This window comes from Medicago sativa, chromosome 3 (assembly GCF_051527215.1).
Source record: "Medicago sativa cultivar Bolivia chromosome 3, Bolivia_mono, whole genome shotgun sequence".
Classification (NCBI taxonomy): domain Eukaryota; kingdom Viridiplantae; phylum Streptophyta; class Magnoliopsida; order Fabales; family Fabaceae; genus Medicago; species Medicago sativa.
The window spans coordinates 75,313,615-75,455,081 of NC_140751.1; the positions used below are offsets into that span (position 1 = coordinate 75,313,615).

General features: G+C 33.9%; 15 protein-coding genes and 1 long non-coding RNA gene across 32 annotated transcripts in view; 7 read left to right on the forward strand and 9 right to left on the reverse strand.

Moving 5' to 3' along the window:
• Positions 1-19,106: 19,106 nt before the first annotated feature.
• LOC146940194 (uncharacterized) lies at positions 19,107-20,570 on the reverse strand. Its single transcript, XM_085749855.1, has one exon. It carries the CDS (start codon positions 20,568-20,570, stop codon positions 19,107-19,109), a length of 1,464 nt encoding a protein of 487 aa, XP_085605981.1.
• Positions 20,571-20,753: 183 nt separating this feature from the next.
• LOC146940195 (uncharacterized) lies at positions 20,754-21,985 on the forward strand. The gene is made up of 2 exons (XR_015031904.1): positions 20,754-21,286; positions 21,843-21,985. It is a non-coding gene; the product is annotated as an uncharacterized LOC146940195 (long non-coding RNA).
• A 222-nt stretch (positions 21,986-22,207) lies between these two features.
• LOC146940196 (uncharacterized) lies at positions 22,208-24,006 on the forward strand. The gene is made up of 7 exons (XM_085753851.1): positions 22,208-22,267; positions 22,358-22,534; positions 22,613-22,717; positions 22,812-22,875; positions 23,304-23,399; positions 23,500-23,602; positions 23,748-24,006. Exons 2-6 carry the CDS (start codon positions 22,362-22,364, stop codon positions 23,590-23,592), a joined length of 531 nt encoding a protein of 176 aa, XP_085609977.1. The 5' UTR covers positions 22,208-22,267; positions 22,358-22,361; the 3' UTR covers positions 23,593-23,602; positions 23,748-24,006.
• Positions 24,007-38,771: 14,765 nt separating this feature from the next.
• Positions 38,772-40,401, forward strand: LOC146940197 (uncharacterized). Its single transcript, XM_085749856.1, has 3 exons — positions 38,772-39,179; positions 39,846-40,182; positions 40,277-40,401. The coding sequence occupies exons 1-3, from the start codon at positions 38,772-38,774 to the stop codon at positions 40,399-40,401; spliced, it is 870 nt and encodes a 289-aa protein (XP_085605982.1).
• Positions 40,402-41,014: 613 nt separating this feature from the next.
• On the reverse strand, positions 41,015-41,475 carry LOC146940198 (uncharacterized). Its single transcript, XM_085749857.1, has 2 exons — positions 41,434-41,475; positions 41,015-41,356 (listed from the first exon to the last, which is right to left on the reverse strand). Exons 1-2 carry the CDS (start codon positions 41,473-41,475, stop codon positions 41,015-41,017), a joined length of 384 nt encoding a protein of 127 aa, XP_085605983.1.
• Positions 41,476-43,775: 2,300 nt separating this feature from the next.
• Positions 43,776-50,726, forward strand: LOC146940199 (nucleotide pyrophosphatase/phosphodiesterase-like). The gene is made up of 12 exons (XM_085753852.1): positions 43,776-44,035; positions 46,630-46,721; positions 47,796-47,865; positions 47,955-48,077; positions 48,198-48,290; positions 48,451-48,580; positions 48,727-48,808; positions 48,911-49,043; positions 49,147-49,352; positions 49,450-49,575; positions 49,927-50,236; positions 50,331-50,726. The coding sequence occupies exons 1-12, from the start codon at positions 43,841-43,843 to the stop codon at positions 50,634-50,636; spliced, it is 1,866 nt and encodes a 621-aa protein (XP_085609978.1). The 5' UTR covers positions 43,776-43,840; the 3' UTR covers positions 50,637-50,726.
• A 4,114-nt stretch (positions 50,727-54,840) lies between these two features.
• LOC146940200 (nucleotide pyrophosphatase/phosphodiesterase-like) lies at positions 54,841-62,137 on the forward strand. 2 transcript variants are annotated; one of them, XM_085753854.1, is made up of 12 exons: positions 54,841-55,094; positions 57,083-57,174; positions 58,511-58,586; positions 58,692-58,814; positions 59,188-59,280; positions 59,441-59,564; positions 59,662-59,743; positions 59,836-59,968; positions 60,114-60,319; positions 60,417-60,542; positions 61,222-61,531; positions 61,603-62,137. In XM_085753854.1, exons 1-12 carry the CDS (start codon positions 54,909-54,911, stop codon positions 61,630-61,632), a joined length of 1,581 nt encoding a protein of 526 aa, XP_085609980.1. In that variant the 5' UTR covers positions 54,841-54,908; the 3' UTR covers positions 61,633-62,137. The 2 variants fall into 2 exon arrangements, with proteins under 2 accessions (XP_085609980.1, XP_085609979.1); XM_085753853.1 differs by having other exon boundaries at positions 61,616-62,137.
• Positions 62,138-62,461: 324 nt separating this feature from the next.
• Positions 62,462-68,285, reverse strand: LOC146940201 (snurportin-1 protein). Of its 4 annotated transcripts, XM_085753856.1 has the most exons (8): positions 67,875-68,285; positions 67,596-67,785; positions 66,719-66,969; positions 66,339-66,453; positions 65,146-65,238; positions 64,512-64,655; positions 62,925-63,067; positions 62,462-62,828 (listed from the first exon to the last, which is right to left on the reverse strand). In XM_085753856.1, the coding sequence occupies exons 1-7, from the start codon at positions 68,216-68,218 to the stop codon at positions 62,951-62,953; spliced, it is 1,254 nt and encodes a 417-aa protein (XP_085609982.1). In that variant the 5' UTR covers positions 68,219-68,285; the 3' UTR covers positions 62,462-62,828; positions 62,925-62,950. The 4 variants fall into 4 exon arrangements, with proteins under 4 accessions (XP_085609982.1, XP_085609983.1, XP_085609981.1 ...); XM_085753857.1 differs by having other exon boundaries at positions 62,462-63,067; positions 66,719-66,966; XM_085753855.1 differs by having other exon boundaries at positions 62,462-63,067.
• Positions 68,286-68,360: 75 nt separating this feature from the next.
• Positions 68,361-72,046, forward strand: LOC146940202 (uncharacterized). 5 transcript variants are annotated; one of them, XM_085753861.1, is made up of 7 exons: positions 68,430-68,491; positions 69,472-69,555; positions 69,646-69,820; positions 70,682-70,852; positions 70,949-71,038; positions 71,438-71,557; positions 71,659-72,046. In XM_085753861.1, exons 3-7 carry the CDS (start codon positions 69,647-69,649, stop codon positions 71,680-71,682), a joined length of 579 nt encoding a protein of 192 aa, XP_085609987.1. In that variant the 5' UTR covers positions 68,430-68,491; positions 69,472-69,555; position 69,646; the 3' UTR covers positions 71,683-72,046. The 5 variants fall into 5 exon arrangements, with proteins under 5 accessions (XP_085609985.1, XP_085609986.1, XP_085609988.1 ...); XM_085753859.1 differs by lacking the exon at positions 69,472-69,555 and having other exon boundaries at positions 68,361-68,491; positions 69,607-69,820; XM_085753860.1 differs by lacking the exon at positions 69,472-69,555 and having other exon boundaries at positions 68,393-68,491.
• Positions 72,047-75,243: 3,197 nt separating this feature from the next.
• On the reverse strand, positions 75,244-78,358 carry LOC146940203 (SWI/SNF complex component SNF12 homolog). The gene is made up of 3 exons (XM_085753823.1): positions 78,243-78,358; positions 76,162-77,723; positions 75,244-75,564 (listed from the first exon to the last, which is right to left on the reverse strand). Exons 2-3 carry the CDS (start codon positions 77,700-77,702, stop codon positions 75,495-75,497), a joined length of 1,611 nt encoding a protein of 536 aa, XP_085609949.1. The 5' UTR covers positions 77,703-77,723; positions 78,243-78,358; the 3' UTR covers positions 75,244-75,494.
• An 18,560-nt stretch (positions 78,359-96,918) lies between these two features.
• LOC146940204 (uncharacterized) lies at positions 96,919-111,784 on the forward strand. Of its 7 annotated transcripts, none has more exons than XM_085753869.1 (28): positions 96,919-97,136; positions 97,222-97,381; positions 97,465-97,592; positions 97,693-97,809; positions 99,023-99,200; positions 99,358-99,747; positions 99,835-99,989; positions 101,908-102,029; positions 102,189-102,280; positions 102,411-102,657; positions 102,744-102,801; positions 105,303-105,451; positions 105,554-105,624; positions 105,711-105,881; positions 106,293-106,364; positions 106,527-106,628; positions 106,936-107,025; positions 108,237-108,312; positions 108,386-108,479; positions 108,760-108,829; positions 109,168-109,347; positions 109,988-110,110; positions 110,201-110,284; positions 110,372-110,556; positions 110,647-110,785; positions 110,870-110,929; positions 111,097-111,201; positions 111,288-111,784. In XM_085753869.1, exons 5-28 carry the CDS (start codon positions 99,024-99,026, stop codon positions 111,399-111,401), a joined length of 3,126 nt encoding a protein of 1,041 aa, XP_085609995.1. In that variant the 5' UTR covers positions 96,919-97,136; positions 97,222-97,381; positions 97,465-97,592; positions 97,693-97,809; position 99,023; the 3' UTR covers positions 111,402-111,784. The 7 variants fall into 7 exon arrangements, with proteins under 7 accessions (XP_085609995.1, XP_085609996.1, XP_085609992.1 ...); XM_085753870.1 differs by having other exon boundaries at positions 99,358-99,732; XM_085753866.1 differs by having other exon boundaries at positions 99,054-99,200.
• A 1,861-nt stretch (positions 111,785-113,645) lies between these two features.
• On the reverse strand, positions 113,646-114,606 carry LOC146940205 (uncharacterized). The gene has a single exon (XM_085753871.1). It carries the CDS (start codon positions 114,242-114,244, stop codon positions 113,825-113,827), a length of 420 nt encoding a protein of 139 aa, XP_085609997.1. The 5' UTR covers positions 114,245-114,606; the 3' UTR covers positions 113,646-113,824.
• A 2,323-nt stretch (positions 114,607-116,929) lies between these two features.
• On the reverse strand, positions 116,930-117,752 carry LOC146940206 (uncharacterized). The gene has a single exon (XM_085753872.1). It carries the CDS (start codon positions 117,492-117,494, stop codon positions 117,072-117,074), a length of 423 nt encoding a protein of 140 aa, XP_085609998.1. The 5' UTR covers positions 117,495-117,752; the 3' UTR covers positions 116,930-117,071.
• Positions 117,753-120,741: 2,989 nt separating this feature from the next.
• Positions 120,742-124,089, reverse strand: LOC146940207 (proteasome subunit beta type-5-like). The gene is made up of 7 exons (XM_085753874.1): positions 123,919-124,089; positions 123,510-123,639; positions 123,297-123,403; positions 121,890-122,024; positions 121,706-121,809; positions 121,521-121,621; positions 120,742-121,075 (listed from the first exon to the last, which is right to left on the reverse strand). The coding sequence occupies exons 1-7, from the start codon at positions 124,030-124,032 to the stop codon at positions 120,948-120,950; spliced, it is 819 nt and encodes a 272-aa protein (XP_085610000.1). The 5' UTR covers positions 124,033-124,089; the 3' UTR covers positions 120,742-120,947.
• A 979-nt stretch (positions 124,090-125,068) lies between these two features.
• Positions 125,069-134,171, reverse strand: EMB2746 (RNA-metabolising metallo-beta-lactamase family protein). 2 transcript variants are annotated; one of them, XM_085753876.1, is made up of 17 exons: positions 133,959-134,171; positions 133,601-133,835; positions 133,204-133,313; positions 132,176-132,232; positions 131,706-131,897; positions 131,544-131,621; positions 130,764-130,946; positions 130,579-130,659; positions 129,700-129,765; positions 129,508-129,600; positions 129,182-129,307; positions 128,608-128,721; positions 128,405-128,500; positions 128,219-128,316; positions 127,741-128,141; positions 126,566-127,026; positions 125,069-125,713 (listed from the first exon to the last, which is right to left on the reverse strand). In XM_085753876.1, exons 3-17 carry the CDS (start codon positions 133,222-133,224, stop codon positions 125,618-125,620), a joined length of 2,163 nt encoding a protein of 720 aa, XP_085610002.1. In that variant the 5' UTR covers positions 133,225-133,313; positions 133,601-133,835; positions 133,959-134,171; the 3' UTR covers positions 125,069-125,617. The 2 variants fall into 2 exon arrangements, with proteins under 2 accessions (XP_085610002.1, XP_085610001.1); XM_085753875.1 differs by having other exon boundaries at positions 133,190-133,313.
• Positions 134,172-137,767: 3,596 nt separating this feature from the next.
• The window catches only part of CPI1 (cyclopropyl isomerase), a 4,723-nt gene continuing 1,023 nt past the window's right edge, over positions 137,768-141,467 (reverse strand). For both annotated transcript variants that reach the window (XM_085753825.1, XM_085753824.1), the window contains 5 exons: positions 141,268-141,309; positions 140,170-140,280; positions 139,893-140,084; positions 138,398-138,495; positions 137,768-138,271 (listed from right to left, as the gene is read on the reverse strand). In XM_085753825.1, the coding sequence (XP_085609951.1) occupies positions 138,079-138,271; positions 138,398-138,495; positions 139,893-140,084; positions 140,170-140,280; positions 141,268-141,309 (636 nt within the window). In that variant the 3' untranslated portion in view covers positions 137,768-138,078. The remainder of the gene's footprint in view (positions 138,272-138,397; positions 138,496-139,892; positions 140,085-140,169; positions 140,281-141,267; positions 141,310-141,467) is intronic.

Below are 141,467 nucleotides of genomic sequence, written 5' to 3' on the forward strand. Positions count from 1 at the left end.
GATCCTTTCTTGTCGCGGATCTCTAAATCAAATTCCTGCAACAACAGTATCCACCTAAGAAGCTTTGGCTTAGATTCCTGCTTCAAAAACAAATACCTTAGTGCAGCATGGTCAGTATAAACAATAACTTTAGACCCTAACAAGTACGATCTAAATTTATCAAAAGCATAAACAACAGCCAGAAGTTCTTTTTCAGTGGTGGCATAGTTAAGTTGTGATGGATTCAAAACATGGCTGGCATAATAGATAACATGCAACAACTTATCTTTTCTTTGACCAAGTACTGCCCTAACAGCTATGTCACTTGCATCACACATAATTTCAAAGGGTAGTGACCAATCAGGTGCAATGACAATAGGGGCAGTGATCAATTTTTGCTTCCAAGTGTTAAAAGCATTCAAACACTCATCATTGAATTGGAAAGGAATGTCTTTGACAAGCAGGTTAGTGAGGGGTTTTGCTATTTTTGAAAAATCTTTTATGAACCTCCTATAAAAACCTGCATGGCCTAAAAAGCTTCTAATGCCTTTCTCATTAGTGGGAGGAGGAAGTTTTTCTATTACTTCAATTTTTGCTTGGTCAACTTCTATCCCCTTGTGGGAGATTCGGTGACCCAAAACAATTCCCTCTCTCACCGTGAAATGGCATTTTTCCCAGTTTAGGACTAAATTAGCTTTTTGACATCTTTCCAATACAAGAGATAAATTATGCAAACAATTATCAAAAGAAGAGCCAAAGACAGAAAAATCATCCATAAAAACTTCGATATGTTTTTCAAGCATATCGGAGAATATGGACATGACACACCTTTGAAATGTGGCAGGGGCATTGCATAACCCAAATGGCATCCTCCTGTAAGCAAACATCCCGTAAGGACATGTGAAAGCAGTTTTCTCTTGATCTTCAGGTGCCACCGCAATTTGATTATAACCAGAGTACCCGTCCAAGAAACAGTAGTAATCATGACCCGCTAACCTCTCTAACATTTGATCAATGAAAGGTAGTGGGAAGTGATCTTTCCTTGTTGCGGTATTCAGCCTCCTATAGTCAATACAAACTCTCCACCCAGTGATTGTACGTGTTGGGATCAGCTCATTCTTCTCATTTGTAACCACGGTAGTCCCACCCTTTTTAGGAACAACTTGGACGGGACTCACCCACGAACTATCTGAAATGGGATAAATGATACCAGCTTCAAGTAACTTCACCACCTCCTTTCTAATCACCTCTTTCATTGCTGGATTTAGTCTTCGTTGTGGCTGCACCACCGGCTTGAAATTTTCCTCCATCAATATTTTATGCATGCAGAAAGTAGGACTTATTCCTTTCAAATCCTCAATAGACCAACCTAGAGCACCCTTGTACATTCTGAGCACCCTTAACAATTTTTCTTCTTCAAGTTTGCTCAAGTTAGAATTAATAATGGGGGGTACTTCTCTTTCTCACCAAGGAACACATACTTCAAGTGAGAAGGTAATTGTTTGAGTTCAACTACCGGTGTTTCTTTTGATTTCTCCACAACTTCGTCTTGAGGATGAAGTTCCTCCCACCTAGTAGGGGTGCGACGGTTGTGGGATGGAGAGGCCTCAAACATAGCTAAGATTTCACCTTCTTTAGGATCCTCACTTTCTTGTGCAATTTTCGGTGGTAAGCTTAATACTCTTTCAAGTGGTAGGGCTGGTATTTCTTTTTGGAGTTTTTCTTTCACAAAGGATTTGATCATGTCGACCCTATAGCATTTTTCTTTCTCTTCGGGGTGCTTCATAGCTTTAAGAACATTCAACTTCACCACCTCATCAAAGAATTTCAAAGTTAAAGTGCCATCTTCCATGTCAATTAAACACCTTCCGGTTTGCAAGAATGGTCTTCCTAGTATCAAAGGAATATCATCATCTTCTTCCATCTCAAGAACAACAAAATCTACCGGGAAGATGAATTTATCAACTTTCACAAGAACATCTTCAACTATGCCATAGGGAAATTTGTAAGACTTATCTGCAAACTGTAGAGTCATCCTTGTGTCTCTTACTCTTCCAATGCCCAACTTCTTATAAATAGACAAAGGCATCAAGCTCACACTAGCTCCCAGATCAATCAACGCCTTCTTAAAAGTTCTATCTCCAATGGTACACAGAATCGTAACACTACCAGGATCTTTTAGCTTCCTAGGGATTTTTCTTTGTAAAACAGCACTACATTGCTCGGTGAGCATCACATCTTCATCATCAATTGTTCTCTTCCTTGAAAGAATGTCCTTCATGAATTTTGCATATGAAGGCATTTGTTGGATAGCTTCAGCAAAAGGAATGTTGATTTGTAGCTTCTTGAACATCTCAATGAATTTTGCAAAGCACTTGTCATCTTTTTCTTTCTTCAACCTTTGAGGGTAAGGTAGCTTGATTTGTGGCTTTGGAGCCTCATCTTTCTTTATCTTTTCCGGCTCTTCAACAACTTGAGTAACAACAGGATCACGCACTTCAACCTCCACTTCAATTAGTTCAGGAGGCGAGTCACCTCCATCATGTTTAGCTTGAGATGATAGTGATTCATCCTTCTTCATGCTTCTTGTGGTAACCATGTTCACATTTTCATGATCCCTTGGATTGATAACAGTGTTGCTTGGAAGGGTTCCTGGAGCTCTTTGAGTGAGTTGTTGAGCAATTTTCCCAACTTGAGTTTCAAGATTTTTTATCGAAGCCCTTGTATTCTTTTGAGCCTCTCTGGTTTCTTGAGCTAAGGAATTCATGTTGGTAGCCATTGCTTCAATTGCTAACTCCCAATCCGCCTTCTTTGGTGCTTGGTTTGATGGACCTCCTTGATACCCCTGTCGCGTCATTTTTCGGAGATCAAGGCTATTTGATTAGCTTTTGACTCACTTTTGATTTCACGACTGAACAATTTAATTTTTTAAGAAAAGGGGAAAAAAAAAGTTCAAACACCCCATATTTTGAAAAGATTTTGGGTTCGGGGGTTGGTTACATGAAGGGAAGGTGTTAGCACCCTTTATGTCCGTAGTACTCTACGGAAACCTCTTGATTTTATTTAGTTAATGTGCTATAACTTGCTTATTTTTTAGAAAAAGGAGTTTGAAATGATAAAAGAAAGAAGACCTAATTATCTACATTTTATTGATTTGGAAGGACAAGTCCTTTGCCTACGTACCCGTTAGGGATCAAAATCACGTAGTTCGTGGTAAAAACTGATGTTTGATTGGTTGAGTGTTTTTTAATTAGTTTGAAAAAGGTTTTAAAATGAAAAGCCAAGTGGCAAAATGAATTTGTTTGTATTTTTTATATTAAAGAAAAAAAAAAGACTCAAAGTAGAATTTAGATTGATTAATGTTTGATTAAGAAAATAAAATGAAAAAAGACGGTCACTTGATTTAGGATCAAGGTTTATTTAGAAAATATTTTTGTGTTTTTGAACTATTTGCATGTTTTTGTTGTTTTTGAATAATAATAGAACTAAAATTAAAACTATCGGAGCAGAAAAAATAAAAGCGTAGGGACTCTGTAGTGATGTTGGATCACCACAGAGACCATTAACCTAAACTAGAAAGAGAGATAAAGGCATACACACACGCACGCACACATGCACCTAAGCTATTACAAAATAACTTATTAATACATTCTAGGGTCTGCGGAAAAAGTAAATGGCAAGAAGAATAAATATGCATGATTTACATTAAGCCTATATTTACATTCTAATACCCATGACGACAACAACAAAAAATAAAATAAACCTAAAGTGTAAAATTATAAGAATGCATGAGTTACATTAAAGTCTACAATACAATCTAATAATTTAAGAATGCTTGACAATAAAATAAAAGTGCAAAGGGGCTACCACTTCTTTTATGATGGAATCTCTTCAACTCTAGAGAGCAGCACAGCAGTAGAAATTCAAAGCGGTTGGAAGAGCCACGCAGCAAAAAAATGACTATATATAAAATACGGCACAAATTGCTAAATTCAAAATCAATAATAATAATAATAACAGCAGCCAATGAAATTACGTAACAGGCAACGAGCACCCAATTAACAAGATTACTAAAGTAGAATTAAGTGCATCACAGAGACTGGACATGAATGAGTGGTATGTAAAGCCATGGCAGAAAATGGAATTAATGGGATTGGGAATGAATTGACACGGAAATGACAATTCAATCAAAAAGCCAAGGAATCAAAAGCAATGTGTTTTACGGCACCAGCACTAACACGTGAATAACAAGGATTAAATAATCGAACAGGAATGAATAATGGTAAAGAAACTCAATGAAAGTTGGATGAACTGTAATGATATGAAACGGCAATAGTGAAAACAATATGCATAAGAATTAAATCGCAAAATATGAGAAAAACAATATGAAAGAAGCAACGTGAATTAAAAAAAGAAATAAAAGACAATTGAAACATCAAAATTGCATGAAATAGGGTTTCTCCAATTTATATCAATCGGCGGCTGCAATATTTAAATTGAATGAATGGAATCAAAGCATGAGCAGTAACGATGAAAATAAACTAAACAATGCAAAACTTTTGAATTCAAAGAAAAATGCAGAGCTGAATTGTAAATTGCAGTGGCTAGGTCTTGGTTTTCAAGTTTTTTGGAATATTTGTGTGTGGTTTGCGGATTTGTGCGTGAAAAAATTTGTGTTCTGCAGGTCTCCTTTTATAGTACCAGGATTGTGACTTAGGGTTTGTTAAAAATCAGCAGAAAGCTTGTGGCTTGAGGAGGAGGAAAAGCAAACTCTATTGCTGGATTGGGATGAAAGCGTGCACTGGATATGTGATGTGAACAAGCAAGCTGTCTTTGGATTGGGATCTCTTTTTGGACTTAACACTTAATACTAAAAATAAAATAAAAAAAATAATAAAAAGGATAAACATGTAAATATTTTTTTGATTTTTATCTCCTAATTAATAAATAAATGAAAAAAATAAAACTCAGACTTATCTAAAAGGAAATAACAATAAAAGAAATAATGACTAAATTAAAAACTAAAGTTAAAATTAATTAATTTTAAAAAAAAAATTTAAAAGATGGAAATAAAGACTAAAAAGAAAAAGAGAGAAGAGGGCCCGACTCGGAACCAAATATCAGGTATTTTAAAATACCTTTCTGCCGAAATTTTCACTGAGAAGTCAGAGATTGATCAGGGACAAAGGACACGTGTCGGTAGGACCTTAGGTCAAAAATTGGGGTATGACAGATGCCTCTATTTAAGTTTCTTCGTCCGGAGATTTGAAGATAGAATCTTTGATTTGACGGACCGAAGAGACTTAAATATAAAAGTACACCAATTTTGGACCTAAGATATCGTGAAATGCTCATGATGCAAGTATGAATGCAGGACGACAAATATGACTTGACTGAGACGAGAAACAATACGAGATACCCACATTCGTTGAAGAAAAATGGATCCGACTCCGCTAGAGGGAATGTCGTTTCACTGGGGAAAGATTGTCTACTACCGTATTGGTTTGGGACGATAGCTTAATGAAGACAACACTTTTAGCGACATCTCTTGAACAGCTAACGCTGGGGATGACACTTTTGAAATTGAAATTGATTAATGACATCACTGGAACAGCCACGCTGGGGATGACACCATTGAAATTGAAATTGAAATTGAAATTGATTAGCGACATCACTGGAACAGCTAACGCTGGGGATGACACCATTGAAATTGAAATTGAAATTGAAATTGATTAGTGACATCACTAGAACAGCTAACGCTGGGGATGACACCGTTGAAATTGAAATTGAAATTGATTAGTGACATCACCGGAACAGCTAACGCTGGGGATGACACTATTGAAATTGAAATTGACATTGGTTAGTGACATCACTGGAACAGCTAACGCTGGGGATGACACCATTGAAATTGAAATTGATTAGTGATATCACTGGAACAGCTAACGCTGGGGATGACACCATTGAAATTAAAATAGAAATTGATTGGCGACATCTCTAGAACATATAAACTGGGGACGATACCATTGAAATTGAAATAGAAATTGATTAGCGACATCACTAGAACAGCTAACGCTGGGGATGACACTTTTTTTGAAATTGAAATTGATTAGTGACATCATTAGAACATATAAACTGGGGATGACACATTGATTGATTCGATTACTGCATCTCTTAAACAGATAAACTGGGGATGACACCATTGAGATTCAGTTATCCGGTAAATCGGGGAATTGAAACACTTGACATTCTGTAATCCGACAAAGCCGGGGAATAAAAAGGTAAACTCAAGCGGTCCGTTGTTTAGGACTAGCAGCTTGGAACAAGATAAAAAGTAGACTCAAGCGGTCCGTTGTTTAGGACTGGCAGCTTGAAACAAGATAAACTCAAGCGGTCCGTTGTTTGGGACTGGCAGCTTGAAACAAGATAAACATTTGCGAGAATCCACCCGGCTTTTGTGAGAATCCACTCGGCTTTTGATAAAAGTTTGCCAGAATCCACTGGGCTTTTGCGAGAATCCACTCGGCTTTTGCGAGAATACACTCGGCTTTAGATAAAAGTTTGCCAGAATACACTGGGCTTTTGCGAGAATCCACTCGGCTTTTGATAACAGGTTTGCGAGAATCCACTCGACTTTTGATGAAAGTTGGCCAGAATCCACTGGGCTTTTGCGAGAATCCACTCGGCTTTTGCGAGAATACACTCGGCTTTTGATAAAAGTTTGCCAGAGTACACTGGGCTTTTGCGAGAATCCACTCGGCTTTTGATAACAGGTTTGCGAGAATCCACTCGACTTTTGATGAAAGTTGGCCAGAATCCACTGGGCTTCATAAGAGTTCTGCGAGAATCCACTCGGCTTTTGCAAGGGTGTGCCGAAATCCACCGGGCTTTGTAAAAGATTTGCGAGAATCCACTCGGCTTTTGATGAAAGTTGGCCAGAATCCACTGGGCTTATAATGAGTGACATCTCTGGACCAGACACACTAGGGATGACACTTTTGATGACAAGAGGTAAATGTCAGATGTTCATGTGTAGAAACTTGCGGGTTGACGCAATGATAAGTAAAGACCGAACTGAAGAGACATGACCAAAATAAGATTTGGTGACTAATGCAATCATGTGTGAATGATGTCGTGTATATGTTGTGTAAGCATGAGTGTATGAATGTGTAAAAGTGTTAATGTATGAATGTATGATTGTATGAGTGTATGAATTGTAATTTGTATGACTGTATGAACTATATATGACAGGTGACTCGATGAAACGAGACAAGACAGGTAAGATGGGAGGCAGACTGACATCGCAGTACAAACACTCGGCAAACTTCCTTGGAGACGATATTATTGTGAACAAATTGAGCCGTTGACATTGTAAAACCCAGCACAAGGTAGCAACCGATGAGTAGCAACTGATGAATCTTGAGGAGAAAGCCCATTGTCGTACCAAAAGTTTGGAAGAAGCCGTCATTTGTAAACCAACGCAGAGTGCTCTTTACCTAACATGCTTCAACAGTCATTTTTTTTTTGTATATATTTTTTTTGAAAATCCCTAACTTTTGCCTGGACCGCCTTTTCGGGTTTTCAGTCCAACGGGAATATATTCTTTTTTTGTGCCCCTAATTTTTGCCTGGACCGCCCTTTCGGGTTTTCAGTCCACCGGGACGCTCTCTATTGCCTAAGCCGCCTTTTCAGGTTTTCAACTTAGCGAGCTTTGTTTTTTTTTTTATATATATATTTTTTTTAGACTGTGACGACATCTTGCTCAAGCCAGAAGTCCTCTCCATAATGCTTAGCCATGTTTCTCTTTCGGAGTGTAACCGTTCTCAAGGCGCATGCTGATGTACGCTTCAACTACTCACGAGTTCAAAGAGAGTGTGCTTGTTGTTCACACTTTTCAAAAGATGTAAAAAAAAAGTTTTGCATTTTTTTGAAAATTTTTGCTTCAAGTATCGCCATCAAAAATAGAAGAAATTTTGCAAATAGAATAAATGAGAATTCCAAATAAATGGCACAGGCTCAAATTTGATGAATTGAGTAGTGGCCTACCAATGGCGTGACCCCACGGATCTTTGAAAAATTTGGAAAATGGTAAATATATGGGAAGGTACATTGAACACAATAACCGTTACACTTGTAATACCATTAATTATTTATTTTATCGAGTTTAGTGTCTTTTGTTAATTTATTTGAATAATTGTGATGTGTTAAATGTGCTCATATGTGACTAATTGTCTCTGTGTGTATTTTTGGTTGGGATTATTAGAATTCGGTGTTAGATAATTAGACATTTTACTAAGTTGAGTGAGTAGTAATATTTCTAATTGGTTGTGAACCGGTAAGTGACCGTTGTTATTATTATTATTTTACCGTTAAGTGAGTAGCCCTATTGTGTGTGGACTATATTATAATAGAATAAAGAAATAGAAGAATAGGAAAAAAGAAAGAAAAGAAGAACGTGAGTGCAGATTTTGTTGTCTCAAGAGGCCACTTTGTTCCTTAAATTGTGGAAATAAGAAATGTGACTAAATTCATGGTGGGGTAGTTTTACTTTAGTGATGAAGTGTATCTCCTTAATTTGTGAATTGTGTTGCCACGTTATATTATTGGGGTAGGATTAGTGGAACAATAAAATATGAAGAGCTAGTTGGAGAAAACAAGTATGCTTCCACTTTGATTACCAACGTATAGATAGTTCACACACCACTATCTCTCAAATTTCCTATGTCTCTAAACACATATATAATACTCCTTATTTAGTGCCTATCTAATGCCTCTTCATCCTATTTATGTTGGTGCATGTACCTCACGTTTTCTTCCATGGCCTCGTATTTCAATCTCTAACACTTTTCTCCTTAATTATATGACCCTCTCTTGATATATCCTACACCAACCTCTTGATTTACCTTACGGCTTTAAACAAATCCAGGGCCATTCATTTCAATCATACATATTCCTTTAACGGTCACTCATCAAATAGTTTTCAAGTCTAGTTGCTTCTTTCCATTTTTCGTGTGATGTAAAGCTTTGAACTCTTTCTCTTGCAAGTCGTCGATGAGGTTGTTTGAGTTTTGCTAGGAAGTAACGAGCACATAAGGTAAGGGTGAGACTATCTTTCACTAATATTAATTATGTAGATCAATAGATTGCAATTAACATGTTGTAGGATTAGTTTGTGAGAATTTGAGAATTAGAGGTATAGAATAAGTTTTGAAGGGTAAGATGTTTAACTAGTATGACACTGTTTTAAAATATGAAATTATACATTGAAAATTTTGGTACAAAAGTTAGGTAGAAGATTACAGTACATGATGCTAAAATAACCGAATAATGTAATTAAGAAATATGCAGACTTCATTTTTAGGGAACATAAGTTAGTTTTATGGTTATTTTATCAGTCAGAAGGTTTTTTAGAAGTAAAAGAGGATTGAACTACTAAGAGTTGTTGGATAGGGATTTTGTTTAATTTTATATAAGATCAATTTAGGAATTGAACTTAGCTTTATTATATGTGTATACGTGATCCAAATAGTGTCATATTCATTACAGTTCAACCTTGGGTTCTATACTTAAAAAGGGATATTAAAAAGACAACTAGAGACGAGAGAGTGTAGGTAGGTACTACTAGATATTTTATTAGAGTTAAAATAATACTTATTAGTGTTATGATGAATAATTTAATGATGATCAATGATGAATCATTTGATGGTGTATATTGATGAGTAAATTTATTTGACGATGCTGATAATTTATTAATTGATGAGTTATTTAACAAAGTATAATTTATGAATTATTTGACTAAGTGTAATTTGTGAATTATTTAAAGATGTGCATTATTGAGTCCATGCATACTCATTTAAAGAAGAGGGCTTATGCCCTGGAGCCTTGTGCTCAAAAGTGAAGAGGGCTCATGCCCTGGAGCCTATTTATGCTCAATAGCGAAGAGGGCTTATGCCCTGGATTGGTACCACATGCATTTGCATATCAAGATGATTTAAGATGATTTTAAGAAGTTGAAGTTGCATAGTCGAGTCGAGTTGTTAAGAGGTTAAGATGTCAAGTTGTTAAGATTAATTTATAAGTTGAATATGAAATTGATGTTGATGATTGATTATGAAGCTGTCCATGAATTTGATTATGAAGTTGTTATGATAATGCTATGTTTGATAATGCTATGATGTTTATGTCTATGATTAAGATGATTAATGATGCTAGTTAATGAAGTTTAAGATGTTAGATATAATTATTGAATTATATGATGTCCACGTTGTTAAGTGTAGTTTATGATTTATATGCTTAAATATTATTGTTTGAGAAATCTCACCCCTTCTGCTGGAAATGTTGCCCTTCGTATGGGTAACTGCAGGTACTGATGGCTTGTAGGTTGGTTGGCTCAAGTGTCTAGGTGCTCTGATACGTAACGGGATGGGGATTGCTTTTACTTCTATTCCTTACGTGTCTTTTATGAACTTTTTATGAATAAGTAGTGAACTTAAATTTATGAGATTTTCTAATAAGGCCTGCGTGCCAAGACTTTTATCATGTTGAACAATTTTCCGCTGCGTAGTTTCAGATTTTATGATGTTAAACTTGAAGGATAATTATTATTATCTATTTTATGATTTTCAAGAAGTATGTGACATTCCGTTTATGATTTAAATACTCTGATTTTATATGAAATTTTTAAGTTGGGAAAACGGGGTGTTACAGTTGGTATCAGAGCGAGTCGGTCCGTCCGGCCAATTAGTAGAGTCGTGTCGAGCCATGTAGAGTTGTTTGACAATTTATATTGTCTTAGTTGTACTGATTTTTGTTATTATGTAGAGTAGAGACCTGGAGGCTGCAGATTTAATCTGTTATAAAAGAACTAGAATGGCTGGAAGAAACGATGCTGCGGTGGCTGCTGCATTGGAAGCTGTGGCCCAAGCCATAGGACAACAACAGAACGCTGGTGCTGGTGTTAATGCTGAAGTGAGAATGTTGGAGGCTTTTCTGAGGAATCATCCTCCTACTTTCAAAGGAAGGTACGACCCTGATGGAGCACAGACATGGCTCAAAGAGGTTGAAAGAGTTTTCAGGGTTATGTAATGTACTGATGACCAGAAGGTGCGTTTTGGTACCCACATGCTAGCTGAGGAAGCTGATGACTGGTGGGTGAGCCTCTTACCTGAATTAGAGCAAGGTGATGTGGTTGTTACTTGGGCTGTGTTTAGGAGGGAGTTCCTAAACAGATACTTCCCTGAGGATGTTCGCGGAAGGAAAGAGATCGAGTTCCTTGAGCTGAAGCAAGGAAACATGTCGGTGACAGAGTATGCAGCCAAGTTTGTGGAGCTGGCTCAGTTCTATCCACACTATACTGGAGACAATGCTGAATTTTCTAAGTGCATAAAGTTTGAGAATGGTTTGCGTGCTGATATTAAGCGAGCCATTGGATACCAGCAAATCCGTGACTTTTCTGCTTTGGTGAGTAGGTGCAGAATCTATGAGGAAGACACCAAAGCCCATTACAAGGTGGTGAATGAGAAGAGAGGTAAAGGTCAGCAGAGTCGTCCTAAGCCTTATAGTGCTCCTGCTGATAAGGGCAAGCAAAAAGTTAATGATGAGAGGAGACCTAAGAAGAAAGAAGTTCCTACAGAAATTATCTGCTATAATTGTGGTGAGAAAGGCCACAAGAGTAATGCTTGTACTGAAGAGGTGAAACGGTGTTTCCGTTGTGGCAAGAAGGGGCATACTATTACTGAATGCAAGTTTGATGATATTGTGTGTTTTAATTGCAATGAAGTAGGACACATTGGGTCTCAATGCAAGCAGCCGAAGAAGACTAAGACTACTGGGAGAGTTTTTGCGTTGACTGGTACTCAGACAGAGAATGAGGATCGTTTGATCAGAGGTACTTGTTATATTGATAATACTCCTTTAGTTGCTATTATTGATACTGGTGCTACGCATTGTTTTGTTGCTTTTAATTGTGCTGCTAAGTTGGGTCTTGCTATGTCTGATATGAATGGAGAAATGGTTGTCGAAACTCCAGCTAAGGGTTCGGTGACTACTTCTCTTGTTTGATTAAGATGTCCCTTGTCTATGTTTGGTCTAGATTTTGAAATTGATTTGGTTTGTCTACCTTTGACGGGAATGGATGTAATCCTTGGTATGAACTGGTTAGAGTACAACCATGTTCACATTAATTGTTATAGTAAGTCGGTGTATTTCTCTTATGTTGAAGAAGAGAGTGGAACGGAGTTTTTGTCTACTAAGCAGCTGAAGCAGTTAGAACGTGATGGAATATTGATGTTTTCATTAATGGCATCTTTGTCTATTGAGAATCAAGCAGTGATTGAGAAGCTACAAGTGGTATGCGATTTTCCTGAAGTTTTTCCCGACGAGATTCCTGATGTGCCACCCGAGAGGGAAGTGGAATTTTCAATTGACCTTATTCCAGGAACGAAGCCTGTGTCTATGCCGCCTTACCGTATGTCGGCTTCTGAGTTAGCTGAGTTGAAGAAACAGTTGGAGGATTTGCTTGATAAGAAGTTTATAAGACCGAGTGTTTCACCTTGGGGAGCGCCGGTATTGTTGGTTAGGAAGAAAGATGGTAGCATGAGGTTGTGCATTGACTACCGACAGTTGAATAAAGTGACGATAAAGAATAGGTATCCACTTCCAAGAATTGATGATTTAATGGATCAGTTAGTGGGTGCACGTGTGTTCAGCAAGATTGACTTGAGATCGGGTTATCACCAGATTAAAGTGAAAGATGAAGATATGCAGAAGACGGATTTTAGAACCCGTTATGGACATTATGAGTACAAGGTGATGCCTTTTGGTGTTAGCAATGCACCTGGTGTGTTTATGGAGTATATGAATCGCATCTTTCATGCATTTTTGGATCGCTTCGTGGTTGTATTCATCGACGATATTTTGATTTACTCCAAGTCTGAAGAAGAACATGCTGAGCATTTGAAGATCGTTTTGCAAGTGCTGAAAGAGAAGAAGCTATATGCTAAATTGTCAAAGTGTGAATTCTGGTTGCAGGAGGTAAGTTTTCTTGGCCATGTGATTTCTGGTAGTGGTATTGCAGTTGATCCGTCTAAAGTTGATGCGGTATCACAATGGGAGACTCCTAAGTCGGTTACAGAGATTAGAAGCTTCTTGGGATTGGCTGGTTATTACAGAAGATTTATAAAAGGATTTTCTAAGTTGGCACTTCCGTTAACGCAGTTGACTTGTAAAGGTAAAACCTTTGTGTGGGATGTTCATTGTGAGAACAGTTTTAACGAATTGAAGAAGCTTTTGACGACGGCTCCAATCTTGATTTTGCCGAAGTCCGATGAACCTTTTGTGGTGTATTGTGATGCATCCAAGTTGGGCTTAGGTGGTGTGCTTATGCAGGATGGTAAAGTGGTTGCTTATGCATCAAGACAGTTGAAAATTCATGAACGAAATTATCCTACTCATGATCTTGAATTAGCTGCAGTTGTATTTGTGCTCAAGATTTGGAGAAATTATTTATATGGTTCTAGATTTGAAGTATTCAGTGATCATAAAAGTCTGAAGTATTTGTTTGATCAGAAGGAATTGAATATGAGGCAGCGTAGGTGGCTTGAATTGTTGAAGGATTATGATTTCGGGTTGAATTACCATCCGGGTAAGGCTAATGTTGTTGCAGATGCTTTAAGTAGGAAAACTTTACATATGTCTGCTATGATGGTTAAAGAGTTGGAGTTGCTCGAACAGTTTAGAGACCTGAGTTTAGTTTGTGAATTGTCACCTCAGAGTGTGAAGTTGGGAATGTTGAAGATCAACAGTGAATTTTTGAATAGTATCAAAGAAGCTCAGAAGGTAGATGTGAAGTTGGTAGATTTAATGGTTGGGAACAATCAGGCTGAAGATAGTGACTTTAAAGTTGACGATCAAGGAGTATTGAGGTTTCGAGGGAGGATTTGTATTCCAGACAATGAGGAAATGAAGAAGATGATTCTTGAAGAGAGTCATAGAAGTAGCTTGAGTATTCATCCCGGAGCTACGAAGATGTATCATGATTTGAAGAAGTTGTTTTGGTGGTCTGGGTTGAAACGTGACGTGGCACAGTTTGTGTATTCTTGTTTGATTTGTCAGAAGTCGAAGGTTGAGCATCAGAAACCTGCTGGGTTTTTGACACCGTTAGATGTGCCTGAGTGGAAATGGGATAGTATATCCATGGATTTTGTGACGAGTTTACCGAATACTCCAAGAGGGCATGATGCTATTTGGGTGATTGTGGATAGACTGACGAAGTCGGCTCATTTCATTCCGATTAACATCAGTTTTTCTGTATCTCAGTTGGCGGAGATTTACATTCATGAGATAGTGAAGCTACATGGTGTTCCGTCGAGCATTGTGTCAGATAGAGATCCAAGGTTTACTTCTAGATTTTGGAAGAGTTTGCAAGAGGCTTTGGGTTCTAAGTTGAGGTTGAGTTCGGCGTATCATCCGCAAACAGATGGTCAGTCGGAAAGAACAATTCAGTCGTTGGAGGACTTGTTGAGAGTTTGTGTACTTGAGCAAGGTGGAACTTGGGATAGTCATCTACCATTGATAGAGTTCACATACAATAACAGCTATCATTCTAGTATTGGAATGGCACCATTCGAAGTTTTGTATGGTCGAAGGTGCAGAACTCCATTGTGTTGGTTCGAGTCAGGTGAAAGTGTAGTTTTGGGGCCAGATATCGTTCAACAAACTACTGAGAAGGTTAAGTTGATCCAAGAAAAGATGAAAGCATCACAGAGTCGACAAAAGAGTTACCATGATAAGCGTAGGAAAGAACTTGAGTTTAAAGAAGGAGATCACGTGTTCTTGAGAGTTACTCCGATGACCGGTGTTGGTCGTGCATTAAAATCAAAGAAGTTGACTCCGAAGTTTATTGGTCCGTATCAGATATCAGAAAGAATTGGAACATTGGCATATCGAGTTGGTTTACCACCGCATTTATCGAATTTACATGATGTGTTTCATGTGTCGCAACTGAGGAAGTATGTTTCAGACCCATCTCATGTGATCCAGAGAGATGATGTTCAAGTTAGAGACAACCTTACGGTTGAGACATTACCTGTGAGGATCGAAGGACGTGAAGTGAAAAAGTTAAGGGGCAAAGAGATACCTCTTGTGAAGGTCGTTTGGGACGGAGCGACTGGTGAAAGCTTGACGTGGGAGCTAGAGAGTAAGATGATGGAGTCTTATCCAGAGTTGTTTGAATAAGGTACATTTTCGAGGACGAAAATATTCTAAGTGGGGGAGAGTTGTAATACCATTAATTATTTATTTTATCGAGTTTAGTGTCTTTTGTTAATTTATTTGAATAATTGTGATGTTTTAAATGTGCTCATATGTGACTAATTGTCTCTGTGTGTATTTTTGGTTGGGATTATTAGAATTCGGTGTTAGATAATTAGACATTTTACTAAGTTGAGTGAGTAGTAATATTTCTAATTGGTTGTGAACCGGTAAGTGACCGTTGTTATTATTATTATTTTACCGTTAAGTGAGTAGCCCTATTGTGTGTGGACTATATTATAATAGAATAAAGAAATAGAAGAATAGGAAAAAAGAAAGAAAAGAAGAACGTGAGTGCAGATTTTGTTGTCTCAAGAGGCCACTTTGTTCCTTAAATTGTGGAAATAAGAAATGTGACTAAATTCATGGTGGGGTAGTTTTACTTTAGTGATGAAGTGTATCTCCTTAATTTGTGAATTGTGTTGCCACGTTATATTATTGGGGTAGGATTAGTGGAACAATAAAATATGAAGAGCTAGTTGGAGAAAACAAGTATGCTTCCACTTTGATTACCAACGTATAGATAGTTCACACACCACTATCTCTCAAATTTCCTATGTCTCTAAACACATATATAATACTCCTTATTTAGTGCCTATCTAATGCCTCTTCATCCTATTTATGTTGGTGCATGTACCTCACGTTTTCTTCCATGGCCTCGTATTTCAATCTCTAACACTTTTCTCCTTAATTATATGACCCTCTCTTGATATATCCTACACCAACCTCTTGATTTACCTTACGGCTTTAAACAAATCCAGGGCCATTCATTTCAATCATACATATTCCTTTAACGGTCACTCATCAAATAGTTTTCAAGTCTAGTTGCTTCTTTCCATTTTTCGTGTGATGTAAAGCTTTGAACTCTTTCTCTTGCAAGTCGTCGATGAGGTTGTTTGAGTTTTGCTAGGAAGTAACGAGCACATAAGGTAAGGGTGAGACTATCTTTCACTAATATTAATTATGTAGATCAATAGATTGCAATTAACATGTTGTAGGATTAGTTTGTGAGAATTTGAGAATTAGAGGTATAGAATAAGTTTTGAAGGGTAAGATGTTTAACTAGTATGACACTGTTTTAAAATATGAAATTATACATTGAAAATTTTGGTACAAAAGTTAGGTAGAAGATTACAGTACATGATGCTAAAATAACCGAATAATGTAATTAAGAAATATGCAGACTTCATTTTTAGGGAACATAAGTTAGTTTTATGGTTATTTTATCAGTCAGAAGGTTTTTTAGAAGTAAAAGAGGATTGAACTACTAAGAGTTGTTGGATAGGGATTTTGTTTAATTTTATATAAGATCAATTTAGGAATTGAACTTAGCTTTATTATATGTGTATACGTGATCCAAATAGTGTCATATTCATTACAGTTCAACCTTGGGTTCTATACTTAAAAAGGGATATTAAAAAGACAACTAGAGACGAGAGAGTGTAGGTAGGTACTACTAGATATTTTATTAGAGTTAAAATAATACTTATTAGTGTTATGATGAATAATTTAATGATGATCAATGATGAATCATTTGATGGTGTATATTGATGAGTAAATTTATTTGACGATGCTGATAATTTATTAATTGATGAGTTATTTAACAAAGTATAATTTATGAATTATTTGACTAAGTGTAATTTGTGAATTATTTAAAGATGTGCATTATTGAGTCCATGCATACTCATTTAAAGAAGAGGGCTTATGCCCTGGAGCCTTGTGCTCAAAAGTGAAGAGGGCTCATGCCCTGGAGCCTATTTATGCTCAATAGCGAAGAGGGCTTATGCCCTGGATTGGTACCACATGCATTTGCATATCAAGATGATTTAAGATGATTTTAAGAAGTTGAAGTTGCATAGTCGAGTCGAGTTGTTAAGAGGTTAAGATGTCAAGTTGTTAAGATTAATTTATAAGTTGAATATGAAATTGATGTTGATGATTGATTATGAAGCTGTCCATGAATTTGATTATGAAGTTGTTATGATAATGCTATGTTTGATAATGCTATGATGTTTATGTCTATGATTAAGATGATTAATGATGCTAGTTAATGAAGTTTAAGATGTTAGATATAATTATTGAATTATATGATGTCCACGTTGTTAAGTGTAGTTTATGATTTATATGCTTAAATATTATTGTTTGAGAAATCTCACCCCTTCTGTTGGAAATGTTGCCCTTCGTATGGGTAACTGCAGGTACTGATGGCTTGTAGGTTGGTTGGCTCAAGTGTCTAGGTGCTCTGATACGTAACGGGATGGGGATTGCTTTTACTTCTATTCCTTACGTGTCTTTTATGAACTTTTTATGAATAAGTAGTGAACTTAAATTTATGAGATTTTCTAATAAGGCCTGCGTGCCAAGACTTTTATCATGTTGAACAATTTTCCGCTGCGTAGTTTCAGATTTTATGATGTTAAACTTGAAGGATAATTATTATTATCTATTTTATGATTTTCAAGAAGTATGTGACATTCCGTTTATGATTTAAATACTCTGATTTTATATGAAATTTTTAAGTTGGGAAAACGGGATGTTACAACACTCCCTGACAACTTTGAATGCCCCAGTTCCGAGTCTTTGATCTGCAGATGCTTCGAATCAGAGGTTCTTTTGACGACTGGATGCCCCAAGTGGACTGTGCTGACTGATGCAGTTACTTGTCATGATCCTTAACTTTTGCATAGATCGCCCTTTTCGGGTTTTCAATCTATCAGGATAATCATTTTTGTTCATGTCTCTAACTTTTGCCTGGACCGCCCTTTCAGGTTTTCAGTCCACCGAGACGCTCATTTTTGCCTAAGTCGCTTTTTTAAGATTTGCGACTTACCGAGCTGCTATTTTTTGACATAGTATTGCTTGACTGCACCGGCATTCTTAGGACGTGTGAGTTTGTCACCATCCATGATTGTAAGAGTCATTGCACACAAATCTTCATAATTAGGCGTCCACTTGCCCCTGGAGCTGATTGAAAAGTAGTACAAAGTTCCCTTCTTGAAATTCATGGGGACGAACCTTTTTGTTAGAAGCTTGTTTCAAACTTCTCTTGATATATTTGTACAAGGTCGTCATACGTTTAAATTCGATCAAGCTTGGACTTTAGCAGAACTCCTATTGACGGGACTTCGACATCCACAGGAAGCATGACCTCCATGTTGCATATTGGGGAAGGAGGGGGGGCTGCCCCTGTTGAAATGTGTACTGAAGTACGATATCTGAGCAAAGCGAATGGTAGCACCCCGAGCCAGTCTTTGTAATCGAATGTCATCTTCTGGACAATCTCCTTGATATTTTGTTTACAGCTTCAATGGCTAAGATGCCCCAATATGTGAGAGATCTCGTCGGGAATCTCTTCATTTTCCTTCTTCAGCTTCGGACACAGGGAACTCACAGTTGGAAGAGAGTACATGATTAATGTGTTCAACGGGTTTATTAATGCATGATTTGATTATTAATTTTGACAAGAAAGTATAGGTTATGATTATGCAGATATTTGAGAATGATTTTATTTTTTGGTTTTTTATATTACCATTTTTTCCAAAAAAAAAGCACAAAATAAAAACAAAGTCGGGATCAAAACGGCCTTTTTATTAATGATGACAATGCAAGAAGCAAAATGCCCTACACAAGTTCACTTTCGTCTCAGGCGGAACGAAAGGATTTTTTTTGAAAAGCAGTAAACAATAAACATATCATTTAAACAAATCGAGTAGCGGAAGAAAACATCAACATCGACTTAATTGCAGTTAAACCCTCTTTGTGTTGCAACATCAGACACCATGATCTAGTAGTAGATCGGCTTGCACATTTGGGGTCAAGACTTAGAAAGTCAGGCGGTTGGTCCGGATCAAATTCTGGACTTCTTTCTTCAGTGCATTACAATGTTCAATATCATGGCCAGGTGCCCCTTGATGGAAGTTACAGAAAAGGTCAGGTTTATACCATACTGGCAGTCTTGCTGGCACCGGAGGAGGCGACTTGGTCTGGACTAGATTCTTTTCAAGCAACTGTGGAAGCAAAACCGCATATTTCATGGAAATCGGGGCAAATTGTGCCCTTGAGGCCTGTTGTCGTGGCTGCTGTTGCTGATGCGGTTGCTGAGGATATTGTGGCTGAAGGTGTTCTTTCACCATACTAACCTCCTGCTCTTTCATTTTCGAACTACTAGCGGGAACACTTTCTTTGATCAATCGTCCTTCTCGGACTCCTTCTTCCAACTGTACACCCATATCAACCATCTCAGCAAAGTTCTTGGGCATACTTCCGACCATATTCACGTAATAGAACTGATTGAGAGTTTTTAAGAAAAGTTTGGTCATCTCCTTCCCTTCAACACGTGGGCTGACTTGGGCAGCGATATTTCTCCACCGCTGAGCATATTCCTTGAATGTTTCTTTGTCTCCCTGCGTCATAGCCTGAAGATCGCTTCGGTCTGGGGCTATATCCACATTGTAACTGTATTGCTCTACAAAAGCATCACACAGATCACGGAAAGTTCGAATCCTTGTTTTGTCTAGATTCAAATACCACTTTGAAGCAGGACTAGCCAAACTCTCTTGAAAGAAATAGATAAGGATCGGATCATTCTTGGCATAGGCAGACATTCTTCTCACATACATTGTTAGATGTTCCTCAGGACATGAGTTCCCCTTATACTTCTCGAAATCTGGGACCTTAAACTTGTGGGGTATCTGGATGTTTGGCACCAAGCAGAGATCGTAAGCAGTCTTCCCAAACATTTTCTTTCCATGGAGGGCTCTCACATCTCGCTGAATTTCATCATATTTTTGCTGTAAGTCATTAACTCTATCATAGGCCCCCACACTACCAGAATGGAAGATGGGTTCCTCTTGTTGTGGGACACTATGAACGGCGGGTGCTGAGTAAGTCACGACAGCTGGAGGAGCTGTCGTAACTTGCTGAGGAACATGAGTTGGATGTTGAAAAGTAGGCATCTGAGCTTCACAAGCAATGGGACGGAGTATTTCACCAGCAGTAAGAGGCGGGAACCAAGGTACGGAACGTTGCGGTGTAGAGTACTCTGGAGTATCGGCACAAAACGTCCATTCGGGGCCAGTAGAAACAATTTCGGCTAGAGTCCGGATAGGAGGAGGAGGAGGTGCTTGAGCAACCGTCAGTGTCTTCATCAATTTAGTCATTTTGTCCATCTTGGTCTGCATGGCTGCCATTTCCTCCCGGAGCAATTGATTTTCTTGCTTGAGAAAATCCATCTTCTCTTTATGATTGCTCGAGTGTTGTACATTCGAGTTTGACGAGGACGCCATGACTCTGTTGAGATGGGTTAACCTTTTGTGGAGAAGGAAAATTTGTGAGACTCAGAATTGAGACTATGAAATGCAAACATGATGCAAGATGCTTATGCAAAAATAGACACATTTTTCGAAGGACTTGTCAAAGTAATTGTAAACATCATAAGGAATATTCACTACTACAAAATATATATTTTACATCATGGAGGTTTTAGTTTTCACATCAGTCGCAAAATAACTGAAGGGAAACATACACACTGTGAGTTTTTACATCAGTTGATATATGCACATGAGGGGAATTCTTAGTAGCATGTACCATTTACATCAGTGGATATTTGGAATGAAGGGAAAAAAACGCGGTGGCATTTTCGCAATTTGAGTGAAAGCTTTGTCTATTTTTTTTCACATCAGTGGTTTGAACGGACTGAAGGAAAAAACAAGCTTTTACTTTGACCAATCCATTCATCTATCTAATTCACTTTCCCTTCCTCACTTTTCACCGTCCCAATCTCACCGTTTCAATCTCACCGTCCCAATCTCGTTTCAAGCTCACCAATATCGTTTCAATCTCAGTTCCAATTGCAACCACAGTTCCCAATCTATCATCCCAGCTCACCATCTATGGTTTCAATCTCAATTCCAATCACCAGCGCAGCTTCACTTGGATTTTGTTAGGGTTCCAATCACCACCGTGAACCGCCACACTTCTCCGCCGTATCAATCATCGCAAGGTACGTCTCCTCTGTTGCAGAATACATATCAAAACCCTAATTTATTTTCTCGTCCCCAATTTTGCTTTTATTTCTGTACCTAGGACCCAATCTTTCATGAAATTCTCATAATTCTCTAATTGCTTGTTCAATTCACGTCGTAGATAGTAAAGTTGGTTAATTGATAAAAGGTGATTTTTTTAATAGAGAAATCTTTTCATAATTTTTGTTTTTTGAATGTTAATTGTTTTTCATTGTTCATGTTGTTTGATTCTGTACACTTAGAATCAACAAAAAGAGAAAACGATGATATCAAATTCGCAAAATCATTTTTTCAATATAGTTTGTTTTCAATTTTACTATCAATGATTTTTTTTCCCTTTTTTCAATATTTTATAACAATTGTGGAAAACTGTTACCGGCTCTAACACTAATTTTGATTAAAAAAAGAAAGTGTGGCAACACATGGTTTCATACTTTCAATTTATGTCATTTCACAGTAAGTTACGCTTGTTCAGATCAACATGTTGTATTATTACTTGTTCTGGGGTTCTGAATATGTCAAAAATTATCTTAGGTACCCTGTATGCACTATTTCAGATCTTAAGGCTCTAGATTCAAATGATTGTCTCAAGCTATCGGTTATGAATTCTTGCTATAAGTTTATGTGTCATTGTATCTGTTGGATTGATTGAATAAAAGAATAGTGTATATGAGTCATAGCCTTTTTTAATGTATATTGTAGTCAGGTAATAGCTACATATTTAGATCAATAGTTAAATAAGAGCATATACCCTGTTTCTATCTTCTAACTAGTATCAGAAGTGGACAGTACATTGCCCGAATTTCTTGATGATTTTATCAAGGAGCTGCTGTCTTGTTTGGGTGAAGGCTTGATTCCATTCACATTTCTCATTCTTTCAGCCTAAAGTCCCAAAAATATAGATAGTTGTTGGTGGGTAATGCTTGGCTTGACTTTTCAATTCTACAACTTTGGTGCACGTAAGTACATTTACTTTTATACTATTATCAATATGGATTAGTAGTATATCCACAATTCAATATTTAAGTGTTAATTTTAAATTTGTCTAGGTGTATGCATCGTCTCTGTATCTCGACAAATAGATCGAAAGTGTTTGGGATTTTGGACCCAGTATGCTTGGATTTTAATCCAAAAGATCATAATACTAAAACTAAAGTTCAGGGACACATACAAACTAGGTTGCGTGATTTGAACAAAGTGTGTTACTTAGCACCATATCTATATAAGTAAGTATATATTTAAATTATTTTTCTTATTTTTCTTTGATAGCTTAAACCTTAATAATTGTTCTTCTACGTGTGCAGAAGACACTGGCAGTTAATAATTATTTGTCCGAAGGACAATAGTTTAGTTGTCCTTTGTTCAATGCACCAAGATCTTAATGAAGCAATGATTAAGATTGTTTCAAAGTAAGTGTATATTTTACGTTGCATTTGATATATTACTTCCTACAACACTAAAATGTATAACTTTGATGATTTTTTTAATTTGGTTAACATATAGAGCTTTAGAGGTTCATCAACTTGCTCAGGGCAATAGAAAGAAGGTTAAATGGTTTCGTCCCAAAGTAAGTATGGTTCTTGTTTATCCTTAATTGTTCCCTGTATATTTTCCGCATGATTGTTTCTTGTATTAAAAGTGGAATGTGTTAGTCTAGATTGAAAACAAGACTAAACTCAAATTATTTAGAAAGGGTAGTCTGGTAAAGTAAAAAAATTCACTGAGGTAGCTAGACTTAGCTTGATTACATTGGAACAGTTGTCCCATACAGAACAGAGTTAGATCTGGGATTCCATTACATGGACTCACATGCTTCTGCTTATAAAAAGCTGGAGAATATGTGCCTTTTTTACACTACTTAACCAATAATTCTTTTGTATAATACCTTCATGAATAGATACTGTTGTAAACTCAAGTCATTATAGAATGATAGATAATAAACTATTTTTTTTTATATGAACTAATCACTTTATAAAAATGGCCATTCATTTGTAGCCAAGAAAGCAACCTAATGGCAATGATTGTGGATACTATGTGATGAAGAATATGCTAGATATCATCTCTGCTAATATTACTAAGTCTTGGATGGAGGTATTTTAATTTTACGATAACATGTTTATACTATATGTATTGTCAAATATAAACATATCCTTATTAATATTAATTACTTATATTAACCTACACATTGTAGGTCTTCAATGATCCAACGCCATTAACTGATGATGACTTATATGATTTGCGAAACCAATGGGCAACTTGTTTTCTTGACTTGTATAAGGCTTAGGATTTACATGGTATGTTTCAAAGCCAATCTCATAATTTGACATTTGTAGAGAGTAGAATTTTGAATGGACTTGTATCTGTCTTAATGTGTGGTGGTTTTCGTGTGTCAAGTGCGTCTGCAGTTGAGATAACTTTTTCAATTGATTTTTTTTGTAGCTGAAAATTGATTATGATGTGGCTGAGATGAGACATATTGCCGATGCTTACGACTGAGATGAGATGAGATGCTTTTTGCAGTTGAAGTTTAGCGTATTTACGATGATGATTCTGCTGTGGATTATTTTTTGTTTGAAATTTCTACTTAAGTTGTTGGATTATTTCTACCTATATTGCATTCAGATGCCTCTTTTCTAGCTTGGAATATTGACGTGGAAAATTGAGGATTGATTATGTAATATCCAATTAGATAATATAACTCTTTATTTGCATTAAAATTATCCATAATTTGTTTTCATTTTATTACTATAAAAAAAAAAAGCAGGGGTCAAGCTTATTTGATAAGCCATTAAAAAAAAAAAAATATTTCACTACAGTGGATTTGAAAAAACTGATGTGAAATATACGTATTTAACTTCAGTGTCGAACGTACAACTGATGTGAAAACTGTTGGGTTAATTTTCAAAGTGCGTCTATTACATCAGTGCAAGCGGACCTGATGTAGAAATTCAATATTTAACATCAGTTGCAAACTGATGTGAAAGGATACTGACTTACCACATCATATCAGTTTACATCGGTTACAAACTGATGTAAAAAGTCAATTCCAACTGATGTAAAAACTAATTTCTGTAGTAGTGATTGTTTCATTTGATAATTTGAAATATAGAAAACAGTTCCCTTTTTTAAGAACAAGAGCAAAGCCAAGGACAAAGTCCCTAAGAAAGCTAAGGTCTAGTTAAGACTTTTGAAATTGTATTCCTCTTTAAAAGGCCCACACCTCTGATGTTTACAAAGTTGAGTCCTTTGATGTTTTGATGAGAAAAAGTTTTTATGAATGAATGCATGTATGCATGTTTATGCTCAAAGTACATAGAATACATGGTGGTAAGGTTAAGTCCACATGTTGGAGTCAAGAGTAACAACGTCATTTGGTAAGGACTATGGTTTCATTTGTAATTGTAACAAGGGTTCTACCAAGTTCCCAAATTGCAACTACCCTTATGAATATATCGGTGTATAGGAATGCTCCTCGTCCAATATCATCCACAAGGAAGTCTAGTTTGAGTGTAGTATCGCGTGACAACTAAAGTTAAGAATGCTCTTGGTTTAGCCACCGCACTACGTCCTAAAAAGGCCAAGATGGGTTAAAGGTTACTAAGGTCCACGGCTTCACGGGACACTCACATTGAAAGTAATAACGTCGACATGAATGCTCATGACAACAAGAGTACTACCTTCCGTGAGGCCTCCACCGAGTAGGGTTATCACATGTACACATGGTCCAAGAATGCTCTTGGTATGGCACTATGATTATACCCCGTCCTATCTTATATTTCTCTCAAGTTCGGGTTAGGACTTATCTTACCACTCACGTTAAAAGAAGGAAGAAAGAAGAAGAAGGGAGAACATATATACGGGTATTTCCATCTTTTATTATTTTTGTGTTTTTTTTAACAAGTTATAGCACAAAAATTAAATAAGATCAAGTTAGGCTCAACCCTCTTAGGGGGTCCCCAGTGAAGTCGCCATTTCTGTCGCGTCATTTTTCGGAGATCAAGGCTATTTGATTAGCTTTTGACTCACTTTTGATTTCACGACTGAACAATTTAATTTTTTAAGAAAAGGGGAAAAAAAAGTTCAAACACCCCATATTTTGAAAAGATTTTGGGTTCGGGGGTTGGTTACATAAAGGGAAGGTGTTAGCACCCTTTATGTCCGTAGTACTCTACGGAAACCTCTTGATTTTATTTAATTAATGTGCTATAACTTGCTTATTTTTTAGAAAAAGGAGTTTGAAATGATAAAAGAAAGAAGACCTAATTATCTACATTTTATTGATTTGGAAGGACAAGTCCTTTGCCTACGTACCCGTTAGGGATCAAAATCACGTAGTTCGTGGTAAAAACTGATGTTTGATTGGTTGAGTGTTTTTTAATTAGTTTGAAAAAGGTTTTAAAATGAAAAGCCAAGTGGCAAAATGAATTTGTTTGTATTTTTTATATTAAAGAAAAAAAAAGACTCAAAGTAGAATTTAGATTGATTAATGTTTGATTAAGAAAATAAAATGAAAAAAGACGGTCACTTGATTTAGGATCAAGGTTTATTTAGAAAATATTTTTGTGTTTTTGAACTATTTGCATGTTTTTGTTGTTTTTGAATACTAATAGAACTAAAATTAAAACTATCGGAGCAGAAAAAATAAAAGCGTAGGGACTCTGTAGTGATGTTGGATCACCACAGAGACCATTAACCTAAACTAGAAAGAGAGATAAAGGCATACACATACGCACGCACACATGCACCTAAGCTATTACAAAATAACCTATTAATACATTCTAGGGTCTGCGGAAAAAGTAAATGGCAAGAAGAATAAATATGCATGATTTACATTAAGCCTATATTTACATTCTAATACCCATGACGACAACAACAAAAAATAAAATAAACCTAAAGTGTAAAATTATAAGAATGCATGAGTTACATTAAAGTCTACAATACAATCTAATAATTTAAGAATGCTTGACAATAAAATAAAAGTGCAAAGGGGCTACCACTTCTTTTATGATGGAATCTCTTCAACTCTAGAGAGCAGCACAGCAGTAGAAATTCAAAGCGGTTGGAAGAGCCACGCAGCAAAAAAATGACTATATATAAAATACGGCACAAATTGCTAAATTCAAAATCAATAATAATAATAATAACAGCAGCCAATGAAATTACGTAACAGGCAACGAGCACCCAATTAACAAGATTACTAAAGTAGAATTAAGTGCATCACAGAGACTGGACATGAATGAGTGGTATGTAAAGCCATGGCAGAAAATGGAATTAATGGGATTGGGAATGAATTGACACGGAAATGACAATTCAATCAAAAGCAAAAGGAATCAAAAGCAATATGTTTTACGGCACCAGCACTAACACGTGAATAACAAGGATTAAATAATCGAACAGGAATGAATAATGGTAAAGAAACTCAATGAAAGTTGGATGAACTGTAATGATATGAAACGGCAATAGTGAAAACAATATGCATAAGAATTAAATCGCAAAATATGAGAAAAACAACATGAAAGAAGCAACGTGAATTAAAAAAAGAAATAAAAGACAATTGAAACATCAAAATTGCATGAAATAGGGTTTCTCCAATTTATATCAATCGGCGGCTGCAATATTTAAATTGAATGAATGGAATCAAAGCATGAGCAGTAACGATGAAAATAAACTAAACAATGCAAAACTTTTGAATTCAAAGAAAAATGCAGAGCTGAATTGTAAATTGCAGTGGCTAGGTCTTGGTTTTCAAGTTTTTTGGAATATTTGTGTGTGGTTTGCGGATTTGTGCGTGAAAAAATTTGTGTTCTGCAGGTCTCCTTTTATAGTACCAGGATTGTGACTTAGGGTTTGTTAAAAATCAGCAGAAAGCTTGTGGCTTGAGGAGGAGGAAAAGCAAACTCTATTGCTGGATTGGGATGAAAGCGTGCACTGGATATGTGATGTGAACAAGCAAGCTGTCTTTGGATTGGGATCTCTTTTTGGACTTAACACTTAATACTAAAAATAAAATAAAAAAAATAATAAAAAGGATAAACATGTAAATATTTTTTTGATTTTTATCTCCTAATTAATAAATAAATGAAAAAAATAAAACTCGGACTTATCTAAAAGGAAAAAACAATAAAAGAAATAATGACTAAATTAAAAACTAATGTTAAAATTAATTAATTTTAAAAAAAAAAAAATTAAAAGATGGAAATAAAGACTAAAAAGAAAAAGAGAGAAGAGGGCCCGACTTGGAACCAAATATCAGGTATTTTAAAATACCTCTCTGCCGAAATTTTCACTGAGAAGTCAGAGATTGATCAGGGACAAAGGACACGTGTCGGTAGGACCTTAGGTCAAAAATTGGGGTATGACAACCCCCTTGTTGTTGATTTTGAGAACCACCTTGTTGATTTTTCCATGAGAAGTTTGGATGGTTCCTCCAGCCTGGATTATATGTATTTGCAAAAGGGTTATTTCTAAGCTGGTTCCCTTGATTGCTGAGGTAGTTCACCATCTCCACTTGGGTTGCATCCATGGGCACATCACAATGCATAGTGAAATGAGGGCAAGTGCACCAATCACATTTGACAGTGTTCATTTGATTCACCGGGGCAACCTGTGGTTGAGTTAAATTAAGGGCTGCCATTCTCTTTGTCACTTCAGCGGATACTGCATCTTGAATTTGCTTACCAGTGAGTATGGCTTGAGCATTTTTGATCTCAAGTTGATTCAGATCTATGAGTCCTCCTCTTGTACCACCAGTTCTATCATACAACTCCATTTGTTCATTAAGTGCAACAACTTCAATGACCTTGATTATTTGAGAGGCGGTTTTGAAATTTATGGAACCACCAGAAGCTGTATCAAGAACTTGTCTAGTAGCCAACCGTAGACCATTACAGAACATTTGCATCTGAACAGTAGTATCAAAGTTGTGCTCGGGACATGCTGATAGTAGCTTCTTGTATCTTTTATAAGCTTCTCCCAAGGACTCTCCCTCTTTCTGTTGGAAACTGGAAATGTCTTGTCGCCTTCTCACAAACAGGGCTGTAGGAAAGAATTGCTCCAAGAACTTGTCTTCCATCTCATTCCAAGTTGTTATGCTACCAGCAGGTAAGGAATCAAACCACTCATAAGCGTCATCAGTCAAAGTAAACGGAAAAAGTCTCAACCGTTTGGCTTCTTCAGAGTGCCCTTGCACTTTTGCTTTCTCACAGAGTATCAAGAAACTCTTCAAGTGCTTGTTGGCATCTTCATTGTACTTTCCAGCATACTGATTCTCCTTCAACTCCCGCAATAGACCTTGATTGATCTCAAACTTGTCCACCGTTACAGGCTGATTAGTAATGGTCAACCTGTTTCGGTTTCTGTCACGGGCCCCATAGTCTCCGAGAAGTCTTTCTTCAGGCTGGGCCGGTGGCTGTTGTCCCTCCATATCTTTGTCTACTTCGAATACCTCTTCGTCCGTGTCGATCTCCACTGTATTAGCCACTTCCTTTTCTCGAATTTTTCTGAGTTTTGTTTCTTTCCGGATTGCTCGGCAGAATTTTTCAACTTCTGGAATAAAGGTAAGTTCAGCTGAGGACTGGCCTCGCATACAAGGTTAGACAAAGAGTGAGTAATAATTTAAAATAATATAAAAGCAATAATTTTGTTGCAGAGCAAAAAATTTCAATTAAGAAAAATAAAATTCAACAGTGATTTGGCAATCCCCGGCAACGGCGCCAAAAACTTGATGGCGTATTTCGTAAGTGTACGAAATCGTTCAAGTAGTAAATTTAAATCGGTAAGACCGAGTGTCGAACTCGAGGATCGCGTTATGCTATTGAATTGTATTTAGAACTTAATCGAACAAAAGGTTAATCTTTTGGTTTTTAAACAATAGTTAAAATAACGGAAAATAAAGTGATTAAGATTAATGGGAGAAAGATGCTAGGGATGAGTTTCGCTAGATGACCATGAAAAGCTAATAACTTAGTCTCAACTATTGAATCGACTCATATGATTGTTACCGAATTATCTAATTTATTCTTGCCCTAATTCCTTAGTGACAAAATCTTTAATCCTAAAATAATCCCTAATTCCTTAGTGAATTTGAAGATTAGGGTTAAGCATTAACGAACAAGAATTCTCTTGATGATTCCATGGGTTTGTATCTATTCCTAGATTACAAAGGCAAGGATCTCTTATTTCAAAGCGTTTATCAATTCCACTTCCGTATCACAAAACAAACCGTAAATCAATTTAAAGGCGGCCCACACAATAAAAAGCATTAAGAACGGAAATAAGAGAAACAATCATATGAATTTCAATCAATAAAATAAACTAGGTCATACAAACATGTTCATCTAGGTCTACTCATCCCCAACAAAGGAGGGTTTAGTTACACATAATCAAGCAATAAACAATAAAAGAAGAATTACAAGGTGAATTCATGAATAAACCTTGTTAAAACTCCTTCAATGATGTTCCAAGTCGCTCCAAATCGCTCTCCTATGTGTTTCTATGCCTTTTGATCTCCAAAAAATCGTGTGTCTATTCAGAAACACCTCTTTTCTATTTATAAGAAGCTAAAAATCGGCCACCGTGCTCCAGAAATCGGTGGCCGATTTTCCAAAACGCGTGCCAGAAGTGCTAAAATGGGTGGCCGATTTTACCCCATCGGTGGCCGATTTTTTCCGTAGCTGATGGCCTAAAACTGCAGCAAAAATCGGTGGCCGATTTCCAGTTTTCAAAATCTTCAATTTCTTTCCTTTTGTAGCTTGTAACTCCATGCATTGCAATGAATATGACCCAAAATGACATAAAAATGCCTAAGAAAAACTAGGATGACAGAGTGTCATCAATTTGCATCATTGTTTATGCCATTAATTTATGACCTGATGAATTCCCTTAACCTGTGGTTTCAGATAGTGGTGATGGCAAGTGTTTCCCCCCAAGAATAGATATGTATAATTGTTGTGAATGTCATTTCCCCTCTATTGTTGAGTGTTTATGGTGAGCCTCGCCACTTTCATCTTCTTCACTATGGCAATGGAGATGGTGAATTTGTGGTGGTTGTGAGTTCATCCACAACGATGGTGTTGATCTTATTTTTGTTGCTTCGGTGGGTGAGGATTGTACTCATACTCATTTTTTCTTCTTTGATTGAACATGGTCTAGACATGGTGAAGAAAGAAGATTATCCACCCAATGAACCCATCATAGATCACCGGGTTGCTTAACTTCGATTTTTTGCAAGAGATGAATATTTGGTTTTACAGACTATTTTATCGAACCACAAGGATATATTTAATATGCTCCTATCACAAAAGTGGGTAACTATGATGATTGGGTTGTTGATGTTCCCACAATTTGAATAAGAATATGTAAAGTAGGTTTTATGAGTATTTGATGACAAATTTAACAAGTGCATCAAATCTTTACAAGTAATAAAGTAGTAAGTTATCGAAATATATTACTGTTTTCAACTCGACAATTAACTAAACTTATAAATAAAACAGCGAATTGGGGGAATTTGCAAGATTAGTTGTTTTCGCAAATAAAAAGTAAAGGTGGAAACACATTAATGGCGATGATTATGATTCTTTGAATATCCTCTATGCCCTTGTTGGAAAGAACATATTCCTAGTTCAAGTATTATTTAAGGTTTATACTAACGACACCTAACAGTGTAAGACCTATTCCAGTTACGGTTGCATAGGCCCCTTCGTGTAATATTGATCCGCTAGGTTTAGTAAGAACTTATATTCCATATGCATTTGAGAACATTAAGCATAGTCATACAAGTCAAATTTCTGATTTCTAAACGGATGACTCTAGCAAATAATATATATCGGTTAATTATGAGTAGAAAGGAAAACTCAAACAAGGATTTCTAACCTCAGTTCCGTTTAATATAAAAGGAACTGAAAAGCATTAAGAATAATATATATTAAATAAGCATAATTCAAGTAGTATTGAGAAAAGAAATTGTCATGAGTTTGGGAAATATCTAACATACAAGAGAGGTTCATAGCTGAATCATTGTATAAAGTGTTTAGTTATTCATGGTAACTGAATATATCATCGAAGAGAAAATGAAAGTAAACATACACAATAACAAGTAAAAGAGCTTGGAAAACACCCATTTTTGTTGCTCAGGTCGCACTCCTTCACCTCTGAACCATTAGATTTCTAAATGAATAATTCTTGGTAAAAAAAATAGGCTATAAAAAGGCAAAAAAATTCACATTGAATGTGTTCAGCGCATAGGATAATGAGCATTTTATTTCTTTGCAGTCTTTAGGCGCACCGGACACGTGGACCATAGTCAAAATCCTTCATTTTCTTAATTCTTCATGTATTTTTCATCCTTTATATGAGCTTGAAACTTGGGACATAATTATTTCAAGTTGTTTTGTCTTCAAATCTTCATTTAACTATCATCTAGCTTCCATAACTTTTTTGATACGTCTTGGTTGGCCGAATTGCATGATTCATAATGCAAATTTTTACCTTACACATTGTGGTTATTTTTTTTAGATACCCATTGTGTACGGATCTAATTGCCATCTAAAATAATAAGATGGAATTATTTGATCAACTTTCCTATATACAATGGTCGTAAGTAGAAGTCTAAAAAATACTGTCAAATCCGACATATGACTTCTAGTGACAGATTTTATTTGTTAATAAAAGTCGATTTATATTTAAAAATAAATAAAAAACTAAGTCGTGGCTACCATCCACTCTTTTATTTTCTTAAAAAAAAATATATAAGTCAATGGTGAGATCCGCGACTTACCCATTTGATTAGAGGGGCGAATCTAGGAATATATTTTTAGTCTGGCTAAATAAGTAGTGATCAAAATAACGATTGTTTTTTAATATTTTATATTTTAGAGACCTAATTTTTTTGTCTCTTTTTCTGTCGCTAAACGTATTAGAGACCGATTTTTACTATTTTATGATTTAGCTACCGAGATTTCTGTCACTTTTCTGTCGCTAAAACTATTAGCGATCAATTTTCATCTCTTAGCGACTGAAAATTCTGTTGCTAAATTATAAATTTCTATTATTATTATTTATTTATTTATATATTTGAAAATTGGAGTGTGGTATAACCACACCATGCCATGATCTAGATCCGCACCTGCATTTGAATAACATTTTATTTAAACTATACTTGTTTGGTAAATAACTTGAAAAATGCACATCTTTGGCAAAAAACTAATCATATTAATCATTTTGGAAACTAAATTTACCTCACCCTATAATTTTCTTGAATAAACTAATCATTTTTACTAGTATACTTTTCTTTATCTCCAATTATAAAGATGTTATTTTTTGGTTATAAGGATGGTATTTTTTTGGTTATCTATACTATATATATATATATATATAAAATAGGCTTAAAATACATGAGTTTGGACTGCCTTTTCCATCACCTATTTTACTCTTCATTTAAACTATTTTATCCTTTAATAATATTATTTTAAATTTTAATTAAAAAACTAAATCTCATTAAAATAGGAAATAACTCACTACAATAGGAACAATATTATCAATATTAGTATATATGAAAGAGAAAGAGATTTTGGGCTGACTTTTTTATAATTTCAATTATACCCTTAATCAAATTTTTCAATATTAAAGTTGTTGATGATATTAAAAAAGATAAGAATTTATATTATATTTATTAAGCATGATTTTTTGAGTTTGTTACAATTTGAAAGTCACAAATATTTGTATTTATAATTTTGATCAAAATCAAAATTTCATATAAAATACTGTTTATACAGTAATTTACACGTGTTAACATAATAAAAAGAGCAAAAAGATGAGCCTAAGAGTACCGTCTTTTCACTGGTTATTATAAGGATGATATATATATCACATGCGTATATCTTATATTAATTCTTGGCACCACAAAAAAAAGGGTTAATTATGTTTCTAGTCCCTATAAAATAGCGACCTTGTAAGTTTAGTCCTTACTTAATTTTAATAGCGTTTTTAGTCCCTATAAAAAAAAATTACTTATAATTTTAGTCCCTGCTAAAACAAAGTTTGATTAATTATCCTTAAACTCTTAAATTTTTGAACGATTTTTTTGAGACAAGATTAGAACACTATGAAAGGTTCGTTTACTAAAATTTAGAATTTTCAGACATGAAATGAATTAAATATGAATTTTTTAAAACGACAAAAGTTAAAGATAAAAAGTAATAAAATCCGGATGTAGAAATCAAATTTTGCGATAATTTTTTGCGGAGGAACTTTTAGTAATGTTCTAAACATGTCTGCAAAAAATTGTTCAAAAATTTAAGAGTTTAAGCATAAATTAAACAAATTTGAATTGAGTATGGACTAATACTCAGGGCAAAAAAAACAAAATTAGGGACTAAAAATGCTATAAAAATTAAGTAAGGACTAAACTTACAAGGTCGCTATTTTATAGGGACTAGAAACATAATTAAAATATCTTACTTTTTCAAAAGAACAAACATGTCTTATCATTTTGAGATGATATATATTGGCCACATATACTACAACCAAATCACGGAGAGGGACCCTTGAATATATTTGTTTGGTAACAGGTGAAGGTGATATATGAAAATGGGCACGAGCATTCTTTTTATTTTGTGGGTGGTATAAATTACGGTGAGGTTTAGCCTGGGTGGGTGGTATAAATTACGTTGGGGTTTAGCTTGGGAAAGTTGTTTCCTATCATATGGGGGAAAGTTGTTTTTTAACCAATAGATTATATGGTGAGCATAGCTTTATGGTAGACCGCCTGCACTAAATTTTTCTGCAATCATATTCATCTTGTTCACATGCCCAAAAGGAAAAAATGATGTCAGTATCCGTACTGTTCCATTATTATTGTTGGGTAATAGTCCTTCAATGTATTAGAATTTCAAAATAGTCTCTGATTATGCATTTTGTTAGTTAAAAAAGTCCTTGATGTTAAAATGTTTAATTAATATTGTCATATTAGTCCTTCAATATACTTACTTATTGTCATATTAGTCCTTATAAGTACATGTTTATTGTCATTTTAGTTCATATATGAAAAGAGTTATTGTGAACATTGAAAGGTTATTTTAGTGTCAAGGACTATTTTGACTAACATAATGCACAATCAATGACTATTTTAAAATTTTGATACAATGAAGGACTAAAATGACTGATCATTACACATTCAGGGCCAAAGTGACTATTACCCCATTATTGTTTTTTCCTTCTCCAAGTGTTCCAATAACCAAGCTTTTCCATTTTCATGGGGCTCCCTGTTCCAATAACGATAAACTTATTTTATTTCCTTGTTTTCATAATTATTTTATTTGCTTGTTCCATTCATTGATTCATAATTTTGCTGTTTTTTTAGGTTTCCTTTTTCTTCTTCTCATTAATTCATAATTCGACACTTTTGTGGTTTCTCACATTTAACTTTAGCTTTTGAGAATATATGATAAAAAAGAAATTGGTGAATATAAAGAAAAAAATCATGGCAACAATAACTTTCTCTTTAAATCTCAGAAATAATACCCATGCTTACAATTTGCTTCCTAGAAATTTAAAGAGTTTCCTCCAATTGTAATTCTCTATCGTATCAGAAAAATGGCTATGGAGTGAGTAGAAATATAGGTGACCTCATGTGGACTTAATATGTTCATTTAGATCTGAGCTTGTATCAAGAAAAATTGGTGAAGATGAAGATTCTTTGAAGAACACATGAAGATAAATATTTAATTTTTAATCAAAAAAATTATCTAATTTAACATGTTAATTTGGGTTTCAATGTTTTAATTCCAAAGTGTTTGAAGGTTTGAGGTTTTTGAAGTCACGGATTGAGAAGTGGGTTGATGCTGGTGGTGGGGACATGGAAGAGAGAGGATGAAAGATAATGTAAAATTAATCTAGTGTTGAAGGAGTATGGTAAGAGGGTGTTCTTTATTTGATCTAATGTTTAAGATTTACTTTTCCATAGTGGGAAACAACTCTCCTTTCCTATGCTAAATCCCATCATAAACTATGTTGCATCTAGGGTTTGGGTTCGGATATGCCATTTATTTTCTTAGAAGATAATATTTGAATTTTAGATTTTCCATTTGTTCATCTTAAAATTGAATTTCTAACCATTTAGACTACTAGACTAAAAAAAGGGGTAAGATTCAATTTGTTTCTTTAACATTTCTCTTTGCTTACTCTATTCCCAAATTCTCTCAGCACAAGCATAGCGTATAAGAACCAATATTGCAAATAGAAAGAAAATGTTTGGGGTAATAGTCACTTTAGTCCCTCAATATGTAATGATTAGTCATTTTAGTCCTTCATTGTATCAATATCTCAAAATAGTCCCTAATTGTGCATTCTGTTAGTCAAAATAGTCTTTGACACTAAAATAACCTATCATTGTTCACAATAACTCTTTTCATATAGGGATTAAAATGACAATAAATATGTACTTATAAGGACTAATATGACAATAAGTAATTATATTGGAGGACTAATCTGACAATATTAATGATATATTTTAACATTAAGGACTATTTTGACTAACAAAATGCACAATCAGGGACTACTTTGAAGTTTTGATACATTGAAGGACTATTTTGACTACTTATTACAATTTCAGGGACCAAAGTGACTATTACCCCAAAATGTTTCTACATTTTTCCAATTTTAAGGCCACGTGTTTTGCGTGTGGAAACAGTCCACATCTGTAATAAAGAATGCTGTCACGAGGAACGCGCGTTATGTTTTTTTTTTTACAAATATTTTCTTTTTTTATTATCTAGTGAAAACTGATCCGTAAAAAAAGGTATATAATTCAAAGTTTTTTTCTCATAAATTTTCTTATTAGAGATTTATCTAATATGTCCGACACTTATGAATATTTCTCGAAACATTTTCTAACCATTAATTATTTTATAAAAAATAATAAAATAATAAGACAAACCATGGTGTCTATATTATCCAAAAGAGATAAATAAAGACTTTCCATTTTTTTTGTTACTAAAGACTTTCCATTTCAATGCTATATATCTTGACCGGGCAAACAATTACCTTTCCACCCAAGCAAGTCTCATACTTCATACATTATAGTTATAAATTGGTTTACGGGTATAATAAAATAATTGTTTAATTATAACTTAACATAACTTAACATTGTGTGTCTTGTTAACAAGTGTCTTCAAAACACTTCTAAACATTAAAATTAGGACGACCAAAATTTTATGATGATTCAAAATGAAAGCTCAAACAACTAAAGTTTAAAAATGAATGAATCGATTAATATATGAATCATATATTAGAATATTATAAAAATTTGTTTTATATAATATTTGAACATGTAATGAATTTTTTAAAAATTCAAGATAAAAGTAATAAAATTTGAACTCATACTTTGTGAAATAACTTTTTATAATGTTCTAAATATGCAAACAAAAAATCATTCAAAAATCATTTGAGGGTGTTAGTGGAGAGTCGGGTTCGGGGAGGAAGGTTTAATGAAGATTATCACTTACAATGTTAGGGGTTTGGGGGGTGGTGAGAAGAGGGCGGAGGTGAGGAAGTTAGTTTTTGAGAAAAAGCCTTTAGTGTTGTGTTTACAAGAGACTAAATTGGAATCCATGAATGATCAGTTGGTTAAAGCATTATGGGGCGAAGATGTTCATAATTATTCTTTTCAACCGTCTGTTGGAGCTTCAGGTGGCTTGGTTACGGTGTGGGATGTGTCTAGGATCGATGTGACGTCTTCTTTTAGTTTCAATCATGTTTTGGTTATCAAGGGTAAGGATCTTCTTTCTGGCGAAGACTTCATTATTTTTAATGTTTATGCACCGTGTGACTTGGTGGCGAAGAAGATTTTGTGGGGTAATTTGTTATCGCACATTCAGAGTAATAGTGATGTCTGCATTTGTGTCTGTGAGGACTTTAATTCGGTGCGTAGTATTGATGAAAGAAAAGGTCGATCAGATTTTTCTAGACAACCGGATTCCGAGGTTTTTAATAAATTCATTAATGAAAGCCTGTTATTTGATTTGCCTATATGTGGAAGACTGTTTACTTGGTATAAAGGGGATGGCGTTTCCATGAGTAGATTGGATAGATTTTTGTTGTCAAATAAGTGGTGTGACTTGTGGCCGAATTGTATTCAGGTTGCTTATCAACAGGGACTTTCTGACCACGTCCCGTTGATGTTATGTGTAGATGAATCCAACTGGGGACCTCGGCCTTTGAAAATGCTTAAATGTTGGTCGGATCTTCCAGGTTATGTAGACTTTGTTCGCGAGAAATGGGCAACGTTTGAATGTCACGGGTGGGCTGGTTTTGTGCTTCAGCAGAAGTTGAAAATGATTAAGTCAAGTTTAAAGGTGTGGCATTCTAATCATGTTCCGAATTTGGATGGTAGGATGAAGGAGGTCAAAGCTAAAATGTATGTGCTAGATGCAAAAGCAGAGACCGCAGATCTCCAAGAAATGGAGGTTACCAAGCTTCATGATTTATCTGTTTCGTTACACTCTCTGGCTCGTATGCAAAATAGTATTAATTGGCAGAATTCGAGGATGAAGTGGTTGACGGAGGGGGATGCAAACTCCAAATATTTTCATAATTACATGTCCCATCGGAGGCGTCATAATGCTATTCATTCGGTGACTGTCGACGGTGGCACCGTTGAGGGGGTTCATGACATTCGTGCAACTGTTTTCAATTATTTCTCAAATCACTTTAAGTCCAGGGGTGTTGTGGGGCCAGGTGTTGAGGGCCTCAATTTTCGTAAACTTTCTTTTGTGGAAGTAGGGATGTTAACTAGGCCGTTTTGTATTGAGGAAGTGAAACAAGCGGTCTGGGACTGCGGCAGTTATAAGAGCCCAGGTCCTGACGGTGTTAGCTTTGGTTTTGTCAAGGAATTTTGGAGCCTATTAAAAGATGATCTGTTCAGGTTTATGGTTGAGTTCCACCGCAATGGTAAGCTGTCAAAGGGTATCAATTCTACTTTCATTGCTCTCATCCCGAAGGTGAATAGTCCGCAAAGGCTGAATGATTTTCGACCTATTTCTTTGGTCGGGTGTCTGTATAAAATTCTTGCTAAGGTCCTTGCAAATAGATTGCGGTCGGTGGTAGGTAGTGTGGTTTCTGAGTCTCAGTCAGCTTTCGTTAAAGGGAAACAGATTCTGGATGGTATTTTAATTGCAAATGAAGCAGTTGATGAAGCGACCCGATTGAAAAAAGAGCTCCTTTTGTTTAAAGTTGATTTTGAAAAAGCTTATGATTCAGTGGATTTAAATTACCTGGACTCTGTAATGGCAAACATGAACTTTCCAAAACTGTGGCGGAAGTGGATTTCTGAATGTGTTGGCTCGGCAAAGGCGTGTGTTAGTGAATGGTAGCCCGACAGATGAGTTTCCTCTTGAGCGGGGTTTGCGTCAGGGTGATCCCTTATCGCCTTTTTTATTCTTGTTAGCTGTTGAGGGTTTAAATGTGTTAATGACGGCTGTCGAAGGGGCACACCTCTTTACTGGGTACGGTGTGGGAGCCAATGCCGACGTGCGGTTGACGCATTTACAGTTTGCGGATGATACATTAATAATTGGTGAGAAAAGTTGGTTGAATGTGTGTACTATGAGGTCGGTGCTGCTTTTATTTGAGGAGCTTTCAGGTTTAAAAGTGAATTTCCATAAAAGTATGTTGACTGGTGTTAATATTACCGCTTCTTGGCTATCGGAGGCTGCTTCTTTGATGAGATGTCGCAAAGGTGACATTCCTTTTACTTATTTGGGGCTGCCTATTGGAGGTGATTCTAGAAAAATCTCTTTTTGGAAGCCTGTTGTTGATCGCATTGTCTCGCGCTTGTCGTCGTGGAACCATAAGTTTCTTTCCTTTGGTGGTCGTTTGGTACTTCTGAAATCTGTCCTGTCCTCACTGCCAGTTTACTTTCTTTCCTTTTTCAAAGCCCCTGCAGGTATAATTTCTTCTATTGAATCTATTTTTAAAATTTTTTTTTGGGGGGGTGGTGAGGATTTTAGGAAAATTGCTTGGATAAAATGGGAGTCAATTTGTACTCCTAAGGAGGATGGAGGGTTGGGGGTTAAGAGATTGGGTGCTTTTAATTTATCATTAATGGGTAAGTGGTGTTGGAGAATGTTGATTGATAAAGACGGGTTGTGGTACCGTGTCTTAAAAGCCCGGTACGGAGAGGAGGGGGGTCGGCTGAAAGAGGGTGATCGCCATTCTTCGGCTTGGTGGAGGTCATTGTGTAGGATCCGTGAGGGGGTTGGTGAGGGGGTTGGCAGGTGGTTTGACAATAATATTTGAAGGGTGGTTGGATATGGGAGGGAGACTTTTTTCTGGCATGACATTTGGGTGGGGGACATTCCTTTAAAATAAAAATTTCCCCGTCTTTTTGACTTGTCTGTAGACAAGGAATGTTTGGTGGATAAGATGAGGAGGGTTGTAGAGGACGGTGCTGGGAGGGAGAGTTTATGGCGTAGGCGTTTGTTGGCATGGGAGGAGGAGAGTGAGAGGGAGTGTTTTATGTTACTCCATAACTTTGTTTTTCAGGAAAATGTAGAGGACACCTGGAAGTGGCTGTTAGATACTGTGCATGGATACTCAGTTCGGGGGGCCTACCGCTTCCTTACCACCACGACCGATTGGCGAGATAGGTCGCATGTTGTCGACATTTGGCATCAGCAGATACCATCTAAGGTCTCCGTGTTCGTGTGGCGCCTTCTTCGCAATCGTCTTCCAACAAAGGATAATTTGGTTCGGCGTAGGGTACTCTCTCAGGAAGAAGCAGCGTGTGTGTTTGATTGTGGGGGTCCAGAGACAGCTAATCACTTATTTTTGGGTTGTGATGTACTCGGTTCTCTTTGGTCTCAGGTTTGGCTTTGGCTGGGTATCTCTTTTGTTTCACATGCCGACATTTTTCATCATTATACACATTTTGTTCATTTGCCTGGTTTGCATAGTTCTACACATATGTTCTTCAGGATCATTTGGTTTACCTCTGTATGGGTTATTTGGAAGGAACGGAATGACCGTGTGTTTAATAACATGGCTTCGACACCTTCTATCCTCATTGAGAAGATCAAATTTACATCCTTTTCCTGGTTAAAGTCAAAACAGGCAGCTTTTATGTATTGCTATCATGACTGGTGGAAACAACCGCTCCTTTGTATGGGCGTCCATCTGTAATTTTGTCAGGTTATTGTTTTTTCTTTGGGTGCTTCGCTTTGCTCTGTTTTGGCTAGCACTTTCTCTTTGTAAATACTGTTGAGTGGATTCCCTTTTAGCACGCCTTGTGCGGGGTTATCTACTACTTGTTAATATATACACCATTTTTGTTTGTTCAAAAAAATGTTATATATGTTGACTTAACAATAAAGATTTAAAGTGATTGCGGGATAATCTGTAGGGACTAACAATTGTCGTTTTTTATGATATATGATCATGTACATTTTCTCCCTTAAAAAAGCTCTGTCATTGTTTATTTTTATTTTGAAAACTCGACATCCAGCCCAATAACCAATACGTAAATATCTTATATATTGTAAAGTTTATAGATTTATAAAATTTATCTTTTGGAAAACATAGAGTAGTTTACTGCTTCATTTTAATTATTCATTTTTTTCTTGTATAAAAATTGTGACTATCGCCTATATTTTTTTTTTGGTAACAAAGCTAAAAAAAAACAAAAACAGAAGAAAACAGATAGCAGGGAAACATAATTATGCTCTTAGGAAGCAAGCTCCCATAGCATCATTCTTGATCATGTCGATGAGACCATGAGGGGGTGACTGATGCACCAATAAATCTTCATTAGATGAGGCTCCAAGCTTGGCTAGGAAGTCTACGCAATGATTTCCTTCTTTAAGAGTGTGAAGGATAGTGTATCCATGGGAAGCTATGATCTCCTTAATATTTTGAATTGTAACCGCATAGGCATGAAATTTGGATGCCTCCCCTAAGATTAGATTGACAGCAAGCTGTGAGTCCGAGAAGCAGACTAGTTCCTCAATTCCCATGCTCACTGCCAGGAGCAGTCCTTTGTGAATGGCTGTGAGTTCAGCCTGAAGAATGCACGTTGAATCTTGAATGAAACCTGAAAAACCCCTCAGAAAGAGTCCTGCACTATTGCGAATTAAACCTCCAAAGCCAGCTTGAATTGGTGCTCCAAGGCAGCTGCCATCTACATTAAGGATGTGGCAGTTGTAATTACTGCTATTCCATTTAATCCATCGCTCCGGGACAGCAGCACTGGTAGTTGATTGGAAGCTTTTCCTTACTGTTTCCGCGGAATTCTGGATGTTGATACTTATACGCGTGAGGGACCAGACTATCGCCTATATTTAGGCCAACTTATTTCTTTAATAATTTCATGCTTCTTCTATTAGATAAAAAATAAATAATTCCATGCTTTAAATTTAATTATTGATGATAAATAATTTTTCAGATTTTTTTGTAGAAGTTATTTTTTAGTACATGTAAAGTACAATTACCTAAAAAAAAGTACAATTACCTCAACAAAAAAAAGTAAAGTGCAATAAAAAGAAAAAAACAAAAATAACATAAAAAAGGAAAATCTTTGTCTCCAAGCCAAAAAGAAAAACCTAATAGGTAGTAATACTTAATTAGGAAAAACTACACATGGGTAATTTAATTTAAAATTTTAAACATTTCCTTATATTTTTCGTGTCATATTAATCAATACTTTATCTTCACTACCAAAAAAAAATCAATATTTTATCTTACAAAATATTTACATTGTTGAACCAACACTCTTTCTTTTTTTGAGAGGAATTTAATTCGCTTATGTTTTTATTTTTTGACAAATCATTCACTTATGTCAGAATTTATGCATATTATTATTATACCCTCGCTTACTCAAAAAAAAAAAAAAAGATTATTATACCCTCGCTGACAAGAACATATCACAATATTAGATAAAAAAAAAACATGTTAAATTAGATAGACACTCCATGTAAATACATTTTTTTTTATAAGCTAAATGTTTTAACAAGGGTATGGTGATACTTCAACCCATTACAGTAAAGTAATGTTTAATCACTTTGAAGACAACCCAGAAGGATTAGAACACTTTATAATTATATTGCTCTTCTTTTGACTGCTGAACACTCCATTGTTGAATATCCTTAAAAAAAAACTTCATTGTTCACTATAATAATTTAAGTTATAATTACTACTAAAAATAAAAGAAGTTATAATTATAACGAGTTTGAGTTGAATGTAGGATTTTTTCCCTAATGTGTGTGTGTATATATATATATGGGGGCTGCTAACTTACTCCCACTCAAAAACATGAAGGAGTAAGTTAGCAAGCCTACTCCTACTTACCTTTGACCAAAATATCCACTTATTGCTATTTTAAAATAGTTTTAAGTGAAGGATAATTGAGTAATTTTGTTTTTAAACAAAAAAATCAGTAACGCTTCTACTTTCCTTTGACCAAAATATCCACTTATTGCTATTTTAAAATAGTTTTAAGTGAAGGATAATTGAGTAATTTTGTTTTTAAACAAAAAATTTCAGTAACGCTTTTGAGATTTGCGTGTGTTTCTCAATTTTGTGGGTCCGTTCGATTTATTTTATCCTGATTTTTTTTATATATAAATAAATGCGAACAAAGAAGACACTAATTTTTCCCAAAAAAAAAAAAACAAGAATACACAAATTAGTGCTTCCAACGATTTTTTTATTATTTTTACAATCTGCTTCCAAGTTCCAACGAACTTATGAGTTATGAGCTTACATATAAAATTTTTTTGAGAGAAGCTTACGTATAAATGATGCGTGTTGTTCAGTAAATTTTTATTGTTAAGAAAGAAAACAAAAAAAAGAAACCAACGTTTGTACGAGGTGGCATGCTGTCACGTTAAAAAACATTGTTCAAAAAAAGGACTACAAGGCAAATTACGGTAATGTCCATTCATTAAATAGTGTTTGTTAATAACACAATGAAATTTTTAGTAAAAAAATAAATGGGAGTAGGCTTGCTAACTTACTCATTCATGATTTTGGGTGGGAGTAAGTTAGCAACCCTATATATATATATTTATAAAGCAATAGAGTGTTGAGGAATCATATGATAGTTATGATAATTCAACCACTCACTCCGGTCACATTTATAAACAAAAAACTACTTTTTGAGTTTATTGGATACCTAATGTATTTGACCTATATTATATATCAAACATATTTATATGTTTTGCTTATAAATACATGTAACCGGAGGGGGTACCTTTGTCGGTACTCTAACCCAACCTACAATTATTTGTACTAATAATTAATTTTTGAAGAGTAAGTAGGGGATCTTGTAAAAAAAAAAAAACGTGAGTAGGGCATTTGCTCAAAAAAAGTTAGTAGGGACAATTATTAATTGGCTTCATTCGTATTTTCTTATATTGTCATCAATCCTATTGTTACCACGTTTTTCTATATATACAATTCCCTCCCGTAGTTATGAAAATCAAGAGCCTCTCTGAGAGGAGTGAAATAATTTCATCTAGCTAGCTCATAATTTTTCATTTAAAAAAATGAAAGGTTCTAGTTTTTTCAAGATAAACTTGATTTTGGTAATATTGTGTTTCTTCACAAACTTGAGGATGGGTTTGGGTGATATGAATGTAATTGGAGAGCAGCCATTGTCCAAGATTGCCATTCACAAGACCATTCTTGCTCTCCACAGTTCTGCCTCCATTACTGCTTCCCCCTTTTTGCTTGGCACTAAGGTATAAACTAAATTTTAATATATTATAACATATTATTTTCTTCCAGTTTGATTGATTTAACCTATTTATAATTCGATTTTCATTTCTCAACAAATGTTTAGATTACAATTTTAAATGATTGGAGAAAATCAATTAATGAAATTTAAATAATACTTCAACCTTGGTATTTTACTCCAAGAGAACCAGAGAAAAAAGATACCAGTACCGTAATTCTAGCTAGCATGAAAATACTTAAACTCTTTAGGATAAAATCTTTTAAGTATTTTCATTTTTTTTTTAGAGGAAGTATTTTCATATTGTTTGCAGGTAGCAGGTAAATCTTTTAAGTATTTTCATTTTTTTTAGAGGAAGTGTTTTCATATTTGAGATATATAATATACTCCATCCGTTTCAAAATGAGTGTCGCTTTAGCCAAAAAAATTTGTTTCAAAATGAGTGTCGCTTTACATTTTGAGAGGACGTGTTTTCATATTTTTGAGATATACAATGCAACTTTAATTTTGTCTTTTTCTTATAAAGTAAAGGCAGTTTAGTAAAAGCGTTATATCCAATGATTATTTCATTCTATTTCTTAATCTGTGTGTCAAAGCCTAAAACGACACTCATTTTCAAACGGAGGGAGTATGTGTGTGTATTTTAAGACACTATCTCCATTCAACAATATATATTTTTTTTTAGGGATTATCACATTTGTAAATGTATATTTACGGCACTCATCTAGTTTTTAAATTTGCTAAAGAAGTATGGTAGTTAGCACTACCACGTAGTTCAAAAATGACACTATCACGAGTCACAATTATGAGATCTTCCTGAAAAAGACATAATCATGATATTATTGTGTGTGAACTGAAAGAGAGATGACAATTTCCTGCAGTAAAAAATACATGGCGTTACACATAGTTTTATATGGAAAATGTTATTTATCTAGAAAAATAGCATCAAGAATTTTTCAAGACACATGTGACAAGTTTTAATTGCATGATTTATTTGTCTGCTTCCTATTTTTCAGTCACACCTCCTTGAATTGTGGCAAATAGTGCATTGTGATTGGTTGCTCTTTATTGTTGAAGAATTCTTGATGTTTTTTTTCTAGAGATATAGCATTGCTCATTTTATATATCTTGACCATTAATCCGAGATCATGCAATTCAGATTATACAATCAGGAAATTAATTATTAACGATCACATTGATTTTAGATTGAACTATATAGATTTATATGTGTCATGCATGTACAACAAAGACTCCAAATATGAGAGATGGAGCTCATGAGTGATGTAATATGGAGAACGATTGAAAGGTAAAGAAAGTGCTAAATTGATTAAGCTGATCTGTATGGAATAATATATTTTCCTCAATCGGATATTTTAATATTATTTCTACACACGATTGGAGATTGTTTTTTCTTTTTTCTTTTTAGGCAATCGGAGTGTAGATAGGGACCTTTGCGACACCCTAAATAGATTAAAACGAAAAATAAGAGAAATACAAAACATTTCAGGGGCATATAGCTGACTTAGTCAAACCACATCAACACTACCAAAAAAAAAAAGTTAAACCACATCAAAATGTAGCAATCAACCCAAACGGGTATTATAGACGGTACAACTACAAGAAAAGTGGTCGAGAAAAACTGAAACAAAGGCACACACCGCAAACACTATCCAACGAACATGTGTACACTTGCGAAATCAAAAAGCACAATTGGAGAATTAAGTCTTCCAATAAAGATGATGAGTTACGAATGAAATACTAGTTAGATATATTTTAAGGGTCCTGCTAACACGTGCGGTAAGGACACATGTTAAGAATTCATCAAATAGAAAATATTTAATGAGAAAAATGAATTGTCAACCTTTTGTGAAATACATTTGCATAATTTCCAATACATAATTTTCACTTTTAAAATACTTAATATATGCCCTTAAGCACATGTTAGCATTTCCTATATTTTAATAAATCAAACCACTAATACTCCATTTGCGTCTATCTATTTTATTAATGAACAATAAATAAGAGGTAGATAAATATAGGAAACCCGAACTCATGAATTACATTAGTAAAAATCCTACCCCAAAAATTTTAACGTTGTTGAATGAGAAATTTCGAGGCCACCGAAATGACATATTTGAAAATTGATTCCATTTAATATATTATTTGGAAATCCAAAAATAAAAGTAATTTTAATAAGGGAATAATTTTTTATTAATTTTTATCTATATACAAAAAGAAATACATTTGAATTTGTAGAGAATTGAATTTATTTTATTTTTAATTATTAGTATTAATATTTTTGCTTTTTTTTTAAGGAAATATTTTTGCTTTTAATAGTTGAATTAATTAGCATATTTTTATTTTTAGGTAATGATAATAAAGTATGTTAGTAAAATAAACTAAATTTAGTTTTTGTCCAAAAATAATAATTTAGTTAATGTGTTACCATCATAGAATTTAATCTGTAAACAAATTCAAAACAAATTAAGTATTTCTTGATTTTACTCATTCATAGAGACCCCTCTTTGGTGAAATCTCTTTAATTGGTTTGTTGCTGATCCACAATTAGACAAATTATGATGTACTCCTATATTGTTGCAGGGTGAGGATACAGAATGGGTGACAGTAGAAGTGGAGTCCCCAGAACCAACTAATGAAGACTGGGTTGGAGTTTTTTCTCCTGCAAACTTGAAGTAACATATCTCACTATTAATATTGATTTTGCTAATTAGTATATACTAGTTATGTTATATTATATATATTCCTTAAAAAAATACTATGTATAAAAAGTTCTAACTTCTAACAACTTGTTCTTTTAACACATTTTTCCATGAGATCATGCATATCATGAAGAAAAAAAATATTTTGAGAACTATTTTGGGATTATCTAATAGAAAACCCTTTATGGAATATTATTTTAGTTTTTAAATATTTTTTAGTTGTATTGATTTCCATGTCAATACTCACGTTGTCTTTTCCTATTTAAATCAAAGTGTAGTGCCTATGCAATTTAACAAATTAGATAGAAAGAAATGTCAATGTTCTGTGCAATTGCTAACATAATGTAATATTATTTCATCTACATGTGTGACACACCAGATTAATCACGTTAAAAAATATAGTTAATTCAGATGCATATATTGTTAATTCAATTCACACTTAAAATTGTGGTTAATTCAACTATATGATTAAAAAAATTAACTAATTTTTAGTTAAACAATGACACTATGAGGTAGTAAACTAATTAGCAGTTTTTATTGTCAAAGAAAAAACAAATGTATTTGGAAATTTAAAATTGATTTATATTTAGGGACAATATTTTTCATTCAAATTGAGCTTATATTTAAGGGCATCGGTACTAATATGAATTATGAATTATGGTCTTTCTGTCATCAATAAAAAAAAAAAAAAAAAAAAACTCTTGCAAAAAAATGAGTGATAGTCTTTGACTGGGCAAGAGTTATTGATGATGATAATATATGGTTTTCAGAAAATACCATTAATATTAGGGAAATGTTAACGAGTACTCCAGTGTCCTTTTAAGGACCATAAATAGTAAATATTTATGAAAACGTGTTTAATTAATGCATTGGAAATTGAAATATTTGACTTTGTTTAAAGAAGAATTGCTTATTTTAGAATGCTTAAAGAATGCCCTAGGGACACTCGTTAACAAGACCCTTAATATTAATTTTTTTTTGAATAAACTAGAGAAAATATATTTTCACAAATACATCTCTCAAAAAAAAATATTTTCACAAATACAGTTCATCAATATGTACACCCAACCCCGGTGGCAAGGGGGAGATACCATATACATGCTCAGCCCCAATAAAGGTAAATGCATCTCCATCCTATATAAATTGCATATGAAATTGATGAACATATATCATGTTTTTTAACAATAATTTGAATGTTTGTAACAGTATAAGTATGCCAACCACTCCAATCCAAAGTATAAAAAGACAGGAAAAAATACTTTGAAGTTCCAATTGATCAATCAGCGTGCAGATTTCTCCTTTGCACTATTTTCAGGTGGATTATCCAATGTAAGTCATATATTCTGATCTTGTTATTTTGATGATATCTTCAATCTTTTTCTTGCTAAATTTGCAATGCCAACAATAATGTTTTATGTTAACAAGTATTCATATGATTGAGTATTGCAGCCTAGACTTGTGGCAATTTCGAACTTCATCGCATTTGCAAATCCTAAAGCACCTGTATATCCGCGCCTTGCTCATGGAAAGTCTTGGAATGAAGTAAGTTTATCTAGTACATTTAATTACACACTACTAGCCTAACATTTCCTAATCATACATTGGTTCTCATCATCTAAAACTTTTGTAATTGAAATTGCTGCATGAATTGTCTAACTTAAACATTTAGAATAATGTTAAGAAATTCGTTCATCAATGACAGATGACAGTTACCTGGACAAGTGGATATGACATAAGTGAAGCTGTACCATTCGTGGAATGGGGCCCAAAGGGTGGAAAGCAGATACAATCTGCTGCTGGAACATTGACATTCAATCGTAACAGCTTGTGTGGTATGGATTATTACATAGTCAAGTTTATACAATAAACTTTAACGATTTAATGGAACAATGCTTCATTAGGTAGCATAGCATAGTAACTCTTTCTTTTTCTAAAAATAAATATAAACAAATAATGAGGACATTTTGTTGATATGTAGGTGAACCTGCGCGAACCGTTGGTTGGCGTGATCCTGGTTTTATACACACAAGTTTCCTTAAAGAACTTTGGCCAAATATGAGGTACGCATTCAGTCATTGTTACGACACAAGTTTTCTCTCGCTTAACTTTCCAGTTCGACAAAAGTTCACAAAGCTTAGCAATTTTCCTTGTTCTTCCCCCAGGTACACCTACAGGTTAGGGCATTTCTTATCTGATGGTTCTTATGTATGGAGTAAGAGGTATTCATTCAAGGCATCTCCATATCCTGGACAAAACTCATTGCAGCGTGTTATCATATTTGGTGACATGGGAAAGGTAGCACTGATTAGACTTTTCAAACTTTTGAATTAGAAACTCTAATTATAAGCATGAATAGTATAATGGGAAGAAGGCTTACTTTGCTTCGCGTGTGCTTCAGGCGGAGCGTGATGGTTCAAATGAATATGCCGATTACCAACCTGGTTCACTTAACACCACTGACCAGCTCATCAATGATCTAGACAACTTTGACATTGTTTTCCACATAGGAGATCTGCCATATGCAAATGGATACATCTCACAGTGGGATCAATTCACAGCTCAAGTGCAACAAATTGCATCGAAAGTTCCATATATGATAGCAAGGTTCGCTTGCTTGCAATCATTTTAATCCATATACATTTGAATTGAGTTTTACATATTGTTTTAGACTGAAAGGATGTCACATTTTTTCATAATGCAGTGGAAATCATGAACGTGATTGGCCAAACTCAGGATCCTTCTATGACACTCCAGATTCAGGTGGAGAATGTGGAGTTCCTGCAGAAACCATGTACTATTACCCTGCTGAGAACAAAGCCAAATTCTGGTGAGTTATATTAATCTAAATACAAACCATGAACCACCAACAGATGGTTGGTCCGAGTGCTAAGGTACTCAAATTCCTTAATCAAGTGGCCACTAGCTCAATTCCTAGATCTTTTATATTTAGAAAATCTAGTTGTGAGGGGGAGGACTCATATTGTGTGCGAAACAAATTTTACGACGGAGACTAGCATTCTTAAACGATGGTGGATACTCCGTACCTATAACATGGTTATAAACAAAAATGTATACTATAACATGTTTGGATTTAGCCTTTAGTATATCAGGTTTTCATCTCTCAATTGAATTTATTATCAGTTGGTCCAAATGAATGATGAAAATTGTAAATATGCAGGTATGCAACAGATTATGGCATGTTTCGCTTCTGCATAGCAGACAGTGAACATGACTGGAGAGAAGGATCGGAACAATACAAATTCATCGAGCATTGCCTTGCAACAGTAGATAGAAAACAACAACCATGGTTAATCTTTGCAGCGCATCGCCCACTCGGTTACTCCTCTAATGATTGGTATGCCAAGGAGGGTTCATTTCAAGAGCCCATGGGAAGGGAAAGTTTGCAGGGACTTTGGCAGAAATATAAAGTAGACATTGGATTTTATGGTCATGTCCATAACTATGAAAGAGTGTGCCCTATTTATCAAGTATAAATACTATTGTCACATTCTAATTAAACCAAGTTGCACTATTATAGTTTTTTTTCTTGCATTTCTAATAATCCAAATGTGTATAATGCAGAACCAATGTGTGAACAATGAAAAAACTCACTACTCTGGCACTGTGAATGGAACAATTCACGTTGTTGTCGGCGGAGGGGGAAGTCACTTGTCAGACTTCACAACAGCACCTCCTATTTGGAGTATTTTCAGGGACAGAGACTACGGCTTCGTCAAACTGACAGCATTCAATCACTCATATCTCTTGTTTGAGTACAAGAAAAGTAGTGATGGAAAGGTTTACGACTCTTTTACCATTTCCAGGGACTATAGAGATGTCTTGGCCTGTGTGCATGATGGTTGTGAGAAAACCACCTTGGCACTCTGAATTATGTGTCTACATTAGTTCACTGATGTAGTCTTGAAATGAAATAAAGTATTTCAAAATAAATAAATAAATGAAGGCTATTATGTTCAATCTCCAATTCTCATGAGCATTTAGATATTTATACATATAAATCACCATCATAACAAAGAAAGCAATCAAATCTGTTTTGAACTTTGATAATGTACAAGGAAATTAGGGTAGCAAGAATTCTATGTGACCCAATCAAATGTGTTCTAAGTAGCAAAGGAAGAATTCTAAGGAAATTAGGGTACAAGTAAATCTGCAGAGAAGAAGAGGCCAGCCTAAAAGAATACAAGAAATCAAAGGAACATAAAAATTGAAAAGTAAACCTCGCCTAAACTTTTTGTAATAAAAACTACTACTACAAATCAAGGGTAATCTTAGAACAGTGATGATAATCTTACACGTCATATTCTAGGAACTATTTTTCTTCTTAGACACTATCTTTCACGGTTCACATACTTATACTTGAAAGAGCTCTGTCGTGAACAAGCAAAATGATCTACCATGCATAAATATCTTTTTTTATCATTGCATCAATGGATTATATCATATCTCATTTAATTCAATGGTGGAATTTATTAATTTAAAAATAAAAAAATCTATAGTAAAAACTAACGTGTGCATTATACAAAACTTGTTCATTTATGCACCGTAGAATTGATCACTTGAAAGGTTTTTTTCCCTTTCTAATTCCTTCCAATTAGTCATAGATGGGAAGTCGCGGTATATCAACACACTCTATTTCCATTATATAAACTAGCGGAAAGACGAGCACTAACGTGTTAGTCTATCCATTTTATTTATGACACATACTTAAGTGTATATAATAGAAAGATATATCAATTTTAACATATACTATGATAAAATACTTTTGGTAAATAAGATTAAAATAAACTTTTTTTATAATGCCTAATATTGTAGTGGGGATGCTCATATTTTAAACTATTTTAAATAAAAAAAACTATTTTGTGTTTGTTAAAAATAATTCTTGAAAAAAGCTTTGCACACAAACATAAGTAAAACATCATCAAAATTAGTTTTCTTATAATCTTAAACAAATGGGCACTTATTGATTCAACCATATATATTAGTTCCTTTAAATCATTCAATTTAGTCTTTAAATTTGGTTCTCACGGATTGTGAATATAAATTTAATGTCATAGATTAATTCGTGATATTACAAGGATGGTTTGCCCCGTTCGTATGTGTGTGTATTATATTATTTGAAGACGCTATTAAAAACGTTTGAAACTCTTGCTCTTGGTAAATAAAAAAAAACATTTGAAATTTAAGAGTACTTATATGAGATGTTGTGAATCTCTTCTAACTTAATCAAGATTTTAGATTTAAATATAGTCTTAAACATGTAACAACATTAAAAAAATTTAAGAGATTTTACCGTCCATTTTAATCTCCGTAACTACTTGCGTGCAGGGGATATTTAGTTTACGGAAAGAAAAGAAAAAACATTTGAAACTATGTCACATGCGATAATGAACCAGTGCAGATTTCCCGCATTAAGATTGTATGGGCACATGCTACAGTAATTATGTGAGATCATCTGATCATGCTACAACCAAATCACAGAAAGCTTTACAAGGACATGTTATCATTAACAGAATAGTGTTTGTGTGCGTGGTACATTGTTTAAATTTTAAAATTTCTCCTTCAAGATTTCCAAATCCGGATCCTACAATCCGTCATTAAAAAAATACATTTTAAACTCTGCCAGAGTGGTTATGAAACATGCACAATGCAATTTTTTTCAGCATTAGGTGATACTACTATAGTCTCTATTATATGAGAAAGTTCAATTTTAAAATTTAGTATATAGTCTATATCAAAAATTAAATACATCATTTATTTATTGAACTTAGAAAGTAAATTTTCTCTTTTTATAATAAAGATCGAATACACTAATAGTTTAAATGTGCACGATGCAAGTTGCATTAATTTACGTTGCCACATGCTTATTTAAAGCTGCCCAAACCTATTAGCTAGCAATAAAGATACTTTATTTTGTAACATTGTGGTTGATAATGTCACCAATGTCATCAACCACAATGTCGCCTAAGTATTATTCCAAGACGATGTAACCAAAAAAGCCCCTATTTGAAACTAATTTGATATACATTTAAAAATACATATTAAAAACCATATAGGAGTCGTATTTTCGATTTTAAAAACATGTGTTTGTGGTGTGTGGAAACAATCTAGAAATGTAATAAAACAGCACTGCCACGAGCAAAGTGTGTCACGTTTTTTAATTAGTTTTTAATTAGTATTGGTTAGCTAGTACAAACAAAGATTTATTTAAATAAGAATGAAGCAACCTTTCACTTATTTTGGGATTATGATATTACTTTCTTGTCAAGTTAAACGTTTTATATTTTTAAACAACAAAATACCATATGCGTGTACATTGAAAAGTTAATTAAGCAAGCATTGGATGCATTGCCACAATAAATTATTAATTAAGTGGTTCTTCACGTTATTATTCATCATGACTAAAGTGGTATACTCCCCCGTCCCTTACCTGGATATTTTAAGGATTTGGTGCGCACTTTCTTTTCTTTTATTTTAAGATTTCGTACACACCTTTAGAAATAAAAATACTAGTATTAACTTTGTCCCTAATTACTAACTTATCTAACTTATCTTTAGTTATATTTTAGTTAAGGAAAATGCTAACCGGTGCCTCCGGGGCACTGGTTAAGGATATGAAAAAGGAAATTATATAGTAGTTAATGCATTAAAATTGTGTAATTAATTTATAATAAAGTTAAAAACAATTTCCTTTTATGGTAATAATTCCCTTTTATGGTATGCTTAACTAGTGTCCCGGAGGCACCTGTTAGCAGGACCCTTTAGTTAATCACTACAACTTTGTCCCTAACTTTAAATCATCTTTACAAAGAGAAAAAAAAATTGTCTTTAAGTTTCAATTGTACTTTACTAAATACATTTACTACTATTTTTGAAATATACATCTTATTAACACTAGAATTTTTTTCAAGTTGATGAAATGTTAATATTATCCACAAATGACATTTTTTTAGTTAAAAAAATTCTAGGGGTAAAACTGACACACATTTATTAAGTACTAGATAATAAATGATCATTCATTACATGGGAAAGAAATCCTCTCATGTGAAATTTTTCTCCTAAGAATCTCAGCTCTCACATTTTTTACCACCTATAGTTCCGATTACTTAAAAAATTGAATGGTGGAGATGGACACCAAACCTCCTCCGATAGTAAATTCACATAAGAGGATCTAAGTCCTAATAAATGGACATTTCAACTCTCATTTAATATAGATGGATAAAAGGATAAATGATCAAAATAAATTGTTAGACAAACAACCAAAACAAATTTTAAGCAAAAGATAAAAGACAAAATTATAGTATTTAGCCAATAAAAAAACTTAAAGTGATATTCTTTTAGAGATTAATTTTTAGAATTGAGATACTTATTGTGGGATGGATTGAAGAGGGTCTATTATTATGAAACATTGTTGATTGTTACGGAGGATTTATACAAGAAATGGAAGAATGAATAAAAATAAAATCTTTGACCAAATAGATTTTGTCTAACTAATCTTTTTTTTTTTTTAAGCAAAATAGAAATAAGATTAAAATAAAGAGGAAGTACAAGACTGGGGGATATGGACTTGACCCAGTAAATCACAAAGGAACAACCAAAAGGGTCAAAAAAACAAAACTCAAAACACCAACGACCACGAACAATCCAGCGCACCCACGTATGGACGCGAAACCGAATTGCAAAAAAACATAGTGCTAGTGTTTCGAGCTTCTAAATAGGCGTATGAATCATGTGCCAACACAGCACGATTCAAGTTCCAGCAACTCCCTAAACAGCAAGTCATACACACCCTTTCGGGCCGAAAGGGCGTGTATAGCTTTTTTATTTAGGGATGGGAATAGTAGTTTATTTAGGGATGATAATGTATAGCTTTTTTATTGGGCAAAGTAGCATACATATTTTCCTCGTTGAATTTAGGTTATAACGAATGTGATTGAAAGTTTCAATTATTTGTACTAATCTCAATTAGTTAATTTTTAAGAGTGAGTAGGGACCATTATCCAATTGACATATCAATCCTAAGGTTACCCCGTTTTTCTCTATATATAGGAATTCCCTCCATCAAGAGCCTTTTAAGTAGAGGGTGAAGTAGAGAAAACTTTTGTTTTCACAAAGGCTATCTCATAATTTTTCATTTAAACAATGGAAGGTAAGTTAAACATGAGTTTGGTAATATTGTGCCTCTTCATCACCAACTTGAGGATCTGTTTGGGTGATATGAATGGATTTGGAGAGCAGCCACTTTCAAAGATTGCCATTCACAAAACCATTCTTGCGATCCATGATTCTGCCTCCGTTACTGCTTCCCCCTTTTTGCTTGGCAGTAAGGTAGTATCTTCTACCCCGTTTCATTAATTTAACCTATTTATTTTGTTCTCACTAGCATGACATTAACATGCATGTTTTTCCACTTTTATTAGCAATGAATGATAATATGTTACAAAACAATTAAGTGAAATGTTAAATTGGAAGAAAAAATGTTACACCAAAATAGTTAAGTAATTCATTAATAGAAATTTTGTCTTGTAAATATAAGCTTTTACTTTTGTCTTAGTAATAATCACACCATTTTTTGATACAAACTTACTAATTTTAACACTTTAACCAATATCTCAAGGGCATTCATTAGCATTCTCCTTCCTTTATATATTGATATAGATTTATCAACAAATGTTTTGATTAAAAAAAATAACTATATTATTTTTTGAGAGAACTAATGAAATTTAGTTTTTTGAGGGGAGAATTAATGAAAGTTAAATAGTACTTGTTTCCCTCAACAAAACAAAACAGAAAATAGTACTTGATCAAGACATTTTATTTCTGCACAACTACACCCCTTGATTTTACTTTCTACACCTGTTTGAGGCGATTTGAGCTTGGTATTTTTCTCCAGCCAGAGAAAAACGATACAATTACTGTAATTTTAGCTAGTACTAGCATGAAAATAGTTTTTTTTTTTAGAGAAGCATGAAAATAGTTTAAAAGATGCAAAATTGTTTGCATGTAGCTCATAAATCTTTTATATGTTCGGTTTTCGTTGATTAGTGTCACATTTATTAAAATAACTATAATTTAAAATAAATCTTGTTTTTAATATTTTATAGGCTTAAATGCGCTTTTGGTCCCTTAACTATTTATTTGATATCGCTTTGGTCCCTTAACTAAAAAAAAGATTGTTTTGGTATTTTATCTTTATCTCCGTTACCTGTTTTGGTCCCTTCCGTTAAATAAATTCAAAAAAACGTTAGGGTTTGTACTATTCATCTTCTTCCTTCTCCTTCCATCCTGTTCTTCATGATCTTCATCATCAACAACACACCAATCCATATTTTGGGACCAAAACGATACCAAATAAATACTTAAGGGATCAAAAGAACATTTAAGTTTTTTTTTTTTATCATCTTCTTCATCTTCATCAAAACTCATATTCATCAATTAAATCCAGAAAAAAAAAAAAAAAACACAGAATGCTCATATTTGGAAGAGTTATGCATAATGCTCAAATCAAAACTCATATTTGGCTTAAACTCATCAAAATAAAAAAAAAAACACATAATGCTCAAATCAAAACTCAAATTTGGCTTAAACTCGTATCAAAATCAAAACTTCAAAAGAGTTATGCATAATGCTCAAATTTGAAAAAACCTCCTTTAGAAAAACCCATCCTTCAAAAATTCGAAACAGGAGAAGAGTAAGGTTCTGCAGAATGAATTTGAAACAGGAAAAGAGTAAGATTATGCAGTGAAAATTAAGGTTCAAAAATTTGAGTTTTGCGAGAAGAGATTGAGGTTGTAAACAGGAGAAGATTTGAGTTTGAGATTCAACAAAGGATTACTTAAAGAAGGAGGTTTAAGTTTGAGATTCAACACAAGACACATAAGAGGAAAAGATTGAAGGATATGCTATTTTTTAGTTTTTTTTTTGGATTATTTTCTGTGTTTTTTTTTCTGGATTTAATTGATGAATATGAGTTTTGATGAAGATGAAGAAGAAAAACTTAAATGTTCTTTTGGTCCCTTAATTATTTATTTGGTATCGTTTTGGTCCCAAAATCTGGGTTTAGTTGATGAATGATGAAGGTCTGGGTTTAGTTGATGAATGATGAAGGTTTTGAGAAGGAAGAAGATGAATAGTACAAACCCTAACGTTTTTTTGAATTTATTTAACGGAAAGGACCAAAACAGGTAACAGAGATAAAGATAAAATACTAAAACAATCTTTTTTTTAGTTAAGGGACCAAAGCGATACCAAATAAATAGTTAAGGGACCAAAAGCGCATTTAAGCCTATTTTACAGTTGTACTCATACTATTGCAGGGCGAGGATACAGAATGGGTGACAGTAAAACTGGAGTCCCCAGAACCAACTAATGAAGACTGGGTTGGAGTTTTTACTCCTGCAAACTTCAAGTAACATACAACAATTCTCTCTCTCTCTCTTTCTCACTTTTAATATTGTTCTTTAAACACATTTTTCAAAAACATCATATCATACATATACTAAGACACTTGAGTGAATTTTGTATGAATCATATTGGTACATATTCACAATGTTAACACAGTCATGAAAAAGTACATTGACAATAGGAGTTTTTTGATTCCTCTTATGTTTTCTCTCTCTGTTTTATAATTGGAATAAAAAAAAAGAACTTGTAGTAAGTTTGCTCTCTAAAATTCAGCTCCATAACATTGCATGGTAGCCATGTGGAAAGATATGCCTTGGACTAACACAGAAGGAGTTAGTCACATGATCACACAACCTTATCTACACTTAGTCACATGAAACACCTTGGATGTAGGCAACATTCTGAATATGTCTAAAACAAAACCAACGTGAGTTAACTTACGGTGTTTGGAACGTTACTTAAGTTACGTAGGTTTTATTTCAATGTGATTTAAGTCATGTTGGGTTTAATATCTGCGCGACTTAAGTCACGTGGAGAGTATTTTAGGAAGTTTGATTGGGAGCAAGCAAATCTTGATGGGAGAAGAGCAATTTTCTTTATTTTACTTAATGACCCCTTAATTTTATGTTTGGGGTCCAAATTTTGAACTTATTTTTTGGGACTGACGGTCGTCCTCCTCATCCTGCCTCAGATACGGCCCTTGTCATACCTATGTCTAGTAAACCTTATGTCATGTTCCTTAAATCCAATTTATCCAATGAGAGTTTCTTTTTTCACTCTCGCACGATTCTTAAGAACCGTTCGCATCTAAAAAAGGGATGGGAGGGGAGAGTCTTGAAGGAAAAAAAAATGAAGAATGAAGTGGATATAACAAAATATTTTGAAAGGGGAGGGTTTAGGAGTTTATTTTTCTTCATGGTACAAAATTCTTCCAACTTAAAACTTGTTTTTGTCGACAAATTCTAATTTAGAATTTAAAAAATTGTATTGAAGGATGATTTTGGAGGATTTTAGAAGATTAGGATAAATTTTCCAAATTTAATTTTTTTTTTTAAGGAAGGATAAATTTTCCAAATTTAATAGGAGTATATATTGTTATAATATTTTCAATATTAAAAATATATTAATCATAAGTATTTATTTATCATTTTCTACAAAACATTTCAAAAAAATAATCAATTCTCTAGTCTTTTCGCTACTCCCTCCTTCCCGAAGTTCTCCCATCCTTTTTCCTCCAAACTCTCCAACATCGCCTAAAGAGTCATGGCCATAAACTATGCATATATCTCACTATTATGGCTGAAAAACGAACTAAAGGAAATATATTATTGAAATCACAGTTCGTCAACATGTCCACCCAACCCCGGTGGCATTGGACGGGTAGATACTCCATTCATATGCTCAGCCCCAATAAAGGTAAATGAAACTCCATCTCATATAAATTGTGTATGAAATGAATGAACAACATAACAAGGATGAACCTCTCATGTGTGTTGATTATAATTTGAATCTTTGTAATAGTACAAGTATGCCAACCACTCCAATCCTAAATACAAAAAGACTGGGAAAACTACTTTGAAGTTCCAATTGATCAATCAACGTGCAGATTTCTCCTTTGCACTATTTTCAGGTGGATTATCCAATGTAAGTCATATCTACTGATCTTTTTTTTTTTTTACTATCTTTAAATTTTTTTGTCTTTGCTTAGATGTAGATTTCACATTTAAAAAATCAGTGTCATATACTAGTGCTATTAGAGAGGGGTAACCTTGGCGCAACTGGTAAAGTTGTTGTCATGTGAATGAAAGGTCACGGGTTCAAGTCCTGGAAACAGCCTCTTGTGTAAAACAGGGTAAGGCTGTGTACAATACACCAAATGGTGGGACCCCTTCCCAGACCCTGCATATGCGGGAGCTCTAGTGCACCGGGTTGCCCCTTTATATACTAGTGCTATTAGTATGCAATGATCCTTATTCAATTGTATGCTAACAAGTGTTCATTTGATTGAGCATTGCAGCCTAAGCTTGTTGCAGTTTCAAACTTCATTGCATTTGCAAATCCTAAAGCACCTGTGTATCCGCGCCTTGCTCATGGAAAGTCTTGGAATGAAGTAAGTTTATCTAGTCAATTTAATTACATACTAGTTGCCTAACATTTCCTAATTATACATTGGTTCTTATCATCTAAAACTTTTGTAATTGAAATTGCTGCATGAATCGTCTAACTTAAACGTTTAGAATAATGATAAGAAATTTGTTCTTCTATGACAGATGACAGTTACCTGGACAAGTGGATATGACATAAGTGAAGCTGTACCATTTGTTGAATGGGGCCCAAAGGGTGAGATTCAATCTGCTGCCGGAACATTGACATTTAATCGTAACAGCATGTGTGGTATGGATTAATACATCGTAACTCAATTTCATACCTTATTATCTTTTTCTAAAAATGATTCTCAACATATAATGAGGGACATTTTGTTAATCTGTAGGTCAACCTGCGCGAACCGTTGGCTGGCGCGATCCTGGTTTTATACACACAGGTTTCCTTGAAGAACTTTGGCCAAATATGAGGTGTGCATTAAACTATATTTATGTTTATGAGACTATAATTGATAAGTAGAGTTCTGAAAGCTTAGCTACCTTCCCTCCCTATTCTTCCCCAGGTACGCCTATAGGTTGGGGCATTTATTGTCTGATGGCTCTTATGTATGGAGTAAGAGGTATTCATTCAAGGCATCTCCTTATCCTGGACAAAACTCATTGCAACGTGTTATCATATTCGGTGACATGGGAAAGGTAGCGTCGATTATTTAATGTTTATAACATTGGAAAGATTGATCACCTAACTAGATAATTTTCCAACTTTTTATCTAAAAACTCTAATTTGAAGCTTGATTTGTACAATGGGGAGAACACTTATTTTGGTTCACATGTCCTTTAGGCTGAGCGTGATGGTTCAAATGAATATGCTAATTATCAACCTGGTTCACTTAACACCACTGACCAGCTCATCAAGGATTTAGACAATATTGACATTGTTTTCCACATAGGAGATCTGCCATATGCAAATGGATACATCTCACAGTGGGATCAATTCACAGCTCAAGTACAACAAATTTCATCAACAGTTCCATATATGATAGCAAGGTTCGCTTGCTTGCAATCATTTTAGGCCATAGAAATTTGAATTGAGTGTTACATATTCTTTTAGACTGAAAGGATATCACATTTATTCATACTGCAGTGGAAATCACGAACGCTCTTGGCCAAACTCAGGATCCTTCTATGACACTCCAGATTCAGGTGGAGAATGCGGAGTTCCTGCAGAAACCATGTACTATTACCCTGCTGAGAACAAAGCCAAATTCTGGTGAGTTATATTAATCTAAATGTAAACCATGACATGTTTAGCATTAATAAAACAGATTTTCTTTTCTCAACTGAATTTTTCACTACTTGGTCCAAGATAGTACGTATGATCCTGACCAATGGTTGCGTAATTATTTCTATAATTTCATTGTTGGAACAAAGTATGGTTTTGTGTTGATTTTTGAAAGAATGAGAGAGAGAGAGAGAGAGAGAGAGAGAGAGAGAGAGAGAGAGAGAGAGAGAGAGAGAGAGAGAGAGAGAGAGAGAGAGAGAGAGAAGAAGAAGAAGAAGAAGAAGAAGAGATTGAGATTAAGAGATTAAGAGTTTGAGAATAATGAGAGGAGTAATATTGCTTTCTCAAATTCAGTTACAAAATGCATACAACATAGAAGCTATTTATAGGCATGGTTTTGTTACAATAGATTGCTTAACACGCAAGCAATGCATATAACAAACCCTAACTGTTTTATTTGCAAGCTAAACAAACTTAAAACTAACTTCTAACAAACTTAACAAACTGAATTAACACATTCCAGCATTCATGATATCTGCAAAAGATACATTTTCATCCTTATAGTTCATGGAATCATGGTGCAGTTTCTAGTTTTTGCAAGTGAAAAATAAACTAGGAGGTACTATTTTTCCATTCCTAATTAATGACGAAAATTGGAAATATGCAGGTATGCCACAGATTATGGCATGTTTCGTTTCTGTATAGCAGACACTGAACATGACTGGAGAGAAGGATCGGAACAGTACAAATTCATCGAGCATTGCCTTGCAACAGTAGATAGAAAACAACAACCATGGTTAATCTTTGCAGCACATCGCCCACTCGGTTACTCCTCTAATGATTGGTATGCCAAGGAGGGTTCATTTGAAGAGCCCATGGGAAGGGAAAGTTTGCAGGGGCTTTGGCAAAAGTATAAAGTAGACATTGCATTTTATGGTCACGTCCATAACTACGAAAGAGTATGCCCCATTTATCAGGTATAACTACTATTGTCACATTTCAGTTAAAGCGAGATGTGCTGTCTATATTAAGTACTTGATTGTTACAGTTTTTACCGACAGCCTACATCCATTTCTAATTCTCATTATTCTGGCACTGTGAATGGAACAATTCATGTTGTTGTTGGTGGAGGGGGAAGTCACTTGTCAGACTTCACCACAGCACCTCCTGTTTGGAGTATTTTCAGAGACAAAGACTATGGTTTTGGCAAACTGACAGCATTTAATCACTCATATCTCTTGTTTGAGTACAAGAAAAGTAGTGATGGAAAGGTCTATGATTCTTTTACCATTTCCAGGGACTATAGAGATGTCTTGGCCTGTGTGCACGATGGTTGTGAGAAAACCACCTTGGCACTCTGAATTATGTAGTCTACAGTAGAACTGATGTAGTCTTGAAATGCAATAAAATATTTTTAGAAATAAATAACAGTTATTATGTGTTAGGCCTCTTATAAAGAATATTTGTAAGGCTGTGCAATTTTTCACTATTCTGTAACAGTGTGTATGTATGTAATTTATCTCTGTTTGAGAACAATTCTCAAGAGATCATTCAATCAATGTTGTCGTTCAATATTTATATCATTTATACCAGATTCTATCATTATGTTCAATCTCTATGCATCATGCACAATTCATTAAGCACAAATATAGAAACAAAACACAGAAACTACCCAAACACTTGTAGAAATATAATGCAAATTCTAAAATTTAGATAAAAGCAGTTATGACTGTCAAAATATTATATTAACATGCAAATGCAATTTCTTAGTTATAATAAAGACACCCACAGTACATAAGTTGACTTCAATTATTGTGGAAACAGTGAAATAATATTATTTATCTAATTTCACTTACATTGGTACACACATTTAACATATAATTTTAAAAAAAAATGCAAGGTAGAAATATTCCAAAAGAATTTAAGAAATACACTAATATTGTATTTATTAGTTCCATAATCATTTTGAAGAATCAGATCTTCTTTACTGAAAGAAAAAGGAAATCTAGCACATAACTTAGGACACATGACTTTGAATTTATAATACTGTACAATACATCGTACACTAAATTGCTCACAATTGTAAAAATAAAACAGATACACTATATCATGCTACCAGCATCTGACAAAATGAGACACAAGATAGATAATGTGCATGTGTGCACCTGCTCTCATATGGGTTAAAGAAACTCCGAAGGCAAGCCACAAGTTGAATCATTACAACTCTATCTCGGCATGTGTGGTAGACTGGCAGCTAGCAATTTCGTAGATCCTCTATATAAATTATTGAAGGCTTCATGGGATAAGCATCAAAGGAAACCAAAAATTGAGGTGAAAACTTCAAACATTGCATTCAGGATAAAGACTGACATTTGCAATCCGTAAAGCATTTCCTATCAACCATCCATCTCAATGTCGCATGGTCTACTTTCTTGATCTGCTGGTGAGCTGACAGATCCCAAAAGATCATCAAATCTAAGTGGGGAGTGTCGAACACTATATTGGAACATAACCTGGAAGTGCAAAATCGCAACATGATTATAATCAAAACACCAACCAAAGTGAGCTGACAGATCCCAAAAGATCATCAAATCTAAGTGGGGAGTGTCGAACACTATATTGGAACATAACCTGGAAGTGCAAAATCGCAACATGATTATAATCAAAACCAGAGTAGTTAATAGCGGTGCTATAGCGGCCAATAGCGGCCGCGCGGTGCGGTGCGGTACCGGACCGCTATGCAATAAGCCATGGCGTAGCGTTATGAGATAGCGGCGCAATAGCGGCCGCAACACTGCATAGCGGTTTTGCAGTCTAGCACCGCTATTTCATTTTACGTGAAAATACAAGAGTCTCCTTGGTTTTTAAAAAAAAAACAAGGGTATTTTTGTCATTTTTGTCAAACCCTAATAACTTCAGTTTCTCTCTTCCTTCTTTCATTCTTTACGGCGCCTTTCATCTTCTCACCCCAAAACGCATTTCTCTCAAAAAACGGACGATCTGTACATCTTCTCACCGTAAAACGCCGCAGTCGCACCGTCATCCGCCGTCGTTCCTTACCGCCGCCGTTCCTCAGGTTTGTAACTTCTTGACCTCGTGTTTGCTCTCTTCTAAAAATCTTCCTCTCTGTTTTGTTCATAAACAGATCACAAACATCCTCTGTTTTGTTCATCCTCTATTCTGCTCTCTGTTTCCTTATTTTTGTTGTTTTTGTGGACAACACAGTCATGGCAGCATCAGCTTCTGGTGTTCAATCAAACTCTGTGTCTGTTGACTCATGTGCTCAAAGACATAAACAGACCGGTGATAATCTCGACATTGCTTGGCAATTTAATATCATTGGAAGGATTTGAATGATAAGAAAAAGATTTACTGTGATTTCTGTGATAAGGTCAGCAATGAAGGAATTAGTAGAGCAATAAGACACCAATTGGGAATTACGGGTGATGTAAAATTATGTCGTAAAAGTTATGAAATAGCGGCCATAGCGCTAGGCGCTATCCCGCTATAGCATTTTTGGAGTCGGCCGCTACGCGCCGCTATCCGCTATTAACTACTATGATCAAAACACCAACCAAACAATGATTATTCATGAAAATAGTGTGACTGATGGGTCTCAGAAGTTTTCTTCAGACAAACGGTAAATCAGATTAAAAACAGAACAAATAGGCACAACAAGCACGCCAATGTAATGCATTTCATATAACTCCTACTGTATCCAAAAATCTAACCAATCTCGTGACGGATATTGGCAAAATGATCAAAGAAGCAACAAGGAAGATGAACTTTAATTATCATTCTCAGGAAACTCTCATTTTCTTTTGCAGAAAAATAAGAATGTATAACAAGACTTTGAGCCAAATCTTAGCATGCAATGGCGAAAATTAAATGAATCATGGCAGAGTCGTGTCAACAGGATGCAGATACTTTTAGGGTTTTACTTTAATATTCCCTTACCTTAGAGAAACTATCAGCAGCGGCACGAGCTCGATTGGCCTTGCCAAGATACCGTAGATCAGCTTTTTCAAGTTTTCCATCCAACAAAACCAATCCTCCCTCTCCAATTGCAAACCGTAGAAGGTACCCTGAGTGCAGATCTGACTGCAAATTGAGAAAGTTAGATTAGATTTCTTGGTAAAAGATAAAATAACTGAAAGTCTATCATACATTAGATTTCTTAGTAAGAGAAATGCTAGGAACACTCTCGCTAACACTCACTCTTCTATTGGGTTAAACACATGTGGGCCTCACCACTTTATGTGGGATCCATTTCCAAAGTGTGGTACCCACATGAATTTCACCCAATGAGAGTGAGTATTAGAGTGTTAGAAAGAGAGTGTTCATAGCACTTCAGTATATTGGATGCATAAGATGCAAACTTGTTTATTGTTGCATTTCATAACTGAAAGTCTATCATACTAATACTATCCCAGTAAGAAATCTTACTTCTCAGTAAAATACATCAATTTCCTAGAAAAACATGTAAGATTATATAAAATGTGGCATAAATGTTTGATAGTGTGAACCTCATAACTAGATTAAGCATCAGAAAAAAAATTCAGAACGGTATAGAGACCTATTTCAAACAAACCTGCTGCATGAAGCTTCCGTCCAAACAGCCAAATACCAAAGGAGGATCGTCGCAGGTGGTCAGTTTTCCATCTTCTTGAAGCTCCAAAACCACCTGGTTTGGAAAGCCAGAAAACTGATTAATAAAACATTGCTACAGCAGTGTATCTTTTATGCTCGAGTAATAAATATATGCAAGTAATTGACACATGAATGAATTTGTGGACCTGGAGCCTCTTTAAAGTTGTATTGAGTCACACACCAACACCGAGAGGGTAGACAAGTCCACTTGGCTTTGTCCATTGAAGGGTGGGTTTGGAGAAGGTCAATTGCATGTTAGATCTAACTTCTAAGGGTCTGTTCAGTTTGAGAAAATATTTTTGTTTCCATTTCCTATTTTCACTTTTAATTACAAAATTGCCACATCGTTTTTATTTTGTTTTATACGTAAAAACAAGAAGTCGAGCAAAAACAAGGTAATGTTTCTGTAATTAATAATGAAAATGAAAACAGGAAACAATTTTCTCAAAGTATACAAAGTACAAACCTTTACATTGTTACTGTTGTAACAAGACTAAGCCTCAAGTTGTACACAGTTTCAAAATAATTACCCTCCACAAATAGTTTTTAAAAAAAAAAGTATTATGTTTCAGCTAATATTTCCGAATTCTGACCATCATAATTTCAAGATTATGCCTTCATAGAATCACTAGAGATGCAGATAAAGAGAATGCTTGCATGTTTGAAAAAGAAATGAAGTAATCTTTTTTTTGCAAGAAGCTTCGGAAAAAAAAAAAAAACCAAAAATATGCTAATCCAAACACACTGCATATTTCACTAATAAAAACAAAATTAATTCAAAATTTCATGAAGTCAAACAATCATATCCGTTGTCATCTAATATTTAACCATGAAACATTGCTTGCTTGTACACTACGGTCACTGCAGAAACATTTCTCCATCTATACCTCTGGAAACTTGATAGAACATGTCAAATGGAAATAATCATAATAATGGGTGTATAACCATTATAAATTTATTAAAGAAAGTAAAATTGATGTATAAATGTCTGACAAGGGGTCTTATTCCCAACGATTCGTACACGATGCAGTGTTCAATCACCAAGGTATAGAAATCTACTAAATCATATGATTGAAAAGTGAAATATACACACAGTGATAAAATGGCATGAAAAACAAAGCAATGAGAAAACACCTGCTGTTGGTTAGGAACTTGTCCTTTACTGTCTGTGTCCATAACATATTGACTGCAGTTTTCATCCTTCCAAACTAATGCTAACGGCGTAATCCCAGCCTGGTAATGTGCATGCCTAAGGGGGGAAAATAACAAATCAAAAGAAATTACCCAAAATAAGAGCCTAACAAGTTAAAAAGGGGAAAATTGACCAAGACTTGGCATTATTAGTTATCAGATGATATTTCTGAAAGATTAAGAATATTGGGTGAAAGACTTTAGTTCTCGACAACAATGCAAAATTATTCATGAACAGACTGGCATGATTATAAATATCATTTCAAACATTTTGGAATGGCATTCACATATTGGTATGCAATGAAAGAGAAAAGAGTTAATACTTGTTATAGAATAGAAGACCGTCTTTGACATAAGGCACAGGTGCGGAATAAGCTGAACACAAACCACTCTGATCACAACCATAAACTGGAACTAAACTGAAGCTATACTTATGATAATACGAAGGAGGGTCAAAGGCACCGGTTTCAGCAAGCTTAGAGTTCACCCAAAAGAACCTGAATTCAGAAGTACAATCATAGAGGGAGTAGCCACGCCAACAAACCATATCAATAACGTAGTAAGTTTGATCCTGCTGTTATTGCAAAAAAACACAAACGAGTCACCAAACAAATAACTTAATTCATATACACCGTCGGTGTAAAGAGCTTTCACGTCTTTACATTGTCAATCAATCATAACTATAAAATTATTAAAAACATTTTACTCTAATCATAAATATTGTTAAAGTGACATATATGACTACCTAAGACGAGATGCAGATAAAGGGTCGGTCTGGATTGGCTTATTTGAGCTTATCTGCTGGCATAATCATTTGAAAAACTGTTTGGCAGAACTTATGAAAACAGATTATGAATGTCCATAAGCTGTTTTAATCTTATTTGCATAAGCTCTCTGAAATAGCTTATAGATTGTATGAAAGCAATTTAAATTTATTTTATCTATTATTATAGAAATAGTTATTCTGTTTTATTATGAAAATAGCTTACGCAAATTAACTTTTTTTTTATCGAAACAAAGCCTAAAAATGTATGTTTGGATTAGCAGAAAATCACGTTGATCCACTATAATAATTTTGCAAAAACTACACTTTTAGAGCTTCTACTAAACCCTAATCCCTTAAACCTTAAGTTCACCAAACATAACACAAATTTTAATTAAAAAAAATAATAATAACTACATTGAGAAAATAGTAGTCACCTCATGGAAAATGCAGTCAAGTATAGAGTAAGAATTTGAAGAACCGGAGTTAACATCCTTTGTTCTTGCTCCGTTTGGCAATTTAGAAGGAAAACGGTGAAGAATTGAACCGTTTCTCAAACGGCTTATCGTTGTTCCATTACTGGAAACCACAAAACACCTTTTTCCAGAAGGTCTTGCAAAAACAAACCTGAAAATTCAGAAATTCAAAATTCAAAATAGAATTGAAGTAAAGAACATGTTGTGATTGTGAAGAAGAATATGAGAAAAGAAAATTACCAATCATTGGTGAGATTTTCAGGAATATCGATCATCCATTCGGGATGCATGAGTTGTTTGGCGAACCATTTTCGAGCTTCAGCGCCTTTCAGCTTCGAAGCTTCTAGAACATCGAGTTCGTCATTCTGATGTGGTTCGGGTTGGGGTTGGAGTTCCGGTTCGGTTTCAGGTTCGGGAGTTTGGGAAGAGGAGGAGAGAGAGAATGCGGTGGAAGCTAAGAAGCGAGCGTGGCGTTGAGCGTCGAGGCGATTCTGTGCTTGACGGAGTAGAGATTGTTGTCTGCGTCGCTCTTGATCGGAGACTAAAGGGCGCTTGAATGGACGGCGGAGATCGTGCGGCGCCATGGGAAGTAGTATCTATCTATCTATCTGAGACAGAATTGTAACAGAGTTGAGTTTGAGTTCCTTCCTTCAATTCAACGCGCGTCCTTTTGAATGTTTTTATGTTTGGAATGGAGACAGAAAATAAAAATCAATTTTATTTATATTTTTTTTTTTTTGGAGAGAGAAAATAAAAGGAAAAAATCATCGACGTTTTCTTTCACTCATATATTTTCTCTCCAACAGGAGGAGGCTTCTGTGGCCATCGTGTTTCTTCGAGCAATTCATTCAACTTAGGTATGCCTCCCTCAACCTTCTCTCTCTCTCCCAATTTTATCACTCTTGGTTTCCATTCCTCTCTCTTTTTCTTCTCCTCAATGATTTTTTATTTTTTTAATTTGAAACCACATAGTTGTAATCATGCTCAGTTACTTGTCTTTCATCGTACCATTGCTCACAGTTAGTATCAGTACTCACAGTTAGTCACTCCGTATGATGGCTTTGGTAACTAGAATCAGAAATTCCATGAAGTTGTATGGGTGCGTTTGATTCGCAAAACAGTATAGTTCGGAATTGTACTAGAGAGATAATATTTTTTATGTTGGAAGTATTTGACAAAATATGACAGTTTAGTGAGGGACAAGAATTTTTTTTTTTTTTTTTGTCCAGTCTCATGCTACCTGTTTTGTCTAATCTCATGACTAGTTTCTAAATCAATCAAGGTACAAGAAAAGTTGTTCAGTCAAGTACCGCTGATGTTTAGCGAATCAAACTCATCTTGTAACAACATAGATTGGATTTGAATAATTTATTTAAGTCCTCTAAAACCTTCCTCTAATACAACTTGAGTTCCCTCATTTTCCTTCCTTTTTCCAAAGTCACACCTCACAAACTCCTAAACAGCAGGGACTTAGTCTCATAATTTGTGATTCAAGTTATTGTATTGTGGCTAAACAAGATGAATGAGCCATGAGTGTTTATTTGGTTGCATAATTTATTTTCTTGCTTCTAACTCAAAGTAATCTCCAAGTTTTCCTGCTTAAATGCTCATTTAGGCCCTGTTTGAATAAACGGTTTAATTAAGTGCATATGTATAAATTTTTCTATAACAAAAGATAAAATAAAGTCAAATTATTTTCATATAAGTTATAAGCTATTTTCATAGGTTTATTCTGAAGAGCTTGTAAAAATAAGTTTATGGACATGTTACAATAAATTCTCCCAAATAGTCGCACAAGTGTTTATGTCAGTAGATAATCTCAAACAAAGCAATACAGGCAGGCTCTTAATTCTTCATGTTGCTTAAGCTGTGTCTCTTTCTTCTTCCTGGTTTGCAGTTTTTTCCTTCAAGAGAACTAATTGTGAGTCATCATCTTGTTCTTTAGTAATGTCTTGGGAGTTTTATTTTGCAGATAGATTATAGATCCAATATCTTGTTATTCTTTTGCCAATATGGAGCAAACGTTGTGGGGTCATTTGCCGGTGTTACTAAATGCTAGCTCCAAAGAATCTATTGAATTTATTCTTCAAGCCCTTTGGAGAACCAGAAAGACCGGCCTTCAATCTGATGACAGATGTATCATCCAAGACATGCTCCAACTCCAAAATGACTATGACCTCGACCCGGTACTTTAAATTTCTGTCTTTTATAGTGACTTAATTGTAAGCAAAATGTTCATCACCGTGCTCTCTTGCTAACTCAGTTTATTGGGAAACCTATTTCATTTAGTCATGCTTTGTTTGATAAGAGAAATTCAAACACTAGAAAATAAATGGATATCTATAGGCAAAGTTATTGTGATATCAAAAATGAATGTTATGCAAATTAGTAATTAACTAATTATTATAATACATGGAAGTTATTTACTTTCTCATTTGTTCTACAAAGGAAGAGAGGTTAAGGGCCTGTTCGAATTGGCTTATTTGAGCTTATTTATTGGCATAAGCAATTGTGAGAATGTTTGGGAGAATTTATGAAAACAACGTATCAGTATGACATGTTCATTAGTTGTTTTCAGCTTATTTTCATCAGTTCTCCAAGATATCATATGAAAACAGCATATAGTTTATACGAAAAAATGTAATTTTATTGTATCTTTTGTTATAGAAATAGCTTATACATAAGTGTTTATCATATGTTAAGCGCTTAGGCTATAAACTGCAAATTAAGTTGTTTATCAACATGGGCTAAGTCTTCATTTTTTCCAAAGTTCGCCTTCATTTCTTAATACTTCATTTTTTGGTTTCCACTTCCAGTATTAATACTTTATTTACTTCATATATTTTTTAATCAATCCCTATATTTTGTTCCTGATAAGTTGATTGTTGGTGCTTATATACCATGAATTGAAGATTATCATTGTAACTCTATACTTTGATAATCAATCCCTATGTTTTGTTTCTTAATACTTCACAGCTTTTTAATGTGGTAGTAGGAGTAGTAGTAGTTTTACTTAGATGAGATGATCATTGTAACTCTATCTACAGCTTCTGGTTTGCCTCCGAATGTTAATCAGGAGGTGTGTTTATGAAAATACCTGCAAGGATGATTATCCAAAGTTGTTTCCTGATGAAGTTCTGCCTGAATTGCAAAAGCTATTGGCACTTCTATTGCAGAAGTTTCAGCAACAGTGGCAAGAAGATGTGTTGAAAGATCAGGTATGGTCAGGGTTTACTGCAGATTTTGTTTGTGAGCTCAATTATTGGATACTTTGAAATTTGATCTGACACTATACTAAGAGTATAACTATTCAGAATATCGTGCCTCGATTAAAGGCAATGACATGGAATATGGCAAATCAGGATACAGAATCAGCAGACCCTACAGCTGTTATTAATTTGAAGGTAAATGCCGCCTCTTAAAGTTCAGTAGAGTTGGTAATTTCCTTCGGGCAAGGCTCGTCTAAAGTGAGCATTTCACTTTATTAGAGAGTAAGGTCGGTAATGTCAACTGTTGATGAACAACTCAATGGTTGATAATACATGTGCATGCATAATAAATCGTAGGTGGTTATAATATCAACCATTGATTTTCTGAGTTTACTAACTACTCGCCGAAGAGGAACTAAATCCCTTTCCTTCAATACCCTTTTTATCATATACTTTCTTAAAGCAAATGAGAAGTAACAGATGTGCATTTCAATAATGTGGTCTGACCTTGTTGTTATGTATATATGTATTGTGTGTTAAATGATTACATATGGTTTTATCTGATTGTATAGATTTTAACTTCACACTTTTCAGCTTCAAAATGATGCTCGATTTCACTCGGGAGAGTTGGATGTGAAGTTCCAGTTGGCTACAGATTCTGTAGAGATGATGCTAAAAGCCATGCACAATATGAGAGACCAATTTTCAGCCATGGTAAATACTATGCTGTAACTTTCACTTGATTGAATTGGAATGGAAAGTTTATAATTATTTTGTCTGTATGATTTTCTAATGTGCTTAACATAAGTTGTCAGGATGAGGCACCAAAAGGGAATTAGTACGGGAAAAAACACTAATGTATAGGAGACCTATTTCACTTATGCACGCTAGCCTCCGGCTCATTCAAATGCAAACTCATTGTTGTAACTCGTCCAACAGTGGCATTCCTTTGTTAAAGGGAGCAGTCTGAGGAGACGGATAAACACTTGGTTCCTTAGCAAGACAGTGATTAGTATTGATTGAGAAGACTAGAAAGGCGTTCCGGTGGTTTTAGTGCTAGAGAGGCTGAAAGACAGTGCAAAGAATATTTCAGTAGATTATGTCCTTGATTGGAATGAGACGAAATCTCTCTGGTATGGGGAGACTAGTTTAACAGCTGGTTGTTGTGGTTTAATATAAAAATAAACATGTACATTCTTCTTATCTTATTCTTTTTATTTTGTTTTGCTCATTATGGTTTGACTTCTTTTTTTTTCTCACACAATTATGGTTTAACTTTACCAAATCGTTTTAAATAGAAGTTGAACTAAAGTGAACTTTAAAGTTTTTTTATCATGTGCATTTACATTAAACCTCGTGTTGATTCGAAAACAAACATTGTTGAACCCGGCGTTGCTAAACCTAAGGTGCTCGATGTGTGAGAAATACAATTTTTCACAAATAAGATAGATGCGTTTTTTCACTAAGACAAATAATGTTCAAGATGATTTGATTAATTTGCCTCGTTGTGAAGCAACGAATGTAGTATTTATTATAGTCATAGACATATCCGATAATGGTTATGAACAAAGAAAATCATTTTTTATATTGGGTTGAGAATTGTGTGTTGTGTATAAAGGAACCAAAAAGAACTTAAAATGAGAAGACACAAGGTCAAAAAAATATGAATGTCCATTTAGGTTGCGCGGTCATTTTTTTTAAATGTAGACTAATGTTGTATTTGGAGTACACAACCATTAGATGAAGTCAAAATTAGAAAATCATGTTCTTGTTGGTCATTAGACGAGGAATAGAATGAGCTTATTGCTCATATGACAAGGATTATGGTGCAGCCAATAAATATTTTGGTGACTTTGAAATAAATGAAAAAACAAAATGTAACGGCAATAAAAACAAGTTTACAATGCAAGTCAAAGATACAAAAAATCAAATAAGGCTTCGAGGTAAAAAATACAACATTTGTTTAAATGTTTGGATAATGGCATATATATTTAAAAATTTACAATTATGGGTGGGTCTAAAGATATTTCTTGCAGCTAGTTTACTGCATATTTTGTTTGTGAGCTCAATAATTGGATACTTTGATCTGACACTGTATTCAAAGGCAATGACATGGAATATGGTAAATTGGGATACAGAATGAGAAGGTGAGAAAGTTAATGTGCACATCAATAAAGTTGCCTGACCATAATATTTTGTGTTCAATGATCAAACATGGTTTTATCCTATAAATGGTCTTCCTGCAAGTAATAATAGAGAATGAGAGGATATTGATTTTGCATGGTGGTTTGAATTTGATAGTTGAGCTAATGGTGGAACTAAATGGTCTCATATCAGCACCAATTCTAAGCTTATGCGGCAACATGGTTTTGCAACATGTTTGATAAACTGAACGCTAAAGCAAACACACGCTAAGTGATTTTAGATGTGAAAAAAAGCTCCTCTCGGGTTTAAACCATTTGGTGTGGGAGTGACTCTGTGACCTTTGTTGAATTTCTCAGCATGCAAAAGTTATATTTAATCTGTACTGCACCAAAGTTAATTAAATTGGAAGAACTCGTTTAAAAAGCAAAACTCTTCAAATGGTTGTGTTTCTCGATCATAGAACTTGAATTCCAGTTTTCACTTGTAAATAGTCAAACTCCATCTCATTTAAACCAAAAAAAATTGAGTTGTGTAAGATTTTAATATATGAAAGTCTTTTTTCATTGAAAATATGAAAAATATTTACTTTTAGAATTATATAACTTTTGAAAATAATATTAACGACAATAACAACAACAAGTTCCGACTCAACCGACAAAAATGCCGAAATTCTTAGACCGGACTTGGTGATAGGGGATCGAACTCCGGCTCTTCCACTTGTGTGTGTGAGTTTCTAATTGTTATTGTCATTCCGTCTCTATAAAAAAATAATAATAATAATAATAAGGGTTAATTATGTTTCTAGTCCCTATAAAAATAGCGACCTTGTAAGTTTAGTCCCTACTTAATTTTAATAGCATTTTTAGTCCCTAATTTTGTTTTTCTGCACTGAGTATTAGTCCCTACTCAATTCAAATTTGTTTAATTTATGCTTAAACTCTTAAATTTTTGAACAATTTTTTGCAGACATGTTTAGAACATTACTAAAAGTTCGTCCGCAAAAAATTATCGCAAAATTTGATTTCTACATCCAGATTTTATTACTTTTTATCTTTAACTTTTGTCGTTTTAAAAAATTCATATTTAATTCATTTCATGTCAGAAAATTCTAAATTTTAGTAAACGAACCTTTCATAGTGTTCTAATCTTGTCTCAAAAAAATCGTTCAAAAATTTAAGAGTTTAAGGATAATTAATCAAACTTTGTTTTAGCAGGGACTAAAATTATAAGTAAATTTTTTTTTATAGGGACTAAAAATGCTATTAAAATTAAGTAGGGACTAAACTTACAAGGTCGCTATTTTATAGGGACTAGAAACATAATTAACCCTAATAATAATAGTAGTAGTAAACCCTCTGCAATAATCAGGATCGTGAAGTATTCGTGTTTTTAGATGCATGCGCACACTACAAAAAAGAGGGCTATTATTGTTACTTTTTTGTGGTCCTGGAGGGCTGCAGAAGGAGTTAAGAGTAATATTTTGGGAATAATTCGTATTTAATACCTTTCTTTTTCAAATTGAAAAACAATTTTACAGTTGTGATGAAAAAGAAAAAAACTAATTACGTTACAATATTATTGAGAAATAGTTGTCTTCTATGTGATCCTACTCAACACGGGTTGTGAAACCCAGTTTATACAACACAAAAAACTTTAAGATCAAAATATATCACTACTATGTAATAAATTTGGGAGTAGATATTTGTTAATATTTTATCCATCTAGCTCTATCATTTTAGTTTTGCTTTACAGATTGTATGCCAACAAGATTTTTTTGAAAGATTTTGTGTTCAGTGTGATTCTTAAAGCGGGTGCAGCTAGTGACAAAATGGTGTAAGATTTCACCCCTACTCAAGTATGGTCCAAAATTGGCAGGCTTGGTGGGCAAGATATTGGGAAGTTAAAGTATGGAATCTAATGGAGCAGTGGATTAGGTTGCCAACTATGCTCATACCCTACATGTGGGTATTCAGTCACGTTGGAGAATTCCTCGTGGGTGCACACTTTTAAACGCAAGATTTGTTGGGGTTTGATCTCCACGTATAAGAATGTCAATTTGTGCCCGTAAGTGGGGATGTGCGGGATGGGAAAGGGGGATAATACTTCTCAAGGTGAGGAATGGGGATGGACCTGGGGAGCAAAGACGAGGAGCGGGAGAGTACTCCCCGCTCCCGCCCCGTTGGCATTCCTATCCCCATATAATTTACTTCTCGTTTTAAAATAATCAAAATTCGTCTTAAGAAATGAACTGTAGATGAGCCAAGGGCAACCAAAACTCATGAATGTGCATTTTGAGAAACTTTGTACAATGTTCAATTATATAAACCAATTGCTAAAACCATCATGGTGAATCAGCCACCTTGACTTTCACTCAAAATTTTCTTTGTTCCTACTTTTAACTTTTGTTCCTTTTTCTATTCTTCGGGTTGTGTATTCAAATAACCTTTCTTCCTAACCAGTATTACAGGGAAAAAAGATAGAAAAGATAGAAATCTACAAGTCTCTCTTAGTTGCCCTCACGAGCATCTCTTCCAGCACCTTTGCGATTCAAGTACCGAATGACAGCATCCTCAACCCTGAAAATGTTACAAATAATAACACAAATAAGTTAAAGAATATAAAATCGATTTAGCATATCTTTGGCCCTATGTTATATCAAATAAAGAGTGGGAAAAAAGATACATCCATACATCTTACAAGAAATCCATTTTCTAACTATACAATGTCACAAGGAATAGGGGCAAGAAATGTCAAGATATTGGGAGATTCGCAACTGGTCATTCAATCTCATGCAACCACGTCAGATTCAACACTTACAGTTTCAGAAATAATTTATGCATCATTTCAGAGTGAAAACAGAACTCGGTAGATGCCTACCATGTTGTATTATAATTTCCTAATAGTCGCCACTTAAGCATTGACACTGACAAATAAAAATCTGAGAGCAAAGCTTTTTTTATGAAGTGTGATATTGTGCATAGTTGCATAAGTGTCCAGCATAGGTGCTGCTTCTTATTTGATAAATATGATTCATAGGATGCAAATATATTCAAGACTTCAACCCCCAAGTTTACCAAATAAATAACATTCAGGTCACAACCAAACAAAAAGTTATTATGCACACATGCCTCACAACAAAAAGAAAAAAGGTAAAGCATCGACACAAATCATACCATGGTTGATTATAAAATTCAGGACACTGCTCCTTTTCAAAATTACGGCCGGCATCTCCAGCAACAAGTTTTGGATCCTTGCTCTGAGAAGCAATTGTAGCATTGATAAACTCTGCTGGAGACTGACTAAAGCTAAGAAAGAAAGCACGTCTTCTACGATGCTCTTGGATCTTCTTTAGATTAGCGGAAATCATCTCATCTTGAGTTTCAATCTCTTTGTTACTCTCAATGCTGTTGCTAGCCAAGAATGCAGACATTTCTTTCTGCAGTGGAATAGGCATGTCAACCTGTACATCGTAACATGCAGTTCCAGATGGGCAATCTCCAGAAAGCTTGATGTTATGCTCCAAATATATAGGCTTTGGTTGTGACAAATGCTCTAACAACTTCTGAGCAGCCGTGGTGAATCCCATCTTCTCTTCCCCGAAAACCCTTTGGAGGTAAGGATCACAGATGAAGAATGAAGGTTCATCGGCACATTGTAGCTTCCTGGACTTCACATAATGCCAAAGAGCAGCTATTATTCTCGGGCGAGTTTCGACCTCAACCCCTAAGAGTCTAGACAATGGTGCTGAGACCATGAACTTCTCAGGTGAATATTTCAAATCTAATTTGATCACTGCAGTGAATTCTTTGTCTCCTTTCCTCTTAACCTCAAAACCATCATGTTGTTTAGGCGAATGAGCACCGTCCCACACAATAATGTGATTTTCAGGATAAAGGTTCTGATCCAAGCATATAGTAATTTTCTTGAAAAAATCAGAAAACTTTGTGTCAGAAGGACTTGATCTCTGCAAAATTCCAGATAAAGGATTGTTCCCATCTTCCAATACCCTTCCAATTATCTTCAAAGACCAAGAAGATTCCTCGACGGTTTTATCCTCGGAGTCAGTTTTTGTGTACTTCGAGAACGTATTAAACACATAAATTCTCAGAGTTTTCTGAACATGGGGAGGACTTCTAATAGCCTCCTGTATATCAAGCTTTCTCTTAGCCAATGCAGCATCCATCTGAGCCTCAAAATCAAGCAATTGAGTATAAAGAGCAGACTCAGGTAGAATCTTACCCACTTTCTCCAACGTCTGCTTCTCCGGTAACTCCCTCATCCTTCGCCGAGAAGCGGGAGTCAATTCCATTGTCTTATCCGACACATTTTGGTTCGCACCAGACGAACCTGGAGTCCGCAACAAGTTCCTTTGAGTTCCTGCTCGCTTGGAGCCACTGGTAGCCGGAGTCGATACAACATTAGTATTGGTATTGGCATTATGCAATGGAGTAACAGGTTGAGTTTGTGATGATTGTAAAGAAGCAAGTGCTGCCTGAGACTGCAACTGTGCATAGTGAGCTTGTGCAAAACCCTGAGAATGTAATTGTGGTTCTGAAAACTGAAATTGACCATGGAATTGGGTTTGAGGGTGTGATCTAGAGAGAAGATGGTTCCATTGTTGTTGTTGAGACTGTGGTGATATTCCAAAAGGACCAAACAATGATGACGATGATGATGCAGATGCACCAAAATTCTTTGCTTGATTATTGTTCATTCTTATTGCACCTTCCGTAATCTAAACAAAAATCTTAATCACATTAATTCACAATCAAACACAATGAAAATGAACTTAAATTAAAGTATAATAAAGAATGGTCCTTCACAATTTTCATACGGGTCAATTTAGTCCCTGACAAAAATAAAACTAAAATGACATTCTTTATAACGGGGACAAATTAGTCTCTGACTATAAACAAGGGACTAATTTGTCATCGGTATGAAAATGTCATGTCTACTTAGGGTTTTATTTTTGTCAAGGATTAAATTGACCCGCATGAAAAATTGCGAACTACCAAAATGGGTCTTGACTATAAATCAAATAAGATTAAGAACAACATTTGTCACAAAACGAACAAAGCTAAGAATGTTTATAGAATGAAAAAACCTAATATTGAAAATGCTACAATGCATGTGCGAGATGAAAATGAAACCCGCCAAAAATGAATTTAATTTGAGAAAAAAATATTTAAGAAATTGATTTTGTGATTATAATAAGAGATTGGTGAAGATAAAGAAAAGAGAGGGATATTCTTACAGTTTCACAGAAATCGAAATTAGAAGAAGCTGAATGAATCTCTGAGCGTGTCTATCGGTCCTTTTGTGTTTCTCCTCGTTTTACATACAAAGGCGGAGTCTACGGTAGGAGAGGGCAATAGGTCCCCTACCGTAGGAGATCATATCAAAGCCTTTTTTTTTTTTTTTTGGTACAATTTTTTTTTTTTTTTACAACTAAATTGACCTGTGTTTCTAGGTGGTTGGCACAATAGATATTAGTGTTGCATTTTTTTTAGAAATGATTCATCATCCACTCACTATTATAAGCAAAAATCTACATAAAAATTTACATTTTAAATTTATTTATTAAATGATGTACGAGGTTTATAATACAGACTACATACATCATTTAATTAGAGGTGTCAATAGAGCCCCAAATTTCAAAGTCCACTTAAAAAAGCCCGCACCAAGCCCACTAAATTAAAGCCCCCTAATTGAAAAGAATTATTTGGGGCCAAGCCCACTATAAAATCTATTTATTTGTGGGCCTAATAAAACCTCATATTATAATTTTTTTTCTTAACAGTTTATTTATGCAAAATAGCTTATTCGAAATAGTTTATTTATGCAAAACAACTTATTAGAATGACTTTTTAAAAACCGCTTATTCAAAACAACTTATTTATGCCAAACAGCTTATTTCGATCTCATTTTAAAAAACAACTTATTCAAAACAGCTTATTTATGCAAAACAGCTTATTCGAAACAACTTATTTATACAAAACAACTTATTTATGCAAAACAGCTTATTCAAAACAACTTATTTATACAAAACAACTTATTTCGATTTTATTTTAAAAAACAACTTATTGAAAACAACTTATTTATGCAAAACAACATATTTATGCAAAACAACTTATTCAAAACAGTTTATTTATACAAAACAGCTTATTTCGATTTCATTTTAAAAAACAACTTATTCAAAACAGCTTATTTATGCAAAACAGCTTATTCGAAACAACTTATTTATCCAAAACAGCTTATTTATGCAAAACAATTTATTCAAAACAACTTATTTATACAAAACAGCTTATTCCGATTTCATTTTAAAAAACAACTTATTCAAAACAGCTTATTTATGCAAAACAGCTTATTCGAAACAACTTATTTTTACAAAACAGCTTATTTGTGCAAAACAGCTTATTCAAAACAACTTATTTATACAAAACAGCTTATTTCGATTTTATTTTAAAAAACAACTTTATTCAAAACAACTTATTTATGCAAAACAACATATTTATGCAAAACAACTTATTCAAAACAACTTATTTATGCAAAACAACTTATTCGAAACAACTTATTTATACAAAATAGCTTATTTGTGCAAATCAGCTTATTCAAAACAACTTATTTATACAAAACAGCTTATTTGTGCAAAACAACTTATTCAAAACAGCTTATTTATACAAAACAGCTTATTTCGATTTCATTTTAAAAAACAACTTATTCAAAACAGCTTATTTATGCAAAACAGCTTATTCGAAACAACTTATTTATCCAAAACAACTTATTTATGCAAAACAATTTATTCAAAACAACTTATTTATACAAAACAGCTTATTCCGATTTCATTTTAAAAAACAACTTATTCAAAACAGCTTATTTATGCAAAACAGCTTATTCGAAACAACTTATTTTTACAAAACAGCTTATTTGTGCAAAACAGCTTATTCAAAACAACTTATTTATACAAAACAGCTTATTTCGATTTTATTTTAAAAAACAACTTTATTCAAAACAACTTATTTATGCAAAACAACATATTTATGCAAAACAACTTATTCAAAACAACTTATTTATGCAAAACAACTTATTCGAAACAACTTATTTATACAAAATAGCTTATTTGTGCAAATCAGCTTATTCAAAACAACTTATTTATACAAAACAGCTTATTTGTGCAAAACAACTTATTCAAAACAGCTTATTTATACAAAACAGCTTATTCCGATTTCATTTTAAAAAACAACTTATTCAAAACAACTTATTTATGCAAAACAGCTTATTCGAAACAACTTATTTATCCAAAACAGCTTATTTATGCAATACAACTTATTCAAAACAACTTATTTATACAAAACAGCTTATTCCGATTTCATTTTAAAAAACAACTTATTCAAAACAACTTATTTATGCAAAACAGCTTATTCGAAACAACTTATTTATACAAAACAGCTTATTTGTGCAAAACAGCTTATTCAAAACAACTTATATATACAAAACAACTTATTCCGATTTCATTTTAAAAAACAACTTATTAAAAACAACTTATTTATGCAAAACAACATATTTATGCAAAACAACTTATTCAAAACAGCTTATTAATGCATAAATAAGTTGTCTTGAATAAGTTGTTTTGCACAAATAAGCTGTTTTGTATAAATAAGTTGTTTTGAATAAGCTGTTTTGCATAAATAAGTTGTTTTGAATAAGTTGTTTTTTAATATGAAATCGGAATAAGTTGTTTTGTATAAATAAGTTGTTTTGAATAAGTTGTTTTGCACAAATAAGCTGTTTTGTATATATAAGTTGTTTTGAATAAGTTGTTTTGCACAAATAAGCTGTTTTGCATAAATAAGTTGTTTTGAATAAGTTGTTTTTTAAAATGAAATCGGAATAAGTTGGTTTGTATAAATAAGCTGTTTTGAATAAGTTGTTTTGCACAAATAAGCTGTTTTGTATAAATAAGTTGTTTTGAATAAGCTGATTTGCACAAATAAGCTATTTTGTATAAATAAGTTGTTTCGAATAAGCTGTTTTGCATAAATAAGTTGTTTTGAATAAGTTGTTTTGCATAAATATGTTGTTTTGCATAAATAAGCTGTTTTGAATAAGTTGTTTTGCATAAATATGTTGTTTTGCATAAATAAGTTGTTTTTTAAAATGAAATCGAAATAAGCTGTTTTGTATATATAAGTTGTTTTGAATAAGCTGTTTTGCACAAATAAGCTGTTTTGTATAAATAAGTTGTTTCGAATAAGTTGTTTTGCATAAATAAGCTGTTTTGAATAAGTTGTTTTTTAAAATGAAATCGAAATAAGCTGTTTTGTATAAATAAGCTGTTTTGAATAAGTTGTTTTGCATAAATATGTTGTTTTGCATAAATAAGTTGTTTTCAATAAGTTGTTTTTTAAAATAAAATCGAAATAAGCTGTTTTGTATAAATAAGTTGTTTTGAATAAGCTGTTTTGCACAAATAAGCTGTTTTGTAAAAATAAGTTGTTTCGAATAAGCTGTTTTGCATAAATAAGCTGTTTTGAATAAGTTGTTTTTTAAAATGAAATCGGAATAAGCTGTTTGTATAAATAAGTTGTTTTGAATAAGTTGTTTTGCACAAATAAGTTGTTTTGTATAAATAAGTTGTTTCGAATAAGCTGTTTTGCATAAATAAGCTGTTTTGAATAAGTTGTTTTTTAAAATGAGATCGAAATAAGCTGTTTGGCATAAATAAGTTGTTTTGAATAAGCGGTTTTTAAAAAGTCATTCTAATAAGTTGTTTTGCATAAATAAACTATTTCGAATAAGCTATTTTGCATAAATAAACTGTTAAGAAAAAAAATTATAATATGAGGTTTTATTAGGCCCACAAATAAATAGATTTTATAGTGGGCTTGGCCCCAAATAATTCTTTTCAATTAGGGGGCTTTAATTTAGTGGGCTTGGTGGGGGCTTTTTTAAGTGGACTTTGAAATTTGGGGCTCTATTGACACCTCTAATTAAATGATGTATGTAGTCTGTATTATAAACCTCGTACATCATTTAATAAATGAATTTAAAATGTAAATTTTTATGTAGATTTTTGCTTATAATAGTGAGAGGATGATGTATCATTTCTAAAAAAAATGCAACACTAGTATCTATTGTGCCAACCACCTACAAACACATGTCAATTTAGTTGTAAAAAAAAAAAAAAATTGTACCAAAATTAAAAAAAAAAAAAAAAAAGGCTTTGATATGATCTCCTACGGTAGGGGACCTATTGCCCTCTCCTACCGTAGACTCCACCATACTTTGTATACCCCACACTCTCATTCTATGTATGTTTTTGTTTAGTCAAGATGTTTTTTTTTGTTTTTTTTTTTTTTTTTTACATTAAAGACAATCTCAATAACGAAAGTTTGGCAATAAATCAAATGTCAAGAATGCAGAAATACAAGACAAAGTTTCTTCTATCCATATGCAATCTAAATTCTTAAAGCATACACCCTCTGGTCACTATTATAAGCAAAAATTAACATTTTACATTCATTCAATTAATGATGTATATGGTCTTTATTATAGACCAAATACATCATTTAATGAATGAATCTAAAATGTTAACTTTTGCTTATATTAGTGACCGGATGGTGTATTTAGCTAAATAATGAGCAGCTTGGTTGACTTCACGCGCTTTTTTTTTTTAATCTTGGTAAAAACAAAATTTCCATTTTTTTATTCTTGCATAAAATACTATTGTTTGCTTTCGATTTTTGCTCTTTTGTTTAGTACTTATTTTTTTTAGAAAAACTCATTTATGTTGTCATATTTGTTGGATTATGCTATCTTGTGTCATTAAAATTATGAGTATTAGTCCTATTATATATTTTTTTTTGGTCACATTTATAAGCAAAACGCAATGTTTTAGATTAATTGAATAATTAATGTATTCAGTCACAATTATAGGTCAGATACATTAACTGTTTAATGAATCTGAAAAGTTTTTTTTTTTTATAAATGTGACTAGATGGGGTATTGTCGTTTGAGCTAGCTAATGAATCACTACATTAGGTTTTTTGAATGAACTTTACCAAAAAGTTTGGACTAAAAATAGATAAATAATGAATACAATCACGAATTAATAAAATTAAAATAAGATTTGCATGTCTTCGTCAGCCTAACTCAGTTGGTATGGACAATGCATAATAAGATTTGCATCATCGTCTTGGAACTCAACTAAAAAATTATCTTGTTCAAGCCAAATCCACGTTCTGGCGTGAGTAAAATATCTTTCATTGTCACTTAAACGTGATTGAATATCCATCTTACCTTACTGTTGTAAAAAGATGCATCGTTATTGCACTTTAATTTCTCATTAGGAGGTATGATCCATAATATCTCCGAAGTTTGATTGTTGTTGGCGCGCAGACGAACAACTTACGCGTAGGCAATCTACCAAACAGCGTGCGTACAAATGTCAATCTCATATTCAACATCAATCTCCCGTAATTTAATATTATGACTCTTTCATATACGTTATAAAATAGAAGTCGGAATGTTGCGTAGTAAATTGAACAATTAATTAATTGATATGCCCGCAAGTGTACAGGTTTGTCGTCATAATAAAAATATCAATCCGCATAGACGTGTGCTTATCCATGTTATCTTTTTATCTAAGTGTTTGTCTAGATTGGTTTTGATTTCTTGAGATTTGATGTTTATTTGGTTTTGAAAATATGCAACTGATAAAATTGCCTTGAAATCATTGGAGTTCATCACAACAATAAACAATTTCAAATTTCAATTTTTTCTAGTGTTATGGGAAATCATTGTGTAAAGATAAGGTTACTCTAAAGTATCTTTTGTGCTCTTTCAAAAAAACAAATGTTGTGTTTTACCAACATAGTCTCATATTTTTATGTTTGCTATGTTGCTATGACCCATGGAGCCTTATTACCCATCTCATCTCGAAGAACTTCAAGATATTCTCATGCTTCAATTTTGTCTCGCAACAAAAGAAAAAAAACAGAATATAGAAAGTTCATCATTAGACCACGTTCCATTATCTCGGGACAAAGAAGAAGACTAATCCCTCGTCATAACGACGAGCTTGCTACTGAAGCAAAAGAAAACAAGAAATAAACAAAAAACTTCTATTGAAAATAACAATGATAAATTACAAGAGTGCTATTTGCTTTTCTATGGTAAAGTGGTACAAAATCAAGGGAAACTAAACGTATTTATAGCCCAATACTTGATGGATTCATGTGTGCTCAGATATTATAGGGTTTATAAGACGTTTACACTAAATCATTCAAGTACACAAGGTGTAACAATTTGAATTGAAATCATCAAGTTGTTACAGCTCTAACACGGGGTTATGGGCATTCGTAACACCCTCTGATTTTATGGCCTTGATATTTTGTTTTTCTTGATTGATTGTTGACTGTTTTAAGACTTGTGACAATACATCTGAAGTGATGCAGCTCGATTTTCTACTACTTTTTCATTGAAGAATATCTCAATTATCACGAAACGTTGTTTGGCAAACAAGACTTCAACGTGCATTTACAATTATTTCATCCTATAATGTCATAAATCAACTTGTTTCTAATAAATTAAAAACAACATAATTTCCATTATAAGAGTGAAATATACACAATAATAAATTGTAAAAGTATTGTTGAACCATCAAAGGTTGATTTTGTTGTACAATGAAAAGGAAAATCTGAAAAATATATTCTAAAAGAAACTTTTGAAATATGATTTTACTAAAGAAATTGTGACATTTCACTTTATTTTTAACTTTTCTATAATTATAATATACTTAAATTTGATTGATTTGAGAGTTTAGTTCACATTGTTTATATTTAAGCCTTCGTAACTCATTCTAAATAATTTTAAATTAGTATTAAGAGGATAAATAAACATAACCTTTAATTATCTATCGTAAAAAAATAAAAAAAATATATATTCATTGAGATAAATTGAACAACATCATATATGTCGGCGTTTATTTTTACATATTAGTGAGAAAATATGGTGAAAGTTGGTTACGCGAATATTGCATAATCAAGCTGCAACGCATAAAAAGAAACAATGAGAATATCCTCTAAAATAAGATGTGATATATTTTTTACAATAAATTTTCTACTGTTATACGAACCTAAACTTTAATTTTCAAAAACTAAAAAAATGTTAAATTTGATGTTTGTTATTGATGCACTAGAGAACCACAAACAACGTCGTTGAATATGACTTGTACGTTTTTGGTGACTTTTCATTTATCAATCTTTAATTAATTAATGATGTTAATTAATAACATTAGTATGGTTAATTGTCTTAAAAGAATGTCTCTCTATCTATCTCTCTATCTCTCTCTCTATCTATATATATATATATATATATATATATATATATATATATATATATATATATATATATATATATATATATATATATATATATATAGGATTTGTTAGAACACACCACTAGTTTTTATGTGGGAGTGTTTTAGCAAGCTACACCTTAAGTTGCATTTAACTACTTTTTAGTTATAACTTGCTAAAACACATCTTCTAAAAAATAAGTGGGTGTATCAAATACACCCACTTATTTTTTAGAAGGTATGTTTTTAGAAACATTCACCTTAAGGTGTATTTAAAAAAAAAATAGTTATATCTTTGCTAAAACACACCTTAATAAAAACTAGTGGGTGTATCATAGCAAACCCATATATATATAATAAGTGGAAGAAAAATGAAAAGAAAAGACTACAAAAAGTCATTTAACTCTCTGTCTTAAAATGTGTACGTGTTTATGTTTTAATTTATTGTGTTTGATTTTATTTTGTAATTTGTAATATATTTATAGTTATGATTGAACCTCATGTTGATTAAAAAACAAACATTGTTGAACCCGACATTGATAAACGTAAGGTTCATGATATGTGAAAAATACATTTTTTTACAAAGAAGACAAATAACATTCAATATGATTTGATTGATTTGGCTCGTTGCGAAACAACTAATATGGTAACTCGTGCGGACGCACGGATGGACGTTGTCTTTGATTAACAAAAAATTATACCAAACAATTAATTTGCACCAAACAATTAACAACAATTGCATCTCAATATTTGTATAACGCATATCCCAACAACAATCTCACCTCAATTATTATCCTTGTCGACACATTGATGTTCATGTCATGTTTGATGTTGGTATCGATAAATACATATCACAATTCACAAACATAAGTTTGGCGGTTGATGGAAACAATGACACCAGAGATTTTTTTAACAAAATTACTCCTAAAAAAACAACGCAAAATTCAAAGTAATGCGAATTACAACTTACAATACACCCCTAAATAAAATTTAGGCTGCACCATCGATATGAAATCAAAACATTTGAAATGTTTTGGCATGAAGATTCAAGGTTGTTGATCAATTGTGAAAAAATCATTTAGCTTCTTAAAAAAATAGTGAAAAATCATCTATAAGAAACAATAACATAGAAGTGATACATTAAGTGTAATCATGAAATAGTATAATTAAATTCCGACCGAACAATGAATCGAATGAAGTAGGTTTAAGTTGAAATTCAAAAACAAATCTGAAGTTCAACTATAAGAGTTAACATTAATATTTTATATTTATTTTGAATTACAACATATTTTTATTAAATTGTTTGAGAAATATTTGAGGGTGTATGTATTTTAAAAATTAAATGGTATAAGATCTAGTTTGAAATTGTTTTATTAAATTAAAGGAAATAGCAATGACCGGATATATTGCTATACACACCACCGTTTTAGGTGTACACTACATTAGTTAGCCAGAATTGGGATAAGCCCAATCTCCCTCATCAAACCCGGCCCCTCTCCTTTCACCTTCATTTTTTCATTCTTCTGTAACCCTAAAACACTGAAGCGCTCTCTCTACCTCTCCCTCCCTCCTTCCCTCAACCGCTGCCGCCGACTACCTCCCCCAACCACTATGAGATTGGCCTCAATTGACCAAAAGAATGGGTATGTACTTCTCTACAAAACACATGGGCCAGATAGAGCAAAATAAAGGTAATCTAAACTATTTTCACCTTTCTTTCTTTCTCTAGATCTTTTTGCATGTATTATTGTGATTCCTGATCTTTATCCTCATGTGAAAGTGTTATAAATTCATTATCCTTTTAATGTTAACTTTTTTGGTTTATTATACTGTTTGTTTCGAAATTCGATCAATTACTTTGAAAATAAAGGATGAAATTTGTTTGTTGAATTTTTTAATGCTTTAGTTATCTTGAAATCATAGATTTGCAGTGATAAAAATGGACAAAGTGAAATTTGATTGGAGCTATTAGACTTGTGTAAAATAGCCTTTATGTCCTTGTTTTCATTGAAATGTTACATAGACGCTATATCACAATTTTTCAAGACAATTTGGGTAAATTTCATGTAGATTCCCACTATATTATGTTTGTTCCACTCACTAGTTTGAGGTTAAAATTAAAACACCATTGTTTGTTGAATTCTTTGTGATGCATAATCAATTGAAACTGTTGCAAGAACAACTTTTCTGACTTATTAATTTTTCTTCTTCTAATTGTTGCTTTTGGATCATTTTTGCACATATAGTTGGCCATACTTTTTTTTTTACACATTCGTTCATTATGCATGGACTAATGTCCCAACATATCCAAGATAATGAAAATATGCTTATAATATCCCAATTAGGATTATTTTATAAGTATAACCAACTAATTATTATTTGTTTTGATTGATTAAGTGGGGTGATTGATTTTTTGCTTTGTTCTATCGAAAGTCCATATGTGGATTTTAGAAATCCAATTAACCCCAAATGTTCCATTAAATTATGGTATATCAAAGTAATCCTTAAAAATTTCAATTTCAACTCAGAGGTAGTTAAAGACTAATTAAGCATATACTATATCTTAATGCAAAATTTGACACCATGCGTTCTCTGTTTTAAGTTCATTCTTAATCATTTTGTTCACCATCTTTTGTTGCAAGGATAGAAGTTTAAGAGCACTCCAGAAGGGATTATATGTATCTATTGTTCCGGGACAGGACCACATAAATAGATTATAACAAAAATATAAATAATAACTTTTCGGCATTTCTCTCTGTTTCGAGTTCTCTGTTTCATGTTCATTCTTAATCATTTTACTGGTGAAAGGTTTGTTAATTCAATTAATTTTATTATGATTTGTTTGAAGATTAAGTCCTGTTTAGAGTTAATTTGAATGGGATGGTGAAGAAGATTGATCATGTTCACAAAGCTTTGAAACTTTTGACGTCAACTTGTGTAGAGGTAGCCACTTTTATATAGCTCTTATAATGGCATACGGTTGTATTAATCTTCACTCTATATTCAAAATGATAAGTAACTACACACTAACAAATATATACATGTATGTTTCTTGTATGGCATTCATATGTATTAAAAATTGTGCTTATGTATTATTGCTTATGTATTGTCTACACTATAGTATATGGAGTATCCTCTAATTTTGCTCTCTCTCCTTCTGAACTTAAACAACAACATGTTAACATCAAATTCCAAGAAACAATATTAAAATATCTTTTTTCACGTTGTCATAGCCATAATTCAAGCAAGAGTAACTGTAACGCCCTCCTTTTTATTTAATTATTTTAATTAGTTTTAGAATATATTTATATGATTGGTATGATTTACATGATTTATGTGATATTTTCTTATGTTATATGTTGGTATTTACTAGCATAATATAATTGTTATTTGGTGTAGAAATATATTTGTTATTTGTTATAGATATATTTGTTATTTGGTGTAGAAATATATTTGTTATTTGTTAGAGATATATTTGTTATTGGTGTATTATTATTATTAAGTGGGGGAGAGATATATTTAATTTAGAAATAAATAAGATTATGAGGAATAGAGTAGTTTTGAGGTGTAAGAGAAATATGAAGGGGGTTAGAATAGAAAGAAGAATAAGTTGTTGGGCCAAAATAGATTTAGGAAGAGCGTTTAATATTATAAATAGAGAAGCTTAGGTTAGAAAGAGTTTACCGGAAACCGCTTTTTGGAAAAGAGGAGAACAAGAAAGAAGAGAAGAGGAGAGAAAAGTCAAGAGAAGAGGAGAAGACCTTAGGAAAGAAGAACGCTGCCGCTGATTCAGGAATTAATCTAAGGTGAGGGTGAGACTATCTTGCATTAATATTAAGTTGTTAAATCATTAGATTACATCTAACAAGTTGGGGAGAGTTTGTGAAAATTTGAGAATTAGAGTTTTGAGAGAGATTTGATGATTAGATGATGAAAACTTGTTGAATTGATGTAGAAATTGTATACAGTCCTTAGATAACCCATAGGATGATTATTGGATGTAGTTTTGAGGTTAAAACCATGGAATTGGATGAAGTGTTGGTGAGTTTAAGAATTAGGGTTTAATAATTGTAATAGGTTGTTAATAGATTTGAGAACCCTTTGAATTTGCATACAGTAAGTTGATGAATAATTAGTGTTCTAATGATAGGGCAATCATAGAGTAATGATTAGGATCAAGTTTGGAGAGTATTGGATCGAATAAGAAGTGGAAAAGATTTTCCCAAAGCGAAATCGCAGCTGAACTGCGATTTTGCTGTCAATGTGCAAAACGCGTTTTTATTGTCTCAGTTTGACAAGTTTAAGTTCCGAACTGGGTTTAGCTGTAAACACGAAAGTTGTAGGTATGGATGTTAGCTTTCTAATGCCGTTGGTCTCACGTCAATAGGATTTATAGAGCTTGAGTTATGGTCAAATTACTGCATGTAGGTCACAGTGAATTTTTATGGACTTTCAGCACAACTTTTCCGAATTTAAAATAAAAACTGGTATTGATCGGTACAGAATTGGTCTTAGCCGTAAACATGAAAGTTTTAGATAATTTTGTTAGCTTTCTAGTGGCTTCGGTTTTACGTGAAAATAATGTTTGGTCTTTGAGTTATGATTAAAATACTACAGGGAGATCTTAGCGAAATTGTACGGTGACAGCATTCTCTGTTTCATGTTTTTGCGTTTTGTTCATATGTTTCTGTTTTGAATTGATCTTTGTTCTAAACATGAAAGTTGTTGATATTTGTGATATCTTTCCAGTAGCTTTGGTTTGACATGAAAATATGTTGTGGATAATTTATTATGTTTTTACAAAGATACATAGTGAATTATTGTCGATGTTTAAATACGATGTTATATGAAGTTGTTTATGATTGATGAATATGATGTTTTAAGATGTTGTTTATTATCATTTGATATTGTTATATTATGATATGACATGAATTATTTATGTGATCCATATGTTGTCAAGATGTTAAGATGTTAAGACGTTAAGATGATAAGAGTTGTTAAGTCGTCGAGTCGTTATGAAGTCATCAAGTTGTTAAGATGTTATGTTGTCAAGATATCAAGATGTTAGGATGTCATAGATGTTCATAAAGTTTCTAAGACGTAAGATGTTGAGTCCATGCATACTCATTTAAAGATGAGGGCTCATGCCCTGGAGCTTTTGCTCAACCACGACGATGGAGCTTTTGCTCAACCACGACGATGAGGGCTTATGCCCTAGGAGTATATTTATGCTCAACCACGATGATGAGGGCTTATGCCCTAAAATGGTACCACATGCATTTGCATTTTCATGATGATCAAAGATGGTTTAAGACGTTAAGAGTTGCATAGTCGAGTCTAGATGCATTGTCAGGTCAAGTTGTTAAGATGTCAAGTTATCGAGATGTTAAGATGTTAAGATGTCAAGTTGATGAGCTATTAATGAAGTGCTTTATGAATGATTATGATGCTTAAGATGATGAATGATTATGATGTGTATGATGATTGATTACGAAGTTGCTTATGATGATTGATTATGAAGTTGTTTATGATAAGATGCTATGTGATTTATGATAAGATGCTATGTGATTTATGGTATGATGCTATGTGATTTATGATATGATGCTACATGTTTACTAATGATGATATGTGATGATGTATGTGATATTATTGATAATATAAGATGAAGTATATGACTAATATAGGAAGAATAGTGACACTAGTTAAGAAAGTTTAAGTTGTTAGATATGATTAATGAATTATAAGATGTTTAAGTTGTTGAATGTACTTTATATGATTTATATGCTTTATATTATTGTTTGAGAAATCTCACCCCTCTGCTTGGAAATGTTGCTCTTCGTATGGGTAACTTGCAGGTAACCAGGATTAGTTGCGGTCGTGAGTGGACTCCTCACAAGTGTGTCTTAGGTGCTCTGATACGTAACGGGATGGGATTATGTCTTTACTTTCTGTTCCTTACGTATTACTTTATGAATCTTTCAAGAATTGATGTTGAACTAAGTTTTATGAAATTTTATATTGAGGCCCTTGTGCCAAAGATTATTTAAGTTGTCAAACTATTCCGCTGCGAAGTTTTAAAGATTATGTTGTTATATTTTTGAAGGATAAATTATTATTCCATTTACGTTTTTTTTAAGAAATGTGACATTCCGTTTTATGATGAAAAACTCTGATTTTATTTAAGAAATTTTTACGTTGGGAAAACGGGGTGTTACAGTAACAACAATGGATTTCTTCTCCATCCAAGAGAAATGGGTTTTCTTGCACCCTTTACTTATGAATACTCCAAAAGGCAATGAATCTTGTTTGCTTCCTTTGTTCTTAACCACTCTCTAAAAGCATCGGTCCTTTTTAAGTCTTGAATTGAAGTGCTCAATTTTTTAGATTTTTTCCTTCTTTGTTCTTTGAATTTTGTTTTAGATTTTTATCTATGAATGACATTGATGAGAATGAGAGGGATAAATTTGTAATGGTTTATGCACAAAATCAAAGAAGCTTGCTTCAATTTTTGTAAAGTTGTGTTTTTCCTCCTTCACCTTTTCCCATTTCTTCTATTAATTTTTTGGTTTTTATTTCCATGATTTTTTTGTGTGTGTTCATTCACTGAAGCGTGAATTGTGAATTGAGATAAAGAGAGAAAATTTGACCTTTTTTTATGAAAAAAACTAACTCATTATTTGAGATTGAGAGAAGACAAATCCAATTTAAAAATGTGAATGTTGATTAATTAAGCAACACACTGTTTTTTTTAGCATATGGAAATTTTTATGGAGAAAATGTATTAAACCATTAATTTCATTTACCATGAAGGTTGAAGAAATGGAAGGTTTTTGGGTGAAAAGAAAGAGAAAGAAGGTGTTGCCGTGTTGGATGAATTTTCTTATTATAATTTGTAAAAAAAAATGAAAAAGAATTTGGATGATTTATTGGGGGGAAGACTTCTGTCAAATTTTTTATGGAGGGAAAATAGTGTGTTGTGGGTGCATAATACTATTGGCGGATTAGATTAATCTAAAGGTAAATAATGTGGGTCCATTATGGACCAATATTTTTCATGAGTCCATTTTATACCAAACCCTAACTCTTTCTTTGTCTTATTATATGTACGCATTTATGTTTTAATTTATTGTGTTCGATTTTGTTTTGTAATATATTTATAGTTATGATTGAACCTCATGTTGATTCGAAAACAAAAAATTGTTGAACCCGAGATTGATAAACCTAAGATGCATGATGTGTGAGAAATACATTTTTTTTCCACAAAGAAGACAAATAACGTTCATTATGATTTGATTGATTTGACTCGTTGTGAAACGATCAAGTTTTTTTTAAAGGAAACAGTTAAGTTTTTTTTTTAAAGAAACAATTAAGTTTTTAAAAGAGGTTCTACAATATATACATGTTCGATGCTCGTTGAAATTTATAATTGATTATTGTTTTAAGGGTGTGTTCAGAGAACTATCACACCTTAATCTTGTTTTGTTTGAAGCAACACAGTCGCACCAAGAGTCTTATGAAAACGAGGATGACTCGTTTTTTACAAATGGATTTATAGATACTTTGAAGGAGGGTCAATACAAGATACCTGGAGAAGTAGTCGATCTAGTCAATATAAGATTCCAGCGAGAAAGTTCTCAACAAAGGGGGGAAGTGTACGTTTCGATGAAAAGGTATTTTCGTGAGAATAGACGTGTTGATCAATACCATACGGATCTTGAGTAGTCAAATTGGAATATGTATCGTGTATCATTCGACCATTTTTTTGAATCGTGTATCGTAAGATACATTAGCAAAAACAAAATATGACTTAAAATATCATATATAAACTCCAAAATACTTCAAATATCATATATTAACTTCAAGATACTTCAAAGCTCAAGTCAAAAACAAAAATAAATAACATAAAGCACCCTTAATTCAACCAAAATCAAACATAAATCCATGCTAATTGGGATGTTTTAGACCCTTACCATATTCACCAATAAGGTGTTTGGGAATAAAGAGTGAATTACGTATTGGTGAAGAATATTTTCGTATCGTATGTATCGATACAAGGTGCTTTGAGATACAAAGTCAGATACGTATCAGTGAAAGGTGTTTTCGTATTGTATCAAAATACAAAAATGATGTTTGTCATTGATGCATTAGAAGACCACAAACAACGTTGTTGAATAAGACTTTTACAATTTTTGTGACTTTTCGTTTATCAATCTTTAATTAATTAATGATGTTAATTAATAACACTAGTATGCTTAAATTAGTATAGTCTTAAAAATATTGTATTATGTGTATATGCATATATGTAATAGGCGAAAGAAAAATGATAAAAAGAGACAACATAAAGTCCTTTTATTTTTCGTTGCCTTAAAATGTGTACGTATTTATGTTTTAAATTATGGTGTTTGATTTTGTTTTGTGATATATTTATAGTTATGATTGAACCACTCGTTGATTCAAAAACAAACATTGTTGAACTCCCCGTTGCTAAACCTAAGGTGCATGATGTGTGAGAAATACATTTTTTCTCAAAGAAGACAAATAGCATTCAATATGATTTGACTCGTTGTGAAGCATTAAATTTAGTATTTATTATAGTTATAAACATATTTGATAATGGTTATGATTAAAGAAAACCATTTTTTATATTGGGTTGAGAGATGTGTGGTGTGTATAAAGGAACCAAAAAGAACTTAACACGAGAAAACACAGGGTCAAAAAAATGTGAATGTCCATTTAGGTTACATGATCATTATTTTAAATCAAGAATGTAGACTTAAAGTTCTGTTTGGAGTACACAATCATTGGATGACATCGAGGTTATAAAATCATATTCTTGCTAGTCATTTAGACGAGGAAGAGAATGAGCTTATTGCTGATATGACAGTGATTATGGGAAAATTGCTCCTCTCTCATAAAAATTGCTCACTCCCATACAAACTGTCGAAAATACCCCCATTATGACTTAACTCACGCAGATGTTAAACCCAGCGTGACTTAAGTCATGCTGAAGGCAGCATGAGTTAACTCACGCTGATTACAGGTCAACGTGAGTTAACTCACACTGGGTACTGAGCCACACTACTACTCAAATATTTTTTCAACTTTCCATGAGCCAATTCAACAATGTTGGTGGTTCTACACCCTGTAAGCAAGACTTTATTCGTCCATGCCCTCACAAATTTCTCCTTAACGGTGTTCAAAATTGTGGTTTCAACGTATCCAAGGAACTTTGGACTTTGGAAATGGTTCACATACCTTTTTGAATTTCAATAATGCACCTGCATATGAATCCTCCATAGGAGATTCGACCAAATATTTCCAAGCCCTCATGATTTTCTAAACAACATCACAATGTGTTTCCTCCTTCGCTTCATTCACTTCTTTCTCAACAACTTTTTCATCCTTACGCTTCGCTCCGACTCTACAATCCGTGATGCATGTAGCTTTAACATTCTTCCCAATATGAAAATAACAAAGTATAACGTCTGTTTTAGGGAGAACTTTGGAAACGACATTCATCAGAACATTTTCCCTGCCGGTGACAACCACCTTAGGCATGTTGAGTTTTGAGGACAAAAGACCAACCAACATTTTAAGTGTCCAAATAAAGTTACCCTCTTGTTTAAAGAAAAGAAAGGTAAAACCAACAAAATATGCCAAAATATGCCAAAACATTTTGGCAGAGGTGACACCATCAAATAACGACATCTAGTAGAAATTGATTTTGTAAGTGGAGTCTATGACCAAAACGGTCGGAAAAGTGTAAGCATATTAACCGACTATGGATAAGCAAAAGATATGTCTTCAAGAGTGGTATCCTCATTATTTACTCTTGTGAAATAGACGTATTTATGCTCCTCCAACTTTGAAATCAAGTATTGCATCTCCGTCTTGTCACCTCTTATCCGTTTGTGCCATCTAGTTCGCGCATTGTACACCTGCTTGATGGTCGTCAAACTTTTTTTGTTTTTTCCCTTAAAATTCATGGGAATATTTCCAGGCACCGCCAAGCTCTTTGTCATGTCGATAACTTTATTCTTCTCCTCCTCTTTTCTTTTACCTGCGAGAAGGTGCCCGACTAACTTTGGCGCCAACTCATGGTTGTGAATTTCACTAAGCATTGCAATCCACCAATCATTTGTACCCTTATCAAAGAAACCCCGCAACCTAAACGGACATTCACATTTCCTTGACCCATGCCTTCAAGGTTCGGTTTCTTCCTTGTCTTTGGTGGCTTGTATTCACCACTCCTTTCACATTGCATCGTCAATGTTGGCCTTAATAAACTTGATTTATCTATAGATATAGTAAATCTAGCCTTTGCCGCTTGTCGACGAACCCAACCAAGCAAATCCTCTCGCTCTCGCCATCTTTCATTTGTTAAAAAAATGAGGCGGTGTCTACTTCATAACCGCAGATCTTGGCAACACTGGTAGGTACCGATTTAGTTTTTTTTTTTTTTCAATGTGAGCTTGAAAGGGAATTTTGACTCTAAACTTCACATTAATGGCTGGTTTGACATCGCCGGAAGCTTCAATTATGGCCGATTTTGACTCAACACCATCAATCCGCCATATTTTCAACCATCAATATGTCTATTGAATAACAAAATAACAAGGAAAAATAATATAATTAACTTGTGCAACAAGCTAACAAGAAAATAAAAATTGGCGCAAAATTTGAAAACATGGCATTACACCTGCGTGAGTTAACTCACGCTGCCCTAACACCTGCATGAGTTAACTCGCGTTGGTCCAACATAAGTTAACTCACGTTCTGGTTGCTTCCAAAAACCAGCAAAATCAAATGAGTTTAGGCGATACATTGCTTATTTTTTATTCTTGATGAGCGTAGAAACTTGCTTTCTAACAATTTGTAATGATTTGAAATGAAGATTTTAACACAAAATTTCGCACTTTTTAAGTTTTCTGAGGTGGAGAAGGAAATAAAATGGTGTTGCAGTTAGAACTGATGAGTTTTGTAAAAAAATTGTAAAAAACGCAGCGTGAATTAAGTCACACTGAGGTTACTACATGCGTGAGTTAACTCACGCTGAAAGTACCGAGCCTGACTTAAGTCTTGGATACGCCATTAGACCGGTTGCTTGACTTGTCTGGTAAAGCCTCGGATGAAAGTGTTATCATTTTAAGCAATTTTAATTGATTTAATTTGTATGCCAAACCATATTATTTTTCCCATGTGAAAAAAACACACTAGCGTATATTTTTAAAAATAAAATAAAAAATGGAAGAAGCAACTCAACTAAACCAAACATCGCGCCGAAAGAAAACATTGGATAGCTCGGAACCGAACTGAACCGAAGGACCTGGATCTAGAGCATAAATATTCGGCGTATTATAATACACCTGGCTAAACTACGCTCCCAACTTGTCCCAATCACTGGCCGCAACACTAACATACACCGTCGCCTAAAGTGCTACACTCTACACCAAACCAAACCATCATGCTCCAACTCCCAACCAGACAATTCAAAAAGACGAAATAATTATAAAGAAAATCATTTAATTAATTAATTAATATAGTATATAATCGCAAAAATTAGTGTAAAATCATTTCTTTCAATATCTCTTCACTCTTTTCTTCATTTCTCTTTTCTCTTCTCTTCTCTTTCTCTCTGTGTTTATCGTTGAAGCCAAAGAAGAAGAAGCTATGGTTTCAACGAGACGCAACAGTGGTGGATCTTTCTCCAACAACAACAACTCCGGTAAAAGACCTTCATCTTCTTCCGATGACAAACCTCCTTCTTCTCCTTCATCTAAACGCCAAAAGGTTTTTCTTCAATCCGTTACGCTTTTTTCTCTCTTTCATCTTTCTTCGATTCGATTTCTTAATTTTGATTTTCATTCTTTCTCAGCCTGATAATGGCGCTGCTTCATCGGAGAAACCGCCGGAGAATTCAAATCCAGAACCGTCTGCCGATCCCGGAAAATGTGCTCAACCTGATGCTCAGATCGATGAACCTGTAGCAGCTGCTGATGATGATAAACCCGATGCAACTCCGCCGATTGCTGATGGTTTGTTATAAATCTTTTTCTGTTTAATTTAATTTTTTTATTTATTAATTGAATTGAATTGAATTGTTTTTAAATGTGAAAAGCTTCTACACCGACTCTGGTAGCTGATAAACCTAGAGCTTCGTTTTCTTCGTGGAGTTTATATCAGAAGCAAAACCCGAACCTCGAGTCTTCAGCTCCGTGGTGCCGGCTTTTGTCACAGTCTGCTCAGGTGAGAATTAGTTCAATAATTTTCAGACTCTTTTTTCAAGATTAATTCTTTTCTTTGTGTTTAAATTTGTTTAATTGTTTAATGTATTTGATTACTGCAGCATCCGAATGTTTCGATTTGCATACCGAATTTCACTATTGGCTCCAGTAGGAATTGCAACTTTCATTTGAAGGATCATACGATAAGTGGAAATTTATGCAAGATCAAACATACACAGGTATATTTTAGGACTAATGTAAGATAATGTGATGGGTTTTTTCAGTGTGTGATATGGTTATGGTTAGACTTTTCAAGTGTTGTCAATGTCGAATTGCAGAAAATGGTGGTTTGTTCGAATTTTGATATGCTACAGTGTTATAACAATGCTATAGCCACTAACTGATAACAATTTAGGGTGCGTTTGTTTAGATTTTTTCAGACAAATATATATTTTTTTATAAAAAAAATTACTTTTGTCTATTTTTTCAGGAAGTGTTAGTTTAGGATTTAAAAAAAAAAAAAAAATCATTTTTGACTCTAAAACGAAAAGCTAGCAGGATTAGGGCAGCTTTTCCCAAAATCTATTTTATTTTTTTTTTTGCAAAAACAAGAAGGTAGCACATGAACTAGTTTTGAAAAAACTGATTTTTATACAGTAAGGGCCCGTTTGTTTCAGATTTTTTCCCAAAAAAATCTATTTTTTCCTTTAAAAAAATCACTTTTTTCATTTTTAAGTGTTTGTTTAGGATTTTTAGAAAAATCATTTTATCAAAAAAATCTATTTTGACCCTAAAATGAAAAGCTATTAGGATTAGCTTTTCTCAAAATTTATTTTTTTCAATAACAAGGAGATAACACATGTGCATGTTAGAACTCATTTTTTTAAAAAAATGGATTTTTATGGATAGTAGGCAAACACAAATAACTTCAGATTTTTTTTAAAATCTCTAAAAAAAAAATCTCTAGATTCTTTTGACACAAAATCTATTTTTTTTTTTTTTGGTGGTGGCCGGGGTTCGAACCCCGGACCTTGCATATTTTATGCACTGTCCCTACCAACTGAGCTAAGCTCACAACGACAAAATCTAATTTTTTTAAAGCTGAAACAAACGCACCCTAAAACAAATAGAAATAACTTCTGATTTTTTTATCACGCAATCTACGCTTTTTAAAGTTAATAAACACACCCTAAATTGCGTATCGCAGAAATACAGTGGTTTGTTAAAATTCCGTTAAGCTATAGCATAATTGCGCCATTATAGCTGGTATTTGACAACATTAGGCTTCTCTGAGCACACACCTCAGAAAGAATACTGGATTATTTTTTCTGGTTAGTGTTTCATACATGGTTGTGGGCCCTATAAATTCCACATTGGAGGTGTGTGCTTGGTTGGTTGCCTTCTTCCCTTTTTTCCTTGTTTGAGGTGAATATCTTAGATATGTATGTGCAGTATGATCACTGTTGTTTCTCGAAATGATCAGCGCGAGGGAAGTGACGTGGCTGTGCTAGAGAGTACGGGTAGCAAAGGATCTGTGATAGTTAATGGGACACTTGTCAAGAAGAGTACCTGCTGCACGCTTAACTCAGGCGATGAGGTGGTTTTCGGCTTGCATGGAAATCATTCTTACGTATCCTTTTATTTATTGATTTTTCATTTCATTTCAATACCGTTTGTTCATCCTTTATGTTATTTTTTAAATGGGATTATCATTGTCAAGTAATTATATCTACGTTTGCGTGTGTATCTCTCTCTTCCAAGGTTTTCCTTGATTTATATTAATCTAGATTTTCCAGCAAGTAAACACTGAGGTTGCAGTTAAGGGTGCAGAAGTTCAGAGTGGCGTTGGTAAATTTATGCAGCTTGAAAGGAGAAGCGGAGACCCTTCAGCCGTGGCTGGGGCTTCTATCTTGGCATCTCTTTCTAATCTCAGACAGGATCTTACAAGATGGAAGTCTCCATCTCAGACTGCCAGTAAACCTCACCAGGGTGCTGATGTTTCTATTCATACTGTTCTCCCTGATGGTACAGAAATTGAGCTTGATGGCCTGGGCAACTCAACTCCAAGCATGGGAACTGATAAAGCTGCCGATGCTGAGGCTAGCAACAAGAACACTCCTATGGATTGCGATCCAGAGGATGCGGGCGCAGAGCCAGGCAATGTAAAATACTCTGGGGTGAATGATTTGCTAAGGCCTTTCTTCAGGATTCTAGCTGGATCTACTACTTGTAAACTAAAATTGAGCAAAAGTATCTGTAAACAGGTATTGGAAGAAAGAAATGGGGCGGAGGACACACAAGCTGCATCGACTTCGGGTACATCTGTACGCTGTGCAGTTTTTAAAGAAGATGCTCATGCTGCAATACTGGATGGAAAAGAACAAGAGGTGTCCTTTGACAACTTCCCATACTATTTAAGGTATAACTAGTCCATGCCTCAATGACTTTCATGGAGTTTCCAGCTTTGTTTTGTCATTGTATATATTTGTTTGAATTTCTAATTGTCATTTTTTGTTATGCTGTGTATTTTATGTTTTTTTAATTTTTTTTCCATTCAAAAAATAATTTTTATTTTCCAATTCATGTTCATTCGTTTATTTTTCGTATCAAATAATGCAATGCAAAATTAATTTTATTTCACAATGCAATCTCTAGAATGTAAAAAAATGTGCAAAATGGAATAAGTCACCTTTATGTAACAACAAGAAGGTGTGCTTTGGTACACCAGTTAGAGTTGTTGCCTTGCTACTAGAAGGTCACAATTCCGAGTTTTGAAATTAGGCTGTTATAAATGCATGCTGTGCTAGGGCCACTTATACTAGGCCCATAGTGAGTCGCATCCTTCCTTGGACCTCATTATGGTTGGAACTTTATGGTACCACCGGGTTAACAATGTAGTGTTCTATATAACCATGAAATTTGATATCCTTCGAAGCTAGAGATGTTGATTTTGGAACTATGTTGCCATCTAATTTAGTGTATTAGTTTTAAATAATTAAGTCCAATAATTTTTATAAACAATAGCAGATGATATCAAATATTACATAGTAATTTAGTTTATACCATTTAAATTTCTAGTGAGTGTATTTTGACCATCGTAGTACTTTGATCTTAATTATTTTATATAACCTTGAGACAAATTGATATGAAATTTAAGTCAGATATGGCAATGACAACTATAACAATATAAGCCTTTTAGTAGTAGGTGTAGTCAGATGCATGGATTAAACGACATCATTTTGTATACAGCTAATCAATCTTTCTATTCAATTCTTACCCAACCTTATTTTCCTTCCCCTTCCAAACTTATGTTTCTCTCCCTTCCAAACTTATGTTTCTCATTTTAAAGTCAGCAATTAATCACCCTTGAAAAGGCCTTCAGATGAAACGTTTTTGTTGGGTACAACCTGGCTGACTACTCTCTCGTCAACCAAAAACTTGCTTCCTGCTGGATTAAGCCAATATATTTACTAGATGCAGACAGAATACTTGTCTCATTTTTGGAGTACGTGTGTGATCAATGTAGATGCCAGTTAGAATAAACAACCAAGGAGATGATGGAATGTCACTAGTTACTCCTCAAGCAGTCGGAAAAATGAAATTTGATTGAAGAAGAAAGATCGATATGCTATGAAGCACAGATAGAGACACGTTGACGCCGATAATAATTTGAGAAAATGACACAATTCAATGTAATCATACGTGTTGGTGTTGTGTCGGATACCGACGCGTGTCCGACACTGAACATGCCTAATCTGAGGAGTGTCCGTTCTTCTTTTATGATATGCAAACTATTTTTGGTGAATTGGAAGAGAATATCAAATGTCTTATATAGTCAGCTTCTTAAGTAATAGTTTATAATAGATAGTAGTTTATCTTGTATTCTATATGTATTGGAATGTTATGTGGATAATCCTAAAAACATATCAACTCTGGTATTCTTTTTCTCTCTCTTCTATTTTGTAATAATATAGTTATACTGAACATGCCACTTTTATTATTGATGGTCCAAAATCGATGTGTTAGCTTTGTCTTCGCATGTTGGTTTGTTTTCTGCCAATGCCTATTTCTAGGACTTGGCAGTGGCTTAACATTGTCTTTTGATTTTGAACAAGATCTTTTATGTAGTCGCAGTTGTGTTGCTAGTGTTTCAAGCTCATGTAACTAATGTGTGTTGCAACCATTTAAAACCATGATTTTAAAAGTATTCATTGAAATTTCTGAGACATTTTTAAAGAAAGCTTATTACTATTCTGTATTTGCATGATTTAATTGAGCCCATGCATACTGGTTGATGTCATTCTTATTTAACTCAGTTGCTGATTATCTTTTTGCAGTGAGAATACAAAAAATGTCCTGATTGCAGCTTGCTTTATACACCTGAAGCATAAAGAACATGCAAAGTACACCGCAGATCTTCCCACCGTAAACCCTCGTATTCTACTCTCAGGACCTGCAGGTTTGTGGTTATTTGCACCATTGCTCTTCTGTCTCATTCTCTCTCTCTCTCTCTCTCTCTCTCTCTCTCTCTCTCAATATACACAATTTCATTTTGGTTTTTTTCTCCCTTTATCATTAATTCACTATCCCCCTCAATTCTGTACATTTTTTGTTGCAGGGTCAGAAATATATTCGGAGATGCTTGTAAAAGCACTTGCGAAATACTTTGGTGCTAAATTGCTCATATTTGATAGTCAATTGCTTTTGGGTGTAAGATTAAGTTTCTCCGCTGGTCTGATATTTGGATTAATCCTTGCATACCTTTTTCATCTGTGTCTTTAAGTATTCTTTTTGCTAATATAATTCTAACAATGAATCTTCATTCGTTGCATCTTGACAGGGTTTATCTTCTAAGGAAGCCGAGCTGCTCAAAGATGGATTTAATGCTGAGAAATCTTGCAGCTGCCCCAAACAAAGTCCTACATCCACAGACATGGCTAAGAGCATGGATCCACCAGCTAGTGAAACAGATACACCTAGCTCTTCAAATGCTCCTACTTCACATGGCCTTGAATCTCAAGCTAAGTTGGAAACTGATAGTGTACCATCTACGTCTGGGACAGCTAAAAATTGCTTGTTTAAACTAGGTATCTGCTCTTCTGTTTTTATCGCATCTTAGGAAGCATTAGTTTTATCGGAAAGTACTTACATTTATCATGCAATAATCCTGCAGGCGACCGGGTTAAATATAGTTCATCTTCTGCTTGTTTGTATCAGACATCTTCTTCAAGGTACAAGTTTGTAGTAAATTGTTCTGAATTGGTCTGTATTTTTCATTGAACATGCATTGTTGTCCAGATCTCTCGGCAGTTATCTTTTATCTTGTGAGAGCTATTCAAGTTAAAAAGATATTTGATTCTTAACTTACAGAAAAGCCTTTATAAGTTTATGGGAGCTTATGGAGAAGATAAATGAGAAAACTTATAAAAACTGAGGTGCAGAAGTTAATTTCAACTTACGAAATTATTATTTAGATGACCTAGTTAGTACTAAAGCATGTAAGTTGAACTACGATCGGGAGGAGGATAAAAGAATGTAACTCGGAGGATTTTATCATGGATTGTAAGATCCTACCAAAACAACAACATTATTGTGGTTGCATTTACATTTTTTTTTATTGCTTATTATTATTTAGTTTATAATTTTTTTTTGTTATACTTCAACCATTATTTTAAATAAACAAGAAAGTGATTTGGATTGGCCCCGTTGAGACTTAGTAAAACCAAAACAAGAGAGGGGCCATACAACCCAATTCTGTCATCCTCACAAACAAAATAATCTATAGAAAATTAAATAAATTGGGCCTGCTGGCCTAGGATCTCTTCTTTTCAGAAGGAAACCCTAGATGCACATTGCCTTGTGCTGTACCAGAGAGATGGTGAGGAGAGACAGGGCACTGTGTTTAGATCTCAGGTCTCACAAGTCACAACAGTGACCAGAGTGGCGCTTCGTCTACAGCCTTGCAGAAATGGCCGCTAGCATAGAAAGGGAGAGAGGGGCTGCACTCGCACAATAAAATGGGTTGCTAAAACTTGCTCCGTAAAATGTCTTTGCCAAGTTCGGAATGATGCAGAGATCCTACAATTTTGCGATCTAGTGCGATGATCAGTTTCAAGTCTCTCCCCTTCAGGCTTAGAGTCGTGCAACCCTACGTCCCAACATGCAATTTGACAACACTGGTTATTACAAAGTAGCTTAGTGTCGTGGTGGAACTTCTTTTCACTAAAACTGAGGAGTCATAGCACATTTCCCTAAAAAATGGTTATGCCACAACAATCCCAATTTGGAGGCTTTAACGAATGATGTATAGAGACCCAATTTGAAATTTTGAATTAGCTTCTGACTTGTATTAGAAGTTACCTTAATTTTTTTAAGTGCTTATCATACAAATACCTATGTATAAGCAATTTTCACAATTGAAGAGGAAATTAGGAGAAAATCTGTATAAGCTTTCTACAAGTTTCTTTTACAAGCTGTTATGATCTTATGAAAATATGGGGAAAACAGTTTATAAGCTGTTTCAATAAGCTCTTCCAAACACGTATGCGAGTGCTATGTCAAAATATGAGCTCAAATATGCTCTTCCAAAACCCCCTTATGAGTAAACTATACAACTTCTGGTGATCCAGGAATTATGCTGGGAAAGGGGGGGTTTCGTTAACACTTTGTTTGAGGGGAAATGTGTCAGGAAATAAAATAGGAGGGAAAAAAAATTAGAAGTAACGTGTAAGAAACATGGATATTAAATCTTGTATAGTGGTGCAGAGCAGTCTTACCGGCTGCCCCCATGGTGGCATGGCAGTTTAGCAGGGTGACTGCTATGTTGAGGAGCACTGAAACACACACACACACAAAATTAAAGAAATCCTATCATAATCATAAGTCATTGTCTTATGCTAAACACACTAGTTAGTAACAATAAAGGTCAACAAACATAAAGAGAAAACACAGAACATTGACTTATCTGAAAGTAAATAATTAAAAAAGAGTCTTCTTTGAATACACGACGATGTGAATGAAGTGGAGATCAAAGAGGGTTGTGATGTGATATGCGAAATGAGGCTTGGCTTGAAACAAAAGTCGACTGCTGTCTATCATTCTATAATGCCACTGGAGAGATGGTTCAGTGTTTAGAAAGGGAGGCCAGTCTTCGCTGTGCTATAGGGTCTAATCTCTCAGATAGGGAGTGTGAAAGAAATGCAGCTATAGCCCCAAATCAGAAAAACACCCCAACATATGGCTTCAATAATGTGCAGACAGGCTGTGTAAAAATGAAATTTTCCTTGTGAAGAATAGTGGCTGCAAGGGCTGTGCTTTCTCAGGACAATAGCTGTGACTTCTGCTTCTTGCAAATGCTCAATGACAGTGAAACTTTTGTATAGGAAAATTGCGATTAAAATTTATTTTCCGTCTCGTTTTGTTGGCAGTCGTACAAATGAAGGGCAAGAAAATGGATAGGAAAACTTTTGTATCATCTATGTTAACTTGGGCTAAAATGATATTTCTCGATTGTGTAGTTTAGAATACTATAGTTGTTTATTTATTTCGCCTTCATTAAATTTCTCTCCTTTTTTAGCAGAATCAATGTAGGTCCCATATTCTTTTCTGTTTAGTTCCTCCATATTACTCTCTGTTTCGTAACTTCCATTTTTCCCACATTTCTCACCCATACCACACAAGTGCATTTGTTTTTATTTTTGATTATAATTTTGCTTAGCAATTGCATGTACAGGGGTCCATCTAATGGAAGTCGGGGGAAGGTTGTCTTAATTTTCGATGATAATCCCTTGTCAAAAATTGGTGTAAGATTTGATAAACCTATACCTGATGGGGTTGATCTTGGAGGTGCTTGTGAAGGAGGTCAAGGATTTTTCTGCAACAGTAATGCCCTACCCATCTAATTAACTATATTTTTAGTTTACTATATATTCATTGAGCATTATCTTGGTCCTAGATCTTGAAGTTGTCCTTTTCTCTTTTCAGTCACTGATCTTAGATTGGAAAACAGTGGCATTGACGAACTCGACAAATCGCTTATTAATACGTTGTTTGAGGTTGCCTTTTACTCTGATTTAATAAATACCTCTTATAACATCATTGTATTGTGCTTTAATCTTACAGTAATACATCTTTGTTTCAGGTTGTAACTAGTGAGAGTAGAGATTCACCTTTCATTTTGTTCATGAAAGAAGCAGAAAAGTCTATAGTAGGAAATGGAGATCCATATTCATTTAAAAGTAAGCTTGAAAAGCTTCCCGACAATGTGGTGGTAATAGGTTCACACACTCACTCCGACAGTCGAAAGGAGAAGGTAATAATTATGCTTTCAGGGTAACTATTTTGTAATGCTAAAATGTCGTTTGCGTTGAGGCATTAGAAGCTTATATATAGACACACACACACACAATTGCAGAAAAAGATTTAACAACCCGATAATCTGAATAATGTTTTATATATCCATGTCATTTGGTTTAGGTACATAAAAACTTACGAAAGAAAGAATTATTCAGAGTCCAAAAATCTGTATTTTCTAGTTAGTGTACTACAACTGGTTTTATTTTATTAATTTAGAAACCGAGGAAGTAGATGTCTGTAATAGTTGAAGTGAGATACTAAACAGATATCCTAAATATACGGTCCTTTGGGTTTCCATTTCATCCTTGGTTTAAATGAATGTGTATAAGCATATGTTTTGCTGATATATAACTATTTTTCTTTGCAGTCACATGCTGGGGGTTTGCTTTTTACAAAATTTGGCAGCAACCAGACTGCCCTTCTTGACTTGGCTTTCCCCGTAAGAGCTATATGTCCTTAATCAGTTCAATCTTTTATTGGGATGATGAGGCAGGAATTACTTGTATATGCTTGTCTTTTGTTTGTCTTGCATGCAGCCCAGCAAAAGTTCTTTCTGGCTTTCTCAGCTATAATAACATTACATCTCGTTTTGTTTTTCCAGGATAGTTTCGGAAGATTACACGACAGGGGTAAAGAAGTCCCAAAACCAAACAAAACTTTGACTAAGCTATTTCCAAATAAAGTAACAATTCACATGCCACAGGTTTGTACAATGAATTGCATGTCATTCCTTTTATACTCACTCTCTCGTTGTATAATTATAAAACGATTATTCCACAAGTTTAAGCTGTTGGGTTAAACTTAGGAAGTACACAAATGGTTTATTTTTATCGAGTCCCCTCATAGCTTGGCTTGAAGCACCGGTAGTGCTCAAGCCGATAGTTAGTGGTGAAATGTCCAATTGATTCCATAGATGAGGGCCACACCACAAGGATTGAACTCACCAGTCACGAGCACTAATAAAAGCTTTTATTATATTAATGTTATTTATTACATCTTCCCTTTTATAGGATGAGGCACTTCTAGCATCATGGAAACAACAACTTGATCGAGATGTGGAGACTCTTAAAATCAAAGGAAATTTGCACCATTTGCGCACCGTAAGTAACTTTGTGATATTTGCAATTTGATTCAAATATTCATTTTTTCATAGCTTATACCGCATATTAGTCTACAAACATTGCTTTGGCTGACATATGACACTTCTCAAGAGCCATTTTCATTATGCATCTTGGAACTAGGAATTCCATTAATGCATATATTCTTTGAACTTGTTCTGAAATATCCAATGCAAATTTGTTTTTACGTTGCTTCCAAATAGAGTGCATGCAACAAAAAATATTTAAAATACATTTTCTAATTTTAAATTTGCCATTATTTTCGTTTAAATCAATGCTAGATAATGGTGTCTTGAATGAAATATCTTGTGCATCTCACTACATGTTAAGCGAAGCCTGTTATTGCTGTTTCCTGAATCCGTTTTGTTCTGGCAAAAACTTGAAGGGTTTTAATTTGACTAGTGGTTTAAAAAATGTTAAGTTTCTAAGGTTTTCTCTGGGTACTGGAAATGTAATCATGGCCATGTAAAATGTGGCATGCCATGTATTCTAATTGTTTTCCTTGGTACAATATTTAGATTTTTGAGACAAAATAGGTACTGGAATTGTAGTTTATTACTTAGCTTAGTTTATTGCACCGTTTTTCTACAGGAATTGTGCTTTACATGTTTTACTGGTGCTTTTTTCGTTCTCTGTTATTGTTGTTCTTGTGGAACCTTTTATTTTTCATCCAAATATTCTTGATCTCAAGCTGCCCAAGTTATGGACTTGTGTGGGGTGCAGGCCCGGCAAAAAAATTCCATAGGAAAAATAAGAAAAATAGTAGTATGAATAGTTGCAGGAGTTTTGTTTGACTCAAGTATGGGTGTACTGCTCAATGCTCATGATGACAATATAGCCCTCTGCAGTCAATACCTTATCTGTTTTAGAAATTATTGGAGGTTCTCATGTGCAAGTAGTACATGACTCATACTGTGATGTAAGCTGTTAATATTCGAAACAGGATGCACCTTAAAAACAAGAAGCTAGACAAACTATAGTTTCATATGCTAATTTAGTTGGCGTCATTAATTGCTTTTTGTCAGTTATCATTCTTTTTCGTTATCTTTTTGTTCATTTATTTCATTGCGTTTTAACTTCAATGATTCCACATTCCATGTTTAATTTGTACTCTGTTCAATTGTTTCATGGTTTATAAATTATAATTGCAGTCATACTGCTTTTAGTCACGATTTTTCAAATTTTATTTATAGGTTTTAAGCCGTAGTGGGATGGAATCTGATGGACTTGAGAGCTTGTGTGTGAAGGACCTGACACTTACAAATGAAAGTATGTTTTACCATGAGTACTTGAGGATTTACTGCTCAGTTCTCTCTGCTATATCATTTTTGCTATATTGCAGATTCAGAGAAGATTCTTGGTTGGGCTTTAAGCCACCATTTGATGCAGAATCCTGAAGCTGACGCAGATGCAAAGCTTGTGTTGTCTAGTGAGAGGTAATTATTTACTTGTACTGCCGTGTGCTTGATATTTCATGTGACTGAAAGGTCATGGGTTCAAGTCCTGGAAACAGCCTCTTGTGTAAAAACAGGGTAAGGCTGCGTACAATACTCCAAAATGGTGGGACCCCTTCCCGGACCCTGCGTATGCGGGAGCTTTGGTGCACTGGCTGCCCCTTTTTTCACTGCCGTGTGCTTGATATTTCAAATATTATTTAACCTAATTTTGTTATTACTAATTAATTATTCTTCCAATACAAAATGTTTATTCTACCAGCATCCAGTATGGAATTGGGATCTTTCAGGCTATCCAGAATGAGTCGAAGAGCCTAAAGAAGTCTCTTAAGGTGATTGTTGTGAAGTTTTGCTTCTTTGATTGTTTGCTTGACTCGGCTTCTTTGATTGTTGGAAATAGTATCTTTTGTTAGTTTGTTACAACCCAGTACTATTGATTGTGGATGGCGTTAATCTAAAAAGTCCACCATAAAACGCCATGGCACTGCCATCCTTCTCAACAAGGCCGTGGCTGTGGTAAAAAAATCTGCCACTGCAATCAGCCATGGCCAATATTTAACATCACAGTTACCGCCTTACTGCTGTGAAGTAATTCTATTGAAATTTTTTTACGAACTTATTTCACAAATGCTGTATTTTGAATCATCCTGCTTCTGTTTTTTGAAATCAGGACGTTGTAACAGAAAACGAGTTTGAAAAGAGGCTTTTGGGTGATGTTATTCCACCTAACGACATTGGTGTTACTTTTGATGATATTGGAGCTCTTGAAAATGTCAAGGATACACTGAAGGAATTGGTGATGCTTCCTTTACAGAGGCCTGAGCTTTTCTGCAAGGGGCAGTTAACCAAGGTCTTCTTCTACAGATTGACATACATTATACTGTTTTACTACTATGTGATGTTTAACAGTTCAAGTCAGATATCGCTATTATTGTTCTTTCCCCTTCCTTCTCTTTTACTATTCTTATTCTGTTGAGTTTATGATGCTTTTGAGGGGATAATAGTTCTGATTCTGACTGGGGAATGCGAACAGAAATGCGATAAATTTGAGCTAAATTGCTACCTTTTTATTTGTGGTTGTGTTTGATTTGCTGAAAATTAAAGGAACCAACAACACAAATTTCTTGTTCTTGCCACGGTACAAAACAAAATAGCATTTGCAATATGCAATTGGTTCTGAAAGCTGGTTTTTGTAGCAAAAAAAATTAATCCAAAAACTTTCAATAAATCTATTTCATTTTGGGGACAACCTAGTTTTACAAATCTTATGCCATGTGGGGTGAAGTCCATTGCAGATCTATATATAGGCAGTAGAACAACACATTACAATATACTGTCATACAAAGGCTTTTATATCACCATGTAGTTCTTGTGCTTGCAGCAACCCTCTAATTGTTGTTTCAATGCTACTGTTCATTTTGATTCATTAAGTTCATACTCCCCTCTTCAAAATGTTGCTCATTTAACTGTGTGAATTACGTATTGTGCAGCCATGCAAGGGTATTCTATTATTTGGTCCCCCAGGAACAGGTAAGACAATGCTTGCCAAGGCAGTTGCTACCGACGCCGGTGCAAACTTCATCAATATTTCGATGTCAAGCATCACATCTAAGGTTAGATTGGCTTCACTGTGTTTATTTTGTTCTCTTTTTTTTATCAGTTCTTTGTTCATCTTGACGAGTGTTCTCCACATTTTTCTTCAGTGGTTTGGTGAGGGTGAAAAATACGTCAAAGCTGTTTTCTCACTGGCAAGTAAAATTGCTCCCAGTGTGATATTCGTGGATGAAGTAAGTTCTATAATAGAATGTTGGATTGTATTAATTCATCACTTGAAATATAGATCACAGTGTAAACTTGTATGGTTTCTTGTATAGGTTGATAGCATGTTGGGCCGGAGGGAAAATCCAGGGGAGCACGAGGCCATGCGAAAGATGAAAAATGAATTCATGGTGAACTGGGATGGCTTACGTACAAAGGATACTGAACGAGTTATTGTGCTTGCAGCCACCAATAGACCTTATGACCTTGATGAGGCTGTCATACGAAGGCTACCTCGGAGGTTAGTTCATTCACATTTCAGTTTGATCTTTTTCCTTTGTTTTATTTTGGGAGGGAGGTTGAAGTTTTCTTGGTCTTCAATATTCTGCAGATTAATGGTAAATTTACCAGATGCTCCAAATAGAGCAAAGATATTGAAAGTTATACTCGCAAAAGAGGACTTATCTTCTGATGTTGATCTGGGTGCAATTGCAAATATGACTGACGGATACTCTGGAAGTGATCTTAAGGTATTGAGTGTTCTATTTCCTTTTTCTCTATACTTTTTTAAGAATAAGGTTACTGATGCCTTCATGCTCGCTCTTCTATTGCAGAACTTGTGTGTAACTGCTGCACACCGTCCTATTAAAGAGATATTGGAAAAGGAAAAAAAGGTACAGTTCTTTATAATGGTGTATTAGCAGTATGCTAGGTCCTCTGAGCTTGTCATTTTTCTTGACTGTAAATTATCAGCTAGAATGATCTGTGTTTGAATAAATAATCCTAAAGTCATTGTTGGATGAATAATTCATAGTGTTGTAACATGTTTGATGCGTGACAGGAACTTGCTGCTGCTCTAGCAGAAGGTAGACCTGCACCAGCACTGCGTGGAAGTGATGATATCCGATCTTTAAACATGGAAGATTTTAAACATGCTCACCAACAGGTGTGACAGAATTTTATTTTTACAAACTCCCTCTAGCCCTTTAGAACTCCAAAACAAAATTAACTTTAAATGTCATTTTGAATCAGGTATGTGCAAGTGTTTCCTCTGAATCAGTAAATATGACGGAGCTTGTACAGTGGAATGAACTCTATGGTGAAGGTGGTTCAAGAGTTAAGAAAGCATTAAGCTATTTTATGTGAGTTTCTCCTTTGTACAAAATGCCCCCCCCTCCCAATCACTGCCTCCTCCAGAAGCATGCATGTTTGTAGTTTTGCTCGTCTGTTGAGACTTGCAATGCTTGCTGCTGAGCAATTTCGTTTGTAAAAGGAAATATAGGTTTTTTAAGTTATTTTTTGTTACCTGCGGGATGTTGGGTTTTGAAAGGAGCAGAGCTGTGGTGAAATTTGACAAGGCTCTGCTTATTTTTATTTTGTTCCTCATCCCCTGGCTACCAATGCAGAAGATGTGTTGAAAGTTTTAAGTTATAAGTGTCGCACTAGAAAAGGAAGAGTCACATGACCGTGTGAAAATATTTATTGTTCACTCCTAATGGAATTTGCTGAAACAATAAGCATTTAGATCATTACTATTTGTTTCGTTTTATGCATGTGTATATATATAAATTGCTGACGTTTCAACATGTGAAAAAATCACATCAAATGAATGGAGAAAGCTGGGTGTTTGATTTTAAGTTTAATTTCTCTTGATCTATCTAATTGAGAATTTTGAAAAGTTTTAATGGGAGATGTATTATGGGTCTAAATTAGTTTTACACTCACATCCGGTGAAAACTTATCATATTGTCACGTAACACTTTTTTTTTTGGTGGTGGCCGGGGTTTGAACCCCGGACCTTGCATATTTTTATGCATTGTCCATATCAACTAAGTTATGTTCACAAGGACATTGTCACGTAACATATAACAATAATGGTACAATACTTGATTGTTGTTGGACGAAAATTAGTTTATTCCTACAATGTAGCCCTCTTTTCTCATTTTGAAATAAGTTTGTGAACTAAATGATTTTTTTACTGTGTTAACTAAATGTTTGCAATTGCATCTCTATTTTTTTAATAAACAATTTGATCTCTGAAGTTAATATTTTAATTTATAATTAAAAGTTCATAATAAGATAAAATAATGTTTGGTTTAACAACGCAGTTATACTTCCATTCAAAAATAATAGTTAATGATCAAGAATCTCTAAATTCAATGTTTGTTTAAAAATCTAAAAATAGTTGTTTAAAAATCTGAAAATAGTTTAGAGATCTTAAAGAATAAGGGTTTCAAATCTTCAGGCAGAAGACATGAATGAAACAAGCAGGAAAAAAACATAAAATTCGTTGCTGAATCAGGTGAGCCAAAATGTTATCAGGAGATGATTTGGCAATGTATTGTTGCCTTGCCTGCTGCATGAGAAATCTTTTGTCCTCTCGTCTTGTTCTCTTTCGGATTACTGCAAACTTAGCTATTAGTTGTAAATAACCTTTTGGTATATGAGCAAAATCAGCAGACTATAATACCTCAAGCAGAATATTGAGTCTCTTCAACTCTGTTTCGGAGATGTCAACCCAACCGCTTGAATGATTTAGCTGAGGGGATTAGTTTTAATCGATCTCAATGAATGTCCCGAACTCAATGAACGTAATATGATATAGTGGTAGATAGTTGAGAGATGTCAATCCCTTAAATGAATCTTATTTAATGAGAGTTAGTTTTAAATTGATCTGACTTATCTCGAGGAGATTATTTTTTATAAATGCATGTGGACGATACACTAGTTTAAAAAAGATTCAATAAAGGTTGAATTTCGACAATAAAATATAACACATTCTTATTTCGACAATATTTAGCACATTCTGTTGTCTTTTGACGCTCATCCTAAAATGAAAAAGAGCGCATACCACATTCATTCACTTGTTTTGGGGATTTATTTATTTTTTATGTTTTCAAAAGTGAATTTGTATCTTTTTGTTGAGGAATTTACCGTCAATTTAGTTTAGAAACTAACACAATTTAATCTCTAACAAGTAATCTTTAAACTATATGAAATATGTCAATTTAGACTCTACTATTTAAATGTTATGAACAAATTTGATGGATTTTTATATAATGATGGGATTATGGGTAAAATTGACAGACTAGAGACTAACTTGAAGATTTATTCTAAATGTTTACCTATATAATTTTCATCTATTTTTAAAAATCAATCTCCACGAACTATTTTCTCTCTCTCCCACATGTAGTCCCTTTTACTCTCCATTGTAAAGACACTTTTACTCTCCATGTTTCCATTACTCTCCTTATTGAGTAAGAAGTAAGAACATTTTGGTGTTTCCATTATTCTCCTTATTAAGAAGTATGAACTTTTTTGTTTTTGAAAAGAAAAACAAACACATGTAGTCATACAGATCAGAGCTCACATCTAGAATTTTTCACTATATATCAAGTAACCTTTCAATTATTATTTGAGAAACAGCCAAAAAATTACAAAGCATGAAAGGAGTTTGTATATACACAGAAATTTTATTAATTTGTGTTGTATGTAAATAAATCAATAAAATCAACTAATCTACTCTACAGAAGATATTATTACACAGAAATGAATCAAAAGATAACATATCACTGCATCATTACTGTGAATTCATCAAAGCTAAGCAAACCATCCCCATCCAAATCAAAATGTTTAATCATAGCTTTACATTCATCAATAGACTTAGACTCACCCATCTTCTTAAGCATCCTCTTCAAATTCTTTGGTGTTATAAATCCACACTTCTCACTATCATACATCTCAAATGCTTCTCTCAAATCCTTCAACTTTTGTTCCTCTCCACCTTCCTCCATCAAAGCAATTAATTCCTCCAAACTCAAATATCCATCACCATCTGAATCCATTGCCTCAATAGCCATTTCAGCTTCTTTCAACAAAATCTCTTCTCCCATTACTCCCAGCCTTTGTCTTAGCTCTGCTGGTGAAACCTTTCCATCACCATCTTCATCAAAATATCTAAGAACATGCTCGAATCCCGCGTTCTTCATCTTTTATAATATAGTTGTGTGTAAATCACGTATCCCTGAAGAGACTAATCTCCCGAGTTGAGCTGAATATAATTAGGATGATGGGCAAAGTTGTATCCCTGAAGAGACTAATCTCCCGAGCTGAATATAATTAGGAGGACTAATAAAGCTCTACTCAAGAGTTTATGAACTTGTATATGCAAATGATCAAAAGTGTAAGATGTTATATATATTATGAATATATTTTTGGCTAAGGGTATCAAATATGAATTATCAAAGTGGTTTTTGAGAGGGGTGATCTTAAAAAAATATGAATCTAGCTTCGTGTATATATATATAGATTGGTTTTGATGTCGGTTTGTAGTATCCTAGCGTGTTGTAGTTGTGTTAAATATGAAGTTACTAGATAAATAAATAAATACGAAATTGCTGGGAATGTTCGGAATGATGTACGTTTTAATGTAAATTGGCACATGGAGGCCACGCATTATATGTAATGTGTCACGCTATGAGGTCAACAAGTAAAGTATTAGTTTCTCATTTTTCAAGGAAAATAAAGTAATACTTATTTGATGATGATATAGACAAATTGATAACTGTAACTTGTTATTCCATCCGTGGGAAAAGTGACGACCCAATAATAGTTCAACCGTGTTACTTTTTTTTTGACGTTTCAACCGTGTTACTTAATTTGCCGTACTAGTTTATTAAATCAATGACAAAAAGAACATATGTTAAAATGAATTTGATTATTCATAAGATAGCTTACTCGTTAATTAACACCATATTTATAATGATTGAATTTGTATTAAGTGAATCCTATGACATTGATGTTCGTAGGACATGACTTCTTTGTTGGAATTTTATTTGATAACTGAATTCATATATATATATATATATATATTATAACGTATATTAACATATGAACTTCATAAAAAACGTTAAAAAAAAAAAAAAAAACGTTACACCTTAAGGATTACAAGAAGAGCAAATATAAGAGGATGATTACTCTTATTGCCGTCTAGAAGTCGGTTTCTTTACGCAATTAATTGTCTAATATGGTAACAATTAAACAACTATAACAATTGAGAGCAAGACATCTCATTGAACTTAACATAATTGTCTAAATCATCACGATCTATTTAGAAACAGAGACTCAATCAGATAATTCATCAATTAATTATTGCTTAATAACAATAAACTACAATTTATATTAAAAGTAATTTCTAACTGATTATTATCAATACATAATTAATTAATTAAATAATTAATCCAACATTCTTCAAAGTGAATGATTCATTTTAGAGATTAAAAAAGTATAAGCTTTTGATGAACAAATCAATGATTAATATTTAAAATATCAATTCCTGGATTATTTTTGTACTTTACAAGAGTCGCATTTATTAATTTTTTACAAAAATAAATGATGTTCATTCATTTAAACTGATATATATCAATACAATATAAATTTAAAGTCGTTAAAATAGAAAACGATGAATCTATGAACAAACTCTTAACATCCATGTTAATTAATAGCATAAAACGACAAAATACACATGTATAACTATATTCAAGTCTCCGGAATACTCATGTCTCCGATGTTGACGATGTCAAATTCATTGATTGAATCTGCACTTGAGCAAAACATGTCTTTCAATCAGAATCAAATAAACACAGCACTAAGACAAAAAATAAAAAAATACATCGCACAAAGACAAGAAATCAAAACAAACACAGTCGTGATAAAATAAAGAAATCACAAAACAAACGAAAGAAATCTGAAATTACGTGAAAATCACTAATTTAACTAAAAAATACAATTAAGAGATACAAACACAGTCGTGATAAAATAAAGAAATCACAAAACAAACGAAAGAAAACTGAAATTACGTGAAAATCACTAATTTAACTAAAAAATACAATTAAGAGATACGGTTATGGTTCAAAATTAACCCTAAATCACGCCAAATAAAAAAATTGTTGACATCTAAGGTTAGGGGAGGAAAAAAGAGAGAGAAAGAGGTTTGATTTCGTTCATGTTGGTATTTGATTCGTTCTATTTGTTGATATTCGTTTCTAAAGAGTCACATTTATTCATGTGGGTAGCCATTGGCCTCACCTCAAGTTTAAAAATGTTAACAAATTTATGGAGAAAATTAGGATTTGATTTAAACCTTTTTGCAATTATAATTTACAATACAATGATTATCCCTCGTTCAAATTCTAATTGAACATTGTGAATTTCATTAATTTATGTGTGACCATGTTCCAAAAAGGCTGAACTGTTTTTTAAGATGGTAGGATTTGCATTTTATTCGTTAAGAGAGTAATTGTTGAAAAATATATTCTAGTGAATGTTGATAGCACTACTCTAAAAAAGATAAGATGATTTCACAATGAATTATTTCATTCATTCAGGATTCAAATATTGTTTCTTCAAGTTGTTAGAGTCCTAACCCCTCACACTAGACCTAATCTTGTTGATAAAATGAGTTGGCTTTACTAAACATAAAATGAGTTTATATATGCGGTTTTAAAATCGAACCGGTGATCAAATTGCATGACCGAACCAAATGAGTTAGATGTATCACCCGATCTCTAAATTTATTTTTGTGTTGACTTAGATTAAACCATCTTTGTCCTTAAAAAAAAATATACAACAAATATGTAATGTAGTATTTATAAAAGGCATGTAACAAAAAATCATTTGTAATGAAAAGAACTTTTATAGAGATTTCAACCTATGACACATGAACTATATTTGTATGTAACAAAAAATCGATTATATCAACCCAGCTACTCTATAGAGGATGTTACACAGAAATGAATCGAAACATATATAACATCATCACTGCATCATTGTTATGAATTCATCAAAGCTAAGCAAACCATCCCCATCCAAATCAAAATGTTTAATCATAGCTTTACATTCATCAATAGACTTAGACTCACCCATCTTCTTAAGCATCCTCTTCAAACTCTTTGGTGTTATAAAACCACACTTCTCACTATCATACATCTCAAATGCTTCTCTCAAATCCTTCAACTTTTGTTCTTCTCCACCTTCCTCCATCAAAGCAATTAATTCCTCCAAACTCAAATAACCATCACCATCTGAATCCACTGCTTCAATAGCCATTTCAGCTTCTTTCAACAAAATCTCTTCTCCCATTACTCTTAGCCTCTGTCTTAGCTCTGCTGGTGAAACTTTTCCATCACCATCTTCATCAAAATATCTAAGAACATGTTCGAATCCCGCGTTCTTCATCATCTCTCACTATATAATTGTATTGTTTTTGAGCTTATATAGTTGTGTGAAAATCAAATATCTTTCTAACGCAGATGCAAAGATTAATCACTCGAACCAGATAAAACTACTACTAAAGGACAAAGGTCTCTCTTTCAAGAGTTTATAATCTAGTATATGCAAATAACAAAAGTGTAATAATATTATGAATTTTCTTTTGGTAAGGGGGGTATCAAGTATGAATTATCAAGTGGAGTGGTTTTGTGAGGGGTGATGTTAATAAACTGTGACTCTAGCTTCTTATATATAGTTTGGTTTTGATGTCGGTTTTAAATGGGATAAATAAAACTCCTACACACCACTAATAATAAGAAGTTGCTGGGAATGTTCCAAATGATACTTTAAATTAAAATAGCATATGGAGACACGGAATATATGTAAGGTGTCACGATATTAATTAATTAGGTCGACCAATAATGGAAACTGTTAACTGAATTTGCATCCGTGTTGGAAAAGTTGTGACAAAATTGGGCATTGCGGCCAAATAAGAGTCCAACGCGTGTTCCTTAATTTGCCGTACTAATATGCCAATTTATGGCAGTTTAGATTAAATAAGTTTTTAATAAACGATCATATAATTGGTACTTCTACGGTACACGCGCAAATTAATGTATATCGATACTCCTACTTCAAAAATCTTTAAATTAACTATTATTTTTATGAAATAAAGAGCTATTTGTTAATATTTATATTTTAGAAAATGTCATTTCATAAGAAAAAACATCATTTCATTGTTTATAAAAATCATACTATTTTTTTTTTGCATTTTATTGTACAAAAATAATCAAAATTCTTTATTATGATTATTAATACTAAAAATTTAGAAAAATTAAATTTTATTTTGTCGACGTTTTTGGTAAATAAGATTTAATTATTATAATTATAGCTGATAGAAAACAATTTTTCTCTTCAAAAAATAACACATTTAACTATTAATTTATTGATTTGGTGTACCAATACACTCAAATTTTTTGGAGTCCCATAGAATTTGCCCATATAATTCCCTAAAAAAAAACGATCATTTTATTTTTGAGAGGAAAATAAACTCTCAGATAATACTATGAAATATTTTTTAAAAATTTAACATATTAACATAATAAACGATAATATAATACTTCAATTACACTTGATTTATTTTTAAAAAACATGTTAGTACATAATTTAAAAAATAAAAGTAAATTCCCCTCTTCCTCCCCCTCCTAAACCTTCAATCCAAACACACCTTTAGAATATACGAGTAGTATTTTAACATATCCTTAACTTTTATTTTTTTAGTTAGTTCTATGTATTAATTTATTATGAATAAATCATTGAACACAAAAAAATAATCATGATAGCCTGGCCGTCCACTTAAGGATGAGAAATACTAGTACTTTTTTGTTAATGGCAAATATATATATAAAAGATGGAGAGATAACTGTACAAATACACCAAAAGGTCGTCCGAAGACACCCAACACCAAAACCCCTAGGGTAAAACTCCCAGCCCCACAAGCGGGGAAGGAGAAAACGTCCAGAGGCACCACCAAAAAACAAAAAGAACACCAAGAAAAAACAGACACCCAAGCTGCAAACCCGCAACAACACAACCCCCCACAACCTCAGGAACAAAACCACCAAAACGCCCTACCGCTGCCAACAAAGGACGGGTTGGAACGTGCCACCAAAGCACAAGGAACAAAACCACATCCATATTATGAATGTATAAAATAAGATCAATCGGTCATTGAAACGTGTCATACATGGAAACAAAACCATTTTCTTCGTATACACTCGTCATGTCTTTGCAATCAATTTGTTTTACAACGTGCTCAAGTATAAAAGTATATGAATTATCATGATTAACGGATAAGCTTAATATTACTCTTATCATTGATTCTGACCTTTTCATCCAGCGGTATCATGGTTCGGTGAAAAGATTTGGTTCCTCTGGTTTTTGGGTGTGGGTTGTTCAATTTACTTATGCTATGTTTATTCTTCATATATGAAAGAAGGACAAAAATGATATATAGCTGGAAATCATTTTGATATATAGATGAATTCGATTCATTTATGTCATGTTTATTTTTCTCATAAATAAACGATAAATGAAACAAAGTAAACAGAGCAAATCCACACTCTAATTTTCTAATGTACATATTTGTTCGTAGGTGATACCTTTACTATTTGTAACAAAAATAGGTAGTGTATATGCCAGGACGTACAAGTCGTGCTTTAACTTGAAGGAGTTTTATGCATTGTGTGGAGTCGTTACCTAAAATAGAAGAGTTTAACGAAATCTTAAAGGAGGATCCGTGGATTCTTTTAGTTCTAGTTCTAGCAATGGAGGACCGTGTTTTGGTTGATCTAGTAGGTGCTTGCTACATAAATTAATATACTTGGTTAAGGGTGCAATTGTGGCTCACTGCTCCCTAATAAGTAATAACAACAATTTCCTCTTATATATAAAATTGAATATGTTAACCAACAATTAGGTGCAATAGCTTAAACCCTTTAATCATATATTCTGGATTCAAATTTTGACAACGGGGATAAAGCTGCATCTATTAAGAGAGAAATTGAAACCTGACTAACATTTTACATTCTCAGAGAATTATCCTACAACTACTGATTTTGGAGATACCTTGCGTCTAGTCTCAGATTAAAAAAAATAAATATCCCGGTTTTATTACAACTAATGATCAAAAAAAAGATTAAAAAAATAAATCCACGCAGTTTTTACACAATCATATGACAGATAGTTATGTGTGAAATGGCTACATGAATTCTACGAAAAAGGGATGGATATCAATGGCTCATCTCTAGTGCTAACTTGAGAGTTGATACAATGGTTGGAGTTCTAGATAGAATGAAATGGTTGGCAGTTTGGCTTGATTATGCCCACCCTATCAATTATCTAAGACTGCAGAATAAAATTGTTTGTGATATAGAATTTGAATAAAATTGGTTTATTCAAATCTGAAGTGGTCTCAACTGTTTGTATAGCATTCAACTACCATAATTTTGCTGAATAAAAAAAATCTGTTTGAAAAAAAAAAAAAACACTTTGAACAAGTTTTTAATGCCATTGTGGGGCCTAAAAATCTAAAGCAAACAGAGCGGAGTATGTTCAAATATAAGTTTGACCAGAAAATTAGTTTTTTTTTTTTTTTACGGTTAACATGAAATCTTCTTGTTGTCGCTTCTCTTAAAACCTGAATTTGGACAAACAATTCTACATCAAACGTTCTTTTCCCATTCAAACTATTCAACATTACACATAGCTACTTGATCCGAAAACTCGACACAACCTTAGCATAGAGCAGCAATTGTGTAAACATAAAACTGGCGACAGTTTTGAATATAAATCAGGTCCATGCAATTGATTCAAAATAAGAAGACAAGTATAAGGAACTCAAGATATCCATGAGTTACTGAATCAGGGTCCAGCTGCCTCAACCATTTCTTGCTCCACGGTGCTTGGGGTAACTGGGTTGTAATGGTAGTGAAGTTCGCCAACATCATCACCAGACAATTTCTTCCATCCAGTTGGTCCCACATAGTAAACTGAAATCATATAAATGAATATCCAAGTTAGTGACATTAATTTCAACAACAACAACAATAATAATCCTACAGTATTTCATCTTAAAGAGTTAGTTTAGCAAAACCATGGAACTATTTTCAAGTATGTGGAGATAGTACAACAGTTATCATGTTTTGGGATGGCATTAGAGTTCAAACTTGCTACCATACTCTTTTTTACAAAAAATGAGGGTACAATAGCGGTTACAAGTTAAAATACTCACTTAAATTCTTAGTAGTATGCTAACAAGTAATACCTCTAGGAGTACATGTTATATATCTTGTTAATGTACTCCTACTGAAAAACGTGTGGGAGGATGTTAATAATTCCTTATGTGTGTGTGTGTGTGTGTGTGTGTGTGAGTCAGCAACAATATGCTGGAAACAGATAGATATAGCTGGTCAATAGGAGAGAAGGGTAGAATACCGCTAGCAACTCCACCACTGGCTCCATCACGGAATGTTGCATGATAAATTGCCCGTCGAGCCAGTTCCGAAGCTTCCTCAATTGACATGTCATATTTGTACCTAGTGTGATAAAGATATTGTTAATTGTTGACTAGATTCGACACAAGAATTATTGATGATAATTTAAATAGAAGTTTAGCTAACCCGCTGTCCAGTACACCATAAGCATATGGCGAACCAGATCCTACAGAGAATCTATTGCCTTTTAGTCTTCCTCCTTCACTATCAACATAATATAGACCAGGACCCTAAAAAAAGATTCAATCATAGTAAGTCAAAATAGTACTAATCGAGAAAAAAGGCATTTACTGGTTGACATGTGAATTACCGTCTCATCCCATCCAGCAATCATGGTACCAACAGATAATCCCATTCCACGGTAAGAGTATAAAATGTTTGCAAGTAACTTAGAGGCTCCCGTTACTGAAATTCTTCTTTTATTTGCCAATTCATGCAAGCGACACTGCAGATAATATGAACCACATCAGAAAAGCCATTTGTAACCTCATAAATATAGTGTAGAACAAATAGTTGTTTTAGTCCATAAGAACAAAGTCATTCAATTAATCCATTACCATTCTACATGGATTCAAAATTGAAGGATAAAAAAACCATAATAAGTCAGGCATAAACGAAGGTCTAGTAAGTCAGCTAGCTAATTGATAAAAAAAGAAGTCTGAATCAAAATGGAAGATAAAGACAAAAGATTATATACAGAGGGCAAAAAAAGACATGAAGCAACCAGCATAGTTAAATAGCGGCTATAGTGGTACTATAGTGCTATTGCATAACAGAATTTGAACAAAACACTATTGTTCAGAGATACACCATTCAGTAAAAAATATTGTGAAATAGAGGCTATAGCAGGCAGTATAGCACTATAGCATAGCGGAATTTGAACACGCCGCTAATTTCCACAATTGAAAACACTGGAAGCAAGCAACCCATAAAAAACAATAACAAACATAAATGAAACAGATGAAAAGTTGACATTTAAACTTTGACACCGACCACAATAAAAACTGCTGTCCAAAAGTTTGGCACACACTGTATCTCAATTAAGGATTAGTTTGTCCTAAACAGACCCACAATAGCAAACAATATACCGTGTATCGCATAGATATAAAAATGGGTCAATCTGAATAGAATAGCAGTTAACCATGAGTGAGTGGACCTTAATATTAAGCCTAATATATTCAAAATATACCCATTCCAAACAAATGACATAACATCTAAGTCTTAGTGTATCAAGTCTAAAGGTTATTCACGGACCAATATTGTGTGAGTAAGCTTGGATTAAAGTGGCCTCCCTTGGTGTTTGCGAAACATACAACTTAATTCCTATCAATTTCAATAGTTCCCAAGCCATACACAATTGACTTTCATACCATTAACATTCCCATCATTTACATGACCTTCTCGAAAACATAGCAGATATTTAGTTTCTACCTCCCCACTGTCCTAACCCCATCCACTTTTTCACTCTTTAATTGCTTCCTAAACACAAGCTAGGCTTCAGTCTAGAGGCAAATAATTTTCAGCCATTGAATATAAACATGCTACAAACTGGAAGCAAATTTCCACTACTAGCAACAGCACAATAATTGCTATGATATAGTCAAGGGAACTACACTTAATATGAAACAACCTGCAGGCCCTTAACTAAGATACTAAGCTGAAATCTAACAGAACAGATAAATGTAAGCATAGAAGATAGAAGGAAAGGCGAGATTACCTTGATGCCAAGATTCCTATGCCAAAATTGACAATCAGCAGCACCTCCAGCCATAGTTCCAAGCATGTACGGATTAATTTCAATAATTTTCTTCACAGACTGTGATGCTATAAACAACAACAAAAAAAAAATTTGTTTTATTAGAAGCAAGTAACATAAAAACACTACCAATACCAAAGAAAAAAAAAAAAAAAAGAGTTGATAAACACTCACATATATATCCTCCCATACTAGCACGAGAATCAGCAGCTACCATAACACCCTCCTTGAATATAAAAGCAAGAGTTGTAGTACCCTTTGCGGGTTTCACCATCTGAATAGCTTCTTTAACAAACCCATCGAACTACCAAAATCCCAAACACAAAACAATTCAGATAAACGCTTCAAGTTTCAACCTTTTTCTACAACCTACTATTCAATTCATTCCCTCCACAATTTCACAAAAACATAAACCCTAAATAAAATTCTTCTAATTTTCAGAACCGTAAAATTAAAAACATTGGGCAAACAAAACGTATTGAAGGCATCGATAACTTCAAGCATCAACCTAAATTTAGTTTGTACTGATTTTTTTTTTTGCGATGAATGATTTCATAATCGGAAAATTGAAAAAAGTACTTACATCGTTGGAATTGGGAAGCTGGAACGATGGGGGTGCAGAGATTTCTCCAGCAACGTTGATTCCATGTGAAATCAAAGACGGGAATGATTCGAGAGCAGTGGTATCAAGCTTCATTGTTGCAGATTATCGATTCGATTGTAGTGTTAGATCTCAGTGGTTGTTTGAAGCAAATAAGAGGGAGGTTAAAAAAAACGAAGTTATATTTGTTGTTGTTGTTGTCTTGAGGGAAAAGAAAAGGTATGATTTCTTTTGGGCTGGGTTTAAGCATGTAAGCCCAATCACAATATACACCTCCTCACTCTTGAATCTTATAACATAAAAAATGTTTAAATAAAATCATAATGTGTCAAAAGATGAAATTAAGAAAGTTTTTATTTAAAACTTTGTGCCTATTTGTTTACATTTTTAAAACATTTTTAACATTTTTTTATGTTCTAGTTATTTTTGTGTTTATGTTTTTTTCAAAAATTATTTATTCTTTTTGAGTAAACAATGATTTTTTTTAAGTTTTTTTAAAAAAATAATTTTACTTTTTTTTTTAAGAATAAAAAATCATTTTAAAGTATAACAGTCTTTTTTTATTAAATAAGAAAATAAGAGTTTCTTTTACACCTATGTCAAAGAGACACATGACATTTAAAAAGAGACAATTGCGGAGTTGAACGGAAGACAGAGTTAACATCGCCCTTAATGTTACCCCACTTTGTTTTACATATCGCCATTGCAGTATTCATTATAAACAAAGACAGTTTTTTTGTTCTAATTTTATGACTAAATTTTCCTAACGTGAGAATAAGAGAAAGACGGGAATGTGAAAGTGAAAACAAATGGAGGTTTGATTCAGAGGTGGATGGAGGAAGAAGTAGGACGATTGGATGGAGTGATTTCCTTATTTCTCATGTCGGCATCGGCAACATATGAAGATGTCAATTCATTAAAAATAGCTAAATCATATTTTTTGTCAAAATTGGTCAGAATGTGCATGAAGGACTACTGATTGCAAAATGAGGTAAACTTGAGGGATCATAACCACTCATTTTAAACTCAGGCCAAAATCGCACAATTCTGAAACCAAAGAGGTCAAAAATATAATTAAGCCATATTTAAAAGTGCAATTAAAAACAGAAAGTAAGAGGTAACAAAAAAAAAATGTTCTAAATTTATCCCCGTTAGTGTTCTATGTATATTTTTGGTACATTAAACTAACAAATGAACAAGCAAATCAAGCTATCATCAAGGGCAAGTAATATCAAGATTTTCCTATGACTATCAATGTTGTATGCCACCACAACGCAGAAGACATTTACACATTTATGGCACCCAAAACGTGCCACTAACAAAATTAATAAAATTGATTACAATTTATGACATACATATTAGACAAAAGAAACAAAAATATTGGGGCGTGGGCGTGTATTGGATGTGAAGTAAACTTATCCCCCCTAAAACCCATATACTCTTTCCCTTGATAGCTTAGCTTGGGTTAGAATCAAGGCCAATCCCTTTCATGTTGCCTATTACCTTAGCCCTAAAAGAATTATGGATATTAAATGCCAATTGTCCATGTTACCAGAACCATGTAAATGATGGATTATCATCCTGGTCACCTAGCTCAGACTTGTGGTCATTCTAAATGCCCGCCACATTTCCAAAATATAGCTCACCAAAATATTTCTTATTCTGCCCACCGCATTTCCATTCAATTTGTTGCCGGTGTTTCATCACTAGACAATATCCTTTCCATGTCCTCAAGATATTGCCAATTTTTTCTGCTATCTTTCCCATTCTTGATCTCCTGATTAGAATACAAAATAAGTTATTGTTGAAATAGTGGTAATGTCAGACAATTGTATTTATTATCATTTCCTACACTTGTACTAAAGCTGAATATAATCCCTCCTATTATAGATAATACCGAGATATACATGGTCTAAAATGCTTTCATTCATAGTATGAGACTATCCTAACTTTCTCTACATTAAAATGTGTAGATAACATCGAAAAAAGACAGAGTTGAACGGAAGAATGATGTTTCTTCTTTGTAGTAAAACAAAGTGGGGTAAAATTAAAAGAAGTCGCCAGCAATGATAAAAGGGTAATGTACTACCTATGGCATGCAATTGATATTTCTTATCACAATAGAAACGAACTTATAAATGATATATTCATCCTAGCTGTGTGAAGCAATTGAAGGGAAGATTAGGATAGCCTCACTCCGCCATGTAAGTTGTAGTTTCACGCCGAAAAAGATGCAAGAAAACCTCTTAAAAAAAGAAAGTATTTCCTATCTTACACAAGAAAAGCAACGTAAATCGGTGTACATTGTTATGGGAACTTTTCAAAAGTTCATATATATATAACAGAAATGAGAGACAGTGACAATCAGAACAAGAGTTTAATTTTCTTTCACATATGAACTGATATAGAAGTTTCCTCAAGGTCAATTTAGTACGAGGGAGAAAATTTCATGGATTGGTTTTCAGTACAATTTTATGAACAAAACCCATCCATCATTTTTTATGGTTTTACCTTTGTACCTCACAAACTGATCATTAAACATAAAAACCAGTATGCTTAAAATTATTATTTAAGTGATAGCATGGTGTTCTTTATAATCTTAACAGCAAGTTGCTTATACGAAACGAACCTCATATTTAAGTGCCAAAGATGTCCACAAAGATTTGCATTGTCCAGGACTTCTGCTGATCCCATCAGCCAACAAGCTCTGAGATATCTCTTCCCAGAGAGCCATCCTTCCTTTCACAACTTTAAATCTGTCACGGAGGTCACTCCGCAAATCAATCAGCTTCTTGACTTCCTCGGTTTTCCATTTATTTTTCTTTACTGATTTTGGAGACTCTGGCTCCGCATCAGACATTTCTTCAGACTTGGCTTCATCTATGTCTTCAGAATCATCTTGCTTTATATTTGACTTATGCTCCTTTCGTGAAACATAACCATTGTTTGCTTTGATTGATTTCTCAACTGATGATGCAATGAATGGCTTCCAAAATTCATCCGATTCCCCTGAATCAGATAAATCGCCTTCAGCTCCAGTTGTAGTGGTCTCTTTCTCAAGTAATAGTCCTTCTGTGTCAATGCCATCATCTGCACTAATTAATAGAACATGGGTGAGAATAAACATAAAAGATCTAGTCATAAAAAAATTACACCAAAAATATTTGGTGTAAATAAGGTATTGAAGGAATTGTTCATATTTTCAATTACTAAATAGACTGTAGTCAGGCAAAATTTATTTGTTAGTTGAGAACATATGAATCCACCGTCTCAAGATTTACACCCAAAGTGAGACTTCTTAGCTTCATAGTAATCAAAACTTATTTGGAGAATTGAATTGACCTTCACCAGCATTGTTTTGTGAAGATAAATGCTAGAGTGAAAACCATAGTTAGATCGGTTCACATATAAAAAGCTTCCTTTGAGTTTCACAAAAAATAGACCAGCTGAATGCAGGAACCTGAGTGTCACATGCCAATAACAGTAGCATTCTACTAGTTTCTTTTTAGTTTTCAAAAAAAAAAAATTCTTAGAGAACTCATGTTAATGTCAATATGATACTATGATTATGATAAGATAGGTGCAGAGCCTGATTGTTGCCTGCCACTCTGCTTTTACCATGTATATATGGGATCGTTGGTCAGTTTTGCTATTTATACAGGTAAGAAAATGGATTCAAAAGAATCGAACAAACACTTTACATCACATATTTAATAAATTGCAAATACAACCACAAAAGTGAACCAACCAGATCCCAGCAGTTGACAGTTCAATATGTATTTCTCAAACATACAATGATGTTACCTCTTGTTTGCAGTGTGGTGGACTGGTTTTCCTTTTTATGTTCATCCATGGATCTTCTAAATGTTGATATTCCAGGACCAACGTGGGATTTGCCAGACAATTTTGTGTTTATCTCATCAGCAAAAACTGCTCCAGGATTTTCTATCGCAATGGCAATTACTTCGGGCCGCTTACCACTGTACTTCCTCACCATCTTCCTCAACATCTCCGACACAGTTCTTTCCATGTGAGCCAGTGGACTTTTGACGGGACAGCTAGAAAGAGCTGCATGAGCAGCTTTATATAGTGCATCTAACAGCTTCCCTTTGTCCAGCCATAGACATCTTGTGGTAATTCTTATCTTCCCTTTTAAGGTGTTTCCAGCCAAACTTTCTAAATTTTTAGGGCGAAATATTTCCATGCTGTAAAAGATAAATATTAGGACACACTAAACATCTTATACTTCTCTTTGACTTACTTTAAAAACTGAAAGATTTACCTAATCACAATGATGCCATCTAATGCAATTCTCATTCTTTCATCAAGGAAGAGTTCACCGGATGTACCAAATGCTTTGTCACCATCACTATATTTCAACTGCATGAGAAAAGGAAACCCAAAAAAATCAGATAGCTTATTAGATACTTTCTAAAAGGGGCCAAAGAGCATACTCAGGGCCACTAACCTGTAAATTTTCTTTTCCAAGGGAAATGAAACCATTAGAAAGAACCCTTCTATTTCTCAAGTGTGAAACACCAAGCATCTCTCCATTCTTAATAACCTGGTGCATAAAGATCATCAGTCAATTTCAACATGTTATGTAAGAACTCATATGATATATTTAAATACATCTTTATCACAAGATCTGTCTGGGAGGAAATGTCTCACAGCAGTATGCCGAATGCCAGTTGATTTTCCAAGTGATTCATGCTCCTTCAGGAACAAGTATTCTCCATGTACAGGAAGAAAATGTTGCGGCTTCACAATTCTAAGTACTTCCTCCTGCAAAAATATAGATGTTATTTACTTTTTAGTAAACATGTCATGTTAAAAAAATAGAAATCATATCAAAAGACACATCACATGAATGATTGTACTGAAAAGGCATAAAAAATAAAATAAAAATTAGTTTGAAAAGGCTTGATCATTCATGCATGCGATTTCTAAAAATCTCGCTATCTGAATATCTAACCACGAAGATAGACAATCACCTCATTTTTCTTACCCAAATACTAAGGAGAACAGGGAAAACATTGGAAGGTAAAATTAAGATGTAACAATGTCCAGTTTCTTTCAAAATTGTTTTTAAACTATCCTTGGTTAGCAGAGTTGTAATAATAATTTGGTAATTGTTGTATATCTTAAAAAAAATTGAATAGACAAGGATAAGCAAATAAAAAATATTGATACGTAAACTAAAAGGAGGAACAAAGAAACGTTGTCATGCAATAAAAAAACTTACCAATTCTCCACGATATGCATGTCCAGATGTGTGTAAGTTTTCATTTCTCCCCATAACTATTGTTGATCCAATCTCTGATATGCGATTCATCATTTCCATCACACGGGACTCATTACCAGGGATAACCTGACAAATTGATTTTAAATCAGAGAACAAATAAAAAATACAAACTAGTTTGTGGATAAAAAAATATAAGGTGTTGCTAGAAAGGATTGGAAGTTAGAATAGCAGGTTGTAATTTCATAATAGGTTCTTTACTTATACTACCCATATTAAGCTTCAAGATAAAGTTAATACCAAACAGATAATGCAGTATTTTACCATACCTTAGCTGAATACAAAACAATATCTTCCTTGGTAAGTTTGAAAGCATGGCTACTTCCAAAAGATGCAAGATTTAAGGCAGCACGTGGCTCTGCCTGACACAAAAGCACATATATTTGGTCATATGCCTTGTATTCCAATGTTCATATTTCATGAAATTAGGCAGTATTTTAAGGATAGTGTAAGTAACTTACTTGAGAGCCAGTTGTTACAATAAGCAGATCCTTAGGTGCATAAGCATCAATATCCTCTGCTTTCACCTATGTAAAATTAGAGACAATGAGATGCAGGGCAACAGACATAAGACGTACAAACGCAATTATAAATATAATAAAGCTGAATAGGTTCTATTATTATAAATATAAATCACAAATGGTGCACAGATAATGAATTGTATCTAACTAGCATGAAGACAAACAGATGCATAAAAATTAGACAAATAGTTATTGCCTCGAAAGTTGTTAAAGTAGGGAGTAAATACTGCCTGGAAATTCTACCAAAGATGTAAAGACTGAAATATGGCAAGAAATCACTTGATCATAAAGTGCCAAGAATAATACTATTTATAATCAAAACATGGAAGTTTAGTCTTGAAAGCAGATGGTTATACTGAAAGATGATTTTTGAATGAAATAATAAAGAGAGGCAGGCCAATTAGTCACAGATAATGACAGCATACTGTATTTAAAGGACCATAATGAACCTCTTGAAATCAGTGTAGTCAAAGGCACTGAAGTAATATGTCAAAAAGGGCTCCCGAAGTTAAAATACATCGGAAAATTCATGTGGTGATTTATCAATTTGCAATGAATTTCCTCCAACAACAAATTAATAAATCAATGCGATTACAGTATTCTGTCCAACTTCTGTAAAACCATAACCAGTGACTTGCCTACATGCACTGCATTTCTGCTAAAAACCTAGTAAATGAAAAAGCAGATCAGCACTAGCCTTCAGCATGACTGTATGGTCCATGTGTTGGGATGGGGGGTAGAAATTTAAAAATCAGGTCCAGTCACCAAGTGCATCAAATTAGGAAGAATTCTAGAGAAAATTCGCAAAGCATTTATTACCAGAGTTGATGGGTCAAATGGAGCCTTTCCATCCTTCCAAGCTGCTTCTAAGTATGTCCTTAAAGACATGCCAACAAATACCTGATATAATAATTATACAAATACAGTCTCTTAGAATTTTGTTATTTTAAACAAGAAAACCATTATCAATTGCAGAAAAGAATACTAGCTAGTGGGAACATTACCAACTTTCTCCCAGTTAAATCGGCAGCAGCTTTGACACTTCCAATCCGATGTAGATTTGATGCAAACTGGGTTGTAATAACCCTTCCTTTTGAAGCTGAAATGTGCCTCAATAATGAATCTGCCACAACAGATTCACTGGTTGTCCTTCCAGGTGAGAGCACATTTGTTGAATCACTCATCATCTGAAAAGCATTGTCCAAAGCCATGTTTGCTTGTGATTAGCATTTAAGATAAACAAGGGAAAGGATGTATATTTGATTTAAAAAATAGAAAGAAAAAAACAGTTAGTAAGATCGTGTTAAATTATAAACAAGTGAGCATCTGGTATCTTAGACTAATTTTTTTATATGTCTTAACAGTATTCAATTGAGCAAAACAAAAATAATGAATATTTTTTCTAACAATACAAGGGGGGAAATGCACGTTGAAAAGAATACCAAAGTAGAGATTACATATTTAAAATATATATTTGTAAAAGAAAAATAATCAATGAAATTTTGAAGTAGTGGGAACATGTCCTTTGAGCAGATCTACCAGCACTGCAACTGACCATGAAAGCCATATTCAGCTTAACAGGGACTATTTGAGTACCGCTCAGAGAGCATCACCACAATTGAAAATATTTAATATAAACCTCAAGTAAACTGTTAGTAGCCTGCGAAACTCTCATGCTCTTCAAATTGCATTAAGTTTATCTCTTTCTTAACATTAAACCCAACGATAAGCTAAAGATATATTATTTAAACCAGTAGTTAGTAGCAAAGATCCAGGTGACTTACCAATGTTACTCCTTCTTTAGAGAGTTCCTCTAAACCCTCCCGATCAAAAACTTTCCCATCAAGTGGTGTCTCGTCAATCTGATGAATCAACCTTTTCAGCAACAGGAGATTCAAGGTAAATGAAAGGTACAATGCACTGAGAATTAAAAGTAAAATTCTGACCTTCCAATCCCCAGTGTGAAGAATAGTTCCATCAGAACAACGAAGAACTAGTCCACAACAGTCAGGAATAGAATGAGTCACCCTGATTGGTTCTATCTCAAATGGCCCAGCGACAAACTTGTTCTTTGTTCTAAATATTTTGAGTCTAGATGTAAGGAAAATGCCATGCTCCTTCAAACGTTTTTTTATAAGCTGTTACAAAGAAAAAATATCACCTTCCCTGGACTGCAATGGACAGAATAAACAATGCAAAGAACAGATATTTTATGACAAAATTATGCAAACAAATTTGCAGTTATAATAGATGTCTATTACAGTGGACGAAAACTGAAGAACGCAAGAGTTATTCAGCTTCAAGATATGCATATACTGACATCTATCATTTCCTACCAACAGTTTAGTTGATACACACAGAAATTAAACCGATTCAAAAACTAGCATTTATACAAATAAATTTTCTTGCCGAATACCTCCATTGTAAAGGAAGATGCAAAAATTGGTGTATTGGAATCCAATGCTGGGATGACCTGATGAACCAGGATAAGTAATGTTAAGAACCAACATATAAATAAAGGACAAATTGCATTGCTATGAATAATCTATTATAGTAAAATTGTAAGGAAAATGAAGTGTTAGAAGGAAGAAGGTAAAAGCAATATATATATTCAAGTAAAAGAATAATAACTCATTAAACTTTAAGTGAATAAAGTTACATAAGACATTAAGGACTGAAGCAAGCCTATTATGCAGCAGCCTCTTTGAAATCTAAATCTAGAAAGATATAGGAGGCTGCACGATCAACAACAGACCCCAAAATAACAACACAAACTTCAGCAGAAATAGCCTTGTGACTTGTGAGGCCCACAATTGTTTCATATATAATTGGTATAAATTATTTATGAACCACATTTCAAACAAAAGTCTCTAACTTAGATGGAATCTTAACCTTTGGAAAAGACCCTAAAACACCAAACTTTGAAACCTCTAAATTTCAAATCAGAAAGAGAAAGGAAGATAGGAGTCATTTGCAAATGAAACTACTTTGAAAGTACATAGTAGTCCCAAGTCCCAACCAAGGAAATATAAACATACAGCAAAAGGAACCAATTGTTCAAGCTTGTAGCGAAGTGTGCCACAGGTAGCCAGAAAACCTATCAAAGAGTCCTATGTCTAAAACATGAGGCACTTCCCGAGCCACCAACTGTAGAATTAAGTTATTTGATGGCTATAATTCAGTAAATGTAAATCTCATTCAAAGCGCATTGCCTTTTCATTATGAAAACAGTAACAAACGTCAGAGATAGCCTCCTTCGATGAACAAAAGAGTGCTTTTTAAGTTCGTCTCAATTTTTTATGATACAGCACAACAATCAAGAGAATTATAATTTGAAATATCGATTCACTAATAGCGTCCACAAAAGTTTTATTTTTGTTTTCATCATTAATAAGTCAAGCCAGCAGTCCAATAGAGATGGAAGCATTACCCAAGGCAACGCACCGATATGATCTTCATGACCATGTGTTATAACAAGTGCTTCAATTTTGTGGCTCCATTTTCTTATAAATGTTGTATCAGGTATAATCTTTTGTACTCCAAGGTCGTCATAGCTGAAAAATCGCACCAAATGCATACATACAAAAATTACTTAAACAAATAAAAGTAAAGGAAATCACATAACAAATAACAATTTGACAATGACTTTGAGGCGTGTCTAGATTGACTTATTTGAGCTTATCTACTAACATAAGCACTTGTGAGACTGCTTGAGAGAGCTTAATGAAACAACATATGACATTCCAGTAAGTTGTTTTCAGCTTTTTTCCATAAGCTCTCTCTCAGGATGGCTTATGAAAATAGCTTATAACTTATAGAAAACTAATTAAGGACCACTTACTCGGGAAACATGATACCAGCATCAATGAGGATATAACGGTCATGATTCCCAACAAGCATACAATTCATTCCAATTTCACCCAAACCACCAATAGGAAGAACACGTAATGGCGGTCCGTCGTTTCCTTCATAAAATTGCTCCATCCTACGTTGAACAGAATCTTCCATACTTTTTCTTGGACCTTCAATTCTTCTCCTTCTTTTGTGTGGTACTCTAGAATTAGATCCATCATTTCCTACTCGTGCATTCAAAAATAACTTCCAATTAGATATTTCCATTACATGATAACAGCATAGTAAACTAAAACTATATAGTATATAGTAATTGCATGAAATACAGTAAATGTTGTTGTCGCTACCAGAGGCTGAGAGTGTTGAAGCTGAAACGGAGAGTCTGGTTGGTTTAGAGCGGAGGGAGAGGAGGGAGTGAGGAAGTGGAGGGAGGGTGGTGAGAGTAGCCATTTTTGTAAGAAAAAAAAAACCCTACCTATGCTATGCTATGGAAAGTTGAAAGAGTGTTGTTGATAGCGGGAAATGGAAGATTTTGTTCATTCAGTGGATTGGTTTTGGTTGAGTTGAGCTTCATAAATATCTTTCTTTCTTATCGATTTCTTTCTGCATTACGACATTTAATTCGAACGTGTCTACCACACGTGTGTGTGGATGATGCTACTAAACCCCTTCTCAGTTCTTTCACTTCATTCATTTTCTTTGTACACAGTTGCGTCACGACTCTTTATCTTCGGATTAAGATTGAATGAGATCAAGGTACATTACTGCATTTCATTGTTGAGAAATAAACTACTCCCTCCGTTTCAAAATGAGTGTCGCTTTAGCCAAAAAAATTGTTTCAAAATGAATGTCACTTTCAGTTTCCAATGCAATAATAACTTTTTCTTTTCAATTGTACCCTCCAATTAATACTCTGCACACTACTTCCAAAGTATTACTTTTAAAACTAACCAATAGTTAATAAGAATAATTTGGTAAAATAACCATTTTCTTTCTTTTAATCATTGCATTTCTTAATATATGTGTAAACACCTAAAACGACACTCATTTTGAAACGGAGGGAGTATAAGAAAATGACAATTTCGGTTATACAGTGTTTGATTTTAAAATTGAGTGAAACTATTTAAGGATAAGATAACTTGGATATAAGAGGGGAAAAAAAAAACTAAAATTTTAGTCCTCCCTAAACAACACCACAATTTTTGTGTCCTAAATAGAATTTTGTCCACCAAAATATTATATAAGATAAAAAATTGTACTCTGCATAAACTCATGTTATGTATTTCTTTAAATAAAATATGGATTTTCAGACATACGTAAATTTAGATGACGTATAAGTACAAAAACAATTTGGTATTATCATTTTAATCGAAATCGGATGTAACAGGATATTTCTAGGTGTGACTATAAATTGTTTAAGAATTTTAATGTCCTTTTTTTTTTCTTAGAATTTTTATGTCCAATACAATATCCTTGTAAAGAAGATAAAAAAATAAGAGTGAAGTGTCATTATTTTAAGGTTCAAATCATACCTTTGTTTTGTGAGAAATTAGAAAAAATTGAAAGAAATTTCCTTTATTACTTAAAGATTATGTCCTAAATTAAATCCATATCATATTTTGTAAAAAGATAAATGACTTTTTGACGTCACAATTTTGATGTTCAATGTGATGATCTTTGCTTCTACATTAAGTTTTCAAATGTGTGTAAGTTGTAAAAGATAAAAAATAAGATGGAGAAAGAGATAAGGGCATATAGTGTCTCAAATAAATGTGGTAAGAAATTAGGGAAAACTTGGAAGAAAAATCACTTATTGCTTAAGGATATGTCCTAATTTAAATAGACTAAAACAATCTTTCTGGTTTTCTGTCATAGTAGTCATCATGGTAGTCATAACTAAACTTATCTTAAATTTTGGATAGTTGGAAAAGAGTATTTTACAATCATTTTCAAATTTGTCAAACTTTGATTGGTTTGTGGATTTATCCACTATGTCATCAGCGACTAGCTTGCAATGTAGTTCAGTTTACACACTTGACATCCTCATATCACCAAGCCAAAGAATAGCCTCCTTTGAGTTCCCAAGCTTCCGCTTCCATTTGAGTAGGTACATTATCATACCAAGTTGTCCCTGCTTTAATAAGATGACCTCTAAAGTCGCGAATGCACGCCAAAGCGACGATTCTCTTTAAACAAAGCAGCATCAACATTACACTTTACTTTTCCTTCTCTAGGTGGAAGCCATCAATCATTGTTGTTGTCGTGTGTGGTCTCCTCCCTTCAACTTCCTCCATTGCACAATATAGTCCCTTGCTAGTTGGATCGAAACGTGAACACATCTTTCCACATCCTCTCATACTCTTTCGTTTCTTCTCTTCCAAATACACCACAACATCATGACAAAACCAACGACCTTTTGTTGCTGCAAGTTTGCTATGAAGTCAAAAAATAAAGATGCAAAATCAGCGGCATTACTCATCAAATTATGGATCCTCTCCCATAACCTAGTCATCTCCTATACTTCCTTTGCCTTGCTACACCCCATAAAAAGATGCCATTCATACATTGAAATATCTTGTTGGAAAGCATCCCCTAACAGTTCTCTACAAAAAAAAAAAACACTCTTTGTAGAATCTTCAAGTCCGATAGCCTATTCCAATAACCCGGTATGCAAAATTCTTCATTATCAATTAGTGTTTTCAATGCATAACGGTATGTAGACTTCACTGTATAGACTCATTTGTTATTGTATTTTCCCACCCTTTTATCGGACACCACTTGGGTACCATTGGGATACCAATGTTATATAACATTGACCAATGAAGGTGTGCCACATAGCACTTCACATGCACTCTTTCCTCTTTAGACATTCTTATGTGGCACACCTTCATTGGCCAATGTTATATAACATTGGTATTCCAATGGTACACAAGTGGTATCCCCCTTTTATCTTCTCCACCTCGATACACTACTAACATGTTTCCAATTTCTCTTATATCTCGATCGTTCAAAATGCTATTGATAAAATCGGGTAGCACTTGGGTGCCTTTGGGTGCCTTTGTCTCTATCTCTCTCCTAACTAATAATTCTCTCTCATCAAAATAATTTATTTTAATCATTCAATCATCACTCTCTTTCATCTAAAATACACTAAAGTCACCCAACACAAAGTCACTGAAATCCCACCCGATAAAATCTCACTTCCATATATGCATTTGTGCTTTGTTCTATTAGATCTGATACCTTCACATTCTCACATCCTTGAACCAAAGAACTTGTAAGATGAGTTCCCCCACTTCCTTTTAGTCATGGTTCAGTTCAGATATTTATGATCCCCCCATCACCTATGCACCACCTCATTCATCCCCAAACTGTAGCATGTGAAGCATGGATGTTACACCAAACAAAACTTGGATTATGGCCTAGACGAGCCTCCAAAAAATCACATGTAGGAAAATATTTAGCTATGACAATTCTTGAAACAGTAGTCTCTTGGATGGTTATAACACGCCAGCGTTGCTTCCTTTGCATAGCCTTAAAACCATAAAATTAACGAAAGCTCGTACCTCCGCATTCCTTGCTCATTGTTAATTTGTCTCAACTTAACCATTTGATTTCCTTCCCTTGTCTTGTGTTGTTAATAAGTTTAGTTCATAAAATTTCTAAAAAGACACTAAATACTAATCCATTTGTAGGATCAATTCATTCATAAACTCAAGTGACAATGCCTTAACAACTAGAGATCAAAATGAGTGTTTACTTGGTCCAAGCCAAGTGATGATGGGTGAATCTCTATTCCTTTTTTTTTTTCTTTTCCGATTGTTTGGATGAATCTATTTCTCCTTGAGAAAGGTTTTGAATAAGAATCTTGTGTGAATAAACAAAATATTATTCAACTGATAAAAAAAGTTTCTCTTTTCTTAAATAATGTCATATTTAATTATTATTTTTGTTACAAAAAGGGCATGTCATATTTAATCTTCTAAACACTCGTACTTTTCTTTTTGACAAAAAAAAAAAAAAAAACACTATCGTATTTGATCTCTCAATAAATTACCATAATCCCTCGTTAGTTGCTCTGTGATAATTTTGTAAAAAAAATAAAAATTAAAAAAACCCCGTATTTATTTTGATAAAAAAGAACTGATCTGGCAGATAAACCAAAAAAATAAATTTCACTATTTTGTCCTTTCATAAACTAATTTACTGACAATAAATTAGAGATCTAACATGTTGTGTTAACGTTAATATATTGGCTACTTCCTGATACAACATCAAAGCACTACAAACAACAAACACAACATACATTCTGATCAGAAATTTGGCACTGCAACCATTAAATACAAGGATAGTCCAAGTTAGTTTTTTCTGCAGATTTTCCACACATAACGATAAACATTTTTGGATTGTTTTGGTGTGTAGCGGAACCATACTGTCTCCATTTTCTGAGTTCTATCCACGTAATTCTCATGTGAGATTGGCGTGTGTTGAAAACCAGGGTAATCCTGTTGGAGAACACTGTTTTGCTTCTGAGACCGGAACAATTGGACCCAGAAAGATGCGCCATAAGTCAAGTATTATTGTGACCAGCATTGCAGCACCCAGAGCATCAACAGCCACTCTTGGCAAGTCCCATTTATCGCCAGGCTTCTCATCAATCCTGCATATTCACATGAATAACCATCAATAAGATTAGTACAATGCTGACATATTTCCGTGTTTCTCGTGTATGCAACTACTAGAAACACGGAATGAAGCAACTCAAACACTGCTAGCAAAAACTTACCTTAGAAACATTGGGAAGCTCACGATAAAGTAGATTGCGTAAAACAATGATCCAACTTTGTACATAGATTCTCGATCCACAAATTCATAATAAGGGAACTGCATATATCCAATACATAACAATAACATTATTCTCAAAAACGTACATTACATATTGAAGGTCAAAGGCAATTATAAGTAAATGTTTAGCAACACTAACATATATTGCTTTACCAAACTAACAAATTGTTGGCCAAAAGAGTGATTGAGAAAATTTCTCAAATAGAAGAAATGGAGAAAGTACATCATCCAAGGGATAAAAATAATCCATGCAAAGAAAAAACTAACCAATTAACCTTGAGCATCTAGAATTAAGTAACTAATATTAAGCACCTAGCAAAATCAAATTTTAAGCATCAACCTTAAGCATAAAGGTACTTCTGTGCTACTCTGACATAGTTTGAATATTGTCTCATCAAAAACAAGATATCATTTTGATACAAGAAAATATATGAAGATAGGAAATTTCTGAAGGAATATCAGAAGATATATCAAAATATCCACTTGAAGGTAGGTTCAATCAAAAGAAAAAAGGGAGAAATGTCTAAGATGGTTTAACTAAATACGTCAAAGAATTAGAGGCTCCATAGCACAAAAGAAGCAGGAGAATTTAGACAGCTGATGTTTTGCCAAAAAATATAAAAAAGGGGGAAACAAATTACGACATATGAATGAACACACTAATTGAAAAAATAAACCAATGTAAAAGCTAAATACTGAGTGAGATCCTCAATCTAGAATAGCCAAATCAATGTGTATGGATTCCAAAAAATGTCTTTACACATGTCTAAACTCAAATGAGTGTAGGCTGATATATGAAAATTATGGAACCTAAAAAATATTACAATCAACAGTAATATCAATAATTCATTAGTGATGACTAAACAAAGCATCTTGAGCTATCAAAAGACAATGTTGTTGTTTATTTATGTAGCTAATCATACATAATAAAAGACTTTTATTGATGCTGCTGCTGCAACAAAAGACAAGTACAAATGTATAACAAATATGACAGACTGTGTACCATAACAATTCAAATAATTTACGAAGGGAAACCAGGGTAGACTTGAAGATAGGAAAGTTTTCAATTAAAAGAAAACAGTGTGAGATAATCATAAAACAAAGTTGCAGAAAGGGAAGAACCTAACTACGAAAATAACAATAGAAATTTATGTATCAAATGCAGATTCCTTGAAATGTACAAATGCATTGAAGCTCAGATTTTCTGGGCTAGGCTTTGGGACGATACAATGTATACATTTAAAAACAAAATGTTAGATAAACTTGAATAACAAACAACAAGACATATTTAAATGCTTTGATACCTCAAAACTATCGATTGCAGTCCATGAGCCATTCAAGAAGAAAAGATTGCAATCCATAAATATATCCAAAAATGCATGACCAAACAAAGATCATAATAATAAAAACCAGTAGAATGGTTTGTTACCACATACATTGGAAATAGCTAACGTCTCCAGGTATGCTATAAAATAAGCAAGGGCGAGAATCCATGCAGCTTCAGCAGCGCACCGAATTTTTTCTGGTGTATCAGCCAGAAAATGCCGTAATCGACGCAGTGTCATGTTCGATGCAACATGATAAAAGAGGAAGCAAACATGAGTGAGCAGGAATGTTGTGTGTGGTACCTGCCACCAACAAATAGAGCAAATCAATGAAGAGTATGCAGCCTCACTACGAGACTAAGAGGTAACTAATAGGTCCTCGGCTTACATTGTTCATTTTCCATGATGGAAAGGTATAAGATGCACCCAGAACTGTGAAAAAGTAATGAGTCCAGAAATAATTCCCAACATAACTGAAGATTATTATCCATAGACTGGCCTGTCGGCAGCAAATACATGTACATGTTAGGTTGTGAGGAGACCAACAGAATTAAATAAATATGTATATGTGGACTAGCACAATAAATCCATAATTAGGAATCTAAAGTAGTAAGTAGCTAAGTGCCATTCCTTTATCATAATATCCAAAAAATAGCAACAATAACACAGCTAAGTAGTAAAATCATTTTAGGATACAGAACAACTAAATCTGAATGTAGATGAAAGGAAACTGCAAAGTGTAAAGCCCTCGATCAAGACATGAAAAATACATCAATCACAATCAAGTCATATCCCCTTTTCTAGTTGGAGGGGTTAGCTTGAGCTTCCCTTCTGTTTTGGATCTTGACTTGAAGAGTAAGACACCAGAAGGTAAGTCCTACAGGCTTCCTGACTGGGAAGAATCATTTTGCTTTCCATCAAGAATGCCTCAAATGGATAAACTCACGCAATTCATATGGTCGGGCCTTTTGTTATGTTTAGTTTCTTGCATTAACATGATTGAAAAGGGGGTTTCAATTTGAAACATACTTTGCACTTTATTATTAAGGATTGAACTAGTTTTATTAACTTATTTAGATTAAGAACCAAATACAAGACGAATAACACCAATATAATGTCAAATGTGCACACCACTTGTTTGTCACGGTTTCAAATACTTTAATGGCCAGTCTTGGTAATAAGGAAAATAGAATTTGAGGGAATTAAATCGCACAAGCAAGCCCCTTGTCGACTAGTCTGAGACTAGGAGAGGTAACAGCTGAGCTGGGCATAGCCAGTAAGGGCTTGTTCCATTATGCCTAAGAAAATTATTTTTTGAAAAACAGACCAATAAATATTAAATAATCATAATAACAAGTAGTGTCAAAGACATAGCAAATACGCGAAATAACTCTCCAATGTCATTGAATCATAAATGAAGGTGCCCACTGCAATGCAATACAGCAATGTAAATATTTGGAAAATGACAGCCTATAAAAACATTTACCTTGACCCAATAACGGTCCTGCCAAGATATGCCTCTATCAGCCTGCAAAATTTGATATATGATTAAAAAAAAATTGACACCATTCTCAGCCCACACTGACAAGATCAGTAGGAAAAGAAGAAGATAAACTATTTTTTGGTATAAATAAAAAACTGCATAACTCATCGGTCCTTGTTAATAAGTATGAATATCAGCATAAA

What these genes read in the sequence shown, in the direction of transcription:
- LOC146940204 (XM_085753864.1), top strand. Translation starts at nt 97,017, where the DNA reads ATGGTTTCAACGAGACGCAACAGTGGTGGATCTTTCTCCAACAACAAC. An exon ending in ATTTGCACCATTTGCGCACC is followed by an intron (nt 107,026 to 108,236) that starts GTAAGTAACTTT and finishes TTTTATTTATAG; the next exon opens with GTTTTAAGCCGTAGTGGGAT. An exon ending in TATTGGAAAAGGAAAAAAAG is followed by an intron (nt 110,930 to 111,096) that starts GTACAGTTCTTT and finishes GATGCGTGACAG; the next exon opens with GAACTTGCTGCTGCTCTAGC.
- LOC146940199 (XM_085753852.1), top strand. Translation starts at nt 43,841, where the DNA reads ATGAAAGGTTCTAGTTTTTTCAAGATAAACTTGATTTTGGTAATATTG. An exon ending in TATTTGGTGACATGGGAAAG is followed by an intron (nt 49,044 to 49,146) that starts GTAGCACTGATT and finishes CGTGTGCTTCAG; the next exon opens with GCGGAGCGTGATGGTTCAAA. An exon ending in GTTCCATATATGATAGCAAG is followed by an intron (nt 49,353 to 49,449) that starts GTTCGCTTGCTT and finishes TTCATAATGCAG; the next exon opens with TGGAAATCATGAACGTGATT.
- LOC146940200 (XM_085753853.1), top strand. Translation starts at nt 54,909, where the DNA reads ATGGAAGGTAAGTTAAACATGAGTTTGGTAATATTGTGCCTCTTCATC. An exon ending in TATGCTCAGCCCCAATAAAG is followed by an intron (nt 58,587 to 58,691) that starts GTAAATGAAACT and finishes TCTTTGTAATAG; the next exon opens with TACAAGTATGCCAACCACTC. An exon ending in TAATCGTAACAGCATGTGTG is followed by an intron (nt 59,565 to 59,661) that starts GTATGGATTAAT and finishes GTTAATCTGTAG; the next exon opens with GTCAACCTGCGCGAACCGTT.
- LOC146940206 (XM_085753872.1), bottom strand. Translation starts at nt 117,494, where the DNA reads ATGATGAAGAACGCGGGATTCGAACATGTTCTTAGATATTTTGATGAA.
- EMB2746 (XM_085753875.1), bottom strand. Translation starts at nt 134,061, where the DNA reads ATGGCTACTCTCACCACCCTCCCTCCACTTCCTCACTCCCTCCTCTCC. An exon ending in TTCAACACTCTCAGCCTCTG is followed by an intron (nt 133,836 to 133,958) that starts GTAGCGACAACA and finishes ATGCACGAGTAG; the next exon opens with GAAATGATGGATCTAATTCT. An exon ending in CTAAAGAAGGAGTAACATTG is followed by an intron (nt 130,947 to 131,543) that starts GTAAGTCACCTG and finishes AATGCTTTTCAG; the next exon opens with ATGATGAGTGATTCAACAAA.
- LOC146940198 (XM_085749857.1), bottom strand. Translation starts at nt 41,475, where the DNA reads ATGGCAGCTGCCTTGGAGCACCAATTCAAGCTGGCTTTGGAG. An exon ending in AATTCAAGCTGGCTTTGGAG is followed by an intron (nt 41,357 to 41,433) that starts GTTTAATTCGCA and finishes TGCATTCTTCAG; the next exon opens with GCTGAACTCACAGCCATTCA.
- LOC146940203 (XM_085753823.1), bottom strand. Translation starts at nt 77,702, where the DNA reads ATGAACAATAATCAAGCAAAGAATTTTGGTGCATCTGCATCATCATCG. An exon ending in GAATTTTATAATCAACCATG is followed by an intron (nt 75,565 to 76,161) that starts GTATGATTTGTG and finishes TAACATTTTCAG; the next exon opens with GGTTGAGGATGCTGTCATTC.
- LOC146940196 (XM_085753851.1), top strand. Translation starts at nt 22,362, where the DNA reads ATGCATCGTCTCTGTATCTCGACAAATAGATCGAAAGTGTTTGGGATT. An exon ending in ATGATTAAGATTGTTTCAAA is followed by an intron (nt 22,718 to 22,811) that starts GTAAGTGTATAT and finishes GTTAACATATAG; the next exon opens with AGCTTTAGAGGTTCATCAAC. An exon ending in TTAAATGGTTTCGTCCCAAA is followed by an intron (nt 22,876 to 23,303) that starts GTAAGTATGGTT and finishes ATTCATTTGTAG; the next exon opens with CCAAGAAAGCAACCTAATGG.
- LOC146940201 (XM_085753856.1), bottom strand. Translation starts at nt 68,218, where the DNA reads ATGGCGCCGCACGATCTCCGCCGTCCATTCAAGCGCCCTTTAGTCTCC. An exon ending in GGTCTTCTATTCTATAACAA is followed by an intron (nt 66,454 to 66,718) that starts GTATTAACTCTT and finishes TTCCCCCCTTAG; the next exon opens with GCATGCACATTACCAGGCTG. An exon ending in CTGCTGATAGTTTCTCTAAG is followed by an intron (nt 63,068 to 64,511) that starts GTAAGGGAATAT and finishes TTGCACTTCCAG; the next exon opens with GTTATGTTCCAATATAGTGT.
- LOC146940197 (XM_085749856.1), top strand. Translation starts at nt 38,772, where the DNA reads ATGACGGCTGTCGAAGGGGCACACCTCTTTACTGGGTACGGTGTGGGA. An exon ending in TTTCCTTTGGTGGTCGTTTG is followed by an intron (nt 39,180 to 39,845) that starts GTACTTCTGAAA and finishes TTTGTTTTTCAG; the next exon opens with GAAAATGTAGAGGACACCTG. An exon ending in TCAGGTTTGGCTTTGGCTGG is followed by an intron (nt 40,183 to 40,276) that starts GTATCTCTTTTG and finishes TATGTTCTTCAG; the next exon opens with GATCATTTGGTTTACCTCTG.
- LOC146940194 (XM_085749855.1), bottom strand. Translation starts at nt 20,570, where the DNA reads ATGGCGTCCTCGTCAAACTCGAATGTACAACACTCGAGCAATCATAAA.
- LOC146940202 (XM_085753859.1), top strand. Translation starts at nt 69,647, where the DNA reads ATGGAGCAAACGTTGTGGGGTCATTTGCCGGTGTTACTAAATGCTAGC. An exon ending in AAGATGTGTTGAAAGATCAG is followed by an intron (nt 70,853 to 70,948) that starts GTATGGTCAGGG and finishes ATAACTATTCAG; the next exon opens with AATATCGTGCCTCGATTAAA. An exon ending in GAGACCAATTTTCAGCCATG is followed by an intron (nt 71,558 to 71,658) that starts GTAAATACTATG and finishes ATAAGTTGTCAG; the next exon opens with GATGAGGCACCAAAAGGGAA.
- LOC146940207 (XM_085753874.1), bottom strand. Translation starts at nt 124,032, where the DNA reads ATGAAGCTTGATACCACTGCTCTCGAATCATTCCCGTCTTTGATTTCA. An exon ending in TTGCTGGATGGGATGAGACG is followed by an intron (nt 121,810 to 121,889) that starts GTAATTCACATG and finishes ATCTTTTTTTAG; the next exon opens with GGTCCTGGTCTATATTATGT. An exon ending in CAGTGGTGGAGTTGCTAGCG is followed by an intron (nt 121,076 to 121,520) that starts GTATTCTACCCT and finishes ATATGATTTCAG; the next exon opens with TTTACTATGTGGGACCAACT.
- LOC146940205 (XM_085753871.1), bottom strand. Translation starts at nt 114,244, where the DNA reads ATGAAGAACGCGGGATTCGAGCATGTTCTTAGATATTTTGATGAAGAT.